Source organism: Melanerpes formicivorus, unplaced genomic scaffold (genome assembly GCF_026170545.1).
Source record: "Melanerpes formicivorus ecotype bairdi unplaced genomic scaffold, bMelFor1.0.p_v2 SCAF_11, whole genome shotgun sequence".
NCBI classification, from domain to species: Eukaryota; Metazoa; Chordata; class Aves; order Piciformes; family Picidae; genus Melanerpes; species Melanerpes formicivorus.
The window spans coordinates 15,832,461-15,941,449 of NW_027142363.1; the positions used below are offsets into that span (position 1 = coordinate 15,832,461).

Genomic DNA, 108,989 nt, shown 5'->3' on the forward strand with positions numbered 1-108,989 from the left:
TAAATTCACTTCACTGGATCACTTACAAAGCTTCTATTACCTCTGTAATTTCTTATCTTCTGCTTTTTGGGAAAAGCTACCACCTCAGCCCACCTTCCCACATTTTCCTCTCCCCTCATGTTACTCTTCCCTTGCCCAAGTGTCTTGTTTTGACTGCCAGCTGAGTTCCATGCAATTCCTATCCCTCATGCCTCACAAACCTCTCCTCTCCTCAAATAATTCTGTTTTTCCCATCTCACTCTGCTTTTGTGATTCATATCCCTTCCCCGAGTCCTTTCAGCCTGTCTGCATCACGCATCAGGATACCAGGATGTTGTGACAGTGTTATTTAGACCTGCAGGCAATTATTTTTGCTGATGTAAGCAAAATTTGTGAGGACTGTGTGATGAGTGTATACTTTTAATGATAACAGTTATCATTATCCTGTACCCTCATCCAGCTGGTTTAGAATTCTTCCCAGCATTCTGTAACTCACAATGGAGTCTCTCAGCATCTGCCATCCCTGGCAAGAAGTCTGAGCAAAGCCACACTTTTCCCTGCTCTGTTTTCCCTCCTTCATTTCCTCTTCTCCACTGCCATCAAAAATGTACAAAGGAAGCACAGAGCCTGTTAGATGGGCTGAGATGCCCTTTTCCCCAAATAGTTATACCTAGGAAGTACAGGGATTTTCAAATTCACATTGCTTTGCACTGCACTTTCTCTATTCTAAAGCCAGTGGAAATGGAAGCTGTATCTGCTGTTACTGCAAAGAACACATACTCAGGGAGCTGTTAGTGAAATACAGCCAGTTCACCAGAACCACAGATTCAGGCATGGAGAATGTGAAGTGCCATCATAGTAAGACTGGTGGAGAGACAATTTTGCTTGTGTATGTGTGGCTTATACCCATGGAAATGCAAGAACCAAGAGGTGTCTTTGAGCTCTCTTCCAACCTTGGTGATTCTGTGTGGCTTGTCAAAGTCACAGAAAATCCCAGCGCTCATCGTAACACACAGTTGTATTCATCACTTCACAAACAAAGTATGCAAATGAAGGCAGTAATGGGGTTGCAGTTGCAAGGTGAAAAAATCAATGGTTGCATGAAGGAAAAAAACCCGCAGAACTACTTAAACCAAACAAATCTTTTAATTAGAAAGCAACAAACATGCAAACAGCAGGTATAGAAATTGATCTGAACCAACGTTTTTACTAGAATGAAAGTTACTTGAAAACATTGATCCAAGCTCCCACATTTGCAGGTTAAGGAAAATATTGCACTTTGCATCTTCTAGCACCCCTCATACATGGCAAAACAGTTTAAAAACATTTTTGCTTATTTTACTTGCACACTCTCCCAAAGTCATGCACACAGTCATTCAAAAACAAAAGGTTAGGTTATCCAAAAGCAATACCTTCGAATTGCACTAAAGCTCTGTAAGGAAAAATAGAATTAATGTCTTATACAAATTCCATCAATGTCTAGGTGCTTGCACACAACTGCCAGTTACTCTTCATCTTCATTCTCATTTTCCTGACCAGATCCCTCTGATCTGTCACCTTCCAATCGGTCTGCAAGACACAGAGATACAGTAAAGAGAACTTCTAAAGCTGTCAGGTTTTGGTAAATATTTATAGCATACTATCTCCCTGGGCTATTAAACAACACAGTGGCTGTAGGTTATACAGAAGAAGTCTCTATGGACTGACAGCAGAAACGTTACCACAAGAAAAGAAAATAGAAGAAAAGCTGTAAAGGATTTCCAGGCATAAAAGCAAAATTTGTGTACAAAAGGAGCAACCTTGTAGCTGCTGACACGCTGTCAGCACAGGAAAGATGAATGCAAACATAATATTAAAGAGATGGTGAATACAAGGGATTGAAAGACTGTTCTGGGGAGCTAAAACTAGAATAGCTGCAGTATCAGCATTTGTATACTCCAGAAAACTGGGGAATCACTGTCTGCTAGTGTGTACATCAGAAAAGGTACCTCTTGATGTACATGTTTAGAGAAAGACGAATGCAGAAATGTGTGAGGAAACATAATTGGCTCAAAATCTATCACTCAAACAGGCACCAGCCACAACACAGACTTTTGCTGAAACTGTTGCTGGGCAGTTCTTTGGATGAAGAAAAACCTAAACCAATATATTCAATTACAGCAGTGCTGAGGCATACCACTGGGCTGGATACAGTGGCATCTTCCTCACTCTCACAGATCAGCAAGAGATGAAAGGAACAGCAGCTGCTGCCAGGCAGAGCTTCCTTCATACCTCATCACTGTAAGCCCACTGCTCTTCTCAGCCAGTGCCAGAGTCCCTGTACTAAATAACTACAGTCACTTTCACCTTCTGTTAAGACTTCCACCCCATATGTCATACAAGCCTCTCAGAACTTCATCTTCTTGCTTCCTACCCAGTGTGATGTCTCCCTATTGTCTTACATCTTCAGTATCAACCCACTGCACTCAGCTTCTTCAGCACTAACACCCAGGAACACCAGCTTCCAATGATGATTCAACCCATGCAACCCATCACCAGTTTTAGACCCATGGGAACTGCCCTGTTGCTGCCCCAGGAGCTGCTGCCAGCAGCAACATTAATGCCTCCCACACCCTCTTTTGTCCCTAGACAGCTGCAAGCCCACAAAAACAGTTGGTTTCTCTTGCAACTCATTCCAGTCATCCCCAATAGCTTTTCCATTGCACAGCACTCACATTAAAAATCATTCCTTACTAAAGAGAATATTTTTGGCCATCTAAGTAGTACTACAGCACGAATCAGCTCTTCCAGGATGGAGAGTATGGTAACATCTGAAAATACATTTTGCTCTTTTCTTGCCTTTTATTTTGAGGGGGGGAAAAAAGGCCCAGAAAAACACCACCATTAAAACAACCCATGGCTGCAGAAACGCTGCAAGCCTCACACTGTGGCAGCTCAGGCTGGGTACCTCCTGTTCCTGCCACACAGCTACACCTCCATTGTCCTGAGGGTGCAGCCCAGCAGGTGGACACAGGAAGCTGTGTATTTCATACCCATAATATCCTGCACCCTATAAATCCAGCTGCAAAGTCTTTATCTTCCTCTCTCTTCCCTCTCTGCTCCCGGGGGAGATGCTCCCTATGAGGCAACACTGGGGGAGTATCTCAAGGCCTCTTAGTCCTGGCTAGGCCTAATGCCAGGAGGAGAAGGGGGAGGGAGCAGCCTCAGACCTGGCCAGCCTGAGACCAGCCTAGCAGTGGGGTAGGGAAGGAAGAGCCCTGGGGGTTTTGGGTGTACCCTCAGATGGGGAGAAGGGAAAGGTTGGGGACCTTTGGGTGTGCTGGAGGGGACTCTGTATTCTTTGGGATTCTTTTGTCACTGTGCTTGTAGTTTCTCTACGACACTTCCTGCTTTTCCATCACTTCTGTGATCCATTTGTGTGATGAGTGTCATTCTTTTGCCCCTCTCAGGGGCAAGAGAAGATCTGCCTGGCCTCAAACCAGGACACACACAATTCCTTAGTATTTCTATTAAGAGACCACTGAACAACCCTTGAATTAGCTACAGACAGATGACGCTCTTGATGCTTCCCCTGTCTATCTGCTATTTCTTAGGCCAATGCAGTGGACAAGCCCTTCAGAAGTCTCTTACCTGCTCTTATATGATTCAATGATGCCAGCATTCGTAACATAAAGGAAGCTGGCACAGTAATAGTGTTTCTGGTCTCTTCCAACATCAATTCATTCCGTGTTATAACCTGGAGGCAGGGAAGGGGAAAAAAACTGTATCAATATGGGGTGGCAGATACAAAGTTCCTATGGAAATAAAACACAATTCACAGAGTCCAAATGACAATGTTTTAACGATGACTATCAAATACAGTTACAGTTATTGTATGTGGTAAGAAGATTCCTGCCCACAAACATCTCATTGTCTATCTGAAGAATATTCCAGTAAGATTACTGTACATAAGTATAGCGGATATTATGATGAGCAACTGAGAAAAACTTCTGGAAATGAGATTTTGCAAGGAGTAAGGAGGACCAATGAGAGAATGTGCTGTTAGAGACAGCAGCTGTTATAAAGAACAAAGTTCTAGCATCAGTGCTGGCCAAGAATGTGGGAAGGAAAAGAGATGATGTCACCCTACAGTTCTACCTTCATGCTGCTTGAAACTTGTGGAGAAGCTCCAAGGAACACAAGCAATTATTCTATCCCTGTTCAGTAACATGCTTCAGCTTCATAATCTTCCTAAAGAGATCTACAGCTTGCCTCCAAAGGACTTGAAAGAACCAGTTCCTACTGTCTTAATTTCATAGGAAAAAAAAATCACTAACAAAATTTTAGCCCTTTTGGTTCCTTCCTCTCTCATGGTATTTCCTTGCCATCCTGGTTGCTTTGCTGTTAAGTCCTAACCCCACGCTGTGTCTCTCTTTCGTTATCACTAGGCATAAAAGCTTCTTTAGGTGGTAACAATTTCTGACCTTTCTGCCAGACCAGGTGCTGCAAGGCAGGGAAATAATGCATTTCTTTTTTTCTCTCTGAGACTCCTCAAAAGCCTTGTTGCTCTGTGAGGAACATGTTCTGGCAAATATCATTCTTATCTATTTACCAGGCACTTTGAATCGCTGAGCGCTCACTAAAAGATGCAAACCAAGATGACAGCAGGGTGCCTATTTTTTTGCCTTTTGCCTTCTATTTCTCCAGTGCACCATCAGTAACACCCTTTAGACAGCCTGTTTCTGACGCTTATTCTCTATTCAGAGATTTGTTCCCATCACTACTGTTTCTTCCTATTCATTAAGGTCATGGCTTGTCGTAATTTTAAACACAGCTCTATATCTGTACCGAACTTCCCCCAAACACTCTGTGCCACTAGACACATTCCCTTCGATGGAAAACTCAGGTTAGATACTTTAGATACTTACTTTAGGCAAAACTTAACATGGTAGACCTCCCCTGCCCTCTACATAGGTATTTCAATAATTATTACCTTAAAACCCAAACGATATGTAAAATTGCAAACCAGGTGGCAGTCAAATTTTATGAAGGGTCTACAGTTTTTATTAAAGAAAAAATAATTAAATCTCTAAACAACTGAGAATAGCATAGCATAGAATGAATAGCATAGCATAGAATGAATAGCATAGCATAGAATGAATAGCATAGCACAGCATAAACCAGGTTGGAAGAGACCTTTGAGATCATCCAGTCCAACCTATCACCCAACACCATCTAATCAGCTAAACCATGGCACCAAGCACCCCATCCAGTCTCTTCCTAAACAGCTCCAGGGATGAGGACCCCACCACCTCCCTGGGCCGCACATTCCAATGGCCAGTCTCTCTTTCTGGGAAGAACTTCTTCCTAACATCCAGCCTAAACCAATGAGGTCACCTCTGAGCCTCCTCTTCTCCAGGATAAACAACCCCAGCTCCCTCAGCCTCTCCTCACAGGGCTGTGCTCAAGGCCTGTCACCAGCCTCATTGCCCTTCTCTGGACACGTTCAAGTGTCTCGATGTCCTTCTTAAACTGAGTGGCCCAGAACTGGACACAGGACTCAAGGTGTGGCCTAACCAGTGCTGAGTCCAGGGACACAATGACTTCCCTGCTCCTGCTGGCCACACTATTCCTAATGCAGGCCAGGATGCCATTGGCCTTCTTGGCCACCTGGGCACACTGCTGGCTCATGTTTAGGCAGCTGTCAATCAGCACCCCCAGCTCCCTCTCTGTTTGGGAGCTCTCCAGCCACAGAATATCTAATGATCTTTGCAATTCCTGTTCTTCTACATACCAGTGTATTTCCTTCAGTCAACTAACTTGTTTAAAGACAGGCATGACTTCATTTCTTAATTCCTCCCAGTTTTCCTTCTGTATTGACTGCTTGTACTTTCCTCATGTACATAACACCATATCACATCATATCATCTTTAGGAGAGTTACTGAAATAGAAAGTGCCTTTGTGTGCTGCCAGTGATAGGAAAGTCAGATATTATCAAGGGCAGCTTTTTGTTTGTAGCTTAATTGTTGAACATTAAATAACTGTTAAATCAGTATCAGCAACTGGCAGCAAGGATGCAACATTACTGTGAAAAAGGAGGAAAGGTTCTTACCTCATCTGCAAGTTTTCTGTTAAAAATCCTGGATTCCTCCAATGGTGACCAAATCTTAATGTCATAATCAATACCCGAAGAGGCCAGAACTAGGAGTAAGCAATAGTAATTCAAAGTTAAATGTGTTATATCTGTATCAGTATTTCCTGCACTTAACTGGAGATGAAGAGAAACACTGCAGTTGAAGCACTTAATTGCAAATGTCAGCTTCCATGCTGAACATACATCCATGTGATTACTGTCTTCATATGAGATCTGAGCTAGGCTGTATACTTAAAAATATACATATGATGAAAACACATGCAAACATTCATTCTTCTTAATTCAAAGAAGGCATCAGAATATACATAAGATAGAAGCAGCACGCAAGAACAAACATAGCCACTACTAACATAATTCTGCTGATGGTCTAACAAGGATATGCATTAATAACAAAGCCTTAGGAGTTGTAGGCCCAGATACAAAAGCAGAAGCAAGATGACTTCCAACTTGCTTTGGCATTTGGTAATTGCAGTGTATTCCATGTACACTCATTTAATGTTCAAATAGGAAGGGGCAATGGATGCTCTTATAAACACTTGTTAAAACATGGAAAACAAAAAGTTGCTGAACATTCTCTAAATCATTGCACAGAACACCTGTGGGAGTAAAAACTGCACAGAAAGGTCTCAGTAACTGGGGAGCTGTGCATGATTAAGTGTCCTGCAAAAAAGATGACCTCTTTGTTGCATGTTCACTGTGTGACAGGGAGACAGTCATACTCCAAGAAATCAGTAAAGATACAGGATATTTTGAAAGATGCCTCCAAAAGATGTGTCCAACTTAGCCACACACTCCAAACACGTACAGGAACACAATTTCAATTAAGTACTGAGATTTTTTTATTTCTTTTTTTAAAAATCAGAGCTGAGTAGAGACCAGATTCCAGTACCAGCTCCCAAATGTTTGCTGGTGTTTCAGTGACAGCAGCTGAGGGGGTAGGTTGACAGCTGGCTGAATATGAGCCAGCAATGTGCCCAGGCAGCCAAGAAGGCCAATGGCATCCTGGCCTACATCAGGAACAGTGTGGCCAGCAGGAGCAGGGAGGTCATTCTGCCCCTGTATTCTGCATTGGTTAGGCCACACCTTCAGTCCTGTGCCCAGTTCTGGGCCCTTCAATTTAAGAAGGACATTGAGACACTTGAATGTGTCCAGAGAAGGACAGTGAGGCTGGAGAGGGGTCTGGAGCACAGCCCTGTGAGGAGAGCCTGAGAGAGCTGGGGTTGCTTAGCCAGGAGAAGAGCAGGCTTAGGGGAGATCTTATTGCTGTCTGCAACTACCTGAAGGGAGGTTGTAGCCAGGTGGAGGTTGGTCTCTTCTCCTAGGCAACCAGCACCAGAACAAGAGGACACAGTCTCAAGCTGTGCTAGGGGAGGTTTAGGCTGGAGGTGAGGAGAAAGTTCTTCCCAGAGAGAGTGATTGGCCATTGGAATGTGCTGCCCAGGGAGGTGGTGGAGTCTCTGTCCCTGGAGGTCTTCAAAGAGCGACTGGATGTGGCACTTGAAGCCATGGTTTAGTTAGTCATGAGGTGTTGGGTGACAGGTTGGACTTGTGAGGTCTCTTCCAACCTTATTGATTCTATGACTCCGTATTTCTCTCATTAGTGTCACAGGAAACATTCAGTGTATTGAGGGGATTGAAAAATGGATATTCATCTTAACTTTCTGTAAGTACTACATTTGTTATATTTTCACTTCAATATGTTATTGAATAGGGAGGGCTTTAAAGGCCAAGAGTCATTAGTAGTAAAAGACAAAATGAAAAGCAGTATAAGTTAGATAATATGGGAAGAAATGAATAATAGGTTCATTAATCATTACAACACTCTATTGAACAACGAATTCAGGGCTGTGCTTTAAAATGCTTTACTGCAGATACCAGATAATACAGATACAGAACTTGCAATCTATGAAAAGTTACCATCTTACTTGGGTCAAATGGATGAGGCTGAAGACAGTTCACCACATGATTATCAGCTTCCAGCAGCATGAGATGTTCAGCAGTATGTCTATCCCATATGAAAATATGCCCACAGTCTGAACCACTCATGACAAAGTTAGATCCCCAAAAATTGGCTTCCTTTATCTGCAGATAGTGAAACCAAAACAACAATTACTTGAGTAGCCTAGAAAGCATATCCAAAACTATCCTTCTGTTTCAGCAGTAACACTGCCCCTGGAGAAAGAGCTCTAGAACAACATTTATGAAAACTACGAAAATTTAAAGGAAACACTTAAAAAGAAATTATCAAAGAAGAAAATTCAGAAGGTTAACAATCTTCAGAGCAAAGTGGCTGCTAACAGAAAAATGAGGAGGAGCTGGGGCAGACTGAGCAGTTTGAAAATAAATGACAGCAGATTTGTCTCTTGCAGAAGTGACAAGAATGATAGTGGAGACAAGGCTGCGCGAAACAGTTTCTGGGAAGAGTTTGGCAGATTAAAGTGAGTGACAGGTTAATCTGCTGGGGATTTTCCATTTACAGAGATGAGACAGAAGCTTATGAAAACTGGGAGGTGGGAATTATCTGACAGATAAAAAAGGATCATGAAATCAAACAGGAATTTTTCTCTCAACTCTCTGTAATCAATCAGATAAGAACTAGAAATTCTTAGTCCAAGGCCAAAATTAAAGTCATAAGCCAGCAAACAACAAAAGTATCCAGGTAAAAGTGACTCTACAGCTTCAGCTATTATGGTTACAGCTGATGAATGTAAAAACATCTCTGCCTGCAAGCTGAACCAATATCACACCAATAGAACAAGAGGACACAGTCTCAAGCTGTGCCAGGGGAGGTTTAGGCTGGATGTTAGGAAGAAATTCTTCCCAGAGAGATTGGCCATTGGAATGTGCTGCCCAGGGAGGTGGTGGAGTTACCATCACTGGAGGTGTTTAAGAGGGGACTGGATGAGGCACTGGGTGCCATGGTTTAGTTGATTAGATGGTGTTGGGTGATAGGTTGGACCTGATGATCTTGAAGGCCTGGTCTATTCTATTCTATTCTATTCTATTCTATTCTATTCTATTCTATTCTATTCTATTCTATTCTATTCTGTCATTCCTTTCACTATTCTGTTGAAGTATCTAAGAGTCTTTGCAAAAGATTTGAAGTTATATGGCAAACATGTCACAGATCAGTCATGCTATCAGCAAAGAGTGCCTGTGATAGACTGCCAAGATGGAATATCTATTATTGAAAAAGTAAGGTGTAAATACACACGTTGCTGTGTATAAATTTAGAGAGCAAGGCAAAACCTGTCTTGCAAAAGAAGTGAGTTGTTTGAGGGCCTACTGTTCACACTGAGGCTCATTCTAGCATCTTGGGCCAGTTTATGGAATTTTACTTTGCACTGACTGAACTAGCATTACACAAATTACAGTAAAGTCACTCACTTATCAGAAGTTACAAACTTTGCTTTTGGCCTATAGCTAGCACCTCTCTAACATTATTGATAACACAGTTGTTTGACTCTGGATTATAATAGGTCATAATGAAAACTTTCAAGGAAGACTTCTCTGATTGGAGAGCTGTATGTTTGAAGGAGGAAATTCTACACCTCTGAGAGTGACATGGTGATATAACTTTTACGTGGAAGACACACAAATTACTTGAGAATCTTTCATAAACCAAAAAAGATGTGAGGAAATTCACAAACATTCACACACAAAATGTGGGTTAAAAGTGTGCATATCTGTGTGTGAATGAACAGGGCATCACCAAATGAAAGCTATTGCAGAAAGATCCAAGGTCCTTGGAGAAAGCTTCCAGAAAGCAAGCCACTTCTCATTTGAACTGCATAAGCTTCAAAAAGCTTCCAGCTGCTTCAACTTCAACTCTTCAGTCAAGGAAGTGATGCAGGCAGCATGCACTTTCCCTTCTGGCAGCTTTTCCAGGAAGCTCTGAACGCACTAAGGGAGACTGACAAAAGGCTTCTTTTAGAGCAGAGGGACCATGTCAGCAGAGAAGGCAAAGGTGGAACATTGCATTCTGCCTTTCTACCCCTGCCATCCATACACAGCCTCCTCTGAAGAGAGGATCATCATCGTCCTCTGGGTAAAAGATAAAGGATGGTTTCAGGGAACAGTATGCTCATGCTTTAGGCTAGTATACAGGTTGGACTTGATCACCTCTGAGGTCTCTTTCAACCTTACTGATTCTATGATAATACACCTGCTACTTCTACAAAATACTACCTACTCCTCAGAACTTCCATCTTCCAAATACTGTAAAAAGCAAAAAACACACACAGCAAGAAATCCAACTTTCACATGCACCACTGCTTCAGACAACAGTAATTTTTCAGAGTACTTTTTTAGTGTACTTTTTTTGTAGAGTACTTTGTATGAAAAAGAGCATCTAGTAGTTAGATTGCTATTTCATAACTAGCACTGCTTCTTTTTATTTAAATGTTATGATAATTCAGAGATGTCAAGCCTCTTCAGAACTCTGATTTATTAATCACTTTCCCTTCCAAGCTGCTAAAAATTATTATTTAATATTTAAGGAGTTTGGAAGGGAAAGTGAGGATCAAATCATAATTTTAAAGGTAGGCACATTTTATACACCTTAAGCTGACAGACAAAATAAAAAAGAAGTTAAAAAAATACTCAAGATTTCAAAGGAAGTTAAACAGAGAATCTCATGAAATCTTTCAGTATCACTAAGGTTGGAAGAGACCTCAAAGATCGAGTCCAACCTGTCACCACAGACCTCATGACTAGAGTAGGGAGGACACTACTGCCCACTGCAGGCTTGAACTTACGACCTTCCCATTAAGGGTCTTATGCGCTACCAACTGAGCCAAATCTTAAATGCCTAGCACAAGGACATGAGTCATTAGCTCAGGGTGAGGAGAAAGTTCTTCCCAGAAAGAGTAATTGGCCATTGGAATGTGCTGCCCAGGGAGGTGGTGGAGTCCCTGTCCCTGGAGGTGTTAAAAAAGGGATTGGACGTGGCACTTGAAGCCATGGTTTAGTTAGTCATGAGGTGTTGGGTGATAGGATGGTCTTGATGATCTCTGAGGTCTTTTCCAACCTTAGTGATTCTATGAGTCACACTAACTTCAATTTTCATTTAAAGCAAATCATGTGGCTTCCAACTGAGTGTACAATAAAGACTGCTTACAGTATTTCACAATATCCTTTTTGGCAAGCTATCCATGTGGCAGCTACCCCGATTCAGTCCATGAAACCCCTGCAGTTCCCAAAACAGACAAAGAGTTTGTACCATTGTCCGGGAGTTGCGGTGCCCTTTATAAACCATCTTTATCAAAGGGCGTCTAATATTCAGCGTTTCCAGCTCTTCCATTTCTTTCCTTTCTTTCCTTCTCCTGAAGAGCTCCTGAATGCGGGCAACAGCAGACCGTCTATAAATTGCAGAGAAGGAGAACACTAATGAGAGGCCATCTCGAACTACTGAAATAGGCTATCAAAAAGGACTATAAAATAATGATTAAGCACTCAACCACACTCCGCATAAAAGTGGAACATATACCAATATGATCCCTAATGTACAATTACAGACTTCCATTTCCCATCCTGGCTCAGAACAAGAGGAGCATGCAAGACAGTGGAATGTCAAATGATGCAAAATTGGATTCCCCCTCTGAAGAGCAAACTTCAGCTGCTGGCAAAATTCACATGCTATTTTATTCTTTAGTGCTAGAGAGATTCCTCCACTTGTAAAGAGATGGCAAAACTCTAAAGTGAAAAACCTATTCTGAATGAGAACTTTTGAAAATGTGAAAAAAATGTGTTAAGTGCATTCACTGTTTCTGGGTGACAAGACTCAAGATTTAGACAGCTTGAAAAAGCTCCTAGCAAGGCGAGGGAGGATTTAAACTCAATTCCTGTAGCAACATCCCCTTCCGTTAGCAGTGAGGGATACAGCAGAAAGTTTCCTAGATTAATATAAAGAGACAGAGTGAAATTGTGTGTTTTGGTTTGTGAATGTTCCATTTCAGGAAGCTATTTTTGATTACTCTGTGAGAAGACCAAATTTTAGCTCTAAGTTTGCAGATCGCTGTAATAAGCAAACTGTCACATTCCAGCACCTGTACCTAAGTCTTTTTCTTCTTTTGTTCCAAGCCAGGGCTGCTATTAGCTTTGAGGTCTTGAACACAGTCCCAGGGGAACAACACTCTCAAGAGGAGCAGGTAGAGATTTCAGAGGAATGAAAGGAGTCAGACTATTACAGGAATTTGTTTCATTTTTGTCATAGCAGAACTCAGCTCTGGTGAGACCCCACCTGGAGTACTGCCTCCAGTTCTGGAGCCCCTATTACAGGAGGGATCTGGAGGTGCTGGAAGGTGTCCAGAGAAGAGCCACGAGGATGATCAGAGGGCTGGAGCACCTCTCCTATGAGGACAGACTGAAGGAGTTGGGGCTGCTCAGTCTGGAGAAGAGAAGGCTCCCAGGTGACCTAATTGTGGCCTTTCAGTATCTGAAGGGGGCCTACAGGAAGGCTGGGGAAGGACTTTTCAGGATGTCAGGTAGTGATAGGACTAGGGGGAATGGAATGAAGCTGGAGGTGGGGCGATTCAGGCTGGAGGTGAGGAGGAAGTTCTTCCCCATGAGAGTGGTGAAGCCCTGGAATGGGTTGTCCAGGGAGGTGGTTGAGGCCCCATCCCTGGAGGTGTTTAAGCCCAGGCTGGATGAGGCTCTGGCCAGCCTGATTTAGTGTGGGGTGTCCCTGCCCATGGCAGGGGGGTTGGAACTAGATGATCCTTGTGGTTCCTTCCAACCCTGACTGATACTAGGATACTATGATACTAAGTGTTGTCCTACAGCTAGGGAAAGGAAGAGAAGGAGTGCAAGCAGGGAGTCATCAATACATAGCCTTTTTTTTTCCCCAAAAAGCAAACACAAACCCACCAAAACACAACCTGCCATCCTAAGGCAGATCATCTAATACAGCTAAGCTTTCAATATTTAAGGTCATCCTTAGATTTTATAGAAACCAGGAGACTTTTATAAGCACTAGCCAACAGACCCACTTAACAGTGACAGTTCTTTGAAGTTTGTCTAGCAAGCAATCCCAGGAAAAGCAGGCAAGCACTACGTGTCTTGGTGAGAGTTGTCTATCCCCCCAAAATCTCATATTCAGGCAATTTTCTCATTCCTCCTCCTTATACTATACTAAATAAATATACTGTATTTGTTAGTTAGTCCTTATAATAAATGGATTCTCAAATTTAATCTTAAATAGATTTAAGAAGAGGGTTTGTCACAAAGTCATCATACAGTGGGGGGGGGGGGGGGGGGAGGGCTATGTTCTTTGTCATTATAAAGATGCCAAGAATAGAAAGCACAGCTGTACATTAAAGATCACAGAGTTATTCCCCTCACCAGCTTATTTCTACATGAAAGAAGAGTGGCAACTAAATGATATGCTACGTAAAACACAGACACTTTAAACAATTATTTGTACATATTTGGGTTTATAATTGCTTTTTTTAAAAGATGGTTTTCTGTGAGAAAAGTGAAAGCAAGAGTCACCTGAAAACAACTGCTCTGCTGCCAACCCCATAAGTGACCACACGCTTTGGGAACAACACACGTAACTCTTCAGTACAGGAAGACCCTTTTAGTCTCAGAAGTACACCTGCTAGCCTTACCTCTATCACTGAATGTATCAGTATTCTCTACATTAATTAATAAAAGATGAGCAGTGAAAAACAAAAAAGAGAAGTTAAACATTATTAGTACTGAGAAAGCTTGTACAGCTCGTTCAGAAGTTACTTGCTAGACAGAAGTAGCAAATTTGGGGATTAGAAGGTGGTATTAAAGAACCTGACTGGTAACCCACAGTAGTTTTGTGCATGATTTTCCATCATAGTATCTCTAGAAAAAGTAATCTCCTCCTCTAAATATCCCTAGGCTTAAATGCAGACATTAGAAAAAACAACCCCCAAACCCCCCAAACCAAACCTGGAGACTGTTCAGCAGTCAGAGTTATGCATTTTTAAATGAAAGCAGAAGCACAGAAGCAACACTTGGTGAAAACACTGTCTGTCAACAAAAATAATTCCTCAATATAAAATACTGGGTGGGTGTCTTATTTTAGAAGGCACTGATGCATTGATATTTGGTTATTTTGTAAAGCTGATGATTACATTTCAGCAGAGGGAATGCAGCCAGGCACACATGGCTAGAACTGCAGTACAGTTACTGGGAACTCTGGTCACACGCCACAAAAGCAGAAGCCTGGCAGAAGCAAGTCACAGTATCACAGTATCACTAAGGCTGGAAGAGACCTCAAGGATCATTGAGTCCAACCTGTCACCACAGACCTCATGACTAGACCATGGCACCAAGTGCCACATTCAATCTCCTCTTGAACACCTACAGGGATGGAGACTCCACCACCTCCCTGGGCAGCACATTCCAATGGGGAATGACTCTCTCAGTGAAGAACTTTCTCCTCACCTCCAGCCTAAACTTCCCCTTGCACAGCTTGAGACTGTGTCCTCTGGTGTGTGTTCTGGTGCTGGTTGCCTGGGAGAAGAGACCAACCCCTTCCTGGCTACAACCACCCTTCAGGTAGTTGTAGAGAGCAATGCGGTCACCCCTGAGCCTCCTCTTCTCCAGGCTAAACAATCCCAGCTCCCTCAGCCTCTCCTCATAGGGCTTGTGCTCAAGGCCTCTCACCAGCCTTGTTGCCCTATCTGGACACATTCAAGTGTCTCAATGTCCTTCCTAAACTGAAGGGCCCAGAACTGGACACAGGACTCAAGGTGTGGCCTAACCAATGCGGAGTACAGGGCAGAATGACTTCCCTGCTCCTGCTGGCCACACTATTCCTAATGCAGGCCAGCATGCCATTGGCTCTCTTGGCCACCTGGGCATATTTATCTTTTCTCCAGAAAAGAGAAATATGAGCCCAATCTAACAACATTTCAGAATAAAGACCATACCAGGGAAAAGGATTCTCTCTGAGAGGCATGACTTGTCCCTAACTACAGATTTCTATAGTTTTTAAGTCTCACAAAGAAAAAACAACCAACCAAAATGGTTTATATTTTCATTTCTATTTGTGAGAAGCAATTCCTGCTGGCACCAACATAAACTCAGGTAGCAGCTTAATCACTTGGAGCACAGCAGATACAGCAGCTGGAGAGAAGCCAAGCAGAAAGGGACCTGGGGATACTGGTTGACAGTTGGCTGAACATGAGCCAGCAGTGTGCCCAGGTGGCCAGGAAGGCCAACGGCATCCTGGCCTGTATAACGAATAGTGTGGCCAGGAGCAGGGAAGTCATTCTGCCCTGTACTCAGCACTGGTTAGGCCACACCTTCAGTCCTGTGCCCAGTTCTGGGCCCCTCAGTTTAGAAAAGATGTTGAGTTGCTGAAACGTGTCCAGAGAAGGGCAACAAAGCTGGGAATGGGTTTGGAGCACAGCCCTGTGAGGAGAGGCTGAGGGAGCTGGGATTGCTTAGCCTGGAGAAGAGGAGGCTCAGGGGAGACCTTCTTGCTCTCTACAAACTACCTGAAAGGAGGTTGTAGCCAGGTGGGGGTAGGTCTCTTCTCCCAGGCAACCAGCACCACAACAAGAGGACACAGTCTCAAGCTGCACCAGGGGAAGTTTAGGCTGGAGGTGAGGAGAAAGTTCTTCCCAGAAAGAGAGACTGGCCATTGGAATGTGCTGCCCAGGGAGGTGGTGGAGACCCTGTCCCTGGAGGTGTTCAAGAGGGGATTGGATGTGGCACTTGAAGCCATGGTTTAGTTAGTCATGAGGTGCTGGGTGACAGGTTGCGTTTGATGATCTCTGAGCTCTTTTCCAACCTTATTATTCTATGATAAAAAATATAAATATATATATAATTTTTTTTAGGCTTAATGTACACCTGTTGCCTCTTAGGGCATTTCCTGTATGTTTAGAAATTCTGAAGTGTAATATGAATTTTTTTAGAAAGGGACACCTATGCAATGTGCAGAAGTGAATAACCAAGTTGTGTCTCAGAGCACAATGTGTCACATGTTGCTCTTTAAAAAAGAATTCTCTTTGAGACAGTTGCAGACCTCAGTTACTCAACAGTATCTGGCTAACTAGTCTCATATGTTGTAAAACAGCTGTGGTCATCTACCAGTTAGAGCAGAGGCAGTCAAAATGAATTGTGTGTTTTTCAAAAGTAAAATCTACAATCTAAAGGAATTCTACTACAAACTTTGTGCCACTAGTGGTCCAGATGTAGTGGTTGCCACAAAATTAATGCTGTATCCTAGGTTATCCTGTTTATTCCACACACCATTATCAGACTGATCACCTCCTGAGCTAGGCAGCAGCAGTTGGCTATAAAGCTCACTTACATTTTCCATCCTTCTTGTCTCGGCTCTGTACTGAATATTGAGCTGAGTATTGATTCTCCAGGATTAAGGAATTCTGTTGTTTCTTGTATTTCTAAATGCATTTACACACAAACACTGTCTCTGTTTACAAAGTACCAGGAACACTGGCTCCTCCTCTGCTCTTTACAGTTAAGATTACGTTTTCCCCCCCTCCCTTTTGCTGCTATCTTCTCATTTAAACTATTTTCCCAATGCAAAACAACTGCATAGGACCTAAGGCTTATAATTATCAATTTAGAACCTATTTCTGTGATGCCCTGTGGTCATTCTTTGTTGACCATGTAGGAGAATCCATCTGCCAGCTACCATGCACTGATCCAAGAATTCCAATTGTGTGCCTTATCAATCTGGCTTGTTAAGATCACCACAAGAGGCAGGAAGGTGGCAAGTTAACAAGCCACTATATTGGCTTTTACATCTTAACCCACAAGTTCTCTCACTATTTTACTCCCCTGATTTCCCACCCCCCTGGGAGAAAGTGAGTAAGCTGCTGTGGAGAGGCTGAGCTGCATGACAAGGTTAACTCACAGTCACCATATTACAATAGATGCCTTTGCTAAATATCCAGAACTTTATTGTATTTCTGATTTTAGTGACCAGATCACCATGTTCCTTTAGAAGCCTCCAAATCTACAAAAGATTCTATAATGCTGTCAGATTTTGTGCACTGAAATAGTTCAAAACCAAGGTCAAAACCATCATGTTAATAGCATGGTGACTCTGCCCTAAAGTCCAAGTTATTTCACTGCTGATCATATGAAGTGTTTGGCATAATGCACTCCCAAGTAATTTCCCGGCCTTGCAACACAGCCCATCTTTCCACTGTTCACAGCTACAGAGTATTTTGAGAATTTTCCCCTGCTATGCTGCAGACAGAGAGGGAAAACTGGAGTAAAATACACTGATAAAAAATTCTGTGCTGAATGCATCATTCATTTTTATATTAAACTTATATGAAACAAATATTCCCATGGGCCTTGCTGACAAGCTAAAGAACTCCATGGTAAACATGTTTAATACAGAAAGAATGCCTCATGGGGAATTGGAAGTACAAAAAAACCATACAGATTCCTGAATCTTTAAGAAAGTTAAATCCATGTCTGCTAATTCCAGCTAAGAATGAAATATAAGACAAAGAAACAAATATCTGTATTATTTTCCTGTAGGCATTCAAAGTACAGGACTCAGGCTAAGGGACATAAATCCAAGATGTGAATTTTCATCATTAGAATTATTTTGTCCCATTTTCCCTGTGTAGAGCCTTTACATTAAATCACAGTAGATGGCTTCTCCCTCTCACAGTGTGTGGCCAAACATAATTGCCCAAATTGCCTTATATGTTCTTAATAGTTCATTCACCCAAGTATTTCAATGAAGAATATGAGATCAAGTGACCTTTTCATTAAACTTCATAAAAAGATATACTGCAGAAAATTTAAGATGTATCTTGATAAATATGTATTATTATGTAAGTATTAATAAAAGGGAAAACCAGTAATAAATCAATTACTAGCAACCAGGCTGTAATTTTCACCAAAACAGATTTCAAGAATCTCAAGATAATGTCAAGAATTATTGGAAACAGAAGGAAAATCTCCTTGTTGGATGTGCCTACAACAATAAAACAGACAGTGGGATCTTGCCATTTCCGGCAGTTTCTCACTGCACACGGAATACAATGTATGACAGATGTCCTTCTCATATGCAGTACTGGTTGATAGGAGGCTGAACATGAGCCAGCAGTGTGCCCAGGCGGCCAAGAAGGCCAATGGCATCCTGGCCTGCATCAGGAAGAGGGTGGCCAGCAGGAGCAGGGAAGTCATTCTGCCCTGTGCTCAGCACTGGTTAGGCCACACCTCGAGTCCTGTGCCCAGTTCTAGGCCCCTCAGTTTAAGAAGGACATTGAGACACTTGAATGTGTCCAGAGAAGGGCAGTGAGGCTAGGGAGGGGTCTGGAGCACAGCCCTGTGAGGAGAGGCTGAGGGAGCTGGGGTTGCTTAGCCTGGAGAAGAGAAGGCTCAGGGGAGACCTTCTTGCTCTCTATGACTCCCTGGAGGTTGTAGCCAGGTAGGGATTTATCTCTTCTCCCAGGCAACCAGCAGCAGAACAAGAGGACACAGTCTCAAGCTGTGCCAGGGGAGGTTTAGACTGGAGGTGAGGAGAAAGTTCTTCCCAGAAAGAGATATTGGCCATTGGAATCTGCTGCCCAGGGAGGTGGTGGAGTCACTGTCTGTGGAGGTGTTCAAGAAAGGATTGGATGTGGCACTTGATGCCATGGTTTAGTTAGTCATGAGATGTTGGGTGATAGGTTGGACTTGATGATCTCTGAGGTCTTTTCCAACCTGGCCTGGTCTATTCTATTCTATTCTATGATATGCTATGCTATTCTAATATGTATATCATCTTACATTATTATAAATATGGATTACTATATTAAATACAGGTTTACAAATTATGCTCAGTTCCATAACCTTGTTCAGGCAAAAAAATAGGAACTCCCTTTGATACATTTTTGTCCAGAACTGGATGTTCTCTGGTACCAGACAAAGTGTGGTGGTTTTAGGCTATGCCTTTAAAATTTAGTTACAGATTTTGAGCAGAAAAGTAGAAAAATATAAACAAATCACTCTTGGGTGTAAATATGGAAAACAAAAGATTATTCTAAACAAATTCAGTGAGTACATATCTGGAATAAGAGGAGCTGTACCATAACAATTCTGCCCTTTTCTCTTCTCTTCTGATCTCTGGCTGGTTTTGCTTCACTTGATAGGGATAATCTGTGTGTTTTGGTTGGCTTTGGCTAAGTCAAACTTCTCTGCTCCTTTCTCTTGCCCCTTTTGTACTGGGGGGTAAGGGGAGAGGAAATAGGGGAGAATCTAGTAGCCTCCTCTGGTCCTTGGCCAAGGGTGTCCTTGTGCTGTTTATTAATTGTAAATATCTGTATAATATTGTAACTCCTGTCTATTTTGTGCATATTCATTGTAGAGTGTAGATTTTGCTTGTAAACACAGCTCCATTTGCTTCTAACTGAGTTGGTCTGGCAAAGTTAATGCTGGGGGGAAACTTCAACCCACCACACAAAGCAAGTCAGCAGTGGCACATGCAAATATAACACATTCCTTGGCAGCTAAATAAATTAAAACAAACAAAAAAAGTATTTGCTTTTCACAAACTACTCACTTTTCAAATTCCATTAATTTCTATGGCATACAGGAAAAATGTTAATAGGTTGTTAAATTTATACACTGCCATTTCTTTCCAGTTCCCATGCAATACATGCGGCTAAATATAACGCAAGCAAGAGGCTCTGTAATTCATAGCATTTAAAGTACAGCAATTCTTAAAATGTCAGTTAGATATGAAAAACAAGAACCTGCTAAGTCCATTATATGGCAATAAAAAGGAAGAGGGGAGGAAGAAAATAATTAATTACCTCATTATTCTATCACCTATCGCTGTTCCTCTGATATTATATCTAGTAAAAGGAACAACAACTGAAGTCATTCAAAAATGCTGTGTATCGTCTCTTTAAAAGGTTAGCATCGATGGCAAAATGTGCTCTGCATATTCCAGCTGAGACAACTCCTTCTCCTCAATGTGTTAGTACAGGCCTACTTTGGTTTCAGCAAAAATAGTAATCAAATTACATAATGATACATAAAGATGTTATAAAATGCAGTGATTCTTCATAGACCGTAGCAGAAGTAGAAGCAGCTGCATCAGCATTTCCATTTTACATTCACATCTGAACATTTAACCTACTGGTTTAACGTTTTCAGGCTTAGCCTCTGCTCATAGATCAGCTTCTGTCAAAGTGTAAACAAAATTAATTCAGTCATTTAAGTAGGAAAGCAGCCCTCATAGAGTTATTTTGGCTAATTTGGGCAAATTAAGACAAATTCATTGAAAACTACACTCTCTGTGCAGGAAGAATTTGCATTTTGTGCCTATCTACTGTTCACCCTAAATTACAAAGCATGGTGCCAAGGCAAGCCACATTATCTATCCCTATTCCACCTACATTTTCTAGACTTCTTAAGTTTTAAAGAAGATGTGTCATGTGCCTACTTAGAGACTTAAAAACCTGCACATCTCCTCATATTTATAAGACAAAAGACCTTTTTCTGTGGACTCCCTAAAATTCCCATGAAGTTATTTTGTTTGTTGATTATCTAGCTAAGCTCCTCTGTTGCACAAAACAGGTTTCTTTTTCTTTTTAGAAAGTTCCTGTGCAGTTCTTCATAGGCAATGACAAGAAGTTAAATAACTCTATTCTTTCAGTCACCGATCTTCACTTTTCCCATAGCGATGCTCAATAGCTACAGAAATGCTACAGAAAGAGTCAGATGTCATATCCTCAAATTCTTTCAAAGCAATGTCCTTCTGTGCCAAAACTATTCCTAGCTGATTCCTAATCAACATTCATCTGACCTAGCCTATCTCTCAACCAAAGGATCATAGTATTTCTACATATTTTGCTGCTGCTGCTGTAAGTCCTTCTCAAAATACTAAAGTGGGTCCAAGCTTTGTGCATCCAGATCTGTTGCATAGTCTTTCGCAACAGTTCAGTTTCAGGTTAGTTAGTGAGAGCTATCCTCATGAGCTATAAGGAGATTATGTTCCTTGTGTCTGTTCTTAGATTATGTGTGAGAGAGAAAGACCCAATCCTTAGTATGAAAACATTAGAAGTTGGGTTTGTAGTCAAAACTCAAATAATGGAAGGTGTGTAAACATTAGATTTGCAAAACAGACAACATTTTCTTTCTGAATTTGAATTCTACATTTAATCTTACTAAAGTGAAACCAGTGGAGTTGATGCAGCAGTAAGTTCTCCACTTCAGAGTAGAATCAGAAGTCTGCCCTTTGTCAGTGGAAGAAGTTGTACTTTACAGTGGGAAAATGACTTTGAGGCAGCTGTATTTATTGTTGTTTCCCCAACTGTGGAATTTGTTCTCATATTAGATGTATAAAGAACAGCACCTGAAGGAACCTAAAATTGATTGCAAATAAAACTAGTAATGATATAGACTGGAAGAGATTTATTCATCTTTTTAGCATTAAGCACTCTGTTTCAAAAGGCTGCAGCCTACTTTTTTGGTTTTGTCCTAGAGAAAAACTATAACTACACATCTTGTCACTGCATAAAATACATTCACCAAAGGTAGACCATTATTACCTTCTCCAGAAGACAAAAAACCCCCAACCAAACAACAACCAACCAAAGAAAACAAGCCTCGAAGCAGAAGAAAAATCTACTTGATTGCATCTACATTAATGCCATTAATTATCTGAAAGGATAGCACATATGAAACAAAATTATTAGATAGACTTGTGGCAATGAGATTTAGTAAAGGAATTGTTAGGTAACACAATTTACTAAATGAGAAGAGAGAAAATGTAAGGCTCTAACACACTGGTGGAGTTAAGCACCAGTCTTGCCAGAAGTTTTGTTTAACAGGTTGCTAATAGCCTTTAAGCAAAGAGAGCCATAAGCAAGAGAGGAGACTGATACAACTATAGCACACATTTGTCTCAGAGAATCTTCTCTAGACTAAGAGTAATACTCATACCATTAACCTTAGCAAAATCCCAACATTGCACTGTGCACAATTCTGGTCTACTATGTTCAGGAAAGAAGTGGAACATGAAGAAGCACAGACAGGAAGCAGCGTGACGTCAGGACACCCACAGATTTTTACTGTTAAGAGTGAGAAAAACTTGGCACTCTTAGCTGAAAAGGGACAGCATGAACATGATTTAAATGAGAAGTGGGCAGGAAAAATGTATTTCCATCAAAACAGCGAGTTGGCACAAACCAAAATTACTAATTTTCATCGATTTGCACCCACTGTAGCAGCAAAGTTTTGAGGTAGCTTCCCGCTAGTTAAGGGGTGTGAGGGCCAGGGGGATTTGCTATAAATCTGATCAGTTTATGAAAAAAGTATGCTACAGCAACTGTAACAGAAGAGAGGACTTACAGCTCCTTCCATTGTATTTCATGTAAGATGTAAATATTAAGAAGGCTTATAGCTAGCCTTTTGAGACCACCAGTGCTTGCTTTCCCTCTGGAAATTCAAACTCCTTTGTGTACACATAGGATGTTTTACTCCTCTTCAGTGTCTCAGAGGGCATTTAAAAATTCCCAAACCCAGAAGAATAGTAGGGAGCAGACTGTGAACATGTATCTGACTGCTCAGAAGCTGAATTGGAAAACTCCACTGCTTACACACAAAAACAAAGCAAAATGAATCGACTGGCCATTAAACCTGAGTAATGAAAGTCTGGAGACAATCCTAAGCCAAACCAGAATTGACTACACAGCAACTTTTGTCAGATTGTATTGGGGGAAAGAATAAGGGAGCAAGGGGCTGCATAAAGAATTTAAATTATACCATTTATTTAGTTTAATGATTTTTTCCTATATGGTAAACTGCTACAGGAAGAAATCTTGTTGCACACAAAGAAGGAGAAAAGCTTCTCAGATAAAGTGTAACTTCATCTAAGATGTCCTCACTAGTGGGAAATTGCAACAGCTGGGCAGTATCTAGAAGTGTCATTCTTATTACATTACTACAATAACTATTACTTTGTAGAGACAACATAAGGTGCATGAAGAGAAGCTAAGAACCCCGCTTGAAAACAGAAATGGGATTAAAATGTCAGAGCTTTTCATAGCTTGCTCTTCAATCACTGATTGCAATGAACATTGGCTTTGCAGTGGAAACTCTTTCCACCATTATACATTTACCTACAGTTACTTAGCATTGCATGGAAATTCAGTGGATTAAGATGGAATCTGTGTATGTTGGCTTTTTAAATAAAAGCTGTCATTTAGGGAGCAGAGTTATTTTTGCCACCAATGGCTGCTCTTTGTGTTACTTTTGACAATGTGGTGGCTTATGACTTTTTATTTTTTTAACTGCAAATTATTCAGAGCTTTTTCCATACACAGTTATTAAATTCTTTCTGATTTCCTCATGAAGACATACTGTAAGGCTTCCTGTAAAGAACTTCCATTGCCAGTCTAGGAAATTAATAGCCAGGCAACACTGTCTTTGAACGGGTTAGGAATAAAGTTAAGGCACCAGTCACTGGATTACATAACATATAAAACAGGTAAGAAAGCTCTTTTCTTAAGTCTAATGGTAGAATTAACAGATGCTAAGAGGTGTCTGTTTAAATAATTACCACAGCTTTTAAAAAGTCCAAGGATTTAAATGAGCAAATTAAATTAGCAGTACCAAACTGGAGGCTAAGTTTACTGAATGATCAAACAGGAGTGTACAGCTGTTCATATTCTACAAGAAAAAAACAAGAAAGAACCAAACACAAATCTTACTAAATGTGTCTTTGATTAATGACAACGATGAGTAATCTACCTTCTTCATCTACTGTCACTTTCATCTACTGATACTCAATAACCAACAAACTGAAAAGAATTACAGGCTTCCTCCTTCCAAGAAAAAGAGTGAAAAACTGAGCACCAGTCTTAGCATACGTCCTACAAACTCAGCACTGCTAAACGACAGTCGAAAGCTCCACCTAAAGTACAGCTGAAAGAAAATGTGGGTTCCAGTACCCTTCACACTAATTTATGAACTTTCCACACTTATGTCTATGGGGAGAATAATAAAAAATGAACTGCAGCTATTCAGCACTGGGGTATTCAGCAGGCAAGAAATAAGCACAAGCAGGTATTAGATCTGCAGGAGCTTGCTTGGCTAGGAAGGAAAATATGGCTATACATATATAGCTGTATGAAAATAGCTACCTTACATATAGACAAATTACTCAGACATGAAGCTTTTGGCTAGCTGTCAAAGAACAAATTATTTTAATTGTGGATATGAGGCACAGGTTTCTAGATTTTTCCTTTAAAGCAAATAAATAAATAAATAACAGGCACTTTGCCAAGCAGTAGCAGAGAAAAGTATTTCCCTAACCTGTGTCCTGGTCCTCCTCGATACCTTGCCCCCGGGATCAGAACAGGATCATCGTCACTATCATCAGTTTCTTGGAGAGCTGAGGTCCTGGTGGAGGACTCTTCTGGAGTTGCAAGCCCTGAGGATTCTGGGTATGGCTGAAGCTGAGGTTCATCCTTTGCACCAACAGAGTTGACAGTGGATTCAGTACTTTGATCTGAAACTTCTTGATTTCCGCTTTTCTCACAGGATGCTTCTTCCTCTTCATTCCCAGGAACAGTGTCAACATCAGGACCATTTTCTTCTGGCTGGATACCAGAATGCTCAGGACCAGGTTTATCTGATGCAGCTAACAGAAAATGTTGGGAAAACAAGGCACACAGCATTAGTGATTATAGCCTATTTTGGAAGACATTCCAAATGGTCACAGAAGTTAAATTATGCATACAGAGTTTCTACTGGAAATTCAGGTTTTCGTTCTGTGCTTTATATAATGGTATTTGAGAGAATACAGATACATACTTGCTTCTGTCCTCTCTGCAGCTTGATTTGTAGCTTTCAGTTCTTCAGCATTTGCATCTTCCCTGTGATATTCATCAGGAACTCCTGAATTGAGCAATTTAATATTAAATCCCATTATTTCATTTTGATACACAGACAGAGACATATAGAAAAATGTAAGAAAATCTGATACTGGCACTCCTAGACAGAACAGAACAGAATTAACCAGGTTGGAAAAGACCTCAGACATCATGTCCAACCTATCACCCAACAGCCTCTGATCAACTAAACCATGGCACCAAGCACCCCATCCAGTCTCTTCCTAAACACCTCCAGGGATGGTGACTCCACCACCTCCCTGGGCAGCACATTCCAATGGCCAATCTCTCTTTCTGGGAAGAATTTCTTCCTAACATCTCCAGCCTAAACCTCCCCTGGTGCAGCTTGAGACTGTGTCCTCTTGTTCTGCTGCTGGTTGCCTGGGAGAAGAGACCAACCCCCACCTAGCTACAACCTCCCTTCAGGGAGTTGTACAGAACAATGAGGTCTCCTCTGAACCTCCTCTTCTCCAGGCTAAGCAACCCCAGCTCCCTCAGCCTCTCCTCACAGGGCTGTGCTCCAAACCCCTCCCCAGCTTTGTTGCCCTTCTCTGGATACCTTCCAGCAGCTCAACATCCTTCCTAAACTGAAGAGCCCAGAACTGGACACAGGACTCAAGGTGTGGCCTAACCAGTGCTGAGTACAGGGCACAATGACTTCCCTGCTCCTGCTGCCCACACTGTTCCTAATGCAGGCCAGGATGCCATTGGCCTTCTTGGCCACCTGGGCACACTGCTGGCTCACGTTCAGCCTACTGTCAACCAGCACCCCCAGGTCCCTTTCTGCCTGGCTGCTCTCCAGCCACTCTGTCCCCAACCTGTAGCACTGCATGAGGTTGTTGTGGCCAATGTGTAGAACCTGCACTTAGATGTGTTCAGTCTCATACCCTTGGACTCTGCCCATCTGTACAGCCTGGCAAGGTCCCTCTGCAGAGCTCTCCTACCCTCTAACAGATCAACTCCTGCCCCCAGCTTGGTGTCATCTGCAAATTTACTGATGATGGACTCACTCCCCTCATCCAAATCATCAATAAAGATATTGAACAGGATGGGACCCAGCACTGACCCCTGGGGCACACCATTAGTGCCTGGCTGCCAGCTGGATGTGGCACCATTCACCACCACTCTCTGGGCTTGGCCCTCCAGCCAGTTCCTAACCCAGCTCCGAGTGCTGCTGTCCAAGCCAGAGGCTGACAGCATTGCCAGGAGTTTGCTGTGGGGGACAGTGTCAAAGGCCTTGCTGAAGACCAGGCAGACTACATCCACAGCCTGCCCCACATCCACCAGGCAGTCACCTGGGCATAGAAGATGTTCTATTATGGCTGTATTCTGCCTTCAAATGCTTCTGTATGAAGCTCCCATTGTGTTCAACAGTAGACACAGACATTGCCTCAACATGACAGAAATTATGGTGTTCCTTACTTGTTTCTTCGTCTTCAAGCCCTGACTCTTCCGAGCCTTTTTTAACAGAGTCTTCTTGACCTTCACTTTTGCAATGACTTCCACTCCCTCTAGAGCTTGAATTTGTGCTGCTCCTGGCAATATAACATGTAAAAAAAAAATTGAAATGAATAATGGAAATAGGTAAGATCACTGCAATAGCACAGCCTGACCATCATCAGCTTCCTCACTGCAATCTCACAATTCAGTAACTTCAGTAGCCACAACTAACAACCTTTACAGCAATTCCAATGTTTTATGTGCATCACCACTCATCCCATACTATTCCCCTGCATCACAGAATCCTTTTGGATTTTTTTTTTAACTTTTAAAGAATTTCTTAATTGCTTTTCAAAAAATTGTGGTTTCTTTCACTAATTATATGGTTTTTACATGCATAAGTGATAGGAGATCTTCTTAAAAGTATTACAAGCTGTCAGCTGAGCACTAATACATAGCCTTATCCCATCTAATTAAAAAAAAAAGAAAAGAAAATAAAAGCATCTAGATTCTGTAACATCAGCTCTCCTTGCTGTGCCTTTTGAGGCATGGACTTCTGACCTCAGCTTTCAGTCCTCCAAGTTTTGTTATTTCTCAAGATGTACTACAAGCTGGTGTTTAAGATTTACTCCCTGTTGATGCTTAGTTAATTACTGCGGGACACAAATTTCAGTTTACAATAAGGAAAACTCAGCATTTATGTTCTGAAAATAATCAAAAGTAATGCTTTTAGAATGCTGAAGAACACCTCATTTTAGGAAATTCAAAGCTGTTCCTGAGCTCTCCCATTCTGTTCTGTCTTGGCAGATCAAATTCAGGCAAAGCAGTGGGCAAATGAGGAAACTAAGAATTTTAAGCATGGTTCTCAAGAATTTAGACTGTATTGTTGCCAGCACCTTCTTACTTGTGTAAGTATTCCTAATGCAGGCCAGGATGCCGTTGGCCTTCCTGGCCACCTGGGCACACTGCTGGCTCATGTTTATGCAGCTGTCATTTAATGTTTCTTGTTCATGTGGTGCTCACCCTCTAGCCCAAGACATTTGCTAAAATACTTGCTACTAGACACAGTATCTACATGAAGTTAAGTTTTAGTAATTTTCACTTAATTCTTTACTTCCCCAAGTAGAGATTTTCCTAATAACTTACCTGCCTGTCCCTCACCCCCATTCCCTTCACACTCCACTTTTACCTTTTTATTCATTCAAATTTTTCAATCCCCAGAACCCCTTCCATCATTAACTGTTTGAAGTGTAAAATGCATTTTTCAACTTTTGTTTTAAAATAACCATGGAAACAGAGCGTTAATGTTCTTCAATGACCCAGTGGAAGGAGTATTTTTATTATTACATTTATAAACCCGTTAGAACAAATGGACTAAACATTTGCTAATGCTGTGGTCCTCTTGTGAAATCTGCCTACCCTGATGTGCTAAACAAAGATGAATGAAACAACACTGAATGCAGACTTAGTTAAAAGCAATACAGCAAAATTAATTAATTCAAAGCTTGCTGGATTTGGACTCTTAAATTGAAATACAGCCTGATATAGATTGGCTGAACACAACCATCACAGTATTTGAGATTCACATGAGTAAAACCTTAATTTTCACAGATCACTCTTTAAAGTGTCTAAACTGCAGTGGGCAAGGTGTGTGGTTTATGTCTAAAGCTACAGCACTTAAGAGGTATTAAATGTGGGGTTTGTTTCTTTTTCTTCTCCCAGTAACAAATCTAAAAAGCATTTCTAATTACTGCCTTTTACAATAATTTTGAAAACATAAGCAAAGGAATAGATATAAGAAAGGATAAAACAAGGATTGTGGTTACTTTAAGAGATGCTAAGATGCCTTAGTGATAGACATCAATACCAATTCAAGTCAGGGCAGTTATAGGCAGTATATATATTTATTATGTGAAAAGGATGCCATCACTATGATATCTAAGCAGTCTACAAAGTTGATATCTTAACCATATGCTTTTATCAATATTCTTCAAACAGAAATACTGATTTTTGTGTTTTACAACCTGGGAACTGTGCCACAGAAAGACAAATTTTCAGAGTAACATATGAGGAGTCTGGTAGAGCAGAGAATTAAATCTTAAGTGCTAGACCTTGGACTACCTTCCCATCACTCTATTGCACTACTTTAGTAAGATAGTAAACACTAACATTATGCTAGGGTTTGATGAAGACAGAATGTTTCAACTTATGTTAGTATTAAAAAGATTCACATTAAATATCACAAAAACCATCCTGCATAAACTTCATAGTAAAGTATGCCCACCTTATGTTCTGAATACATTAAGGACTAGAGCCATTTCAAACTGTCTGTATACACCCACAAATATGCATATACCATATGGAAATGTAATTTATCTCTGTTTGTGCCAGATGATTGCAAGTTGTATATGCTGATCAATAACTCATGAAAAATAAAATGAACTTCTTACCACTCATCAGTGAAGTCCAGTTTTATTGTGCTTGTAGTTGTTCCTTCTGTACTGTAGTGCAAACTTAAAACTGGCTCTCCTGTTCCTGTTCGTGGCTTATCACTCTCTGTAAATAGGGGGTTGATAAAGTTTGGATGGGTATCAGTAATATACATAGAGCTGTTATGTTAGAAAGCTTAATTATCCTAACAAAGGCCAAATGTGGTAGTAACATGTACAATGTCTACGTAAGAACCTTTACAGCCCAAGCAAAAGTTTAATAGTTTGAGAGTAAACACACCAAATTTGCAATGCTTTAGAAGGGGCCCAAGAGCAAATAAAGAAGATGCTGTCCTTCAACATGCAGGTAAATAAAACTGCAGATAGCTATGTGTACACACAATATTATCCTTTATAAGCAGACCCCTTTTTTTTATCAGGTGTATTAGTAGCAAGAATACAGCATGTTTTTCAAAGTGATGTTCAGTCTATATTTTGCCTCCTTGTAACAGACATGAAGATAGTGAGACCTAGCCATAATCAGCTGTCTAGAAGCATCACCATCCTTTCTATTTTCTACTTAGAACCCAGTATACTACCAACATCCTTAGACCTGCTGTAAATTGTCAACTAGTTGTCATAAGAACACTGTAAATTCATTCTGAGAACTTTGGGTTTAAAAAATCTTTCATATTATAACAACTGTAAGTACTTGCACAGCAAACTATTCATTATGTTTGAAAGCAACAAAGTCAATCAACTTGAAAACCACTGCAAGTCTACCAAATATCTGCTGCATGCATAGTTGTAAGAATGTTCAGTAGAGCTCCTTTACAACTGAACTGCTTAATGACATCCATTTACCCACCACCCTTGAGTAAAATTCACGGTCACAGTCTTTCTATATGCATGGCACAGCTGCCATTAATACTGAAGGTGGCTTTGGGCAATACTAAAACACTATGTAAAGTACCATCAGATTCAGCCTCACTATAGAGGTGCCATTCACTCAGGACTTGCATAGGACAGTTGACTTAGCATTAGACACCAAGTAGTCTATGTATGCTAAATTTGCTGTTCATGAATGCTAAGCTTTTTATCTGGTGACTGTTTGGACAATATCATGCCGTATTTTCTTTGGTTTATAAAAGACAGAAATTTGACTCTTAAGTATACTTGCACTATTGGCAGCCAGCTGACACATAATAAAGTTAAAACTTAGATCATACTAGGGTAAACCTCAATTAAAATCTAACATTTGATTCAAGCACAAACCCACAAATTCCCCCACTAAAAAGGCTATTATTAAACCAGCAATGGCTACAATCCTGCCACAGGATATAGCTTTTTAAATATGCAATTGAATTATAGGAACTATGAAATAGCACACAAACATTTAACCTAATTATGCTCCTCTTTTGTAACTGCTGACAGGGAGGAATCCACTCACAAGATCAAGGCAGTGATCAGCTGCTCCAAAGAACTTAAAATTCTGAGGAGAAATTTAATGAAGCAAACAAGCCAAACCAAAAAGCAACAACAACCCCCTCCCTCCAAACACAGACATTCTGGAAGAAAAACTGAAATGTTTACATATGAAAGGGAATTGACCAGTTACAACTATGATCCTAACCATACATAAGGCATGGGCCTCCTTCTGTGCAGAGAGAAGCTCATAGTCTCTCTAAAATAAAGGTTCCAGTTACACTTCTGTTACGCTGGAGTAAGAATGAAACTGATCAAAAGTTTCCAGTTCCTGAAATAAACTTAGTAAGAAAAGAAATAAATGTAAGAAAATATCTTATAGTGGAGCACATAGGCATTTGGAACAAAAATGACATGTTCTTTCTTAACTAAAATGGTGCTTTCTCTATGGGTTTGGGTTTTTTGGCAACCTGTCAGCAAGCATCTCTTAGTACAAAAGCCTGTCCAAATTCTGAGTAGCTCTTCTTAAGCAAGTACAAATACTGATTGTTCCAATATACTACACAAGTTAACAGGAACTGGACGCTGTAAGCAAAAATACATTGCTGGAGAATTTTTTACCTCCCTTGTAACAAGTACAGACAGGACATAGCTTTGCACTGGAAACCCAGATAGATAAAGACAGGCAACTTACTGCCTTGAATAGTCCAAGACAGCCACCAAATGGTGATTAAACTGTAACTTAATACTGCTATACAATATTTGCTTCTGCACAACACAAGTTACTGTTACTGACCAAAGTAACCAAACATTGCTACCCTACAAGAATCTAGATGACTATAAAGCTTCTGTTATAAAGCTCAGACCATATTGCTGTAACAGTGCTTTCTTGCCTTAAAATCTTGACATCAGAACTTTAAGCAAGATGCACAAAGCTTATACTCTGACTACACTCACAGTGGAAGTACTGCTCATATTTATTCCCGCTCAAAAAGTTGCAAGAACTGCTGTAGATTCATCTAAAGAGGGCACTAACTGTGAAATTATTTTTGTGGACAGATAGCTGTTAAACCATACTGTGTAATAGCTTTTTCTTAAACTTAGTAACATGAGCTACAGTTTGGAGTGGGTCAGTTTCTTCTTTAAACTAGCATGAAATTTGCACTGTAAGAACAGGAAAATTTTTAGAACTCAGATGAAACAAGAATCTAGTAACAAACCAGTGAGAATTAGATATGTAGTTCGCTATTTTATATTAAACTTAGACTGTAATGGAAGCTGAATGGGAGCCTCTGAAGAAAACTAACAAGTTTTACCTAGTACATAACTGAACATTCTTTTAGAGAAGCCATGCAAAACCCTGAAGTCATGAGCTCTTTGTTTTCAAGAACTCTGTGATTGTCAAAGGCTGACTAGATGAGAACGAAGGACTGTTCCCTTTCACTATTAGGTTGACCCCAGGTCTGACCTACTTAACACTGATTAGAAAAAGGAAAGAAAAATGAGGAAAACTTGTACAGCTCCTTTGATTTAGAGAAGAACTACTGCCAAAACTATTAATCCGATTGCAAGATCTAGTAGGCCAATAACTGATCCAAGAGAAAGTTGTAGCTTTGTCAACACCTTCCTAAACTCTGTTTTCAGTTCCTCAAAAATGCCTTGAAATTTTACTTGGATTTTACAGCCAAACACATTATACTTTAAGGACACTATCAACAACTTACACTCTTATTTCATAATCAACCCTGTCCAAGAACAGATACTCCCATCAAATGGTCCATTCTCATTCAGTATCACTAAGGTTGGAAGAGACCTCAAAGATCATCGAGTCCAACCTGTCACCACAGACCTCATGACTAGAGTAGGGAGGACACTACTGCCCACTGTAGGCTTGAACTCACAATCTTCCCATTAAGGGTCTTATGCATTACCAGCTGAGCCACATGCACCTACAGGAGGAAGGTCCTTTTATACTACTACCCTTAAAGCAGAAGACAGAATTTCATTCCTATGCTTAAAAAAACCCACAACCAAAACAAAACCCAAAAAAACCACCAACAAACCACGTAATGCCAAAAACCAACAGACCCAAACCCTGCAACTGAAAACAGTATCCTTCATACAGACTCTTTTCCCCTTAGGAAAAAAAACCTGCAAGTATAAATTCACAAAGCTTGGGGCTCTTAACTATGAAGTGGTAAGTGCATAGAAAGGTTTACCAAGTTAAACTAACATTGTAGGGAACTTCAAGCTAGCTTCCCACATCTCAAATGCTGACCTATTCACTAGTCTGTTGGCAACCCCACAAGAACAGGACAGACAAATTTGCATGAAAAACTGCAACAATAATTTCTCTCCAGTACTAATCACGATATCATAAGCAAATCAGCTTTGAACTTTTTGAAGGCAGGGTTATATTCTGAGTGAAAATCAAAGAGAGTTACTTTTGAAGGGAGAAAAAGTGATCCAAAGAGAAGACTGTGGTACATTTCAGAACACAGGAATTCCATCAATACACTTAACACATGAAAACTGAAGCAGCTGAACTCAAGAGGGATGGGTGGAGACTCATTAATCTAGTGAGGAATACTGACTGAGCAATGTTACATGGATACCAGTCAGTGTAAAGCACAAGGACATCTAAGGGAAGACCAGAAATCAATCAATTTTTCCAGCCAATGGCAGACAATTTCTTTGCCGATGTGATTCTTACACTAATTGAGTACTGCACTTTTACATAGGAGGTGGCACAGACCACACTGGGCCTTACAATGAAGCACAGGTCTGCAATTATGGAGCTCACCTACAGAGCTCACAATAGTTCTGGAAAACTCTCTGTCCACACTAACACTCAACCAGTTTGTCTGACTGGGAGGCAGAGTTACTTAGCTGGGACCAGTACAGTTTAATGTACTCACAGTACCGTTTACAAGGAGCTAACTCTGCAATAGCTGACATACCAGCTTGTTCTGGGCCTGCTCAGCTACCTGTCATATGGCACTGAACAGTCCAGTATGGATGTCACCATAAGAGATTATTAACAAACTTGCAAATATTTAGTAATACCAGTTATTGGTATGGCTTCTCTATGTGTAGGAAGCAACATTATGATGGCATGTGATGCATACACACATTGTCTTTATTGATAATCTGGATGAGGGGGTTGAGTCAACTGTCCCTGGAGGTGTTCAAAAAGGGATTGGATGTGGTACTTGAAGCCATGGTTTAGTTAGTCATGAGGTGTTGGGTGAGAGGTTGGACTTGATGATCTCTGAGGTCTTTTCCAACCCTACTGGTTCTATGATTTACACTTCTAAGACACCAAACTATCTCTTCAGCTTCAGGTTCCCTCTTTAATGACACCAATTCAGGCAGTACCTTACACTCAAAACATTGCCTTTACACTGCAGCAAGTCTAAACCCCACCACATTACAAACACAGCTAAAAATAAAAATTCAGTATAGATCACTGTAAATTCATTTTGTACATATGGGAATGACTGAAGAGCTTCTCTGCTGGACTGTCAGAATAATGGCATTAGAAATTTATGTCTTTGTAGTAAGTATCAAAATAGGTTTAAACCCAGAAACAGTCTTATAAAGGTCAACAGCTGATTCAGTACCAAATTAAGACAGGAATGGAGAGTGGAGAAGGCATTTGTATATAAAAAGCACTTACATTATTTCCTCCATTAGCTACTTGTAAGTTTTTGAGATTTCTGTTCAAATTAGTGCAGTTTAACTTGAAAAACAGAACTGCATCTCAGCAAAATTATTCTTTCTGCTTATCATCTGGACAACAGATTTCCTAAGAAATTACCTCCTTTTCCCCATTCCTACTTTTGCAAACGAGAAGTAACATTCTATGTCTCTTCAGGTGATTCTTATCATCACAACAGAAAAACACTGTCTTAATCAAACTGAAGTCTGGATAAACAAATGCATTTTGAGGTGGGTTTGCTTTTGGTAGGTTTTTGTTTGGTTGGTTTTGGTGGAGTTTTGTATTTAAAATCCCCTTTACATTAGTTCAAGTAATTTCTTAGTGCAGAAAAACAAAGATTAGAAATAACTCACAAGAGTCTATTATAACTATGGGTCTACTGCAAATATGCAATTAAAATACTAGTACACAAACTATTCTTTAAGGCTACTTGAAAAGAAATCTGATGCAGAGCTGGGAACTAATTTTTGGGTCCAAAAGTTCTAGTTTTATCTTTGTTGTCAGATGAATTCAAATCACATCACAATTGAAAAATGTATCATTTTTCCTAAATTTTTGGAGTTGTAAGAAATTCAGTAAGCATACAGACTTTCTATGTTCATTCTACTTTATTCTACTCTCATCAAATAATAATTTATTTTGTGTTTGTAACAGGCAGCATAACTCGGCCACTAATTATAAGCAAGTTTTACAGGTTAACCTGACTATTAATGTGATAAGGGAAGGGAAGGGAAGGGAAGGGAAGGGAAGGGAAGGGAAGGGAAGGGAAGGGAAGGGAAGGGAAGGGAAGGGAAGGGAAGGGAAGGGAAGGGAAGGGAAGGGAAGGGAAGGGAAGGGAAGGGAAGGGAAGGGAAGGGAAGGGAAGGGAAGGGAAGGGAAGGGAAGGGAAGGGAAGGGAAGGGAAGGGAAGGGAAGGGAAGGGAAGGGAAGGGAAGGGAAGGGAAGGGAAGGGAAGGGAAGGGAAGGGAAGGGAAGGGAAGGGAAGGGAAGGGAAGGGAAGGGAAGGGAAGGGAAGGGAAGGGAAGGGAAGGGAAGGGAAGGGAAGGGAAGGGAAGGGAAGGGAAGGGAAGGGAAGGGAAGGGAAGGGAAGGGAAGGGAAGGGAAGGGAAGGGAAGGGAAGGGAAGGGAAGGGAAGGGAAGGGGACGAGACCAGGTTGGAAAAGACCTTCGAGAGCATTGAGTCCAACCTAGACTACAGGATCATGAATTAGCAAGTTTACACATTGAGATTCAAAGTATAGTTTCACATCATCATTTTGTCAATATAAAACAAGCTTGTTTTTTTTCCCTAGTGTTCTAGCATGGTAAAATAAACCATAACCTCCAGAGATGCCAAATAGACTGCTTTTCAGAAAAGGGATTTCAAAATGGCATTCTAGTTTAGAAGATGAAACAGCCAGCAATTTTGTGGGATCTGAGTTATTAAATCCCTGCAAAGGCTTTGATATGGAAGTCTATTTTTAAATTACCATCTATCACTCATTCATTATTCACAAATGAATATTCACTACAGGTGACTCTGGTGCAGTTGAAATAGGGTCACCTATGGCCCACTTCACAACTTGAAAACAGATGAATCATGGGCATTGAGAAAGCTCACAAGTGTTCTTTTGACCACCACCCCAAGGGGCATCTACAGAGAAACACTAGTACTTGTTTAGCAGAAATGGTGTAGGGTCAAAGGGTTACAGAATTAAGATGCACCTAAGTGCAAGAGATGCTCTTGAGTTCCTCAAACTTCTTTTCTGAATAAGAAAAATTCATTTAGCGTTATATGATTAGGAGTTACTCAATCTTTATATTTGCACTTTGATCCAAGAGGAATCACTCAGAAAAACTGTAAAAAGAATTAAGTTTACTTTGCATTTAAAAACAAATATTTGAAATGCCTCTATAGTACACAAGGTATTTACTGTACCTACATCGAATGCATTAAGAATTGAGCATCAGATGGCTTTTGAAAACAACAATTAGCCTTACTCTGGTACTCATATTGAGGATTAAATAATTAATGAGTTTCCAGCAGATCTGCTTACAGAATTCTACTTTATGTAGATGAACAGCATTTTTAGACTGTTTATCATCATGAAAGGCAATTTTAAAAGGAAGCATTGCAATGAACTATGGCTGCGTATAGCGCATTTCCTGTCACACGCACCCTGTTGCTCATCAAGTGACATGGATCCAAGCTGTTTGTTAACCACTGAAGAAGGAGAATCTGAAACAAAAACGAGATTTCAACTTAAAACATAAGCAGCAGAGAACTGCACAGCAATGTCACGATTAAATATTAGTGGAAAACAAAAAACCGAAAAGCAGCAACTTAAGGAAGCTTTGGGTTTGTTTTATGAGCAGCCAGCCATATTGCATTTTTCAGGCATGACAGAAGCAAAGCCACTTGTTTCAAACCATTATGTACTCATGTAGGTAGTCATTGAACAGCCTGAAGCTTGCTGACATGTTGATATTAAAAATGTCTGTCCATTACTGAAGTTTTTACCATCTTCTAATTTCCAGCATGTCAAGAAAAACACTGAAGAATCATGACTCCTAAAGCCTTTGCTCCAAGTACCAAATCAAACCATGTGCCACATGTAAATTTCAGGGTATTTATACTTCAACACAATATACTCAGTGGCATACCAATGTCTTCAATATTTATACCTATGAGTATAAAATGTAGAAGATGAGACTGTTCACACATGTAACAGGGTATAGACTGTAAAATATTAAAGCACCAAAATACATCCCATTCATATGACAGTCCAGTAGTTCTGCATTCCAGGATGCATCTGTAGCATCTGAAGACTGAGAACATGTCTTTGTGAGTTTATCTCAGTACCACACCAGTCAGGCTTATGAAAATGCTCATCTAATCACAGAAAAACAAATAAACCAAATGAAACAAACCCCTCAGCAGTTAATGTGCCGCCCCCCACCCCTGCCCACACTGAACACTACCAGTTAATAACTACCAGCAGCACTGCACTCATTGAACAGAAAATTGACAGATGCAACATTCAGTATCTTCTGTATTTTCCTTGTCACTTCTGAAGACTTACTTTGTATTATTGTAAGATGAGCTGTCTATGTAAAGTAGTGCAGTATTTCAGAGACATTGGCTAGGCTATCTTGGTTCCATTTGTTAATCTTCTGTTATAAACAAATCCATGTAAGCTAAAATGATTTCATATCCTGTATTATAAACTGAGTCGCAGTCTGCCAACACCAAAGCATGCTGAAGGAATTTTAACATAAATTTAAATCCTGTACAAGGAAAGCAATGAAATTATATATTCCCTCCTACAGAGGCTAACTTCCATGTTTGGGTTAGAATTATGAGCATGACCCATTTTGTAATACAGCCACACAACCTGCCAAATTGACAAGCTGATTTAAAAACACATGCTCTGATACTTCATTCCTAGTCACTGGTACAGGAATGACAGTCTGTTCCATCATTACATTGATATCTAGCCCAGGGCAGGAGAGAAGGAGTGAAGACCAGAGGCCAGGAGAGTCTGAGGCAAACTCAGTGTGTTTTGGAAGACAGCTTGCTTTGGTAACTAGGCTTATGCATTTTATTTCCATAACTGGAGAACATAAAATTGGTCCTGTTTTGTCTTCACCTTTGCTCAGCCACGTTCATGCTTTGCACCAAACACACCTAGGCCTGACCACTGTATTTGTCAATCTAGATCTGGGACACAGCTCTTAATTATGGAACTTGGAACCTGAAATGTATTTCACTTTTCAAAACTGAAGTCTGTTTTTCACACAATTTTACAGATTCACAGATTGCATCAGGTTGGAAGGGACCCTCAAAGGTCATTTTGTCCACCTTCCCTGCAGTGAGCTGGGATGTCTCTAACTGTGTCAGGCTGCAAGAGAAGTATTTAGAGTGTATTTTTTTCAGTGGCTTAGTGTGGTGGTTTTAGGCTATGCTGTTAGAATTTAGTTACAGATTTTGAGCAGAAAAGTAGAAAAATAGAAATCAATCACTAATGGGTGTAAAAAGGAAAACAAAAGATTATTCTAAACAAATTCATTGGACAAATATCTAGAATAAGATGGGCTCTAGCATAACAATCCTCTTCTTTCCTGATCTCTGCTGGTTTTGCGTCACTCGGTAGAGGTTAACCTGCTTGTCAGATGGCCTTGGCTGAGGTGTTTAGTTAAGTCTAACACCTGCTTTCTCTCTGCTCCTTTTCTCTCTTGGGACAGGGGGTAAGGGGGAAGCAATGGAGCAGCTTCCCTGGTCTCTTTTTGACCAGGGGGCTTTTCACGTTGTTTGCTAATTGCAAATATCTGTATAACATTGTAACTCTTGTGTATTTTGTACACATTCATTGCATTCCATTGTAGAGTGCAGATTGTGCTTGTAAACACAGCTCCATTTGCTTCTAACTGAGTTGGTCTGGCAAAGTTAATGCTGGGGGGAAACTTCAACCCACCACACTTAGTAATCCACTTTTAAAAATGTAAATCAGAGCAAAGAGCTCATGGAAAGATTCACTAGTCATAACATGATCTAGCTGTATTGCAGCTGACTCAGCACAGGAATCTGCATGCCTCTTTCAAGGGCAGGCTGGCTTTGATCACTGTGAAGCCTGTGATTGGGATTAAAAGTGCTAAACGGAGGGGAGGTCTTGGACAGCAAACTGAGAAGGCTAATAACAAAAGATAGTGATTCTCTGTTGTGCTCTGTTCTTGCACAGTAATTCTTTCTATGAGCTTAAATATCCTTTATTAAAAAGGCATATCATGCTGCCAAGCATTTTACTTGGCTGGAAAAGCTAATCTCATCAGATGCTTAATTCAGACCAAGATGAACACAGGAAGTGTGACTAAACTAGCATATTTTAAGTATAAACATAAGAAATTACATTCACTACTCTTATCAGCACTTCTAAACTTTATTAAGACCTAACATTATACAACAGGAAGTACAAAGTAGGTGTGTTTCACCATGTGCATCATGCAAGCACAGGAAGTGAAAAGTTGTCAAGGTAGTCTGTCCAATCCAATGCAGGCTCAAACCTCCCACATTTCACTATTATTTTGATGTTTTCTTACAACTTTGTGAATGTATTTCACCTGTAATACAAGCTTTTTTAAACATCATAAGGAAGCGTCCTACATATTCCAATTAATGTGGTTAAGAAAAGAGCTCAGTTTGGGGTTTTTTGTTTTGGTTTTTCTTTCCCTTTTTTCAAGTCTCCTGAAGCCACAGAGAACCAGCACCTCTTGAAGTGGCACTGCAGTCTGGAACCCCACACCTCAGGCAGGAAAATAAACATGACCATGAAAGCAGCCTGGAGAAGTTCAGGTAAATGCCTCTTTTTTAAATATATGGCTTTGTTTTGTAAAAGTTCTGAAAAAGTACTTTCAGCATTGATGATAAAGCTTTTGAAAAAAGTATTGCCAAAACTGTGCCATATAGTTAAAAAAACAAACAAAAATCCAAACTCTTACCTGAGCCTTCACAGACTGGGTCTATATCCCAATGTACTTCACTGGTTGTAATGCCACCAGTACATTCTAAACTGGACCACCACTTAAAGAGGCAACTGGAGAGTCATAAATTTGGGGAACCTCAAACAGAAAATAGAAGATAATTTTAAAGTCAGTTATATGCTGAAGGATCTTCCTATAGTTTGGGCAATCAGCACCTGACTTCAAAGTATTAGACTTCCACCTGCATTGTTTTGGTTAAAAAAAATAATTCCTCTTTATATCACTATATAACACCAGTTCCAATGTGACAACCAGCAGAGAAGAAGCAGAGAGATCTGTTTCCTAAAGCTGGTCTATAAAGTGGACCTTATACTAAGAAATTAAGTACTTGTTTTGATAACTAGGAGCAATGCCTTTGCACAGCCAATGAGTTCTCGGTTATATACTTTGGGCTTCAAATAGACACATTCCTGTATCTGTGTGTTTACAAAGTATGCAAAGGCCAGGCAGAAAGAGACCTGGGGGTACTGGTTGACAGCAGATGAACATGAGCCAGCAGTGTGCCCAGGTGGCCAAGAAAGGAAATGGCATCCTGGCCTGCATCAGAAATAGTGTGGCCAGCAGGAGCAGGGAAGTCATTGTGCCCTGTACTCAGCACTGGTTAGGCCACACCTTGAGGACTGTGTCCAGTTCTGGGCCCCTCAATTTAAGAAGGACATTGAGACACTTGAACGTGTCCAGAGAAGGGCAACAAGGCTGGGGAGGGGTCTGGAGCACAGCCCTGTGAGGAGAGGCTGACAGAGCTGGGGTTGCTTAGCCTGGAGAAGAGGAGGCTCAGGGGAGACCTTCTTGCTCTCTACAACTCCCTGAAGGGAGGTTGTAGCCAGGTGAGGGTTGGTCTCTTCTCCCAGGCAACCAGCACCAGAACAAGAGGACACAGTCTTAAGCTGCACCAGGGGAAGTTTAGGCTGGATGTTAGGAAGAAGTTCTTCCCAGAAAGAGAGATTGGCCATTGGAATGTGCTGCCCAGGGAGGTGGTGGAGTCACCATCACTGGAGGTGTTTAGGAAGAGAATGGATGAGGCACTTGGTGCCATGGTTTAGTTGATTAGATGGTGTTGGGTGATGGCTTGGACTTGACGATCTCTGAGGTCTTTTCCAACCTGGTTAATTCTATTCTATTCTATTCTATTCTATTCTATTCTATTCTATTCTATCACCTCACAGATCTGATGCACACAGCATTTACTGCTGCTAAAACTGCCAAACTGACGTAGTACTCATGAAAGGTACCCACTAAAACAAAGACACTTTCCCATCTGAGGATAAATCATCTCTTTTTTCTCAATGTCAATCAGCCCACTGTGTATCATTACTCAGTTAACTCACTATCACATTCAACAATATAAACTCTTGACTATGTTTTTTCTAAACAGTGAAGATTAACTATTACAGATACAGGTCACAAATCCTCATGTAAGTATTGCAAGTCCCTAGTATAGAGGACACAGTAGGTACCATGCAGTCTAAGTTTCTATTAAACCTGCAAAAGCTTTGAGCTCTTGGCATTTTCTACTGATAATTTTCTACATGGCTGGCCTATTTTTTCTGTCTGCAGTTACAACTGAGGATAAGGATTAAGAATGAATAGGAGAAATTATATTTGTCAGAGAACTTTAGCTGAGAACTTGCAGCCCTTGGCCAGAATCTCCGACGCTATTCTACGTAGTGGCAGACACATCTTGGGGAGTAATTTTTTGTTTGAAAATTTACAACTAGGATATGCCTAAAAAATGAACATCTCCCTCAAGACAGAGCATCAGAGTCAACCTTGCGGCAAAATGTGGAGATTCAAACAAACAAGCAAACCAACCCACTCTATCAACAACAACACAAAACAAAACCAAACAACAAGCTAAGAAATTCTTTTTCTGCTATCACTATTCTGAAATGTTAGCTTACCACAGAGCCATCAAGCAATTGTTGCTATGGCAAAGCAAGAGACTAAAAATCTACAGCTCTGGTTTTCCAAGGGAATAGATTGTGGATATGCATCTTCCAATAGTAAGTCTTAGGAAGTCAGAAAAAAGGAACAAAGTAACTTGCATAAAAGGAAATGAACAAATACAGAGAATATTTCCATGTTGAGGTTGCAATAAAGCATACAGACAATGCAAAGGTTATATGGATTCTTCAATTAAAATAAAACAAACAAAAAAAGAACTTAATTTGCTCCCTCCTATAATAGGAAAAGGAGATGTTCAATAAGGTTAAGTGCAAGGTCCTGCGTCTAGGTTGGGCAATCCTTAACATCAATACAGGCTGGGGGACAATGAGTTTGAGAGCAGCCCTGCAGAAAAGGACTTGGGGGTACTGGTGAATGAGCAGCTGGACATGAGCCAACAATGTGCAATTGCAGCCAATAAAGCCAGTGGCATCCTGGGCTGCATCAAAAGAAGCATGGTCAGCAGGTCAAGGCAGGTGATTTTGCTACTCTTCTCTGCTCTGATGAGACCTCACCTAGAATACTGTGTCCAGCTCTGGGACCCCCAAGTCAGGAAAAACATGGACCTGCAAAAGCCACAAAGATGATGAGAGGGCTGGAGCACCTTACCAATGAACACAGGCTGAGGGAGTTGGGGTTGTTCAGCCTGGAGAAGAGAAGGCTCCAGGGAGATCTTATGCTACATTTCAGGATCTAAAGGGGACTTACAGGAAGACTGGGGAGGGGCTGCTCAGAAGGGCTTGTAGTGATAGGGCAATGGGCAATGGTTTTAAATTACAGAAGAGTAAATTTAGGTTAGATATAAGGCAGAAGTTCTTCACAATGAGGGTAGTGGAGGCCCCATCCCTGGGTCAGACTTGATTGGGCCCTGAGCAATCTGATCTAGTTGATGTCTCTGCTCACTTCAGGGGGGTTGGACAAGACAACCACCAAGGGTCCCTTCCAACCTGATGCATTCTATGATTCTATGAAATACATACAAGAAGCTGATGAAGCACAACAGGAATTTCTTGTATTTACACATAGAAGTAGAAATGAAAAGATATTTTTTAACCAAATTTTTGATGAATAATTGACATTAAATACTTACATTTGAATTCCTCATTTTAACTCTTCCACTGTCTATAATGCTGAAACCAACAAATTCTGGCAATCAGACCAAACAGCAGAAAAAAATTAAACCACAAACATCCTAATGAGTTGACTCCTTTGAGCTGTCAAAGCAATTACTTGGCTTAAAGCTTCAAATCTGTGTCAGCATGGATCCTACAGTATGCTGACCCACAAGGAAGTGGGAGTAAAGAATTACATTTCATCCTTGAAGGACAACTAAGAAAGAATCAAGTGAAACCCAGACCACACTCACTTCAGAGGTAGTAAAATATCCACAGGTATTACCTCCAGGTGAAAATCCTGCAGATATGACTGCAACCAATTTTTTTTTCTTCACTATTTCAATTCAATGGGAAACAATCTAGCAAAAAAATAAATTGATTTGAAGTCATTCCAAATCAAATTGGAAGACCTAAATCTGTTGACTGCAAATGTTAGATACAGTTTTGCCTGTATCAATACGTATCCTTGAGTTCAAAAATTCTGATGTTCACTCTGCTTTTCAGTAATTTGGTGTTTGTAGGGTTGGGGTTTTTTACCTGGCAGGAAACTGCAGCCAAGAACACTGCTACTGTTCTTTTTCTTGCTCTGCTAGAAGTTACAAGCACCTCTGGCCGCCACCTCTAGGACAAGCACACAGCCCTCCAGGATTTACTGGTTTCCAACATTCTGAAAACTCACTGTAGATTTTCTAGTGTAGAGAGTTATTAAAAATTCAACAACTACATACTGTAACTACAGCACTAGCCAGTGTTACATCAACTTGTTCTGTAAAAGGCTCTAGATAAATTAATAGCTTGAACCATAGCAAGCAAAGCTGTGCACGTATGACAATCCGTATCAGTAATTTAGCCACACCTCAGTTGTCACAAAATTTCCTCACAGAAGCAACACTGCCAGCCATTGCTTTGGAACACAAAAACCTGCTGATTTTTCACACAGCATGCAACTTAGTCTTTTTTAACATGGTGCCATAACAGAGTTTTGCTTCGAGTTTATGCTTTATGGTATACCTCTTTATTCATATGCATGCTTCTACCCTAATCTTCTCAAATCTCCAAAGCTTTCTTGTAACATTTTTTAATCTCAGTAAGGCAAGAGAAAGAGGATGACAAACTGAATAGTCATTGTGTTCAAAGCAGGAGGGTGTATCTGGGGACTTTGCCTTGTTTCAAGTATTTTCACTACACTCATTGTAAAAGCATAGCATTTAAGACTGCCAAAATTCTGGTTTACTGATTTAGAACATATGCTAAACAAAAGCAAAGTCTTAAATATTATGATTCAGTGCAATTAACATGAAAACTTCAATTGTGTAAGTACCTTACTCTATTCAGGACACAGCAACTCCCTGCTCAACTGCTCTAACAAATATTGCACATATCCAATACCATGCACCTAGGAAACTTTCTTCATAGAGTATCTTGTAGCTGTATAATCCAAACACATTAGATAAACAAACACTCTCGTTGTTATTCTTTCCCTAACCATGTGATGATCACCACCACCACATGCAAGGTAAAACAAGCAGCAAATGCGTTAACTGTCTTGTTCTGGAAGAGAAGCATCTCAGCAAATAACAGCAGCACAAACTATATACTATGTTAGCTGCTTAAGAAACCTTGACAAATGACAACCTGATGTCTGAGGGTCCTGTGAGGAGCCCTTAGAGGAAGACTGATCAGAGGAAGATGACTGTGGCGCTGAACCCTCAGCTAGCTCTCGCTGTCTCTGTTGCTCTGCCTTCCTCAGTCTCAGTCGCTGTAGACCCCTACGGATTATAGCTAACTCAGGTCCCATTAACTCTGACAAACAGGGAGGGGGAAGCAGGAGGGAAGGGGAAAAAAAACAAAAGTATGTAAAACAAAGAAGCACTGAACATGCAATATACAGAACAGGGAAGAGGGGCAGGGGACTGATCAAGAGACAAGCAACAGATACTAAGTGCAATTACAGTGACAAAATTAATGTAAATAATGTACTAACATCTAGACACTATTAAAAACTACTGATTTTTTTTTTCTCTTCCTAAATGCATGAAATTTAGCACAATTTTGATCAAAACAAACCTGTGAAAAAAACTTGGGACTACAGAAACAGGTGGCAGAACAGCATCTAACCAAAATACAGTTTACCGTGGACTCTCATTTAAATCAGACATTGCCAGTGAGTGAGGGTCCAAAGTCTAAAAACAGCATTACATGGTGCTACAGAGAAAGTAGTTTATTATACTAAACCCAATTCTTAGTATAAGTCTCTTAACAGACTATTTTTTCAGTTCCATCATTATAGACTTCACTATTTTTCTTATTTTGCCCCTTATTAATTTGCCAGCGACAGCGCGTTGGCACGTAGCAGTCCACTCTGGGATTAACAGGGCTTTTTGCAAACTCCTGTAAAAGTACACATCCAAGTCATTTTCAATTCTTCCTATGCAAGTGCTTCTCTTTACACAGTACACATTGTGCCCTTATTAGCAACAGCTGAAGCACAACATTGACTTGAACTACTGCTGAACTACTCTCATCTATAATATAATAGGCTAGAGAGGCTAATTCAGAGTCAAATATTCACATCAAATGCTCTAGTTAACTCTGCTACAAAGGGCAAGCCTAGACCTACCCTGAAAGTATATGAAGGGCACTTTGGAGTATTTTGTAGGTCTGAGGAAAATGGCAAAGGAAAAATAGTAAAATCTTAAATCTTAAAATACTGGAGAGCATTACACTGGCATACAGCCTTTCATCCAGGCAACAGCTTTATAAATATCCTGTAGCTCTTATTCACCTACTGAATAGGAACTACAGAATATTTATAAAGCACATTTTAAATCTTCTGTCATAACCAAGCACAAAGACAGAATCCAATCAATCAAAAGTTAGTGGCAAGCACCAGTTAATGTTGAATAGTTATGAGCTCTAACATCCTCAGTCTAATACTACTCTGGGAAAATGTATCCTGCCAGTTTGTGGTTGATGAGGTGTAAAAGAAGGAAATCTATACTCCCTAGACGAGACATGGCATCAAAGAGATTTTCTGTGCACAGTTTTCATGTGCCATGAACATTTATGGAAATTACAACTCCAAACAGTCTAGAAATGGTTTCAAAGGAAATTTCAATGATGTCTAAATTTGCAGTTTTCAGTACTTGCAGCTGACTCAGTTCCACTCAGTCCACAGTTACAATTTAAGATGTAACAAGAGCTACAATTCAAAATATGAAGAGATAGCTATCTGGAATATAACACCACATTTTCACACATTTCAGAATTTCTAAGTAAATGTTTATTCTGCTAGCAAATGAAGTGAAGAAATAGAAAGAAAAAAAATCCAACCAGCTATTGCTACTTTCCCATTCAAAACCTAAAATAAAAGTTACCTTATATTAGAAGGCAAATTAAGATTAGGCTTTGTCCTCATTAGTCAATTGCCCTGCTACTCTCCCTCTCTCAACTATACCAATGTGTATCTAGAATATTATTTGTGGGGAAGAAAAGGCATTATTCTATTTTATAGTTTGTTTTATGTGATGCTTTTTGATGGTTTAAAAGTACACCACCTTAAAACTGATACAAGAATTGAATTAATGACTTCCACTGAAAGGGCCAAAAAGAGCAAGAAAGTTAATATTGGGGTTTATCTTTTATCTACCACTACTTAATGCAAAATAATGGCTGAAAGCATCTCACTTTCCTTCTTCCATTTTCCAAAATGCTTCTCCAGTCACCCATCTTTTACAACACAGTTTTAGCTGGTTTTCCTACTCCACCCCACTGTATTAAAGCTACTCTACTAACCCCATCCTGCAACCCTAAAAAGTAGGTTTTATTCACCTCTAAATGCAGCTACACAAACTCAGGGAATCCTGTGCTTGATGCAGAGTGCAGTGTTTTCACATTTACAGACTAGAGACTATAAGTAAACAAAATCTCATAACTGAGCAGTCATTGGTTACATGAGCATACAAACACTGCACAATGGAAATTCTCATTCAAGCCAACTATTCATATCCACACTGCTACTGCTCTGCTGTAACCTGTGCCTTCTGCCTAGGAGCTTCCCCTCTCATTGAACATGTCCATGTTACCCAAAGATTTGTTTTACAGCAACTGAAGCACTTTAAAAGTGCATAAACTAGAGAAGATCAAGCAGTCTAAAGCTGCACCGGGGAGGTTTAGGCTGGATGTTAGGAAGAAGTTCTTCCCAGAAAGAGAGATTGGCCATTGGAATATGCTGCCCAGGGAGGTGGTGGAGTCACCATCACTGGAGGTGTTTGAAAAGAGCCTGGATGAGGCACTTGGTGCCATGGTTTAGTTGATTAGATGGTGTTGGGTGATAGGTTGGACTTGATGATCTCGAAGGTCTTTTCCAACCTGGTTAATTCTACTCTACTCTGAATTTAGGCAATTTAAAGATGACACCTTGTCCTAACACTAAAAAACTGCATACATCAATAAAGAATACCAGAGAGTTTGCTTGGTTTGTATCTGTTGGTTTTGAATTTGGGTGGAGGAATAGGGAGCAGTAATGATTTTCTTTCTTTTTTGTTTTAAGACTCGGTAGCCAATCTGACACCCTGACACCCTGTTTAGGGTGTCAATATTATATAGTAGATTCTAGATAGATTATAGTAATAGATTATAGATAGTATAGATTATATATAGTAGATTATAGATAGTATAGATTATATATGTATATAGTATAGATTATATATAGTAGATTATAGATAGATTATATAATATTATATAGTAGATTAATATTATATAGTAGATTAAAAAAATATCCACTGTCTGTCAATGAAACAAACACAACCACCCTTTCAAAACTGTATATATGGAAAGTCTTAGTCCAAAGTAACACTGGAAAAGAGGAAGAGCTGGATTAAGAAGTAACAACTTCAGCTTCATTACAGCAGAATAAACTTTTGCTTAGAAATTCAGACAGCTTCAGAGAAAACAGAGGAAAACACCGCTCCTAGTCAGCATGCATTCTTTAAAATGCAGGAGAGAAAATGCATTGTAATTCCAGAAATGCTTTTTAGTGTATTATCATTATGCACCCCACAAATTTTCAGTGACATAGCTTGAAGCAATTATTTTAATATGGGACATACTCTCCTGACCAGTGACATTAATAAATAAATAGATCAAAATGAACTCTGGCAATGGTATGTGTGTTCTTTAGTGGTTGTCTCCCTGTACCAACAATAGTGGCTGCTAAACAGGGTGACACTGAATTAGAGTACTCCTTCATTTTTTGAGTGTGTATTGGGAAAAACTTGAGACTGCAGCAAACTGACACTAATACTAATAGAAAATACAGGTGAATAAAATCCTCTGCTAGCAAATAAATTTTCTACCATTCACTCACTACAGAGATAGTATCTGGACTGTGTGTACTGTCACACTTATGCTCACTGTTTATTTCCTTTAAGTAAGTATCAGACTAGTTTCAAGGTTTTAAAGGGTGAGAATGATACATTTAATGAATGTCAACATATGTCTTTAGATTCTCTGTCATTCAGATACCATTCCTCACCTGTCTCAAAGATTTTGGCTGCACCAGTCACAGTACATTGAATGGCATACCTTCCCTGGGAAAGCCCCATCTCTCCTTTAATCCAATTTAGGGCCTGAAGATGCTATCAGTTACCTTTTCCCATGACAAAGACCTTGACTGTTTACAACAGAATTGGTACAGCCAAAAGGTGAATTTATGCAACAAACACAGGATTTTAAGATAAACAGGTCTGAACCTGTAGATGATTTTGGACCACGTGAGCCTTTTCACCACAGCTGTGAGGTTTAGAAAGTCATTTTTGAAAAGTAAAAATAAACTCTTATACAAATATTTAACTCTAAAGGCTGTGGCATCTTTTTTCCACACAGAGATGGAAAAGGGCAAGCCAAAGCATGAGGTGCTCTTTGCTACCCAAATAAATTTCCAAAATTAAAATATACTTTACTCATTTCTCCACAGTAAGATTCTAAGTCTGGTTAAATACAGAAGAGCTTCTTCAAGATTTACAAACTTAAAACAGCAATATGAAATATCATTTATTAACCTGTAATGGAGTATAATATGAGGTGGGCCCTGCTATCCAGATACTTCTGAGAAGCAAAAGAATAATATTGCTGAATCTGAAGTGTTGAGTATGTAGATTCCTGCTGAAGGAAATATTCTCTGTTACTCTGATTGTAACAGGCATAGATTGTGCTATTCATTGCACTGATGCTGCTACAGCCACAGATGAAGAAGGAATGACTACTTAGGGAGTAAGTTTAGAAAAAATAAGCAGTATTTTTTCAAGTTTATACTTCAAAAGACAATAGTGGTTCTTCCCTTTGACACTCTTTCTTCAGGCACACATATACACAGTCGATGGTGTTACTCTTTATGTAAACCACAGCTGCAGTCACTTGGTAACTATAAAATACCTAGTCTTATGAAGGATGTGCAGATTGAGATCAATTACTCAGAATATCCCAACATAAAGTTTTTTCTTACTGAAAGCATTTTTCATAAACAATGACAAGATGGATTTCTTCTCACCAGACTGATGGAGCACAGGTTGAGTTGAGGCCCCTAAAGAAGGCCTTTGTTCATTATCGGGAGAGGATAATAATGAAGTTGAAGGGGGACTTTCTGTTGAAGACGATGTTGAAGGAGCTTGGGCTGACATTGTAGAGGAGGAGGAAGATGGAAGTTGTTCAGAACCATCTACTTCCATTGCAGTTTCTGATTCAGTACTAGGTGGCATGTTAGTAGCAGTCGGAGCGTCTGTCCGATTAGTCCCACCTTTGATTAAACATAAAAGAGGGAAAAAAACAAGGGGCCAAAGGTAAACATTCAACTGCCTCTAAAGATCCTTTTGCATTACCATTCATATGGCAAGTAAGTGTGCTCAGGTCTTCAGAGTGAATTGACAATGTTTTAGTTTACAGCTCACAAAGGCTTACATTCAAGGTCTATACATCCAGTACATACTTTCTGTTGGAATTATTACTCTTGAAAAGAAGGAAATCACCTCTGGAACGTGACCTTCCTCGTCCTCGATTGCTTTGTGCAACTTCACTAGCTTCTTCAAACCATCTTGACAGCATATCTGACATCCTCTGCATTAGAGAGACATTAGGACTTTGCTCCCCTGTAAAACAAGCAATGCTAAAGTTTTATTTGCAAGTTTACAAAAGTGTTTACTTTTCCCCAACATTCTTTTCTTCCATAGAGAACCCCTGCACTGTAAGCTGTGCAATTTACAATCCCCTAAATCACCTCCTTTGCTGCTTCACAATTACCTGGAGCTTTTGTACACCTGCATGGTGAAATTTATGTAATTCTGCTCAAAGCAGAACACTTGTTAAAGGCACTGCAACCCCAAAAGGAAGAAATCAGGTAAAAATACCAGGATGCTCTTGTGAGACCCCACCCCGAATACTGTGTCCAGTTCTGGTGTCCCCACTGTAAGAAGGACAGAGATCTCTTGGAACAGGTCCAGAGGAAGGCCACAAAGATGATCCAGGAGCAGGACGAACACCTCTGCTATAAGGATAGGCTAAGGGAATTGGGATTGCTCAGCCTGGAGAAGACTCCAAGAGACCTTATTGCCTTCTTATACCCGAAGGGAACCTACAGGCAGGTTGGCGAGGGACTTTTTACAAGAGTGTCCACCAGGACAAAGGGAATGGATTTAAATTGAAGGAGAATAGGTTTAGATTGGATCTTAGGAAGAAATTCTTATCATAGAATCATAGAATGAATAAGGTTGGAAAAAACCTCAGAGATGAACAAGTCCAACCTATCACCCAACACCTCATGACTAACTAAACCATGGCTTCAAGTGCCAAGTCCAGTCTCCCTTTGAACACCTCCAGGGACAGGGACTCCACCACCACCCTGGCAGCACATGCCAATGGCACACAACTCTCTCTCTGAAGAACTTCTTCCTAATGTCCAGCCTGAACTTCGCCTGGTGCAGCTTGAGACTGTGTCCTCTTGTTCTGGTGCTGGTTGCCTGGGAGAAGAGAACAAACCTCACCTGGCTACAGCCTCCTTTCAGGTAGCTGTAGACAGCAATAAGGTCTCCTCTGAGCCTCTTCTTCTCCAGGCTAAACAACTCCAGCTCCCTCAGCCTCTCGTCATAGGGCTTGTGCTCAAGACCTTTCCCCAACCTTCCATTGTCTATACTGGAGGAGTTGCCTTTTTACAGGCTTTATTTTTTCACCCAGCAGATTTGCTTCATATTATGCAGAAATATTATTATCAGCTAGATGAGAAATAGTAAACAGCTATGGAGAAATAATAAACAGCTAAAAGGACACTGAAGATACTTGGTTGAAAAAAGAACTTCAACAAAAAGTAACTTTGTGTAAACACAAAGCCCACAACTGACTTTGATGGGAAAAACCTGTAAAAATTTATAGTAGAATTGTTCCTAATAGGAGGGCATGTATAAATACAGTCTGTGGAATCAAAGCACCAGGTAAGCAGAATGTAAACCTCTCAATAATCAAATCCAGCAATACTAGATTAAGAAGGCACGTGATGAAACCAAGAGAGCAGTTTAAAAGACAGTAAATAAGGTATTCCTCCTTTACACAGTGGCACTGAACTGCCAGAATTTTTTGCCATAGGAAATATTAGCAACAGGTTCATAAAAGAACTACAGAAACTCACATGCAATAAACCTATATGCAGATTCTAAAGGAACAGATGGGAATGTGCCCTCTAGCACTTCTAACCCTTTAAATTCCAAGTATTGGGGGAGCAACAAAGATGACAGACTAGGGTAAGAGGACAGACTCATGTTGGCTGCTTCAATAGCACCTCTTACTGCCTGTGTTGGATACAGAATCATACTCTACATAGACCATGAGTCTGATACAGCTAGACAGTTCTAGTTTGGGGAATCAGGAAGATGAGAAAACCAACACAGAAAATCTGGAAAGGGAAGTGATAGGAAGAAAAGGGAGACAGATTTAAGAGAACCAAATACTTGTACCCCTGTAACCTGCTGGGTCTAAACAGAAACACATCCTTAGCTGAAGAGTGAAATGAATGCCAAAGCCTTCACTGCCCTGCATTGGTGTATCTTGTCCAACAGCAGAACTTTGGAAATGTTTGAACTACTGAAGCTTCAAGTAACTGAGCCATGTATTTCAAACACTAAAATAGAGGCATGTGAATTTAGCCACTACATTTGTTTCACAAAAAATTGAAAGAATCTTAGCATCCTATTGCTCTGAATTTCAGTTCTCAGTTCTCTGCTGTAACCATTACAGAGTATTTTATTTGTAACTTTGAATGCAGAATAAGACCTGACCACGAAAGCCTATGTATTAATTTCTGTTACTACCTGACCAATGACAAGGCAGTAAGCTTCCCTTGATTTGCATCAGCCTAACTGAAGCGACAATTTTTTTCTGGTAAGAATCTTTTCAATTTAGACATTTTAAAAATCACTGCAGTGTTAAATTCTAAGGGAATTCTCTTAAGACATGTCTGAATCCTAAAACACAGGCAGTATAATCTGAAGCACTTACATGTTTCAGGAATACTTAAGAACAATTGGAAAATAAAACCTAAAATAAAACAAACACCCCCTCCCCCCAAAAAAAGCAACAAAAAAACCCAACCAAAACAAAACACACCATCCAAGAGAACAACTCCCCTCTAACTGCAAACATGCAAATACTTTACCGTCTCTTTCGCGCTCACTCTCAGGCCTTGCTCTTGGTCCAGTGTCTGACCAATCCCCTCTGAGACGCAAACGTTTCACAGGAGGCTGTCGTAACTATGAGGAAGAAAAACATTTAAAATAGAATTTAAAAGCAAGAAGGCATAACAAAGCTATTCATGTTGGACAGAACAGAATTCTAAGTCTCAATGTAAATGCAGCGTCTGGATTTCCTTAAGCCACGTGAATTCATAGCGGTGCCCAAAAAAATAAACTAAAAAATTAAAAAACAGAACAAAGCCAAATGTCACAGAATCATAGAATGAATAAGGTTGGAAAAGACCTCAGAGATCATCAAGTCCAACCTGTCACCCAACACCTCATGACTAACTAAACCATGGCTTCAAGTGCCATGCCCTGAACACCTCCAGGGACAGCGACTCCACCACCTCCCTGGGCAGCACATTCCAATGGCCAATTACTCCTTCTGGGAAGAACTTTCTCTTCACCTCCAGCCTAAACCTCCCCTGGTGCAGCTTGAGACTGTGTCCTCTTGTTCTGGTGCTGGTTGCCTGGGAGAAGAGACCAACCCCCACCTGGCTACAACCTCCTTTCAGGTAGTTGTAGAGAGCAAGAAGGTCTCCCCTGAGCCTCCTCTTCTCCAGGCTAAGCAACCCCAGCTCCCTCAGCCTCTCCTCACAGGGCTGTGCTCCAGACCCCTCCCCAGTTTTGTTGCACTTCTCTGGACACCTTCCAGCATCTTAACATCTTTCCTAAACTGAGGGGCCCAGGACTGGACACAGGACTCAAGGTGTGGCCTAACCAGTGCTGAGTACAGGGGCACAATGACTTCCCTGCTCCTGCTGGCCACACTATTTCTGATGCAGGCCAGGATGCCACTGGCCTTCCTGGGCACCTGGGCACACTGCTGGCTCATGTTCAGTCAGCTGTCAACCAGCACCCCCAGGTTCTTTTCTGCCTGGCTGGGGACCAGTCTGACCCCAGCCTGTAGCACTGCATGGGAGCAGCTATGCAGCAGCTGCATGTTTGGAGCAGCTAGGAATCATCACAATGCTGCATCAACAGAATGCAAGAGGTTTAGCTAAACAGAAGTTGATCATTCCAAATCAACAACACTCAGAACCAACACAGGCTTTATTTTATACAGTGTACTTAAGTGTACTTAAAAACTACATGGCAGCTTCATTTTAATGAAATGTGGATTTGCAATTAAGCAAAAAACCCCAAATCAAGCAACTGGACACTAACAAAATAGAGACATTCTATGAAAATGATCTTGACTTTTTAATCATTGTGGGGTTTAAAACTTTTACAACTTTTTCCCTCAGCAGGAAATACAAGTACTCTATAGGTAGTTTTACTTTCAGTGGCTTGAAGAGAAACAGATAGTGCTTTGAACATTCAGACAGCCAAACCAGAGTTTGAAATTAAGTTTATTGGCTGGATACTTCTGGCTCTAGAAAAAAAAAAGTGAATAGTTGTGCTGACAAGTTTTAAATTAAATTTAACACCCCTGTGGTGACAGAATATTAAAGTGCTAACTTTCAGGATCCAATAGATTCAGGAAGAAAGGTTTACATTCTTTCTGCTCTACACAACCTAAAACCAGGCTGAAGCAAAAATAGCATTTAAGGAAAAATTCATGTGGTAAGAAGAGATTACAGGCCATATTCTTCACCTACAAAACCAAAGAACACATAGGGTCACACAGGGTCACAAAAGAACACACAGGTGGCCACAATCATCTTTTTCTCTAACAACCGGGCAGTTGAATCTCCACCAAATTACTTCAAAATCAAAATTATGCAGAAGAAAAGGAGAAGGGCAGAGCCATTTGTGCATCACATAATTTTTCTGGGTTCCTCTTTGTTTTCTCCTGCCTCAGTGAGGTAACAAGGTAACTCAGCTGGACATTCCTCCTTCACACTATCAATCTACAGCCCCTTCTAATCAATAATACTTGCACTAATAACAGCAGCCTATGGCCTGGTAAATACAGGATGCTCATTGCTAGCAACAGGCCACAGGCTTAATATGAAACCAACACTTAATATGAAGACTCACACTTGTCAGGTTTTATCTGGATTTCACTTGCTTAGCCCATTCTTTTGTTAGCTTATTTAGCTGCAAAAGCAATTGTCTAGTGACCAGGCAATTACACCTAATTTGCTTTAGTTTTGCACAGATGTGTGGTGTACCAACTTTGATATGTATAAGAATGTCAGCTAGCTAAACTGCAAGAAAAAAAATACCTATTGCTACAGGATATTGATGGAGCACAAAGTAGTAGAGGCTCAGGCTGAGAGCAATATCCTGCAGATGTGGACACATGAGAATACCAGAGATATCTCAGCAACTCACACATGACTGTTACCTGCATTATAAAAGTTGGACACAAGCAACAGCTGGTTTAGGGACAACAAAAAGGACAGAGAGCACTTAAAAGCAAAACCATGCCATAGTGTCTGACAAATGAAGAAAATACATCATGTAAAGTGTGCTGGAAAATGTGTAAAAATGGCCTCCAAATAGATTCTAAGAAAAAGGAGGAAGAAAACATCATCATGATGCTCGTCTCAGCAAATACAAAGAAGAAATCACAGTCATCATTATCACCCTCATATTCCAGCTGAAAATAGCAGGATACTGACAACTCATTGTAATCTCTGTTGAGGCTCCTGTCTCAGACTAAAGGTAATGAACTTAGGATACAAAGGAGTTAAAGAGATTAATTTTATATTAATCAAAAAATTTAGACTACAAGGGTCAGCATCATTATAGCTGAAAAACTTGTGGTGTTTTGGTTACACTGCCAAAACTTTTACTACTGATCAGTAGGAGTGGCTTCCCTCCTCAATCTAAACCTCTCTTCATCTCTGTCATCAAGACATAGTATTTATACTTGATTTCAAGGAACATGCCATTGGTGGCAAGGAAAGCAACAGACTATGCCTCAACTACAAGAATAACCTGCCACCCCTGCTGGTCTTATAACCTGAGGTTCACATAGATGCATTCTCATCTTTAAGTGAATGAAACCAAACAAGAAAGAAAACCAGAAGGTGACAAAACACTATATAAACCCAAATATTGTAAACCTGCAAATTTTGTAGCAATCTACTTGGCACACCTCAAACTATGAACTGCAACAACTGAAGATTGATCTAAAAGGGAAAGACAACTGTGTGCCACTAGGAAAAAAAAAGCAAGCATGCATGCAGCTCAGCTTCATCACTTGCCTCTTCACGTCTCTCTTCAGCAGAAGGAACTTTAAGTTCTCGCGCTGTGTCGTCCTTGGGATCAAACAAGTATATGTAGTCTGAGGAGTAACTAACGAGGATCTCTTGACCATCTTCACTGTAACACAGAGACGTTACCCTGCAGGATTTGTTGCTGAGATGAGGAGGAACAAAACGTGCCACCATTCCAACAGTGCCCCTGCCAGCGTAATTCCCTGTTAGAAATACATACATACATAAATAAATAAATAAATAAAAGGTGGCGTGGCAAAAGAGACAGAAATGGCACATTTACTATTGCAGATTTTCAACTGCTTCAGTATACTATTTAACATCCAACAACAGAGGATTAGAGGAAGGCTACATAGCCTGGAACTTCTGCATTAAGATGGGATAGAAAGAATAGGGATAGGGATAGGGATAGGGATAGGGATAGGGATAGGGATAGGGATAGGGATAGGGAATGGAATGGAATAGAATAGAATAGAATAGAATAGAATAGAATAGAATAGAATAGAATAGAATAGACCAGACCAGGTTGGAAAAGACCTTCGAGATCATCAAGTCCAACCTATCACCCAACACCATCTAATCTACTAAACCATGACACCAAGTGCCTCATCCAGGCTGGCAGCCAGGCACTAGTGGTGTCACCCAGGGATCAGTGCTGCGCCCCATCCTGTTCAATATCTTTATTTGTGGTAATGGTGGCAACAAGCAGTGTGAGCAATCTGGCAGTGTAGGCCTAGAGCCTGAAATGGTGGTAGGCCGTGTCCAGCATGGGTGCAGAAGTGGCTAGCAGTGTAGCAGAATAGTGCTGTGCCTGCACCATGTAACTAAAGCAGGACAGTGGTAGCTATAAACACAGAGAGTTATCTTGGAGTAACAGGACACACGTGTGCATCAACAACCTCATGTGTTATTACTAGTTTAACCAATAATCAATAGTAGTACAGTGTGTGGTCACAAGTGAGGAACCAATGAAGCTATGCCAGCGATGCTCTCCGAGTTTATATAAGTTGTAAAGGTGCCCTTAATACGCACTTCTTCCTTCTTCTTTTATTAGCCTGTCAGCACTACTATCAGCACTGTACTATGCTTGCACTATACTCAAACAATATTGGAAAAATAAAGGAACAATACCAAATCATATTGGTCATCTGTATTGATTCCCCCCTCTGTTGTCTACACTTTGTTGATGATCTGGATGAGGGGATTGAGTTCATCATCAGTAAGTTTGCAGATGACACCAAGCTCAGGGCAGGAGTTGATCTGTTAGAGAGTAGGAGAGCTCTGCAAAGGGACGCTGCCAGGCTGGACAGAAGAGCAGAGTCCTACATGATGGCATTCAACAAGCCCAAGTGCCAGCTACTGCACTTTGGCCACAACAACCCCATGCATTGCTACAGGCTGCAGTCAGAGTGGCTGGAGAGAAGCTAGACAGAAAGGGACCTGGGGTACTGGTTGATGGCCAGCTGAACATGAGCCAGCAATGTGCTCCAGTAGCCAAGAAGGCTAATGGCATCCAGGCCTGCATAAGTCATTCTGCCCTGTACTCAGCACTGGTTAGGCCACACCTTGAGTCCTGTGTCCAGTTCTGGGCCACTCACTTTAAGAAGGATATTGAGACACTTGAACGTGTCCAGAGAAGGGCAATGAAGCTGGAGATGGGTCCGGAGCACAGCCCTGTGAGGAGAGGCTGAGTGAGCTGTGGTTGTTTAGCCTGGAGAAGAGGAGGCTCAGAGGAGACCTTATTGCCCTCTACAAGTACCTGAAAGGAGGTTGTAGCCAGGTGGGGGTTGGTCTTTTCTCCCAGACAACCAGCACCAGAACAAGAAGACACAGTCTCAAGCTGCACCAGGGGAAATTTAGGCTGGAGGTGAGGAGAAAGTTCTTCCCAGAAAGAGCAATTGGCCATTGGAATGTTCTGCCCAGGGAGGTGGTGGAGTCCCCATCCCTGAAGCTGTTCAAGAGGGGACTGGACGTGGCACTTGAAGCCATGGCTTAGTTAGTCATGAGGTGCTGGGTGACAGGTTGGACTTGATGATCTCTGAGGTCTTTTCCAACTTTGTTGATTCTATGATTTTATCTACTTTGAAAAGAACAACCTGAAGTTGGAACTACAAATGGTTAGAAAAGCTTACTGTAAGGTATAATTCCTACCTGTTGCTCTTGTACCCAGCATTCTCCGATCATATATTCTTACTGAGCTGTCAGAGCAGCCTACAGCGAGATAGTACGGGATTGGCGGGCAAATCGCTACGGAGGTGGCAGCACGCCGGCAGTTTATTAAAATATCCTAGAACAAGCCAAAACACAGCATTCAAATAATAACCCTGAAAATTATAAGCTTCATTCTATTTATTGCTTCAGGACACAAGTCAAGGGGGTTTTGAGAAAGCTAGGTTTGGCCCTGTGAAGATAGATTGTAAATAAATCAAACAGAAAAGTCCCTGCAGAGAAGGGCAAATATCAAAGAAAGAACTATACCTCAAAATAATAATAATTTAAAAAGGAGTCAAATAAACCAAAACAAAGTACAGGAACAAGTATTTCAGAATAGGTAAATGTAATAACTGCAGATTTATGAACTAGTTTGCACCTTGGATTTTCCTATGGAAACTTGAGTAACTGTTGAGTGAGGAAAGTACTAAATACATAGAAACAGTCTAAATTGATTTAAAGGGTTAGAATAGATTTCACATATGAGCAAATAACTGGATAGAAGAAAATCAAGAAAGAAACCCCTAGAACTGGTGAATATGCACAATGCCTATTTAGAATAAAATTAATTGAGTGCAGTAATACATAATTTGGTGTCAGTTTTAATATTGAATTGGAGAAAAACTATCTCTCAAATCAAAACGCAGCGGACATTACAAATACCTAGCCCTCTAAGGGAATAATACCAGTGCCTAATTTGACCTAGTGTAATTAATTATCAATATTTTTTTTTCTTTTCTGTAATGGTGGGACAAAGGATGCTCAAGAATACAGGGCTGCAGATGATTGTCAAAGCTTATTTTTTGCCTCCAATCCTGCACTCTGTAGAAACTAACATAAAGCGGAGCAAGAGGTTAAATTTCAACCATATCAGAAGTTTCACACCAAAGTTCATGAACTAAAAAATGCCAAAGTAGACATTCCACTAAAAATAAATTAAAAGGTAAAAAAACAAAAAGGAAAGAAAAAAAGACTCCCCAAACTTTTTTTTGTTTCTTGGGAAACATGTTGTCATCTCCACCAACGACCCTGAAACCTATTATTTCTAAAAGCCTTACCAGAATTCATATCCTATGTTTGTATGATGTACAGCTCTACATTTAGGTCATCTTTAGTAAAAGATTTCACTCTTACATCTTTACAATCTTCTTTTGTGCAACTTGTTTTGATTCGAGTATCAAACCATCTTACAGTGCCATCTTCACCACAAGAGAGGAAAGTATAGGGATCATTTGGTACTGTCATAATCTGTTTAAATAAAATGAAAATAAAAAGTATTAATGTGTGCAGAAGCACCAATAATCTGAAAATAAAAGCATTAACATTTAAGCAACAACAAAGACTGCAGCAGTTATGACTCGGGTCAAGGTTTTTATTGAAATAAAGAGGTACATGGAAAAACTGCTACTTCAAAAAAAGGTTCATACTAGTGAAGCTAAAACTGTGGATGTCACAAGGTTAAAGATTTACAGATGAAAGCTTACAATTATTTCAATTCTCTTTCAATAAATAAAAGAAATGTACTGTAATCAATATTCCAAATGTTGCTGCAATAATTCAATGGAAGCTGAGTTTATTCTCTATCAGGCAACAGTAACAAACAAACCCCTCAGAAGTCTGTATTATATAAAAATAAAAGATAGCTTTTATTCCCATCAGGAATAAAGGTAGTCTCCTGAGGCACCTGTGAATTAAAGGCTGTTATTAACTTATGCCCTCACTGGACATTTTTTTAAGAGCACCATTTTCCTTACTTCAGCCCTGCTCAAACTATGGGCGACTCAGATGGAGTCTTACGTGTACGGCTACGCTCAAGAAGGCCTGCTTAAGACAAAATAAAAAGGCAAGAAACTACCATGTTAAAGTTTCATTCCACAGGTCAATGAAAGTATGAAATATTGTGTTTGTCCTGGTTTTGCCCAGGATAGGGTCCATTTTTTCCACAGTAAGCTGGGAGGAGCCACAGTCAAGATAGCTGGCTGTAAGTGGGGGGCAGCTGGGGCAAGTGAGGGTGGATGAGGCAGGATCAGGAAGACGGCTTGGGTCAGGCCAGGTCATCTCAGTACTGCATTTTGTATCACTTGCCTTATATATTATTTCATTAGTAATTTTGTTATTACTGTTGCTTCTTCTCTCTTTGTGCTATTTTATTGAATTCTTATCTCAGCCCAAGTCTTTTTGCCTTTTTCCGCCTGATTTCCCTTCCCATCCCATCAGAGTGTTGCAGGGGCAGCTATGTGGAGCTCAGTTGCCAGCCTCATCTAAACCATGTCAGTGTTAAATAAAAACAAAGACTGTTGCAGAAACTCACAGTATTTTCTTTTCCTATACTACAGCTACTATCAGTAACTTCATAGTAATTTATAAATCTCCCAAAATCAGTAATAGTGTAGTACACCAACGGAACACAGAGCCAAGGAGTGATTCTTTTTACACTTCTTACGACTTATTCTCATCCCATCCCCTCTCTTAAAAGTAATCTATGGATATCTGTAAATCACTACCTAAAGTGAGATTACAAAGGCAATCTCTGCAGGATTCAACAGTTCTCCTTGTAATGTTTAGTACATTAATTTACTGTGTGCTGTGCTGAATCTTACTGCTGAGAAACAAGAAGTTTAACAGACAGAAAGCTGTAATGGTTTAGCACAATGGCTAAACTCCTTGCTCCCCCAACACAAAAGTGAGGGGGGAGGTAACACACAAAACTCAGGGTTGAAATAAAGAGATAAGAGTTTAATATATCACAATCACAATGAATGTATAATTACCTTAGCTAATAATCCAATTAATCTAATAATACAATGCACGATAACCTTAGCTTAGCCTATTTGCAGAAGGAGCACAGTGAAATACAGTGAAAAACAGCAGAAAACCAAAACCCACAGCTACCTGACTCCCACCGTGCCTGGAAAACGGAGGATGGGATAGGATGGGATGGGATGGGATAGACCAGGTTGGAAAAGACCTTCGAGATCATCAAGTCCAACCTATCACCCAGCACCATCCAATCAACTAAACCATGGCACCACGTGCCTCATCCAGTCCCCTCTTAAACACCTCCAGTGATGGTGACTCCACCACCTCCCTGGGCAGCACACTGCAATGGAGCCAACACTCATGAATCTGGAACCCAGAAGCAGCAACCAGAACAGGAAGCATCCCATGTTTCAATCTGAATTTCAAGCTCCATAACACTTTGCTCCAATTAGCCCTTTCATTTTTTGAAGCTAGCATGACTGCAGCGTGGTATGAATAGCAGCAGCAAGTTCAACTCAATCCATGACACTTTAATAACAATGGAACAATAACATCTGAGCTATGGCTGTTATTTCACAATATGTTAGCACAAAATATTGAAAACTGTGGTTTTCACTACACATTCACTCAAGTTCACTCAAGTTAATTTTGTTAGTGTAGTTGTAAGGCCAGCAGCAGTTCTTAAACCCACTAAATCCTTCCAGCCTCTTTGCTGTAGATCAATGCAGAGCTTTCACCGGAAACATGTACTCTAAGAATGTTGCTGAATGTGGTGCAACACAGCAAACTTATTTCTAGTAGCTGTGTTTCATTTTGTTCACACTGATCCCATTTCACATTATACATGTAATAAAGCAGTACATCTGTCTACCCCCACGTCAATTTTTACTCATGGTGTTTAAAAACTTTTCAATTTCTCTATGTGTTGATAAAGTGCAGACTCAAGTATAGTAACAAGGGCTCTTAATTGTTTAAGTTCAACAAGTACACATTACACACATTAAGGAATTTTTTCCTAAGTAAGTATTTTTATTTAGTATTTTATTTATGTTTAAAATGTATAGCTATGTGATCATTTTATTGTAGTGAAAGTGTGGAGGTAAGAGTTACCCATAAAGGCACATTCTCTTTCTCAAATGCAATTAACATGTAGAGCAATAAAGAAAAGCATTCAGCTGAGTGAAAATAATCTTGTAACCATCTTCATCAATAAGTTCTCCAGAAACATGTTTCAAGAACTTCCTTCCCCCTCTCTACTTTATTCTCCTCCAGACTGTCTGATTATCTCACAGTTCATAACAAGTACACGAGTTTCCACATTCCTCTGTTTCAGTGGGTTTTGTAAGGTCTTGAACTGTCACAAACTTCAGTTTTAAGGTAGAGTATAAATTCTAACCACATTCAAATTTAGACTTAGTATGTCAGGGACAGATGATGTTAGCTTCTGTTATTTAGAGAGCTCAATGAGTTCAGTTCTATATTTAATACAGTCATGTGGTTACATACAGCTGGGTAGTAAAGTCATGTTTTGAATTCATTTTCCCACTCCAGAAACTTCTCAACGACAAAGTTGTGTTATGTCAGAAGCTGAAGCTGAGACACAGCTTTAAAAAAAATCCTTACACTTTCATATGCCAAGGCTCAAAAAAAAGTCTGCTACACCACATAGCAACACATGCACTTGAGTGTTCAAACATCAGCTTTCAGACACAGTAACAGACTTTATAGGCTTTGCAGAAATGTTTCATAAACTGGTATTTTCAAAGACTTCTTGAAATGAGGTCAAACACAAATATGTTAAACCTCACAGGTTAAGAAGAACAACTTCAAAAAGAGACTCAGTTGTTAAACCCACATATGGGTTGAGTTTAAATCTGCTGCTATTTATACCATCCTGCCTCATGCCAGCTTCAAAATGAAGTGCTGGCTGAAGCAAAGTATTGTGGGGCTTGAAGTTCAGATTGTAATATGAGAGGCTTCCTGTTCTGATTGCTGCTTTCGGGTGCCAGGTTTTAGGGACTGGCTTTTTCCCTCGGGGATGACATCACGAAGGGGATGGATGTAGTGGTTTGGCTCGCTTGCTTCTGCTTGCTATTGCTTTCTACTGAGCTTTTTATGCAAATAGGCTAAGGTAACTGTGCATTATGTTATCACATTTGTATCAAACTCCCTTTATTTTATCCAAACCCAGAGATGCTTGTGTGTGTGTGTTACTTTTCCCTCATTTCTCTGTTGGGGGAAAAAAGGCAGGTTAACCCATTCACAGTGCTTTAATCTGTTACAAACAGTCCAAGTCATATAGGGATTTCCAGATTACTGCCATTAAGTGCATTTTAAAACAGTATGAACAGAAGAATATCACTCTAGTGTCATTCAAAACAACAATAACACCCCTGTTAACATTATTTGCTAAGCAAAAAGCATCTCCAATACCACCATTTTGAGCTTGCAATATAGCAGTCAAATGTCCATACTCTCTTCAATTAATGATTTTGAAGAAATGAATTTGACTATTCATGCAAATAGTTAGTGTTCAGCTATAGTCATTCTATACAGACAACAATAAAACATCCATCTTGATTTGGTAGGCTGTTGGGCTCCCCATATTTCTTCTAAAATATTCTTTAAACGTTTCCAGTGTCTTTGGGCAGTTTCTTGTACCTATCAAATTTAACACTGGTCTAGTAGCTTGCAATGTGCACCTTGCAAAGAGACAGCTGACATCTCATATTACAGGCTAAAAGTCTTACAGTTCTGGTCTCTATTACTAGTTCTGACCCTCAAGCACTACTGGCAACTGCTTTCATTGAATTTTTCCCCATTTGATCACTGGTTTGCACCTCCTATCAGCCACTTCATGTAATCAACCAAACAGATAGTCAGCCTAAGCTCAGGCAGATCCAAACAGCCACGATGACTTCTATGCTGGCACCAACTCTTCCATTTGCACTACTCTGAGCAGCCTAGCCCAGCCTAGCTCATGACCTCCAATTGCACATACCCAATCCTACTTTTACCACTACATCTTCACATCTGTTCTGCACAGTACCCATAGCTATTCTCTTATTCTCAATCTCAGAAATGTTTTTTATAATACTCATAGCTAGCTATGCAGGAAATAAAGGTACCAGGTAAGCCAGCAATTGGTTACTCATCAACCCTGCAACCACTCATTAGGGGGAGGCTTACTTCCCCAGGAAATCACAATACAACAACCTGATAGACCCCCTGTTCAATGAGGGCATTTCATCTCTAAGAAAGAGCACCTCAGTCTCCAGATGTTCTTAAGAAAAGGCAGGCTTCATTTGAGATACAGAGAACATCTAATCAACAACCTGCAGAATCCAGAGTCTAGCAGACAGACTACTATATATAGTAAACTCCAGTGAGAACTGAGGCAATTTAAGCTTCTGGTTTGAGGCCACAAGGACTGTTGCTATTCTAAGTGGTTTCTTAAACAAATGTTAAAAATAAAAGCAGATGATGTGAGCCTGGGATCCAGAATCATGTTTTGCAAAACTGAAAATACATTCTTGTATTAAACACAGGCAACACCAAACCAGATGACAAGAAAACCACCAATCTCAGAGAGAGAGTGAGTATCACAAGGTTTGCTCAAGTGATCTACAAAGTTCCCCTGCAGAGAGAAAATGTTTTTGATAAAACCATTAATAGAACACATGGAACTGCAACCTTAAGGATACTTTTACTACATGATCAAAAATTCTGGCAGTACTTCAGTGGTTTGGGCTTTTTAACCACAACCCTGCAGAGGCTCCATTTCTTTTAACAAAGAATTTTAAACGTTTAATTCAGTTTACAATACAAAGGAGGAAACAGAAAAACTTGTTATGAAATGGGAGCTAAATTAGTTTGATAAGTAAGGCATTTGTGATCCCCTCCCACCATGTGTGTACTGTGGTAAGGTTAAAACAAAATCTGAAAATACAAATAGTCCAAAAACCTGCAATGTTTGTAACCTAGGAAGTAGCTGGGGTTTACTTATTTATTTTAAGCACAATTTTACACGCAGCAGACTTTGCTGATTACCCTCCTAACGTAATACTTTACTTCCTCATTTGTCTATTTATATGAAAGAAATTTCCAAGGCAGGGTTGAATGCAGTAGCTCAAAATTTACTCATAAAGAGTTGACTGGAATACAAAATAGAGAAATTATCTAAATACATTTTTCATATTAAGTAACTTAAACACACTGAAATAAGAATGTCTGAGAAGGATATAAAGCATGGAAAAGGCATTAGACTCATGAAAAGTTGGGTCAGGGGACATAGCCATTGCCTCCACCCCCCAACCTACTTTGGGTACAAATTCACAGGACAATTTATATCACATTTGCTCTGCAGAGGATTCTTTCAGTGAAGTATTTGCAAAGAAAGTGGCCTTAATGACATTGTTTTGGAAAGTCCTCCATATAATTCAAACAATGTGTTTCCTTTTAAAGCATGCATTATTATTATAGAATAGAACAGAACAGAACAGAATAGAACAAAATAGAATAGAACAGAACAGGATAGAAGAGAATAAAATAGAATAGAACAGGATAGAACAGAACAGACTAAACCAAGTTGGAAAAGATCTTCGAGATCATCAAAACCAACCTATCACCCAACACCATCTAATAAACTAAACCATGGCACCAAGTGCCTCAGCCAGGCACTTCCAGTGATGGTGACTCCACCACATCCCTGGGCAGCACATCCCAATGGCCAATCTCTCTTTCTGGGAAGAACTTCCTAATATCCAGCCTAAACCTCCCCTAGCACAGCTTGAGACTGTGTCCTCTTGTTCTGGTGCTGGTTGCCTGGGAGAAGAGACCAACCCCCACCTGGCTACAACCTCCCTTCAGGTAGTTGTAGAGAGCAGTAAGGTCTCCCCTGAGCCTCCTCTTCTCTAGGCTAAACACAATAAAAACCAACCCCCAAACCACACCACCAAACAAACTAAAGCACCCAAAAACCCCACCAAACCCCCAGCCCCACCACCAAAAACCCACACAACAAACCAACAAAAACACACCAAAAGCCTTAAAACTGAACCAGCACAACAAAGCTATAAGGAAAGTTCTTTAATTCTCACTTAAATAAAGCTTTCAGCAGCCTGCTTAAAATCTTGGAGAACAATACAAGAAACTTTATTTAGAATAAACTTTTATTTAGAATAAACCAAACCAGGTTGGAAGAGACCGTCAAGATCATCGCGTCCAACCCATCAACCAGTCCAACCCACCCAAACAGCTAACCCATGGCACCAAGTACCCCATCAAGTCTCCTCCTGAACACCTCCAATGACGGCAACTCCACCACCTCCCTGGGCAGCCCATTCCAATGGGCAATCACTCTTTCTGTACTATGGCATTGTGCCTAGTTTGAAAGCATTGCCTTGTGTGAGGTACCTCATAGGTAGTTCCGTAGTGGCAGGTGTACTGGCATTGTCTGTTGGTCTCCGCATCTTGCTCGACATTAGTGTAAAAAATTACTCCATCTCCAGAACAGGATACAATCTGTTTGTCATTGGTGCAGGGTAAGAACTTCGCACTAAAAATGTTTGCCCTGTGTCCTGAGCGAATGGTTGTTAAAACCTAAGGAAGAAAGAAAAAGGAAGGTTGTATCAGGTTAATGTTTCCAAAGCAAATAAAGGATGGGACAACAACACGTGTGGGCTCTGGTACTATAAAACATCATTTATGTACAGGTTGCCAGGAACCTACAGTTTAATACAACAGAACAGAGAACCTCTCTTCACACAAAATGTCTTCAAAGAGCAATGTGGTTCCACAGGAGTCATTCACTTACGCACTTGTGGAAAGCATCCTGCAAAAGTCAAGGACTGGAATGAAACTGTCACCTTATGTTTTGAAATTGCTAGTTACATATTGTATCAGGTTTCTCAAAGTAAAACACCAGTCCAGCATGACAGTGCAGCCAGTCAGCATGTCAGTGAGAAAAGAACTGGAGGATCTAGAATATCATGGGTCAGGAACAAGGCACTGTACTGCAAGACAACGTTACAGGCTTTAAAAGTTGATGATATTCTTATAATAAACTCACTTTAAAAAGGAGAACCAAAGTTTACAAGAAAGGATGTTTTGACACCAGTTAAAAAACAAATAACATTTAAGAACATGATTACAAGGCAATAAACTGAAATGTGGCTCCATGTCAATGAATGTCAGTCACCTACAGTCCAGCAGAGCAGCATATAATTTACTTCAGGATCACAGCTGGTTCTAACCACTATGTGATAACTCTTTACAACTCCTAACCTATTCGTTATTACCCTCTCAAAACTGAAAACACCCTCCATATGCTTTCCTGGGCATTAGTGAACATTCTAGTCTTATTTCTCCTATCTGCAGCACTTAAAGCAAACTGCCAATAGGAAAAAGATATTTACCAAGCTGTTTACAGTATGCAAATTACTTCCAAAATTCCACTCAATTAACTTAATCCAATAAAACATTATGCAAATGAAGTTGCTCTCTCAGAGACAGCTCATGACTAATACTACACAAGTGCACCTTTTAAACAATTCACACACACAAAATTAATGGTCTATCTGCATATTCTGTGCCCTGCTTTTAACTCAGCTGGCAGCTCAGCCCTGGCAAATTTGCTCACAACAGAGTGGCTTCTTCTTCCCCCACTCTGACCCCTCCAGGTGGAGGAGAAGGACCCGGGAGGCAGAGATGCTAGTTGAGTCCCTTCCAACCCTGAATGAAACTATGAAACTATGAGATAAGGACAATTTACTACTCTATTGCAGGGATATCAGATTACACAAAGGAAAACAGCCGTACTGGCAATCTGCAGCAACAGGGGCACTGACAAAACACAAACCGCCCCCAAAATACCAAACTGAGGGCAGCCCTGTCCCAGAAGCCTGGGGAGGGGCAAAAAAACCAAAACCAAACAACCCCAAACCACACCAACCAACACAAGCATAAAAAACCCCAAACAAACTCCACAAAACACCCAGAAAAAGGAAACTACAAGCTATAGAATATACTTCAAGTCCACTAAGCCTTGGTCAACCCTTCCCATCCTGCAGTGATCATGATGTTAGCACAGCGTAGAACATACTAGCCAGCTTGCACGGCATCACCCTAGGGTGAGGGGCGGCAGCCCTGTCCCTCCTAGTGGGGCTAGTCAGCTTAAACCAATACATCTGAAACATACACAAGGCCTAATATCTTTTATATATACATATATTCAAAGGAAATAAGGAACTCAGTATCAAAGGAGCAACTCAGAGCAAGAGGTCCATAAGGTACCCTCATTCAGATAAAAGTTAAAGTCTTCTGTCAGTCCCACCTCTGATTTTCTGTTATTGCTACTGTGAAAGAATTTCTCCTGACATGAAAATCTTTTTGATCTCCATAATAAAAACAGATAATTAAAAGAAACAACACTCTAAACTAGAGGCTTTACCATCTTGCCAGTTCACCACTTCCTCCCTATTGCTGAATATAACCAGACAGACTTTTTCTTCTCTTTACTCTGCGGTACAGAGTCTTTCTCTTACCAAGGTACAAGTGCTCCTTACTTTTCCCACTTTTTCCAACAAACCTAATGCCCCTGGGTTTCATGAAGTCAAAACACCTAATTTATCTTCTGCTTCAGTTTTTTTCCATGTACTGATCTCAGTTTAGACACAGAGATCTGAATTTGATGGTTAGTGGTGTCCCCCAGGGATCAGTGCTGGGCCCCAGCCTCTTTAATATCTTCATCGATGATCTGGATGAGGGGATTCAGTCAGTCATCAGCAAATTTGCAGATGACACCAAGCTCAGGGCAGGAGTTGATCTGTTAGAGAGTAGGAGAGCTCTGCAGAGGGACACTGCCAGGCTGGACAGAAGGGCAGAGTCCAACAGGATAGCATTCAACAAGTCCAAGTGCCAGGTTCTGCACTTTGGCCACAACAACCCCATGCAGAGCTACAAGCTGGGGTCAGAGTGGCTGGAGAGCTGCCAAACAGAAAGGGACCTGGGGATGCTGATTGACAGCTGCCTAAGTACGAGCCAGCAGTGTGCCCAGGTGGCCAAGAAGGCCAATGGCAGCCTGGCCTGCATCAAGAATAGAGTGGCTAGCAGGAGCAGGGAAGTCATTGTGCCCCTGGACTCTGCATTGGTTAGGCTGCACCTTGAGTCCTGTGTCCAGTTCTGGGCCCCTCAGTTTAAGAAGGACATTGAGACACTTGAACGTGTCCAGAGAAGGGCAACAAGGCTGGGGAGAGGCCTTGAGCACAAGCCCTATGAGGAGAGGCTGAGGGAGCTGGGATTGTTTATCCTGGAGAAGAGGAGGCTCAGGGGAGACCTTAGTGCTGTCTACAACTACCTGAAGGGAGGTTGTAGCCAGGAGGGAGTTGGTCTCTTCTCCCAGACAACCAGCACCAGAACAAGAGGACACAGTCTCAAGCTGCACCAGGGGAAGTTTAGGCTGGAGGTGAGGAGAAAGTTCTTCACTGAGAGAGTCGTTCACCATTGGAATGTGCTGCCCAGGGAGGTGGTGGAGTCACCATCCCTGGAGGTGTTCAAGGGGGGATTGGACATGGCACTTGCCATGGTTTAGTGATGGAGTCTGTGGTGACAGGTTGGACTCGATGATCTTTGCGGTCTCTTCCAACCTCGGTGATTCTATGATTACCCACAAACTTGAAAAAAAATCCAGATTTTTCTTTCCCTCCCTTCTCTCATCCACTGTAAATGGAAACAGGATTCAGAAACACACACATCTAAATATTTTCAGTAAAGAGTTTCCTCAAAAAGCAGATCTCACCTTGCTTGCCCCTCAATTTCCTGACTGTTGCACAGCATTGCAATGAAATTAATAAAGTATTACAGTATGTATTACATGCACAGTTATTTTCCGTGCCCTTGCACTGAACATCCTCTTTTATGGCCTTACAGAGGAGAAGGAGGTATAAAAGTTGCTGGTGTCTGGGTAGAGAAAAAGATGAGAGACTACCACAAACAACAATCCTCAAAAGCCTACTGTTAGCTACACAGAGTAAAATAGTATCTCCACTTGTACTCCATTTGAGCATTTTACTATCAACATGTAAGAGGCTACAGAAACTTAATGACTGAAGAAAAAGGGAAGGAGGAGGGAAGCAAAGAATTTCAGATGTTCTTCAAAGCACTTAACTTGGTGTAGTAATTATATATTCATACCTTCTACAATTGCTTAGGTAATATGCCACACAGGAAAAAAAGGGAAAGGGGAAAGGGGAAAGGGGAAAGGGGAAAGGGGAAAGGGGAAAGGGGAAAGGGGAAAGGGGAAAGGCAACAAATTGAAGATTTCAAATTGCACCTCATAAAACCATAGATTAAATCTCAGGAGAGGATTACTAATTCATGTGGCAATCCCAAAATCTTACATACAAGCTTCCATCCATAACAATAAGTACTTTCTTCCATGAAAATAAACTTTCTGGCAGCTACCCTGTTGGCTTCATTAAACCTGAAATGTTTCAGCTCCCTATCTAAATGGACAATCTTTCCAATAAAAAGTCACCACGCTGAACAAAAGAGTAGCTTTAAAATCACATCAAAAAACAAAGCCATTTTTTAAAGAGATTTTATTACCACTCTGGTTTCCTTTTTTTAAAGGAAAAAAGCGTCTGTTTAAACAAATACAAGGCAGGTATCAGTGGATTACAAAGCTTTTCAGGATACAGTTAATTTTGGGTTCCCATTCAAGACACTCAGTGCAGAAAAATTATCAAGCCAATCTTTTCAATAGTACTTCCTTTAAAGAGGTCAAACCTTCTTTTTAAGTAAAGCAAACCTAATGGAACCCCACCCTAAAAAGTAGCAATCCAGATTATAGAAAAGCTGCATACCTTCAGCCTCAGCAAGCACCCTCTAAACTCTCCCCAGAACTCTCACATGGGCTGAACCCTTCCTCTTCCAGAAGGCAAACCAGGTTAAAGATTCAAAAATCCTGAGTGACCCAAAAATCCTGAAACTCCTAAGAACCATGTCTTCATATTGGTATTAGCCAAGATAAGTCTCAGGCTTCTTTAAAGGCTTTGAAAACTGAGTGCTCAACCTGAGGCAAATACATGAATTTCCATATGTTTGTACCATATTTCTGCCATGTAGAACTTTAGGTCCATCCAAACTCCTCCTGCTCCCCACCCTCAGTAATGTGATGCCTAAAACAAATGAGGAAAAAAAGATCCACAACAAGAATTCTTCTCAGCCATCCCAAAGTATAATAAAGCACTCATCCTTTTCACTGGGACTTGCAATTACTAGTAGAAATCACAGTAACATATTTCTCCTCAGATGCTGGGGGATACCTGCCTATCTTACCAAGAGACAGGAATGCAAGTTGATTTAGCATAAAGGACCAAGGCCATTTACAATCAGTAAATGTTTGTGTTAAATGAAGACCTGCTAAGCTGGCCTGCCAAAAAGCTGAAGGAAGAGTCTTCAGCCCTGTTTTGCCTAAAACCAATGAAGGAAGGCCAAAATAACAACCAACCAACATCAAAACGGATTTTGAAGCTCAGGGTAGCCAAGTGAAGACTTTTGCCTAAATAACTGCAATTTTAATACTAAAGTTGACACCTCTCAGTAGCCAATGAACAAAATTGAGTACATATTAAATATATATGACTATGTTATTCAATTCTGCTCCCAAATCATGCTAAATGTCACTGTGCTGGGTTACACCCATCCTGGGAGGAGGGCTACAAGAGCCCTGCTTCCCCCAGAGGACAAAAGAAACTTGATCCAGGTGAACAGAGAGGGACTTGGTTTCCCCCTCCCAGGACGAGGGGTCCCCCAGGTCAAAGGTGGTCTATTCCACTCCCCCTTCCTGTCCAGCAAGCCTATAAAGAGGAAGACACCATGACCCTTTGCTCCTACCTTGCCTGTTGAAGGGGGTCAACAGCCACTGCCAGCCTTCTTGTTCTGCCACGTGGTCAGGCCTGGCCTTTCCCTACTGCATCCACATTTCTCTAAAGGACTGAAATCCACTTACATCAAGAGAAATATAAGGCCATCCAAGCTTGGTTTTGTGTATTTTCCTATTCACCCTTATTCCTTACCCTTGTAAAGCCTCCCTGTTATTGCTATATATGTATATTTTGTTAAAAAATTTACTTCTACTTCCAAACTGACTCCAGATTATTTTTTGGTAAATTCACCTCCTTCTCTTTTCCCCTACCTCTTTTTTTGTTTGTTTTGTTTCTCTCCCTCTTCCCTTATTCAGGGAAAAGAAGAGGGGAGAAGGGGAAGAATTATTGGTTTGCTACCATCTGAGGTCTTAAACTCCAGTTAAGGTTCAAACCACTACAGTCACCCAGCAGGCAGCAACATGTGGGGCTAGGGTATAAAACCCACAAGAAGAACATTTCTCAGCATCCAGAAGCATCAGTACCAGCAGCAACGGGTGCATCAGCAGTTGGGAGGGAAAGACACAGACAAGGACTGTTGATGGGCCATGCTCCTTCTCCTCCACCCCAGACAGGGACACCTCTCTTGGTGGGAATAGCACCTTCAGTATATGGCTTAACTTTTGCTACATTTCTGTTCTATTAGAGCTACTGCAAAGGTTTGCATCTCTGATAGTGTTGGATGCTACCCAGGTTTTATTAACGTAAGATCATCTTGCAGTTAGTGCATTTAACACCAGCAAACCCTAAGCTGTTCTATCTGTTGCTTTGGACAATTAATCAGCTTGATTTGTTTTAATTTTCTGAAGCTGTGCCAGTGCAAGTCCCTGAGGCACCAGAAAAAGAGAGGCAAACATTAATTTTGCCAAATAGTTCTATTAAGGGTCCTGGGCTCTGAGACAGGCAGAACACAGGATCTTACCTGTAATGTAAGAGATGCACAAGCACTATAAACACCTATCACCCATTCAAACTCGAGTAACACTTAGAAAATGTCTCCTGCTGAGACACATAACACAGTAGCAACTACCATTTGCATCTGGCCATACGTTACATGAACTGAAATGACTCACTTAAAACTCACAAAAAATAAGATTAAATAAACAAGATTAAATGCTTCCTTATAAAATTAGATATTTTACTAACACAGAGGACTGTATTGATGGCTGAAGTGTATTCTTGCTACTCTAGCTGGTTCATAACAGAAAATGTATCTGCCAAAATGACAAATTGCAGTACATTTCTGCTACCAATACCAATTTGCTGCCTTTTCCTATTGATTCTGTAACTCAAGCCAGAGGAAAAAAGCTAAAGCAATTGTAAGTCATTAAAAACCGCATCTCTAGTACATTTCAGGAACAACACTGATTATTAGGTCTTCTTGTTAGTACATGCTGGCTTATAACTGCATCTGCATACATGGGTTGGGGGGGTGGAAATCTGCTCTGCTGTTAGGTAGAGCTAACCATTAAAAGTAAGACAACAAAACATCTTTTCTATTCTATGAAGAGAAAGGTATGTATGGAACTCTACCTTTCTCATTTGGCAACAGTAGTACACAGTGGGGGGGAAAAATGATCCCCTGAAAAAAGAAAGTTTAAATTGATGGATTTATTAAAATACTACAATATTTTAATATAATAATTATGCAATAACAATATTGGTATCCCACAGCAATATAATACAATAAACTCTGTACAATATTGAACATCCTTTACTTGCATGAAAAGGTTTTACTTCTCAAGTGTCTTCATCTGTTTTATAGATGTCTTAGATATCCCTTCTTCAGCTGAACTCCAGTTCAAAAGAAACCCTAGTCTAACACCACTGATCTGAATGTGGTCAATCTGATACCAATGGTTGAAAAGAAGAGAGTAAGTTTAGAAGCTGCAGTTCATTTTGGGAAGTGAGGAAAATGGCCTTGCATATAGGCACAGGCTACATTCCTGATTGCTATTATTTTCCCACCACAGCTTTTCAGGAAGGTAAAATTTTGCTGCTTCCATATGCTTCCATTCAAACTCTCTTCCACCATATCAACCATACATTTTGGTTCCCCCACTGCATTTAATTTTTCAGCACCTCTTCAGGCCTTAGTTCTCAACCTCTGAGAAAGCATAAGAGAGAAGATTTCACTTGAACATTGCTGCATAGGCTACCCAGCACTGACAAAGTTCATAGCATCTCTTCTATCAAACTATCAATGCCTCCTTAAAGAGCAAAGCATGGAACACTGCTACCACATGACAGATACTAGTTGGCATTACTGGAAGCCATCTGACTTCATTGGAACCCATATAAGTGCAGAACTGGAAAAGCAGAGGCCTTTACAGCACTTCTGCTATTTAGGAGCCACATATACACAAACACAAGGCAATGTAATTTCAAATGGTAATATTTTAATCAGTACTGACATTTCAACATTGCACAGGAAGGCCATTGCGTGCATCACGTACAGCAAAAAACTAATACAATATTTGAAAACTAAAATGAAACAGAAAACAATTTCTATGACTATAAGATTTCACAGGAATCATTTAATCCTATTGCTAATTCTGACACTGATCTGTTGTGTGACCATGTTCCTTTTGTGCCAGACCACCTACCGTAAAATGGGATAATACCTATGTTGCAAGGGATTAGACTACTAAGGCTTTAAAGCACTGTGAAGTTTCATTTCCAGTTATAAAACTATAAAGTGCCTGATATTATCATTTTCAAGTAATAGCTTGAAAAATATCTCAGTATCTTGAGAAATAATCATGCAAATCCTCTTTGAAAATTCCTGAGTATGCAGAACAAACATACCTTCCTGCTGTAGGGATTACTGATCACCAGATTGGTGTCATCTGAGCCAGATAAGATATATTCTCCTGTATCATTCCAGCAAATTGTATTCACCTGCATGAAATAAAAAGGTTATATTTACATTTCCAGAATATTGTAACATCAATGCTCATCCAACACTACAGAAATGGGAGTTCACAAATGAAATTTCTAAGTAGCTAGCACACACATACAAATAATTTAAAAACAAGTTTATAAGGGAATCAATCACCTGCTTCATCTATGGAATCTCAATTACTCCCTCTGCTCCAGAAGAGTCCATCAGGGAAATTAAGCCTTCCCACAGAGGCCACAGTACCCACAATTTTACACATTCCAGTGCTTTAATGTACCAAATTCCTCCACAAAGTTCTCTGCATTTTAAATGGAGGTCATCACAACATCACCATTATTTTATCTTCACCCCATCTAGCTTCTGACCATTCATTGCTTTGTATACTTCTCAGTGACCACACCTTCTCAAAGATCATGTGAATGGCCTGCATTAGGAATAGTGTGGCCAGCAGGAGCAGGGAAGTCAATTGTGCCCCTGGACTCTGCATTGGTTAGGCCACACCTTCAGTCCTGTGTCCAGTTCTGGGCCCCTCAGTTTAAGAAGGACATCGAGACACTTGAATGTGTCCAGAGAAGGGCAACAAGGCTGGGGAGAGGCCTTGAACACAAGCCCTATGAGGAGAGACTGAGGGAGCTGGGATTGTTTAGCCTGAAGAGGAGGCTCAGGGGTGACCTGATTGCCCTCTACAACTACCTGAAAGGTGGTTGTAGCCAGGAAGGGGTTGCTCTCTTCTCCCAGGCAACCAGCACCAGAACAAGGGGACACAGTCTCAAGCTGCGCCAGGGGAGGTTTAGACTCAAGGTGAGGAGAAAGTTCTTCACCGAGCGAGTTGTTCGTCATTGGAATGTGCTGCCCAGGGAGGTGGTGGAGTCACCGTCCCTGGAGGTGTTCAAGAGGGGATTGGATGTGGCACTTGGTGCCATGGTTTAGTCATGAGGTCTGTGTTGATAGGTTGGACTCGATGATCCTTGAGGTCTCTTCCAACTTTGGTTATACTGTGATACTGTAACAGCACCACAGAATTTGTCCCATATCCCTTTTGGGAATCAAGTATGCTGGGAATGAAGAATCCTCCAGAGAGGTACTGACTTGTATTGGGAGAACTTTACAATATATTTCCTCATCAATTCTCCCTCTCACATAACTGTTTAGTAATGTGTCACTGAACTAAAATAGTAAAAAGCACTCAAAGGCTAGGAAGATCAAAAACTGTCCTTAGAATAACCTGTCTTCAAGCAGCAGCTCAAGCACAAGACTGCATGCATCACCATGATTATTTCAGCCTCTAAACTAGCTTTCTCTTGGCTGTATGGTGTTGAGAGAATAACTACCTTAGTGCCACAGGTGATATAATGGGTAGAAAACTCACTTTGTTCTAAATCCTTTTCTTAATGCTTTTAAAAATTTGTCTCATTCTGATTCCAAAAGATGACAATCTTTTTCTTTAAAATAAACACAGCCATTTTAGTTACTATTTCAATTACAAGCTTAGTTGGGGGTCTTTAATTAGGCAAAGTTGCAAAATCAGAATTAGCTGTTAGATTGATCAGATGCACAACAACTTGACTGTACTCTGCACTGGTTAGGCCACACCTTGAGTACTGTGTCCAGTTCTGGGCCCATCAATTTAAGAAAGACATTGAGACTCTTGAATGTGTCCAGAGAAGGGCAACGAGGCTGGGGAGAGGCCTTGAGCACAGCCCTGTGAAGAGAGGCTGAGGGAGCTGGGGTTGTTTAGCCTGGAGAAGAGGAGGCACAGGGGAGTCTTTATTGCTCTCTACAACTACCTGAGGGGAGGCTGTAGCCAGGTGGGGGTTGGTGCCTTGTCCCAGGCAATCAGCACCAGAACAACAGGACACAGTCTCAAGCTGTGCCAAGGAAAGTTTAAGCTTGAGGTGAGGAGAAAGTTTTCACAGAGAGAGTTGTTGGCCATTGGAATGTGCTGCTCTGGGAGGTGGTGGAGTCCCCATCCCTGGAGGTGCTCAAAAAAGGATTGGATGTGGCACTTGAAGCCACGGTTTAGTTCTCAGGAGGTGTTGGGTGACAGGTTGGACTTGATGGTCTCTGAGGTCTTTTCCAACCTTATTGATTCTATGACTTATTAAGGAGTTTTAAATGAGCTTTCGCATTACACTACGCATGCCTAGGGCAGAGTTAGCTCAATGCTCAACAGCGCTCAAATAATGTTAATAATCATTAGGAAATGCACAGAAAAGCAAACACCATTTTGTCAGTGTATACAGTCATGCATGGCAAATCTGTCTCTTCCACATTATCCAATGCTTTGGTTCATATGCCACTTCTATATTCTCCATTTCTGTTACTACCCATTTGAAAAGAGAAATTATATTAAAAAAAAAATTACTAAGGTGGTCATAGGCATCTACTAATTTTTATAGCAACTAGCAAGTAATTTGTATTATTCTGGGGAGGGCATATGATAGAAGCTTATGAAATCATGAATGACATGGAAAAGAAATCATTTTCTGTGAATCTTTGCGGTAAAGAAGAGAGAAAGCCTCCCATGAAACCATCACATGACACACACGGGATTTATTGAAACTGGAGTTCACTGTCGTGGAATGTCCTAAACACCAGAAGTGGAAGAATATACATATTCATTAATGAAAAACTGAAAGTTACCAGAAACAAAACTGCTACTTTCACCTCTATCTGTCTATTATTGTATGGCATGTTCCCTGGAACACTGCATGATTGCCCTATCTCACCTGTCTTCAAAAATGAGTCCTGTCTACTTCGACTGAGCACTGGCTACTCTTAGGGTTTTATAACCTTGACTGTCAACCAAGAACCATGCATTCAACTCGCCCCTAGATCCATCTATCATTGAAGTAACCTGTCCTGACAATGTGAATGAATGGCCTCTACAAAATGTTGCCAACCATAGCACAGTGCAATGGCTGGGGCAAGCGCAAAACCCAACAATACTCATCTGCATTTCCTTTCAGGCAGAGGAGTACCATTGGTGCCCTAAAGAAACCAAAATGCTAGTACAACGATAGAGTAACAGAAACAGGAAAGGGGGGGAGGGAGGGGGGTACAAACAAGGAAACTGACCAAAAATAAAAAAAGGGGGGGGGGGGAATAAAAAAGAAGAGGGGAAAGAGCTATCACAAAAACTAAATAGAGAAGGATGGACGAGTGTGACCAAAAGCAAATCTGAAGGGCAGAAAAGCAGAGAAAGCATTGATGATGCAAAGAGAAGACATGACTATCTAAATTGCAGCATCACAAGCCTGCGCAACACAATTGTTCTCCTTCTAAACTCCAGTTTCATTGCACAGATAGCCTCAGGGTTGAGCAGCTGCAATACACCCTTACCTAGGGCAGAGTTGGTTCTCAATGTTATTGTCAAAAAACAATTCAAGTAACAGTGGAATAGGCTTGATTTTTATTCTTTTGTTTTCCCCCAGAGAACACCAGCTTTCCAGTAACTGATCAGTCAATACACATTTCTCAGTGTTCAGTACAACCTATTGACCAACAGTGAATAACCCCAATAAATATATGTAGTGATAAATATATGTAGTGATAACTATAACCAGATAGAATGGAATGGAATGGAATGGAATGGAATGGAATGGAATGGAATGGAATGGAATGGAATGGAATGGAATGGAACAGAACTAACCAGGTTGGAAGAGAGCTTTGAGATCATCAATTCCAACCTATGTTCAATGAAAGCAAATGAAAAGAAAGTTCTCATGTCTCTACCATAGAAAATTGGTTTGTGTTTCAAAGCCCTGTAGAACAGCTATGTATCTGTTACCTTCACAGCCATTCAACACCCAACTAAAAGCATAATGTAATAGTTACAACTCCAAGGGTTCGAAATTCTTGGAAAAATATGTAAGAGACAAACCAAAGGACATGCATAAAAATGGAAGTGACAACTACAAACAAAATAAGCTTTTTTTCTTCTAAGCACTCCAGGTTATCAGCTGCATCTAGTTTTATTTGCCACTCAACTAGCCTTAAAAGGAAGCAGCAGGCACTTCTGACTCATTAGTCAAAATGTCAAAAATAAATTTGCTTTCTCTGTATTTTCTCCAGACAATGCAGAAGACAGTATAGCCAATCCTTACAAAAATGGGAAAAGCAAACTTGCACTTCTATGCAATGTAACAGTAGAATCTACTCCTTTGTGAACAAGATAGATAAACAGAATGCAAGAAATAGAACAAAGGAAATACAAGTATCTGCGGATACACAGACCATCAGAAAGATCTTCAAGCAGGGAAGTGAGTGCAAAAGGTACTACTTCTCATCTGTGGAGAAATAGGTAAAAGCTGCACATTCCAACAACATGAAAACAAACTTCCTATACCAATTTAAGCATAGCTTTGAGGACTTAATCTCAAAACTATTTGCTCACATGTGCCATCCCGGAGGAGAAGTATACCACACAGGATGCTTGTTTGTTACTGAACTTAATGTCTCCTTTACTTTGAAATTTCATATTTGCTTGTCAGAAGCTTCATCTACCTATGCATTCTGCAATTCTACCTTCCTCAACTTTCCCAGGACCAGAATTGGAAGAAAATAAGTAGTATTTTTACTCCAATTCAATATGATTCTGAGCTGCTCTCTTCTCTCCTTGTGCCTCATTGCTGCTAGGCCAAACTGATTCTTTTTCAACACTTCATACAGAAAGCATCTCATCTCAGTTTACACATTTCCTTGTCAATGTAAGCTCCCTTTAGAATTAATATGGAAAATGGTACCTTCTGGCATCCATACAACCTCACCAAATTTGGACAACGTGAGCATTGTTAAAAGAGGCAATCCATGCCCTAGAAAGGGTCCCACAGGATCTCTCTTTTGGGAAACACAGATCAAATGGTAGGCAGGAAGTTGACTTTATTTTTATCTTCAGCTAGAAAAAAAAATTAATTTGACCACCATGTCCAATTACTCAGCATGCTTTACAGGGAAAATAAAAGCTGCAATTTGTGGAATGGAATGGAATGGAATGGAATGGAATGGAATGGAATGAACCAGGTTGGAAAAGACCTTCAAGATCATCAAGTCCAACCTATCACCCAACACCAGCTAATCAACTAAACCATGGCACCAAGTGCCTCATGCAGGCTCTTCTTAAACACTTCCAGGGATGGTGACTCCACCTCCCTGAGCAGCACATTCCCACGGCCAATCTCTCTTTCTGGGAAGAATTTCTTCCTAACATCCAGCCTAAACCTCCCCTGGTGCAGCTTGAGACTGTGTCCTCTTGTTCTGGTGCTGGTTGCCTGGGAGAAGAGACCAACCCCCACCTGGCTACAACCTCTCTTCAGGTAGTTGTAGACAGCAAGAAGGTTTCCCCTGAACCTCCTCTCCTCCAGGCTAAGCAACCCCAGCTCCCTCAGCCTCTCCTCACAGGGCTGTGCTCCAAACCCTTCACCAGCTTTGTTACTCTTCTCTTAACACGGTCCAGCAACTCAACATCTTTCCTAAACTGAGGGGCCCAGAACTGGGCACAAATATTCTTAAAGAAACCCCAAAAAAATCCAAACAAACAAAATCAAATCAAACCAAACCAAAGCACCAAAGCCCACCCGCCAAAAACTCTGAACACTCCCCAAACCCCCACAAATCTAGAAACATCTTTAAGACTCCTATAGTGTTCATTCCTCACTGATTCAGCAACTGCAACGTAAAAAGACACAGCACCTGACCATTTGCTTTTTAGAATCATTCAAAACTGTAATACAGCTTGAAGTCAACAAAGTATATCAACATAACACAATACTGCTAAAGATTCCATGTAAAAGGTTTAAGATGAGTTCTAACTAAAAGACAAGCATGTGTTATCCCAGCATAGAAGATTAATTCATTCAGCAGTGGATTCAGTAATAATGTATAGGAAAGGGATTTTGTTTTGCTTCAAAGGTAAAGCATCAAATGTTTAAGAAAAAACATGTACCTAGAGAATTCAGATGTAGGTCTCAACCAGTACAGTTTTCCAACTTGGCTTTAATGCATAGTATTTGCATTTTTTAAGATAAGGAACTAACATCATGGCAACAAAAATCACAATTTAACATACTTTAACAAACAAAAAAACAACAAGTGACTTACACATCCATCATGAACATTCAAGGTTGCTTCAAGTTTTAACCTTTGGATAAATTCTCTTCTGCCTGTGAAGAGAAACACTAATTACATACTTTTTCAAAACAGTAACACTGAACAAGTAATAAAGATCCTACTAATGGGTGCTAACAGGTAAAGACCTAATCAATAAAGCATCACATTTGACAGCACTTCTTCACCTTTAATAAGAGTGCAGAAACAGCAAAATGAACATTTCACAGGTTCACAGGCTGATGCTCTCTCTAAAGCAGCAAATAACTGCAGTCATTTGGTTAACTTAGCTGAAGGACAGCAAGATAACAATTGAAGTATGACCCCTTGTATAGAAATATAAAGAAGAATAGGTTTAGGTCTCAAGCAGAAAGTAAAAAGTGGTCTTAAAATTTCAACAAAGAACAGGAAGTTCATCTTCCAAGCACTATCTACAATTTTACATCTCTTAAAGCAGAGAAAAAACAATTGCAATTCCATCATATCTTTTGCCATTTGGAAAGTACCACTGAAGTCCACTACCATTCCATTTGATACATTTTTATGGGATAAAATACAAAAGAAACTTTTGGAAAGCTGACGTGAAAGGAAGAAATGAAGGAGAAAGAAGTAATCTATAAATGCATATTGAGTAAGGTAAGGGCCCAGGAACTTTTAGTCCTTATTCCCTGTATACAAGCTGACCTACCACTGCACTTAAAACCACTGCTATACTATACACATGAAGAGGGGAAAAGAAATTATATAGAAAACAATGTGATCTCCACCCAAACCCAATGTTGAAACAAATAGCGCCAAGTTTCATTTCAAGTGCCACCACTTTCTGAAAGTAGGCTATAATGACACACAATCACAGAATGTTAGGGGCTGAAAGGAACCTTGAAAGATCATAGAATCCTACAATGGTCTGGGTTGGAGGGGACCTCCAAAGTTCATCTAGTCCAACCCCTCTACAGTCAGCAGGGGCATCCTCAACTACATCAGGCTGTCCAGAGCCCTCTTGAGCCTTCTTTCAATATCTCCAGGGATGGGGCCCCAACCACCGCCCCAGGTAACCTCTTCCAGTGTTCCACCACCCTCCTGGTGAAAAACCTGTTCCTAACATCCAATCTAGATCTGCTCTTCTCTAGTTTGAAGCCATTGCCCCTCATCCTATCACTATAGCTTTGAAGTACATTTGTGCTTTACAGAAGTACCACTGAACTTTGATCCAAAGCAGCACCACATTGGTATAAGACATTAAAAAACAACCATATTTGGAAAACCAGTACTAGATCCTATTTGTCAAATGAACACTCATTTATGTCAAGCTGGCTCTTTCCAAGGCCAAGTCCCTCAGCACTAGCTTGCAGTGACATTTGGAATGCCCTAGTTTAAAACTGAAAGAGAGCCAGCATCTGTTCCCAATGCAGAGCACATGTTATCTTGCACTCGAAGAGCAGTTTAAAACTACTCAACTTTCTTGGGTAGAGCTGACGTATTTCTGAAGCCACTCCATGAAAATATGGCAAGCCCAGTTCATATGCATATAGGTTATTTTTCTGGATTAACTGCATCAAACTCTGCACTCTTTTGATCTACATCTCAACACAGTTTTTCCACCTTCCAGAATTCTCCATATAGCATAATCAGCTCTATGCGCTGTGTGCACTGAATTAAATTCCATCAAGGTACGTTAAAAATCCTTGAAGATTAAGTAAAATAATGGAAAACATTTGTTAGCTACATAGACTGATGGCAGACCAATTTTATAGACACAGAAAACTGAAGCAATTTATCAAAGAAGAGGGTGAAGCAGCAGTACTGCCAGAAACCAAATCCACCGGTGTGACCGCTAGTCCTTTGAACAAGGCCCTGCATTATATTTCCTTATTGTTTTGTACCACTATATAAATGTCAAAAAATGGTAACTCCTGGTTCTATCGATGTTTACGACTACCTTTCAAGGTACTATGAGCAGCTACTTCATTATGCTTTAAATTCTAAACAGCTAATCCAAATTCTTCTCTGCTCTTCATAGCCTTAAGCCTGAAGGTCTGAACGCTACAGCAAATACAAAGTTTTAATTGCTATGAAGAGATTAACTTGCAATTTTAATATGCAAGAGCTTTGCTACTATGCATCCAGCATCAAGCAGCTTGGTGGCTAAATCAAGCTTTCACTCAAATCCTAAGATCCACTTCAGAATAAGCTTTGTGTATTAAGGAACACAAAACTTTCGCTATGATAGAAACAACAGAACATAGACACTATGCCCTGAATTACAATCCAGCAAGCCTAGAATATTTCCTAGCAAGGATATTGATACAAAATTTGAAGAAATTTTGTATCAGTATATTTATTTATGAAGAAATCTTACATATCTTGAAGAAATCAATATAGTAATGCATGAAGAAATACAGAAGATACACAAAAAAAGATCTGCTGAAGGAAAAAAAGGTTCAGCAATGTCCTATGTATTTCAGAGTAATCAATAAGCCTTTTGGAAAAGACTACTGTTTGGATTTGCTTCTAGCAAAGCTGCAAGAGTAAGTTACTATAGGTAACAGCACAGTGAAGATTTATTTGCATTATTAGCAATGCCTGCAATTAACTTTCACACATAATTTCACTTACTACAAGTATCCACTCCTGAATATAGGCTTCCACTGGGCTCCATCGCTGGTAAGGCTACAAGCATTTTCAGTGTAGACCAATGTGTTTAATTTCTGTTTTTCATGCTTGAAATATATTTAATAGATAACATTCAGTTGTATTAATAGAATTTTTAAGGTGTTCTCAGCTGCAAAATCATGGCATGAAGTACACAACTACCCGCCTTAGAGAAGGCATTTTATCTGTGCATTCTACGAACTGGCTTTTGAGTGAGCGTGCTATATTGACTAGTACTAAGTGGATTTCATTCACAAGTACACCACATTCTGACAGCTATCCTGTCCCCACTTCCACTTGCACTGCCCATTATAAAGCCTTCTGCATTGTTTTTGCCACAGACTGCAGCTGAGCAGATGATAAAACAAGCATGGTTTGGTGACAGGAGAAAAAACCTGCAAGTTTCAGCAATTTTAATATTCATTCAGTCCTTCAGAGGAGTCCAATGCTTATATACAAACTACTCACTGAGATAAAAGACACTTGAAATTTTCATACTGTGTTACAAATATTTGTAATGCCAGCAGAGCAGAGGACAAAAAAAAATCACGATAAAACAAACAGAATTTGTATTCATGTGAAAAACAACCAAGGGCGAAAAGATAACATGCACCAACTTACTCTTCACAACACAACACTGCCTGAAATAGCTTAAGTGTGATCAACTGGCTTTGTGACTATAAACAAATGCAAAAGCACCTCCTGTTTTTTTCACCAGCGCTGAAATACATCACTCAAGTAAACAAATTGGAGTTCTGAAAGAGATACCAACACAAAACTGAAGAGTTACCAGATTAACAAAAATACACTTCAGCCCTGTTTTCCTCTAGTCAGAGGAACCAAAGGCAGCTCCTTTTAACTGAAAGCAAAAATATTCTGCAGTGTTGCAAGCTACAGTCAGTAGCATTACTGCAGGTTTCAACATGCCTTTGGAATCATAGAATCAATGAGGTTGGAAAAGACCTCAAAGATCATCAAGTCCAACCTTTCACCCAAGACCTCATGATTACTAAACCATGGCACCCAGTGCCACATCCAATTGAGCCTAAACTTCCCTGGTGCAGCTTGAGACTGTGTCCTCTTGTTCTGGTACTGGTTGCCTGGGAGAAGAGACCAACCCTGTCCTGGCTACAACCTCCCTTCAGGTAGCTGTAGACAGTAATAAGGTCTCCCCTGAGCCTCTTCTTTTCAAGGCTAAACAATCCCCTTAGCATCTCCTTGTAGGGCTTGTGCTTGAGGCCTCTCCCCAGCCTCGTTGCTCCTCTCCGGACACATTCAACTATCTCAATGTCCTTCTTAATTTGAGGGGCCCAGAACTGGACACAGTACTCAAGGTGTGGCCTAACCAGTAAAAAACAAAATTACATATATATATATATATATATATATAAAAGGAAATGTTCTTCTTGGACTTTGAAAAGTCTTCATCTTAAACAGCACATGCAACAGTAATGTGTGTTGAACATTTTCTTGCATAAATGATGTTAATGTAGTAACACAGACAAGCTTTAAGAAATTTTGCAACAGACATATCACATACTCTGCTGTATTTCCTTAAGTACTACTTATTTGTGTAACAACCAACGTTAATTAGGAGCTCTACTTTTCAGCAAGAAGAGACAATGTCTAAGAAGCTGAAACAGGGGTACGACAACCCCAGTGCAACATTTAATACTGCTAGCAGCAGAACCATGATCCACTCAAGCAATCAGACAAAATGAATACTGGAGCACGGCAAAACACTAGCAGAAGTTACAGGAATCTGCTCTTACTCACATTCCTAGCAGGCACATATTCTCATGGCTGAGATGCACATGTCCAACACAGCATTCTTTCCAGTACCTTTAAGTGTCTCAGAGACTACTGCTACAGCCAACAGGGCTAGACACATGAACATCCCCTAGTCTGTTTCAGACAAAAATTCTGGGTAAATAAAGTTGTTTAAACTAACTCAATACACATTTTTAAACAGATTAAGAAGCAATTATATAAAGGCTCACCAGCATACCTAAAGAGACATACCTAGAAAAAAAGCAGGGCCTGCCTTCCCACAAGTCTCAAGTTGTGCCAGGGGAGATTTAGGCTGGATGTTAGGAAGAAATGCATCCCAGAGAGATCAGCCATTGGAATGTGCTGCCCAGGGAGGTGGTGGAGTCACCATCCCTGGAGGTGTTTAAGAAGAGCCTGGATGAGGCACTTGGTGCCATGGTTTAGTTGATTAGATGGCGTTGGGTGATAGGTTGGACTCGATGATCTCAAAGGTCTTTTCCAACCTGGTTAATTCCATTCTATTCTATTCAAGGATATCCCCATGACACTAAGATTTTAGACAGGGTAGAACTGAATTAAAGCATTTACTAATCCACATACCTACCTAGTTAAACATACCATTTAATCCTGGGCAGGTACAGGAGTTATACACTGCCAGGTTTGGGGGAAGTTGTGAAACAGATACCGATAGACACATTTTAACAGATATAGGTACATAATCTGGTGAGATTACTGGTGTAAACACTTGGAAATTGAAAGATAGATGATGTGAGTTAAAGTAGAAATCTGAATTTTGGTGAAGTTTAGATGACGATGTAGAAACATAAAAGAGTGGGGGGAGGAGAAAACATGGTTCCCCCCGTGACGACAGAGAGTTATCTGAATTGGAAAGAATGAAAGTTGAAGAATTCCACATAGTATCTGCAGCTTCTAAAGCCAGTGACTTGCTTCAGCAGGTTGTACCAGAAAAAGAAGGGGAAAAGGGGGAAAGGGGAAAAGGGGGAAAAGGGGGAAAAGGGGGAAAAGGGGGAAAAGGGGGAAAAGGGGGAAAAGGGGGAAAGGGGGAAAGGGGGAAAGGGGGAAAGGGGGAAAGGGGGAAAGGGGGAAAGGGGGAAAGGGGGAAAGGGGGAAAGGGGGAAAGGGGGAAAGGGGGAAAAGGGGGAAAAGGGGGAAAAGGGGGAAAAGGGGGAAAAGGGGGAAAAGGGGGAAAAGGGGGAAAAGGGGGAAAAGGGGGAAAAGGGGGAAAAGGGGGAAAAGGGGGAAAAGGGGGAAAAGGGGGAAAAGGGGGAAAAGGGGGAAAAGGGGGAAAAGGGGAAAAGGGGGAAAAGGGGGAAAGGGGGAAAGGGGGAAAGGGGGAAAGGGGGAAAGGGGGAAAGGGGGAAAGGGGGAAAGGGGGAAAGGGGAAAGGGGGAAAGGGGGAAAGGGGGAAAGGGGGAAAGGGGGAAAGGGGGAAAGGGGGGAAAGGGGGAAAGGGGGAAAGGGGGAAAGGGGGGAAAGGGGGAAAGGGGGAAAGGGGGAAAGGGGGAAAGGGGGAAAGGGGGAAAGGGGGAAAGGGGGAAAGGGGGAAAGGGGGGAAAGGGGGAAAGGGGGGAAAGGGGGAAAGGGGGAAAGGGGGAAAGGGGAAAAGGGGGAAAGGGGAAAAGGGGGAAAAGGGGAAAAGGGGAAAGGGGGAAAGGGGGAAAGGGGGGAAAGGGGGAAAAGGGGGAAAAGGGGGAAAAGGGGGAAAAGGGGGAAAAGGGGGAAAAGGGGAAAAGGGGAAAAGGGGAAAAGGGGGAAAAGGGGAAAAGGGGAAAAGGGGGAAAAGGGGAAAAGGGGAAAAGGGGAAAAGGGGGAAAAGGGGAAAAGGGGAAAAGGGGAAAAGGGGAAAAGGGGAAAAGGGGAAAAGGGGAAAAGGGGGAAAAGGGGAAAAGGGGGAAAAGGGGAAAAGGGGAAAAGGGGAAAAGGGGAAAAGGGGAAAAGGGGAAAAGGGGAAAAGGGGAAAAGGGGAAAAGGGGAAAAGGGGAAAAGGGGAAAAGGGGAAAAGGGGAAAAGGGGAAAAGGGGAAAAGGGGAAAAGGGGAAAAGGGGAAAAGGGGAAAAGGGGAAAAGGGGGAAAAGGGGAAAAGGGGAAAAGGGGAAAAGGGGAAAAGGGGAAAAGGGGGAAAAGGGGAAAAGGGGAAAAGGGGAAAAGGGGAAAGGCCCTGATTTACTCATGATATCTGCTAAGTACAGAGCAGCAGCATTAACGTCTTCAATTTTCCTGAGGAAAGCCTGCAAATCCTCAAAGAACTAAATGAGGACAATAGGGGATATTAAAATTCACTGATGTGACTCAGATTCCATCTCACAATATTCATTCAATATTTAATGATTCAACACACACTATAGCATTTGGGACATATCTGAATCAGCAGCTCACTAGGCTCCCAAAGACATGAAAATGCTGAGACTTGCACTCAATCAGTGAAAAATTCAGCTTTGTTTGAAGGCTGGCATACTTTATACATGAAACTGAGTTTTTCTTTACTGCTGAGACAGGACAAGTCTGTAGTGTCAACAAGTTCTGGGTACGTGATCAGTTATATCCCACTAGACTACTTTGGGGTCATTCAAGGATAGAAATCGGGAATCACAGGAACACACAGTATTGCAGTGCAACAGATATGCTTAATGGTCTACCATAATGCAGTTAATGGAAGCAATCCAACTGGAAGAAGGGTACAGGAAAATAATATTGAGAAGAAAAAAATCTCAAGTGATCTCTCACATCACTGTCTCATCTTGAAATACAAATCCAGTACACGAGTTGTTTTCGTAGCAAGAGACAGCTTGCCTGGACTCAAAGCTCATTATTACAAGATCAAGGTGCAACTTAACTATGAAGCTGTCTGAAACGAAGCTGTCTGAAACACTCAGTATCAAGACACAAGCAGTTATACACAAAGCAAATGCAATATTTTTACAAAGATTGTCTTTAAAAGCACACAATGTAAATTCAATGAAATGCTGCCATCAAAAATGAAAATCTATCTGAAGCACAGGTAAACTTTTACAGTCTCCAGCTGGCTGCATGACAAGGCTGAGACTGCAAAGGTTATGAAGCAAATATACTCTGTCTTAAGATACAAATATATTTCAAGTAATATAATTATACATGCAAAGCCTTGTGACCACAACACACTTACATATACTACTCCTACTTCTTGGCAACCATTAACACATGTGATTAATGTTCTGTGGACAGACATCATACATAAGGTTATTCCCTTAGAATATACAAGAACATCTGCATCGTTCAGCCCATGTCAGCAAAACTCAGAAAGCTGCAGATAATTTAAAAGGCCTCTTGAATTTCTGAAGGATAGAAGAATCAACAGGCCAAAACAGTTATTCTAATTTTTCATTTCCTCCTAGCTCCATTTAGGCTAGCTGTCACCCAGAGAGTGGTGGTGAATGGTGTCACATCCAGCTGGCAGCCAGTCACCAGTGGTGTCCCCCAGGGATCAGTGCTGGGCCCCATCCTGTTCAATATCTTTATTGATGATCTGGATGAGGGGATTGAGTCCATCATCAGTAAATTTGCAGATGACAGCAAGCTGGGGGCAGGAGTTAATCTGTTAGAGGGTAGGAGAGCTCTGCAGAGGGACCTTGCCAGGCTGGACAGATGGGCAGAGTCCTAGGGCATGAGACTGAACACATCGAAGTGCCAGATTCTACACATTGGCCACAACAACCCCAGGCAGTGCTACAGGTTGGGGTCAGAATGGTTGGAGAGTGGCCAGGCAGAGAGGGACCTGGGTGTACTGGTTGACAGTGGGCTGAACATGAAGCAGCAGTGTGCCCAGGTGGCCAAGAAGGCCAATGGCATCCTGGCCTGTATCAGCAACAGTGTGGCCAGCAGGAGCAGGGAAGTCATTGTGCCCCTGTACTCAGCACTGGTTAGGCCACACCTTGAGTCCTGTGTCCAGTTCTGGGTCCCTCAGTTTAGGAAAGATGTTGAGCTGCTGGAAGGTGTCCAGAGAAGGGCAACAAAGCTGGGGAGGGGTCTGGAGCACAGCCCTGTGAGGAGAGGCTGAGGGAGCTGGGGTTGCTTAGCCTGGAGAAGAGGAGACCTTCTTGCTGTCTACAACTCCCTGAAGGGTACCCGTTCTCTTCTTCCAGGCAACCAGCACCAAAACAAGAGGACACAGTCTCAAGCTGTGCCAGGGGACATTTAGGCTGGATGTTAGGAAGAAGTTCTTCCCAGAAAGAGAGATTGGCCATTGGAATGTGCTGCCCAGGGAGGTGGTGGAGTCACCATCCCTGGAGGTGTTTAGGAAGAGCCTGGATGAGGCACTTGGTGCCATGGTTTAGTTAATTACATGGGGTTGGGTGATAGGTTGGACTTGACGATCTTGAAGATCTTTTCCAACCTGGTTAAATCTATTCTATTCTATGCAATGCCAGAAATCTCTCTTCCATTAATGTTTTTATGCTGTGTGTGCAGATACAATAGCAGGGGGGAAAAAATACTTAAAAAATAGGTGACTGAGAAAATTAAACATCAAGACTCAGTAAGTAGGGTCATTGATAACAGTGAAAATTCATCTAGACAGTACTATTAAAAACAAACAAAAACAAACCAATTAAAAAAAAAACACAAACAAAAAAACCACACCAAAAAACAAGCTTCAGCACAGCAGTCCCACCAAAGAACACACAAATGTGATCTGCAAGGCTCTACATTATCCACAAATTGATATTAATACATAAAAAATGAAGCTGTACTCCCAAGCATCCCATAAACTAGTCTTAGATACCATTCTCTTCTTTCAGGACAGAGTAACAGAAGGTATGGAGTAATCCTAGACCCTGCATACCATACCTCCTTTTTTTGTTGCTGTTCTAAAAGAAAACCAACCGAAGTGATTGTCAACACTTCATCACTGAGTGGGAGCAAAGTGGGACAACACTGAGGAGACAGAAGCAGCACCACAAACCCTAACAATTAAACCACAAAAGGCACAGGGAAGATGCAACAGAGAAAAGGTCAATGATACAGTTAACTACAAGCAAGGGTTCCTGAAATAGCAACAAAACAAGCTATCAAATGTTCATAGTGTAGTGCCACATGGCCGGAGGGCTTCGCCTGCATGTCCAACTGGCTTCTCTGCCTCCACTTCCATGGCGCAGTTAAGTCTGTGAGTGAAATAACCCCAAAGATAACAGAAGGCTGATTAGACTGAAATGAAAACTAAGTATTCAGCACGCACACACCAGAAATACTCATCCAACTTTAACACTGCCTCCCAGCTCACATATCTTTCTGGTTTTCTGGTATGTATCTAATTAGAACCAGCCACCTTCTCTCTATTCGTTGTGTTGTCCAGATGATTCTGCTACACTGTGTTTTTATTCTCCTTTAACAACAGTGTGCTACTTCCTACAAATTGTTACAGTAAAACATTTTTGATGGCTATCTTTATTATCTCCGTTGAACTAGGAAAAAAAGACATCATTAATCTTTATTTTTTCAAAAAGCTGCTTTACACATATCCATTGTGCCCTGCTACTTCTTGTTATTGATTTAAGTGAGATGGTGACAGGCAGTTTGATTTAGACAGTCTCTTCATTAAAATCCTCTGAACTCAACTTGTTATCAACAGGTCCAAATGATGCACTGCTCCTTCAAGTGCCCATCAGTCCACTTTTAAGAACTGCAGTCATCAAGTTTCAGTTTTATCAGCAGGGAAAAAGACGCAAAACCATACCCAGTCTGTGACTATACCTGATGACTACACTCTCTCATAAATAACAGGCAACACTGCTTTTTCTGAAACAAGAGAAGTGTGGCCAGCAGGTCAAGGGAGGTGATTCTCCCCCTCTACTCAGCTCTGGTGAGACCCCACCTGCAGTACTGCCTCCAGTTCTGGGGCCTCTATTACAATAAAGAGGGATATGGAGGTGCTGGAAGGTGTCCAGAGAAGGGCCATGAGGATGATCAGAGGGCTGGAGCACCTCTCCTATGAGGACAGACTGAAAGATTTGGGGCTGTTCAGTCTGGAGAAAAGGAGGCTCTGAGGTGACCTTATTGTGGCCTTCCAGTATCTGAAGGGGGCCTACAAGAAGGCTGGGGAGGGACTTCTCAGGATCTCAGGTAGTGATAGGACTAGGGGGAATGGAATGAAGCTGGAGGTGGGGAGATTCAGGCTGGAGGTGAGGAGGAAGTTCTTCCCCATGGAGTGGTGAAGCCCTGGAATGGGTTGCCCAGGCAGGTGGTTGAGGCCCCAGCCCTGGAGATGTTGAACACCAGGCTGGATGAGGCTCTGGCCAGCCTGATCTAGTGTGAGGTGTCCCTGCCCATGGCAGAGGGGGTGGAACTAGATGATCCTTGTGGTCCCTTCCAACCCTGACTGATACTGTGATTCTACGATCTTAAACTTTTCTACACAAACACTGAAAGACCATTGACTGTACCAAATTTCCTGCCTAAGATATATTAGATTGAGCCTATTAAAGATCTTTGAGTTTGTTTCAAGGATGTATTTGCCTACAATTAATTCACATTACACTGTGAATATCAAATCTGATTCTATTTCTATTCAGAAAACATCACTAATGGGGAAAAAAAAAAGGAGACTTCAATTGTATCCCTCTAAAATCTTCAGTTAGTCTGATTTCACAAAGTATTTGGTGTATGCCAGAATATATCACTACAGAATCAGCTTTCTGAACACACACCAAAGTGTTGTGGAAGATGCTACACATCAGTAAGCTACACAAGAGCAGTCAATCATTTGTCTCCTCATAATCAGACAGCCAGGTAAATTTATAATGGTCCTTTTTCAAGCAGCAGTTAATTTGTTAGACCTGTAGAAGGAAAACATAGCAGTCCTGGGGTTTAGCTGTGACAGATGAGTGCTTTTAATTCATGCTGGAAAAGAAAAATGATGCCAGAGGTTTAGGATGTGAAATGTAGCACTGCACCTGAAAATAACTAACCATCAAAAGCACTAAGCAAAGAATTGAAGAAGAAAGGCTGATTGAATACTCGGTGACTATCTTCAAATCTGCCAGAGCACAAGCTGCAAAGCTGAACAGTTAAAGCTGTCTGACCCTTCTAACTCACCATTACTTTCAATGACTAAGATATGGTGCACTGAAATATAGCTGGAGGAAAAATTTGGCACACATCTTTTTCTAGCTGGTCACCCAAAAATTGAAGTTTCCATCTCTGATAGTGTTTGTCTAAGGAGAAACAACAGAGAGAATACATATTCTCAGTACTTTAAGGAATTAGTTTCAGTCTTGCACCATGAAGAACTGAATGTTCAACAGCGATACCCAATTCTATCTACATCCAGTGAGCAAAACTTAGTCAAATAGTAAACAGTCTTTAACATGGCGGTAGCACTTGAACACCATGTAAGAAATCCAATAAACTTAAAAGTTCAAAGCATGAGGAAAGCAAATGTTGGTAAATATGAGCAAGGATATCAGATTAGGGAGAACTGGCTTACTTTGATACTTGCGCTACAACTTCTGACCATCACTCTGAGCTAAAAAAATTGAATCAACTCCTCTGCACACCATTTTAGACTAACAGATTTTCTCTGGATAACCTCCTATGCCAGTGAACAAGCAAACAAGCAAGCAAACAAATATAAAAGTCTTCAGTCTTCCTCCTGGCTAAACAAAGCCTTCCTCAGCACCAAGACCCATCACAGAAAAGCAAATAAATCCATCACACAAAATCCTTCAGAGAAATTATGGACTCTCCTCCTTCTTACAAGAAACCCACGATGCCATTCCTCTAGTCAAATTATTATATGCTGTACATAGAGACCTTTCCTGTGATGGCACTGAACACTCTACTGGCCAGCAGAAGTGATGTGTTACTTAGTCACTGAAAACTTGACACACATACAAAATTGCAACACTGATGTGAGGATTCTTGGGAAAGCCTCCTGACTGAATAATTACACTTGCCAGTTTCAAAGCAGAATTTTAAGTGGATACTGGGGTTTACTACCAATGTTTTTCGGTGTTAAAGCACTGTGACGTTTTTAACAACTGAAAGTTGATGCAGCAGGACTCCTCCCACTAGCACTAGGCTAAGACTACACTCAAACTGAATGAAAGAAGACAGTGTCACTAACAGCATCTCCGAGGCTTGGCTTTCTCTGGAGACTTCAGACACAAGTACTGCCTGAAATTGAGACTAATTGGCCTACAAATGCTGAAGAAAGTGTAGCTAGCAGATACACTGGTAAGACCCACATTTTCCTTCTAGCACTGCCAGAATTCTTATCATATGATAACACCTTAAGGACACGTCCCAGCTACATACATATTGATTGGCCCATCTGCCCAACCCTCTCCTCTGGAACTCTGTCCAGAACAGTCTAGGTTTCAGAGCAATTATTTAGACATCCTGCAAAATCAGAAAGAGTTTTGCAAGGACACAAATTTCAGGAGTTAAGTATCTGCATAGAAAGGTACAGTATGATGCACTGATCCTTCCTGGAGCAGCTGTTTTCAAGAGCTGAAAGGGACTATAAATAGAGTGCCACTTGATTGCCAGTTCACATGAAACTAAAATACAGAGCAAATAGGAAAGCAGATAGTTGTCAGATGCCTTCTCTCAAAAGACAGCATTCTATATTCCCCATATTTTACACTGTAGCACAAGATCATAATCCAAATCAATGGTTCACTATGAAATTATCATTCATGCATACACATCTTCTTTCCAACACGTTGTGGAGTGCATTGCTAGTTACAGACTTGCTATGAGGGTATTCCTTTGATTTGCCCCCTGAAAAAGAGGGATACCATCTACTCTATTTTGTACTGGGATCCAGAACTGTTCTTACAAATTAAAACAAACAAACAAACAAGCCCACCTAAACAAAAACTCCAAACAAACAAAAAGCAAAACATGCACACAGACAATGCCTCAAGTCACCCTACTGGCTATTACTAAAGCAAAATGAAATGCTTGTTGTGTACTTGCTCTGCCTGTGGAACTGTTGAAAAACAGTGTAAATATGAAGGAACCTTACTTTTCATTCAGACTAGATCAGCAATAACCAATAGTGCTACCAATCTGATCACTGTGGTCTCAATTCATGTCCAAATAAGACAGCTCCTACACAACACTAAGTCTGAAAAAGACCCATGTATATACCAAGCGGCACATAAAGCAGAACAACAGGCCTGCCATCTGGTAAATCTGCACACAAGCAATCACCCCCTACTACCAGCAAAATCAGTGGGCCTGTTAAGGCCTTAAATGTCATTTTGAACACACGTGGGTTGGCTCTACAAAAGTAACAGACTATATCACAGTATCACAGTATCACCAAGGTTGGAAGAGGACCTCAAGGATCATCAAGTCCAACCTGTCACCACAGACCTCATGACTAGACCATGGCACCAAGTGCCACGTCCAATTCCCTCTTGAAAACCTCCAGGGATGGAGAATCCACCACCTCCCTGGGCAGCACATTCCAATGGGGAATGACTCTCTCAGTGAAGAGCTTTCTCCTCACCTCCAGCCTAAACTTCCCCTGGTGCAGCTTGAGACTGTGTCCTCTTGTTCTGGTGCTGGTTGCTTGAGAGAAGAGACCAACTCCCTCCTGGCTACAACCACCCTTCAGGTAGTAACCTTCAGGTAGTAACCATGTACTAACCTCTCATTAAAAGCAACAGTCATTAAGGACTGAGCAACTCTTACCACCCTTAATGCCGATCTTAAAATCATTTCAGTGGAAATCCTCTCCCAGATCCTATTTTTTTCCAAGGCTATAAAGTTACTGAATGTGTTTAGACTAAATCAAGAACAGTAAATATATTACAAAATTCCTGAATTACCCAGTCAGGAAGTATAAGGGTTGGTCTCTTCTCCCAGGCAGCCAGCACCAGAACAGGGGGACGCAGTCTCGGGCTGTGCCAGGGGAGGTTTGGGCTCGAGGTGGGGAGGGGCTTCTTCGCCGAGCGAGTCATTCGTCGTTGGGGTGGGCTGCCCAGGGAGGTGGTTGAGTCACCGTCCCTGAAGGCATTCAAGAGGGGATTGGATGTGGCACTTGGTGCCATGGTCTAGTCATGGGGTCTGTGTTGATAGGTTGGACTTGATGATCCTCGAGGTCCTTTCCAACCTTAGTTATACTGTGATACTGTGATACAATATTCATGTTTGAGCACTAATAAAAGTTAGGACAATCCTCAGGTAAGACTTGGCCAAGCACAGCTCTCAAGACATCAGAAAAGTCAGAGGCACTTAGACCATTAGTTTTCAGGGGTTTTATTTTTTTAGACTTCTTCCCTTTAGGACTCCTCCACTCCTAGGTTCTATACTATAATACCTATAATAATCTTGCTTTTCTCAGACACCTTCTGTGGACAACCGAGTGCCCAGGGACCACAGACTACAGAATTAGACTTGGTAATGTGATATGCCACCTTAAATTCCTCCAGGAAACCAAATGAAAACCAATACCAACCAGTCAGAAATGCCTAGGAAGTAAAAAATTACAGACTTTTTACTACGCTGTAAATAAGTTCCACCTCAAGCACTTAATGTTCCGACTCAGAAGGAGGAAATATTTTGCTGGACAAGCATAAAAGAATGGACACTGAAAAACATTTCAGGTTGGACTCGATGATCTTTGAGGTCTCTTCCAACCTTAGTGATACTGTAATGTGTTTGCGACCACTAAGTCATCTTTCCTGGAGAGCCACCCCACTAAACCAAAATGCCATTATGATGTACGCAACAGATATATGCAACACCTCCAAAACCACGCGAATAGAGTTATTTATTTATTTCTGTGAGGAGCGATTCCGAATGCACGTAACCTGCGCCATTACAAAGAATATCAACAGTTCCTTTACACTGAAGAAATCGCCTCGAAGCCTACTAAAAGGAAACTAACGCTATTGTGAAATCAGAGCGCTCGGAAAGTGAAAATAACTCTCGCAACCTTCGCAAGAGACAGCATCAAGAGGCTGAAGCGCACTCGGAGAAGCCCCCGCGGTCGCCGCAGGGCAGCCGCGAACACAAAGGCACGCTAAATAAGCCGGCACCCAACGCGTTCAAGTGGCTCTGCCCAGCATTCAGCTTTCAAAACCCAGGAAGCACCTAAAAGCCCGGAGAACAATGACGCTATTATCCCGGCATTTACGCGTTTTGTTAGCAATCCTTAGAGGCTCAAGGCCGGTAAATCCGGAGCCCGTTCAGCCCCAGGGATAAACCACGGCTGCCGGTCTATTTTGAGCCGCGGCGATCCGCCGCCGCCGCCCAACTTCCCCGCTGGATCTCCCCTCGCGCAACAGTTCCTTCAGGGAGAGGGAGAGAGGGCTGGCGGGCGAGGGCGACCGGGCAGCAAAACGAGCGCACGGAGCCAGCAGAAGGCCCTGCCGTGCCGGGGACCCTCCCGAGGGCGCGGAGGGCTGGGGAGGGGAGCAAGGGGGCCGCCCCACGCAGGGCACAGGAAACTTCGCCACCGGCGGCGACCGCTGCAGCGGGACAGCCCGACTGAGAGGGGGAGCGGAACGCGCCGGGAGCGCCGAGGCGGGGGAACGGGGGCTCGGGAATGGAGCCGCTCGGCCGCCCCACACCACGCGCGAAGCCTTCCCCACCGCGCCCCGCCCCCAGCGCGAGCCTCGCCGCGGGGAGGCAGGATCCGCGGTTATCTGCTCCGGCCCCACGCGTGGGGAGAGGGGGGCGCCCGGCCGCACGGAGAGGGGTGGCTAGCAGGGTCGCCCGCCTCCCTCCTCACCTAGGGGGGCGACTAAGAGCACCTCAACGATGCCCTCCCCGCCTGCCTCCGCCCTTACCCAGGTAGTGCCTTCGCAGCAGGCCGGGCTCCTCCAGTCCCAGACTCCGCTTCCGCACGTCCCACAGCAGGTGGGGGCAGTGCCCGCGGGACATGGCCCCGCGCGGAAGGGGCGCGGGGAGAAGGGGAGGGAGGGGCGTCGGGCGCTCCGCTGGTACCGGCCGTCCCGCGCGATCACCATGGAAACCGATCGGCCCGTGCGCGCGGCGTTCTCACGCCCGCCTCGCGCCGAGCCACCGTCGGAGAGCGAGCGGCGACGGGGCCGGCGGCAGCTCCCCGCCCCGCCCCATTCCTCGCGCCCCGCCCCGCGGCGCCGCGCCCCGCCCCCTGCCGCGAGGGAGGGAGCGCCGGGCTCCGAGACTACAGGCGTCTCGCGCGAGCTGGGAACGTTGCCTAGGGACATCATGCCCCGCCCCTCTCCCCCAGCTGTGGCGGAAATGACGGACGATGGCAACGCGTTCCGCTTCCCCGAGCGAACGACGAAGCCGCAAAGTGTCCATCTTTGGTTTGGGCATATAGTCACAGCTCAGGGTTTTTCGCGCCGGCCATCTTGAACGAGACAGTGAAGCGGCTCCAGCGGCCATCTCTGAGCCGGGCGCTCGTGCCCTTCGCGCGACGGCCGGGATAGCTTCTCGGAGCACGATGGCGCCAGCTCTCCTCAGGAGGCGGGGGCTGCCTACCCTAGCCAGTTAGCGCTTCGCGAGCCCCTCCACCCCGCACCGCCTCCTGCAGCAGTGGCCTATCAGCACGCAAGACGCAGCGCTCCTCCCCCCAGCACAAGGGTGACAGATAGGCGGGGCTTGCGGGGGGCGGTGGAAGGACGGCGGGTCGCGGAGGAGCGGAGCGGTCGGTACCTGGTTATCTGCTGACCCGTCGCTGCCGCCCGGCCCCCGCGTCTCCTTCGTCGTCCCGCCATGGCGGCCGCTGCCGCGGGGCTCCGTGCCTCCTACCACCGTTTGCTCGACCGCATCGAGCTTATGCTGCCGCCGCGGTTCCGGCCCTTTTACAACCATCCGGCAGGTAATGGGGCGTTCTTCCGCGGTCAGGTCCGCCTCCGCGCTAGGGGCTACGGTCTGAGGGGTCACCTCGGCCCCTGGTTAGGTTGGGGGAGGTTGTGGCGGGCTGCTGCGGGTCCCTGCGGGGGCTGCTGCGGGTCCCTGCGGGGGCTGCTGCGGCTGCCTGACGTGGGGGAAGGGGAGAGGCTGTCAGAGCGTTCGGCAGTACGGCTCACCGGGGTAGGGATGTGTCCTGCGGCCGGGGGCGCGGAGCAGGCACCGCGGACGCGAAGTTCTGCTGCTCTGACGAAGGGAAAGGAAAAGAAGAAAAAGGCAGACACGATACGAATTGCCACTCCCGCCTGCCGCAGTGCACTGGAGTGTTTGGTTAATGGCACTCCGCGATTTGAGTCCGGGGACGTGGTCCCAGTTCAGGGACGTGATGGTTTCCAAAGGGGGCTGAAGGCCTGAGAGTAGTCACTTCTTTTAATTGGATGTGCGGAAAAAGCAGGGGGAAGCACTGCATGGATGTCTGGTCTTGAAGTGTAGTCTGGATTCTCTTTCTCTGCCCTTCTACCAGAGACAGCTCGAGCCATTTTTGAGTCCCTTCTCTTAGCTGAAGAGGTCGAGCTTCTGTGAGATGAGCTACCCTTACCTGACCTGAAGCTTACCTTTACTGCAGCAAACACAGGGGGTTTCCTGCTGTTGGGGAGAAATCTGATGTAAAATGATCAGCTTCAGTGCCATCTGGGTGATGTTTGCCATGTCAACAAATTGCATAAGGTAGTTAAAAAGAGCACTCAATAAAATCCTGCAGCTCCATAGGCTGTTGTTCCCACTGTTTTGTTTCAGTGTGATAAGCACCTTTGACTCTTCACCTACCTGCAATACGTGCTATGGGAATGGACTTTAGTTCTTAGTCAGTTGCTCCATCCTCCTGTAATGGTCCTTTCTTGATATGGGAACTGTTGCATTAAAGAAATCACAATCAAAGACTGAAAGCTGCAGTTACCAAAATGTTTCATTTGTGCAGAATTCACGAGGTGAATGTATATTTTTAACATTAATGTAAGTTTTGTATATCAGGAGTCAATGTTCCCACCACTTCCTTTGTAAAGATGACAAGCGTCTTGTTGACACATTCATGCTGTGTGAAATGTGGCAGCTCCCAGTTGCTTTTATTGAATACAAGGCATGGAGAGCTCTGGGAACATCTGTGTTCATCCTTCAGTAGAACTGTAATACTAACTGAAAAAAGGCTTTGGAGGTTCCCTTGCAGTGCTTTTCACTTCATGAAACTGCTTGTGGGAAACTTTTCAGAATCATCATGTTGATTTTGTAAAAGTCCATTGTTTAGGGATTCTGTGTGTGTGTGTATATACATACACACATATTTAGAATAAACCTTTCATTAGAATAAACCAAACCAGGTTGGAAGAGACCTTCAAGATCATCGCGTCCAACCCATCAACCAATCCAACCCACCTAAACAACTAACCCATGGCACCAAGCACCCCATCAAGTCTCCTCCTGAACACCTCCAATGACAGCGACTCCACCACCTCCCCAGGCAGCCCATTCCAATGGGCAATCACTCTCTCTGTGTAGAACGTCTTCCTAACATCCAACCTGAACCTCCCCTGGCACAGCCTGAGACACTGTCCTCTTGTTCCGGTGCTGGCTGCCTGGGAGAAGAGACCATCATCAGCTTGTCTACAACCTCCCTTCAGGTAGTTGTAGAGAGTGATAACGTCACCCCTGAGTCTCCTCCAGGCTAAGCAACCCCAGCTCCCTCAGTCTTCCCTCATAGGACTTGTGTTCCAAACCCCTTACCAACTTCGTTGCCCTTCTCTAGACTCGTTCCAGCAAGTAAACATCCTTCCTAAACTGAGGGGCCCAGAACTGGACACAGGACTTGAGGTGCGGCCTAACCAGTGCAGTGTACAGATATGTATCTGCCATAATCCATACTGATAGTATAAGTGAGCAAGCAGGTATCAAAGCTGAACCTCTGCCACTTCTGTTTCAGCCTTGAATGTCTTGAAGGTGAGTCTGTGAGAAAGTTATGCAATAGATGTTACTCTGACTGCAAAACAAGTAGGTTAAAAATTAAAAGCTCACACTTTAGTTCTGGTGGTATCTAAGTTTCTAGTCTAATTTTGGAGCATTAAGTGTCATTATCATGAAATTATAAATCACATGTGAGAAATTAGGAACAAGGCTTTCTTTTTTTATAGCACAAATTAAACTTCCAGTAAAATAGATTGGAATTAACCAGGTTGGAAGAGACCTTTGAGATCGAGTCCAACCTATCACCCAACACCATCTCATCAACTCAACCATGGCAGCAAGCACCCCATCAAGTCTCTTCTTAAACACCTTCAGTGATGGCAACTCCACCACCTCCCTGGGCAGCACATTCCAATGGGCAATAACTCTTTCTATGAAGAACTTCTTCCTAACATCCAGCCTAAACCTCCCCTGGTGCAGCTTGAGACTGTGTCCTCTTGTTCTGGTGCTGGTTGCCTGGGAGAAATAGTTGATACCTGATCTGAAAAGCTGTTTCTCTGGATGACACTGCACAGAGCAAGGCTGCTGGAGGACATTGAAGGGCCTGGGGTACATCACACCAACTCTCCAAACTGCCACACAGCAGGGAGCATTGCTCTTGGCAGAGACAGGGAAATGTGGCCTGAGCTTGTACTCCCTTTCCTTCGGCTGCTTTGGTTCATTTTGCCTGATTTTCACTTTGCCTAGGTTCTCCAGGACAAAGACTTCTTACATTTAATAGCAGTCATAAATTCTATAAAATGGTCACACACATAATATCCAGGTTGGTCTCTGTTATGCTTCTGCTCTGATGTGCTACTGTCAAATTAATCCATGAAAAATTCTGGAAGTCAGGATCTAGAAAGAGCTCACCCTGGCTGGGTGCTTACTGGAGTGCTTCCAGGAGAGATGTTCTGCATAAGGCTTCACTCTCCCCTTCTAACAGCCTTGGCTTGGCACCTTACTGTCTTGATTTGTTTCTTACTTTTGTAGTCAACAGTTTTAAATTACTTGGTTATCTATTATTGATAAAAATATATTTCAATATTCTTGACAATATTTCCTGCTACTTCCATATGTGAATTTGTGTTGTAGAAGAAAAGAGATGGTAGTCATTAAAGCTATTCCTGTGGGACTTCTGTGAGACTAATTCATAAAGAGCTATATTTGCAGCCTGATATTAGCATACTAAGTAGCTGCCTAAGAGAGTAGCAGCAAAGTTCTATCTTTAAAGCAATGAATATTGAGCTGTATTTACTCAGTAATACTAGAGAGTTTTGGTGGATATACAACCCCAGGCATCCTAAAAAAGTGACATCCTGTGTAGGTAGAATCATTCAGTTATCCAAGCAAGAAGCAGTGTGCTAGTAGTTGTTAACTGCACTTCGACATTTGATCACCGTTGCAAGCAGTGTCTCTAACAGGGCTTTATGCAAAGCTGCCAAACTAGTTCTTGTTGCTTTCTGTGCTGCAGTTTGTGATCCCCTTTTATAGGGCTTAGTTGACTTTAAGGTGGTGGAGCAACTGATGTTTGCAACAGTCCCCCAAATGATAAGTTGCTTCACAGATGTTTGCTGTAGAAACCTCACAGTAAACGTGTCCCAGTTCGTTGTTTTTAAATGTGAGTGTGCTTAAAACAGGGCTATGAACAGCTACTGCAAGGCCTTTTAAAGGGTGAATAGTTAGTGGAAAATTAGCTTACATGAAAAGCAAGCAAGCAAAGTCTTTGTGTATTGCTTATACTGAAAAGCTTTATTCATAATATGTAATGTATTATCATGAAAACCTGGCTGGCTGCCTGCCTGGAGGCGGCCCTCTGCGGCCTGACGTAGGTGTGCTTGTTTTGGCAGGGGGGTTGGACACAGTGACCTCTGGAGGTCCTTTCCAACCCCTAATGCTCTGTGATTCGTCTTGCACGTTATCAGAATGCTGAGCAAGATCTAAGACTTGATGTGTTTTGATGAAATTGGACCCGTTGTGGTGGGTTGATCATAGAGGCATTTCGGTTGGAAATAGTTGGTCATTTATAATGGAAAAAGGAAATATGTAGATTAGTCAGGGTTCCAGTGAGCCTCTGCACAGATGCCATCAAAGCTCACAGGTGTACTATTAATATCTCCACAGAATATGCTATGAGTATATCCATACAGCTCAACAACAGCTACAGCAGACCGAGACTCCCCAGGTTAGCAGAGAGTGGGTTTAGCTCTTTACAGAGGGCTAGCAATCAGTAGAAAACAAAAATTAACGGAAACCTAGAGGCAGAAGAATGCTCTGAAAGATGCTAGCTGTTATGACAGAGATGGGATACTACTGAACCAATCTCTTGGCTTCCACAGTAGACTTTAAAAAGACAGATAGGAGAAGAAGTTGAGGACAGATTTTGAGTTTCCTCTTCTTTCACAGTTTGCTTTTGCCACTGTGTTGCTAAATTAGTGAATTATTTTTTTCTCAGACCTCTGAGATCATCAGTACCTTGTATTGTGTTCTCTTTTTTGGAGACTTTGAGCAGCATTCCCAGATTGGTGATTTCTGGCATTGTTGGCAGTCTGCATGTTGTAGATGTGCCATTACAGTACTTTGTTTTAATCAACTAATTACGACATTAGCACTGCTGCAGTATGTATTTGTAAGAGAGATGTTTGCTCCTAGACCCTATTCCACTGAGTGTCCTCTCTTCCTTCCGTCCATTTTGTCCTTTGCCTGTTGGCAGATTATTAGGTTGTAGGTTTGAGTGGAAAGCTGCTTTCTGCTAGAAAGACATTGTTATTCAGAGGTGCAATGTGGTGGGTTGAAGTTTCCCCCCAGCATTAACTTTGCCAGTTAGAAGCAAATGGAGCTGTATTTACAGGCAAAAATCTACACTCTACAAGGGAATGCAATGAATATGTACAAAATAGACAGGAGTCACAATATTATACAGATATTTACAATTAATAAACAGCACAAGGACCCCCTGGCCAAGGACCAGGGGAAACTACCAGCTTCTCCCTGCCTGGCTCCCCTTGCTCCCCTGTACAAAAGGGACAAGAGAAAGGAGCAGAGAAGTTAGACTTAGCCAAGGCCAGCCCATAAGCAGGTTATCTCTCCCAAGCAAAGCAAAACGGCTGAGATCAGATGAGAAAAGGGAAGAATTGTGATGGTCCAGCTCCTCTTATTCCAGATATTTACCCAATGAATTTGTTTAGAGTAATCTTTGTTTTCCTTTTTACACCCAAGAGTGATTGATTTATTTTTTTCTACTTATCTGCTCAAAATCTGTAGCTAAGTTTTAAAGGCATAGCCTAAAACCACCACATGCAGATTAGAGATGAATGAGGACACTGTCCTTGTGACATTTACCACTACTTATCTTTGCAATTTGTACTCAATTTAACCATATCATGCTGCTGTGCAGCATGTCTTCTGTAGCAGAAGGGCTGTGATTTGGGAAGGGAAGGAGGAACTGATTTGTATCAGTGATAAAATAGATGGTGTTGGGTGATAGGTTGGACTTGATGATCTCAAACATCTTTTCCAACCTGTTCAATTCTATTCCTAGGCCTTATCCTAACTCTCTTCTTTATAAATGCATTTTACCTGCTGTAGTGTCCTTGTTTGCTTTACAATGGAAATACAACATCCTACTCATCTGTGGCAGAAATGGGTGGGCTGATTACACTACAGAATGTTGATGTACCGACTTAGTTTCTACAAGCTCTCGTCACCTGTGCTAACATACACCACACACCATTTGTTATTTAAAACAAACCAAGCTTACTATGGGTATTAATAGCCACATCCCTCTGAATGATTTAACTTATTTTTTTCACTCCCTCAGGTCCAAAAACAGTGTTTTTCTGGGCACCTATTATGAAATGGGTAAGTACGAGATGCCAGCTGCTGTCCAGATATCAGTCAGAGCAATATGCAGTAACCCTTTCAGCAAGAAATAGTTTCTCAGCAGATATCTGAGCCTACAGGAAGATTTCATATTGAGGCTCTAATTTTTGATATGCAGGGAGGAACAAAATTAGCCTTAATAACAATAGCACACCATGCAGAGAATGCAGTGTGTGGGGAAATGTTCTGTGGGAATTTTGTAATCTTCACTGAAAGTTTCACAAAGGCTTCCCCCTGTGAAATGCTAACTGTTGCTCAAGGTAGGCATGAGCTGGCATAATTCAGAACTCTCAAACCATGTATTCCTTCTGAGATGGAGGAAGTTGAAGACTATCTTAAGGAAATCAATTCTTAAGCCTCATAGTTTGCAGGCAGGTTAAAGTGTGCTGGAGTGCAAGGTAATCTTGAGAACACAAAACAAAAAAGGCAACTGCCATTCTGGCTGCCAGTAGCTCTGTTTCCTTAGCAGTTTTGCTTACACCCCTTGGTTATGTTTGTGCACTAGTGAAGTATATGTCTCTTCCTACAGTGGTACCTCCTTCCAATTGTTGTATTGGTACAGATAAATTACCTCTACATTCTTAAAACTGTTTGATAACTTGTGTGATGTAACCTACTCTTCCACTTGTCATCTGGTTCCTAAGTCCATTATGAACCTCAGCTTTTTGCAGGTCACAGGCAATGCATTATGCTTTAAGCTGTAGCTTGGTTTTGATGTCAAGCCAAACTGGAGCTGCAGTATCATGGTTAACCTCTCCCTTATTCAGAGACTGCCCCAGGCAGCATACTCTAAAAAGAGCCTGAGCATACAGGGAACTCTTCTGAGCAGGCTGCTGTTGATTGCTGCTCTATCAAAGAGCTTAGACACAGAACTTCTTATTATTTTAATTTTATTTTGTGAGCACACAGGAAGGCTTCTCTAAGCTCACAGTGAAGTTCTTCACTGAGAAGTTTAAAATGATTTCCCCCCTAGATGGCAAAGGTGCATTTACTGCAGTTACCCAAGTGTGCTGAAAGTCTCCATGGCACAACTGTGGCAGTATCGATCCTGTAAGAGAAGAGCACAGCGAAGTCTGCCTGTGAAACTCAATTGGAGCCAAAAGAGTCCCTGGTGGCAGTCAGTGAATTAAATACATTAGGACTCTCTTCTCTGTGGGATTTGGTTGGTGTTGGGTTGGTTTTTTAACTCCTGTAACATGAAATTGTGTTTCCAGTAGAGGGCAGTGACACAACAGAACCAAAATCAAGCAGCGTGTTTGCTGGTGATGGTGTCAAGTAGATCGAGCCAATTCCTCTCTTCACCTGGAAGTTTTAAACTTGTGCTGAAATTATGTTTAAAAAGAAGCAGTTTTACCTCCTCAGATGGATCTGAATGACAACTGTATGGTGTCACACCAGCAGTATCTCATGCTGAGCTTTAGGAAGAAGGGCCTTGTTTAGATAATATTCTACTTGTTGCATGACAACCAATTAGTTTTCAGTTGCTTTCTTAAGCAACTGTGATTAAATTAACATTGTTCTAAAATGAATACAAAGTTGCCACTGCCTGGGATGTTATTGCAGGCCAGTTGCACACTCTGTAATTGTGTTCTTATTCTTACCACAAGGGAACAAAAGTAGATGTTGTCTCTGTGAGTCTGATTACTCTGCTCATATATTGGGTCCCATCTCCTGCATAATGCATATAGGATGAGCACTGAGCTATGAAGCACCTTTCCCTTGTAAAGTGTTTGACCTGTTACAGGAGGTCCTTCCTGGTACTCAACTGGTGTTCACTGAATTTCTCTTCACAGGGTTTGGTATGTGCTGGACTAGCTGATATGGCCAGACCAGCAGAAAAGCTCAGCACAGCACAGTCTGCAGTACTAATGGCCACAGGTAAAGGCAAAGTTACTCCATGCTTTTACACAGCACTCTCTCTAAAACCATATATGCTTCCTTCTGAGCCCTGTGTCAGTAATCTATAGAAAACTGTATTATGCTAGCTCTCACTATTGTTGGCAGATGACAGTTCTAGGACAGACCTATACTTGTTTCTAAACCTGCAAGGGTTCTTTGATTACATAAGTTTTCTACATGTGCCTTAATCTGGCAGAGTAAGTTGTTATGAGTTAGGATATGAATTTCATCCCTTAAGTTATAATGATGCCACTTGTTCCACTAAGTGACCTCTTTTGCTTTGCTTCAGGTCAAGTAATTCAGGTCAAAGACATTTGTCCAGGATATGGTGACTTTTAGAACAGACTAAGCAATGGTAGGGTAATAAGACTAATGTAACTGGAAAGAATGTCCATGTGTTAAAAGAGCTTGGAAGCAGGGGTGCATGCACTGCTGCCTGCTGTGAATTTTCACAGTGGCAGAAACAATATTCTGTATTCAAAGTGTTTCACCACATCCTGCCAAGGGTGAGACTGGTGGCAGCTAAAGCTGAAAATCAAGACCGCAGCTGCCACTTTCTCCTGTGAATCTGACAGTGTTGTGCATTTTGCATGATATACAAACCTTTCTTGACTGGCAGTTTCTGTAATGCCTTGGCTGGTGCAGCAAGGTGGATATACTACAGCAGAATGGCACTGCCCTGCAACTGTGCTGGAGAATTGAGGTTTAGGCTGCTGTAAAGAGGGTTTTTGTTTGATACTAACAGTGTGATTGACCTTACAGTTTAGTTATTTGTGAAGAATGCAATACACACCTACAGCTACCCACTGACAGATGGCTAGTGGCAAGAAAATCAGTTTAATAGTAAGAAGTTAGAAAACTTGTTTCCTTAAACTGGCCTCTAATTCTGGCTCCAAACTTAGGGGAATGTTTGGATAGTTCACTTTAAAGGCTTAACATCTTTAAACTTTCCCTTGCATTCAACAGGCCTCATTTGGTCAAGGTACTCTCTAGTTATTATCCCCAAAAACTGGAGTCTGTTTGCTGTGAACTTCTTCGTCGGCTGTGCTGGTGGCTCTCAGCTTTTCCGAATATGGAGGTATGCATTGGAAAGGTTTCTCTACACCCTACAGCTGAGCATCCCTACAACCTCACCTTAACCAGGAATTTATGCACTGCAACAGGCAAGAGGACCCAAGCAGTTAATTAAACATTGCAGAGTTCTTTTGACACATCGTTAGCTTTCCAGTTGAGTGGGAGCGAAGCTTTAAGTATTTCCTGTATAGTTGGAGCATGTTTTTCAGGAATGATCAATGTAAGCTGTGCTTTCTGGGGCAGTCCATAAAAGCTGCAGGGCTGACTGGCAACCAGCCTGGACTTTCTCCACCTCGTAAGATTTTCAATTCTGTCAGTTTTCAGTGTTGAATTGTCTCAGTTCCAGCTGGATCAAAGGTTCTTGAGCAGAGTTTTTATTTATTGTTATTATTTCTTGTGGGAAAATGTGTAGTCCTCTGCTTTCAGTGCTAGGAATGGGGCAACCTTAACAACTAATTTGGAACTCCTTACATGAACTAAATTATCCTATCCTGAGTTCTCACCCTCAAGTCTGTGGTAATTTTAAACCTCCTTTGCTGAACAGATTACTAGGAAGACACTCTTATTGTAACTGGTGTTACATTCTTAGTGTGTGCTTTCTTTCCTTCCCCCTACAGGTATAACCAGGAGCTAAAGGCAAAGCAACAAGAATAGCTGCAGCAAAGAGATGCTTCATGCAATGGGTCACATCCAACAACGCACAAACCCTTCCCCATGGGACCTACCTTCACTAATTTTAATGTTTTTCCTTCTGAGAAAATGAAAGAGGAAATCTAAATGTTTGGAGAGCAAGTGTTTTCTAACTGCAAATAACCAAGTATCTCTCTACACTTAAATAAAGTACAACCTTTTAACTTGAAATAAATTTGTGTCTTATATTGTCTCTTTTAAAATTAAACTGATTGTGGATTGTGCCTGGATTCAGTGGCTGGGCACCACTTCACCTGACTCTAGTGAACAGTACTGGCAGTGACAAGGTGCTGGAGACAGTCAGCCAGAGCCTCAGACTGAAGTAATCGTCTTTTGTGTCGCAGTCAGACCTGCATGGGGGTTTACCACACTTTCAGTACCCCACAGCAGTAGCATTTGCATTTCACTCCCTTGATGCTCTTTCCTGGTCATGTAAGGATATTCTTTCCAGCTATGTATAGCTTCATTTCCCAGCCACCACAGTCTTTTCACAAGAGGAAGGCAAGCTGGTATGTGCCACTGCTGGTTTAGCTCCTGTCATCTTGTAGTTTTAGGCTAATGCCTAGGAAAATTTCCACTGATTGATTAGGAAAGTGGTAGAATGTAAATAAATTACCATTGGATACAAAACAAAAACAATGCTAAGGTCTAAATCATCCCATTGGCCTGATTACTAACAAAGTTAGTTGTGTAACACTCTTTTCAGCTTCTTCACTCTAGCAGATAGGAGCTGGTGCTTTTGCTTGGCTGTTGCTGACCTTGGCTGCATTCTTCTTGTGGCTAATTACTAACTTGGCTACTCTCTGCTCTTCTCTTTCTCTTTTCCCTTGTACAAATAGGGGGGAAGGAGAGGGGAAGCTACTAGTAACCCCCTGTTTTTTGTCCAGGGGGGTTCTTGTGTTGTTTATAAATTGTAAATACATGTAAATATTGTATAGTGTGTACATATTCATTGCATTTCTAGATTGTAGTCTTGCTTGTGAATACAGCTTCCTTTGCTTTCCAACTGAGCTGGTCTGGCAGTTTGATTTTGGGGGGTGTAATTTCAACCCGCTACACATCTTTCCAACTAGAGGCAGAAGATCTGTGCATTTAAGTACCTGGTTCTTGGAGGTGTGAAAAACAAGCAGCCAGAACTTCCATTACTCACCTTTCACCTCCTCCTTAAGTACATACAGATTGCCCCTGGAGGTGTGCACTCAGGAATCATGTACCTGTCAGTTCTCCAAAGCTTTGGAGGCAGGTAGTCTGCTTCCATCTGTGACATGTCTGTGAATAAACACTGAACCCTTCTCTGGAAGTCAACATCTCTCCTTCCTTGCTCTCCCATAAAGAGGAAAAATGTGCAACTGAAACACCTTCTGAGTAAAGGCTTTGCATTACCTTGCAAAAGCTCATCTGTTACTGAGGAATACAAGACAGCTGTGCTCAGACCAAGGCATCAATGAGCTTCCCTGGCAGGTACTCTGACACCTCTTTCACCAAAGCAAGGAGTCAGTAACAGAGCTCAGGAACTTACATTCAGAAGGTAACTCTAAGAGAATATCTTCTTCAGGACTCAGCTTTCAGGATGTGAAGGCTTGGAGTTTTGCAAAGTCCTATTATTAAGTCTTTTTTCATCCCTACTTTTCTACCAGTCCCATCTGTTATCACTCCAGCACGGCAAGGGTGGAGAGGAAAGGAAACCGGTCAATAGTTACAAGACCTACAGCAGCCTGTTGTGGCACTGATGGTGATTTAACCTGTGCAAAGTAGTCCTGCAGGATAC

General features: G+C 41.6%; 2 protein-coding genes across 6 annotated transcripts; one reads left to right on the forward strand and one right to left on the reverse strand.

Moving 5' to 3' along the window:
* Positions 1–1,106: 1,106 nt before the first annotated feature.
* DCAF6 (DDB1 and CUL4 associated factor 6) lies at positions 1,107–96,904 on the reverse strand. Of its 5 annotated transcripts, XM_068144649.1 has the most exons (22): positions 96,634–96,904; positions 80,408–80,469; positions 74,215–74,307; positions 65,897–66,082; positions 58,856–58,969; positions 57,662–57,797; positions 55,499–55,713; positions 52,262–52,355; positions 49,590–49,709; positions 49,115–49,360; positions 44,200–44,367; positions 36,147–36,206; positions 28,864–28,969; positions 26,396–26,508; positions 24,897–24,980; positions 24,396–24,723; positions 19,886–19,927; positions 11,335–11,473; positions 8,039–8,195; positions 6,072–6,160; positions 3,610–3,715; positions 1,107–1,548 (listed from the first exon to the last, which is right to left on the reverse strand). In XM_068144649.1, exons 1-22 carry the CDS (start codon positions 96,725–96,727, stop codon positions 1,484–1,486), a joined length of 2,817 nt encoding a protein of 938 aa, XP_068000750.1. In that variant the 5' UTR covers positions 96,728–96,904; the 3' UTR covers positions 1,107–1,483. The 5 variants fall into 5 exon arrangements, with proteins under 5 accessions (XP_068000750.1, XP_068000752.1, XP_068000751.1 ...); XM_068144651.1 differs by lacking the exon at positions 44,200–44,367 and having other exon boundaries at positions 96,634–96,903; XM_068144650.1 differs by lacking the exon at positions 19,886–19,927 and having other exon boundaries at positions 96,634–96,902.
* Positions 96,905–97,409: 505 nt separating this feature from the next.
* MPC2 (mitochondrial pyruvate carrier 2) lies at positions 97,410–107,396 on the forward strand. Its single transcript, XM_068144655.1, has 5 exons — positions 97,410–97,652; positions 103,497–103,537; positions 105,352–105,436; positions 106,424–106,535; positions 107,149–107,396. The coding sequence occupies exons 1-5, from the start codon at positions 97,547–97,549 to the stop codon at positions 107,183–107,185; spliced, it is 381 nt and encodes a 126-aa protein (XP_068000756.1). The 5' UTR covers positions 97,410–97,546; the 3' UTR covers positions 107,186–107,396.
* Positions 107,397–108,989: the final 1,593 nt, after the last annotated feature.

Coding starts and splice junctions, on each gene's coding strand:
- DCAF6 (XM_068144649.1), bottom strand. CDS start 96,727: ATGTCCCGCGGGCACTGCCCCCACCTGCTGTGGGACGTGCGGAAGCGG. Junction 8,196..11,334: donor ACCGCAACTCCCGGACAATG/GTACAAACTCTT, acceptor CACTATCTGCAG/ATAAAGGAAGCCAATTTTTG. Junction 6,161..8,038: donor GCCTCATCCATTTGACCCAA/GTAAGATGGTAA, acceptor GCTTACTCCTAG/TTCTGGCCTCTTCGGGTATT.
- MPC2 (XM_068144655.1), top strand. CDS start 97,547: ATGGCGGCCGCTGCCGCGGGGCTCCGTGCCTCCTACCACCGTTTGCTC. Junction 103,538..105,351: donor GGGCACCTATTATGAAATGG/GTAAGTACGAGA, acceptor TTCTCTTCACAG/GGTTTGGTATGTGCTGGACT. Junction 105,437..106,423: donor TGCAGTACTAATGGCCACAG/GTAAAGGCAAAG, acceptor TGCATTCAACAG/GCCTCATTTGGTCAAGGTAC.